At 45.1% G+C, this 144,179-nt stretch overlaps 1 protein-coding gene across 1 annotated transcript; it reads left to right on the top strand.

Moving 5' to 3' along the window:
* The first annotated feature begins 50,575 nt into the window (after positions 1-50,575).
* On the top strand, positions 50,576-127,971 carry LOC138286566 (3 beta-hydroxysteroid dehydrogenase type 7-like). Its single transcript, XM_069226958.1, has 7 exons — positions 50,576-50,678; positions 60,806-60,971; positions 64,211-64,366; positions 108,476-108,584; positions 115,164-115,263; positions 120,077-120,239; positions 125,862-127,971. Exons 2-7 carry the CDS (start codon positions 60,824-60,826, stop codon positions 126,266-126,268), a joined length of 1,083 nt encoding a protein of 360 aa, XP_069083059.1. The 5' UTR covers positions 50,576-50,678; positions 60,806-60,823; the 3' UTR covers positions 126,269-127,971.
* Positions 127,972-144,179: the final 16,208 nt, after the last annotated feature.

The following is a 144,179-nucleotide window of genomic DNA, read 5'->3' as shown; positions in this document are numbered from 1 at the left end:
TATTTCAGGTTTACTGCTGTGTACTCGGTGCTTTTAGTATTCTTATTTGGGTACTAAACTCCTTGCTCACTGCTGTACACTCAGCGCTTTTAGTATTCTTAGTTTGGGTAGTCTATTCCAGGCTTGCTGCTGTGTACTCAGTGGTTTTAGTATTCTTATTTGGGGTAGTATACTCCAGGCTCACTGCTGTGCACTCAGTGCTTTTAGTATTCTTATTCGGGCAGTATACTCCAGGCTTGGTGCTGTACACTCGGTGCTTTTAGTATTCTTAGCTGGGGTACTAAACTCCTGGCTCACTGTTGTACACTCAGCGCTTTTAGTATTCTTAGCTGGGGTACTATACTGCTGGCTCACTGCTGTGCACTCGGTGCTTTTAGTATTCTTAGCTTGGGTAGTCTATTCCAGGCTTGCTGCTGTGTACTCGGTGCTTTTAGTATTCTTAGCTTGAGTAGTCTATTCCAGGCTCGCTGCTGTGCACTCAGTGCTGTTTTTTTTTTTTGGGGGGTAGTATACTGCAGACTCAGTGCTGTACACTCAGCGCTTTTAGTATTCTTAGCTTGGGTAGTCTATTTCAGGTTTACTGCTGTGTACTCGGTGCTTTTAGTATTCTTATTTGGGGTACTAAACTCCTGGCTCACTGCTGTACACTCAGCGCTTTTAGTATTCTTAGTTTGGGTAGTCTATTCCAGGTTGCTGCTGTGTATTCGGTGCTTTTAGTATTCTTATTTGGGGTAGTATACTCCAGGCTCAGTGCTGTACACTCAGTGCTTTTAGTATTCCTAGCTTGGGTAATCTATTCCAGGCTTGCTGCTGTGTACTCAGTGCTGTTAGTATTCTTATCTGGGTAGAATACTCCAGGCTCACTGCTGTGCACTCAGTGCTTTTAGTATTCTTATTTGGGGTAGTATACACCAGGCTCACTGCTGTGCAGTCAGTGCTTTTAGTATTCTTATCTGAGGTAGTATACTCCAGGCTCACTGCTCTGCACTCAGTGCTTTTAGTATTCTTATTTAGGGTAGTATACTCCAGGCTTGGTGCTGTACACTCAGTGCTTTTAGTATTCTTAGCTGGGGTACTATACTCCTGGCTCCCTGCTGTACACTGAGTGCTTTTAGTATTCTTATTTGGGGTAATATACTCCAGTCTCAGTGCTGTACACTCAGTGCTTTTAGTATTCTTAGCTTGGATAGTCTATTCCAGGCTTGCTGCTGTGTACTCGGTGCTGTTAGTATTCTTATCTGGGGTAGTATACACCAGGCTCACTGCTGTGCACTCAGTGCTTTTAGTATTCTTAGCTTGGGTAGTCTATTCCAGGCTTGCTGCTGTGTACTCTGTGCTGTTAGTATTCTTATCTGGGGTAGCATACTCCAGGTTCACTGCTGTGCACTCAGTGCTTTTAGTATTCTTAGCTTGGGGTAGTCTATTCCAGGCTTGCTGCTGTGTACTCAGTGCTTTTAGTATTCTTATTTGGGGTAGTACACTCCAGGCTCAGTGCTGTACACTCAGCGCTTTTAGTATTCTTAGCTGGGGTATTATACTCCTGGCTCACTGCTGTGTACTCGGTGCTTTTAGTATTCCTAGCATGGGTAGAGGCTTCCTGCTGTGTGCTCGGTGCTTTCAGTGTTCTTAGCTGGGGTACTATACTACTGGCTCACTTCTGGGCACTCGGTGCTTTTAGTATTCTTAGCTGGGGTACTATACTCCTGGCTCCCTGCTGTACACTCTGTGCTTTTAGTATTCCTAGCTTGGGTAGAGGCTTACTACTGTGTACTCGGTGTTTTCAGTATTCTTAGCTGGGGTACTATACTCCTGGCTCATTGCTGTGCACTCGGTGCTCTCAGTATTCTTAGCTGGGGTACTATACCCCTGGCACCATGCTGTGCACTCAGTGCTTTCAGTATTCTTATCTGGGGTAGTATACTCCAGTCTCACTGCTGTGCACTCAGTGCTTTTAGTATTCTTATTTGGGGTAGTATACTCCAGGCTCAGTGCTGTACACTCAGCGCTTTTAGTATTCTTAGTTTGGATAGTCTATTCCAGGCTTGCTGCTGTGTACTCAGTGGTTTTAGTATTCTTATTTGGGGTAGTATACTCCAGGCTCACTGCTGTGCACTCAGTGCTTTTAGTATTCTTATTCATGACAGTATACTCCAGGCTTGGTACTGTACACTCAGTGCTTTAAGTATTCTTAGCTGGGGTACTATACTCCTGGCTCCCTGCTATGCACTCAGTGCTTTTAGTATTCTTATCTGGGGTAGTATACTCCAGGCTCACTGCTGTACACTCAGTGCTTTTAGTATTCTTATTTGGGGTAGGATACTCCAGGCTCAGTGCTGTACGCTCAGCGCTTTTAGTATTCTTAGCTTGGGTAGTCTATTCCAGGCTTGCTGCTGTGTACTCAGTGGTTTTAGCATTCTTATTTGGGGTAGTATACTCCAGGCTCACTGCTGTGCACTCAGTGCTTTTAGTATTCTTATTTGGGGGAGTATACTCCAGGCTCCCTGCTGTGCACTCAGTGCTTTTAGTATTCTTATCTGGGGTACTACACTCCAGGCTCACTGCTGCGCACTCAGTGCTTTTAGTATTCTTATTTGGGGTAGTATACTCCAGGCTCAGTGCTGTACACTCAGTGCTTTTAGTATTCTTAGCTTGGGTAGTCTATTCCAGGCTTGCTGCTGTGTACTCGGTGTTGACAGTATTCTTATTTGGGGTAGTATACTCCTGACTTCGTGCTGTACACTCAGTGCTTTCAGTATTCTTAGCTGGGGTACTATACCCCTGGCTCCCTGCTGTTCACTCAGTGCTTTTAGTATTCTTATCTGGGGTAGTATACTCCAGGCTCACTGCTGTGCACTCAGTGCTTTTAGTATTCTTATTTGGGGTAGTATACTCCAGGCTCAGTGCTGTACACTCAGTATTTTTAGTATTCCTAGCTTGGGTGGTCTATTTCAGGTTTACTGCTGTGTACTCGGTGCTTTTAGTATTCTTATTTGGGTACTAAACTCCTTGCTCACTGCTGTACACTCAGCGCTTTTAGTATTCTTAGTTTGGGTAGTCTATTCCAGGCTTGCTGCTGTGTACTCAGTGGTTTTAGTATTCTTATTTGGGGTAGTATACTCCAGGCTCACTGCTGTGCACTCAGTGCTTTTAGTATTCTTATTCGGGCAGTATACTCCAGGCTTGGTGCTGTACACTCGGTGCTTTTAGTATTCTTAGCTGGGGTACTAAACTCCTGGCTCACTGTTGTACACTCAGCGCTTTTAGTATTCTTAGCTGGGGTACTATACTGCTGGCTCACTGCTGTGCACTCGGTGCTTTTAGTATTCTTAGCTTGGGTAGTCTATTCCAGGCTTGCTGCTGTGTACTCGGTGCTTTTAGTATTCTTAGCTTGAGTAGTCTATTCCAGGCTCGCTGCTGTGCACTCAGTGCTGTTAGTATTTTTTTGGGGGGTAGTATACTGCAGACTCAGTGCTGTACACTCAGCGCTTTTAGTATTCTTAGCTTGGGTAGTCTATTTCAGGTTTACTGCTGTGTACTCGGTGCTTTTAGTATTCTTATTTGGGGTACTAAACTCCTGGCTCACTGCTGTACACTCAGCGCTTTTAGTATTCTTAGTTTGGGTAGTCTATTCCAGGCTTGCTGCTGTGTATTCGGTGCTTTTAGTATTCTTATTTGGGGTAGTATACTCCAGGCTCAGTGCTGTACACTCAGTGCTTTTAGTATTCCTAGCTTGGGTAATCTATTCCAGGCTTCCTGCTGTGTACTCAGTGCTGTTAGTATTCTTATCTGGGTAGAATACTCCAGGCTCACTGCTGTGCACTCAGTGCTTTTAGTATTCTTATTTGGGGTAGTATACACCAGGCTCACTGCTGTGCAGTCAGTGCTTTTAGTATTCTTATCTGAGGTAGTATACTCCAGGCTCACTGCTCTGCACTCAGTGCTTTTAGTATTCTTATTTAGGGTAGTATACTCCAGGCTTGGTGCTGTACACTCAGTGCTTTTAGTATTCTTAGCTGGGGTACTATACTCCTGGCTCCCTGCTGTACACTGAGTGCTTTTAGTATTCTTATTTGGGGTAATATACTCCAGTCTCAGTGCTGTACACTCAGTGCTTTTAGTATTCTTAGCTTGGATAGTCTATTCCAGGCTTGCTGCTGTGTACTCGCTGCTGTTAGTATTCTTATCTGGGGTAGTATACACCAGGCTCACTGCTGTGCACTCAGTGCTTTTAGTATTCTTAGCTTGGGTAGTCTATTCCAGGCTTGCTGCTGTGTACTCTGTGCTGTTAGTATTCTTATCTGGGGTAGCATACTCCAGGTTCACTGCTCTGCACTCAGTGCTTTTAGTATTCTTAGCTTGGGGTAGTCTATTCCAGGCTTGCTGCTGTGTACTCAGTGCTTTTAGTATTCTTATTTGGGGTAGTACACTCCAGGCTCAGTGCTGTACACTCAGCGCTTTTAGTATTCTTAGCTGGGGTATTATACTCCTGGCTCACTGCTGTGTACTCGGTGCTTTTAGTATTCCTAGCATGGGTAGAGGCTTCCTGCTGTGTGCTCGGTGCTTTCAGTGTTCTTAGCTGGGGTACTATACTCCTGGCTCACTTCTGTGCACTCAGTGCTTTTAGTATTCTTAGCTGGGGTACTATACTCCTGGCTCCCTGCTGTACACTCTGTGCTTTTAGTATTCCTAGCTTGGGTAGAGGCTTACTACTGTGTACTCGGTGCTTTCAGTATTCTTAGCTGGGGTACTATACTCCTGGCTCACTGCTGTGCACTCGGTGCTCTCAGTATTCTTAGCTGGGGTACTATACCCCTGGCACCATGCTGTGCACTCAGTGCTTTCAGTATTCTTATCTGGGGTAGTATACTCCAGGCTCACTGCTGTGCACTCAGTGCTTTTAGTATTCTTATTTGGGGTAGTATACTCCAGGCTCAGTGCTGTACACTCAGCGCTTTTAGTATTCTTAGTTTGGGTAGTCTATTCCAGGCTTGCTGCTGTGTACTCAGTGGTTTTAGTATTCTTATTTGGGGTAGTATACTCCAGGCTCACTGCTGTGCACTCAGTGCTTTTAGTATTCTTATTCATGACAGTATACTCCAGGCTTGGTGCTGTACACTCAGTGCTTTAAGTATTCTTAGCTGGGGTACTATACTCCTGGCTCCCTGCTATGCACTCAGTGCTTTTAGTATTCTTATCTGGGGTAGTATACTCCAGGCTCACTGCTGTACACTCAGTGCTTTTAGTATTCTTATTTGGGGTAGGATACTCCAGGCTCAGTGCTGTACACTCAGCGCTTTTAGTATTCTTAGCTTGGGTAGTCTATTCCAGGCTTGCTGCTGTGTACTCAGTGGTTTTAGTATTCTTATTTGGGGTAGTATACTCCAGGCTCACTGCTGTGCACTCAGTGCTTTTAGTATTCTTATTCATGACAGTATACTCCAGGCTTGGTGCTGTACACTCAGTGCTTTAAGTATTCTTAGCTGGGGTACTATACTCCTGGCTCCCTGCTATGCACTCAGTGCTTTTAGTATTCTTATCTGGGGTAGTATACTCCAGGCTCACTGCTGTACACTCAGTGCTTTTAGTATTCTTATTTGGGGTAGGATACTCCAGGCTCAGTGCTGTACGCTCAGCGCTTTTAGTATTCTTAGCTTGGGTAGTCTATTCCAGGCTTGCTGCTGTGTACTCAGTGGTTTTAGCATTCTTATTTGGGGTAGTATACTCCAGGCTCACTGCTGTGCACTCAGTGCTTTTAGTATTCTTATTTGGGGGAGTATACTCCAGGCTCCCTGCTGTGCACTCAGTGCTTTTATTATTCTTATCTGGGGTACTACACTCCAGGCTCACTGCTGCGCAATCAGTGCTTTTAGTATTCTTATTTGGGGTAGTATACTCCAGGCTCAGTGCTGTACACTCAGTGCTTTTAGTATTCTTAGCTTGGGTAGTCTATTCCAGGCTTGCTGCTGTGTACTCGGTGTTGACAGTATTCTTATTTGGGGTAGTATACTCCTGACTTCGTGCTGTACACTCAGTGCTTTCAGTATTCTTAGCTGGGGTACTATACCCCTGGCTCCCTGCTGTTCACTCAGTGCTTTTAGTATTCTTATCTGGGGTAGTATACTCCAGGCTCACTGCTGTGCACTCAGTGCTTTTAGTATTCTTATTTGGGGTAGTATACTCCAGGCTCAGTGCTGTACACTCAGTATTTTTAGTATTCCTAGCTTGGGTAGTCTATTTCAGGTTTACTGCTGTGTACTCAGTGCTTTTAGTATTCTTATTTGGGTACTAAACTCCTTGCTCACTGCTGTACACTCAGCGCTTTTAGTATTCTTAGTTTGGGTAGTCTATTCCAGGCTTGCTGCTGTGTACTCAGTGGTTTTAGTATTCTTATTCGGGCAGTATACTCCAGGCTTGGTGCTGTACACTCGGTGCTTTTAGTATTCTTAGCTGGGGTACTAAACTCCTGGCTCACTGTTGTACACTCAGCGCTTTTAGTATTCTTAGCTGGGGTACTATACTGCTGGCTCACTGCTGTGCACTCGGTGCTTTTAGTATTCTTAGCTTGGGTAGTCTATTCCAGGCTTGCTGCTGTGTACTCGGTGCTTTTAGTATTCTTAGCTTGAGTAGTCTATTCCAGGCTCGCTGCTGTGCACTCAGTGCTGTTTTTTTTTTTTGGGGGGTAGTATACTGCAGACTCAGTGCTGTACACTCAGCGCTTTTAGTATTCTTAGCTTGGGTAGTCTATTTCAGGTTTACTGCTGTGTACTCGGTGCTTTTAGTATTCTTATTTGGGTTACTAAACTCCTGGCTCACTGCTGTACACTCAGCGCTTTTAGTATTCTTAGTTTGGGTAGTCTATTCCAGGCTTGCTGCTGTGTATTCGGTGCTTTTAGTATTCTTATTTGGGGTAGTATACTCCAGGCTCAGTGCTGTACACTCAGTGCTTTTAGTATTCCTAGCTTGGGTAATCTATTCCAGGCTTGCTGCTGTGTACTCAGTGCTGTTAGTATTCTTATCTGGGTAGAATACTCCAGGCTCACTGCTGTGCACTCAGTGCTTTTAGTATTCTTATTTGGGGTAGTATACACCAGGCTCACTGCTGTGCAGTCAGTGCTTTTAGTATTCTTATCTGAGGTAGTATACTCCAGGCTCACTGCTCTGCACTCAGTGCTTTTAGTATTCTTATTTAGGGTAGTATACTCCAGGCTTGGTGCTGTACACTCAGTGCTTTTAGTATTCTTAGCTGGGGTACTATACTCCTGGCTCCCTGCTGTACACTGAGTGCTTTTAGTATTCTTATTTGGGGTAATATACTCCAGTCTCAGTGCTGTACACTCAGTGCTTTTAGTATTCTTAGCTTGGATAGTCTATTCCAGGCTTGCTGCTGTGTACTCGGTGCTGTTAGTATTCTTATCTGGGGTAGTATACACCAGGCTCACTGCTGTGCACTCAGTGCTTTTAGTATTCTTAGCTTGGGTAGTCTATTCCAGGCTTGCTGCTGTGTACTCTGTGCTGTTAGTATTCTTATCTGGGGTAGCATACTCCAGGTTCACTGCTCTGCACTCAGTGCTTTTAGTATTCTTAGCTTGGGGTAGTCTATTCCAGGCTTGCTGCTGTGTACTCAGTGCTTTTAGTATTCTTATTTGGGGTAGTACACTCCAGGCTCAGTGCTGTACACTCAGCGCTTTTAGTATTCTTAGCTGGGGTATTATACTCCTGGCTCACTGCTGTGTACTCGGTGCTTTTAGTATTCCTAGCATGGGTAGAGGCTTCCTGCTGTGTGCTCGGTGCTTTCAGTGTTCTTAGCTGGGGTACTATACTCCTGGCTCACTTCTGTGCACTCAGTGCTTTTAGTATTCTTAGCTGGGGTACTATACTCCTGGCTCCCTGCTGTACACTCTGTGCTTTTAGTATTCCTAGCTTGGGTAGAGGCTTACTACTGTGTACTCGGTGCTTTCAGTATTCTTAGCTGGGGTACTATACTCCTGGCTCACTGCTGTGCACTCGGTGCTCTCAGTATTCTTAGCTGGGGTACTATACCCCTGGCACCATGCTGTGCACTCAGTGCTTTCAGTATTCTTATCTGGGGTAGTATACTCCAGGCTCACTGCTGTGCACTCAGTGCTTTTAGTATTCTTATTTGGGGTAGTATACTCCAGGCTCAGTGCTGTACACTCAGCGCTTTTAGTATTCTTAGTTTGGGTAGTCTATTCCAGGCTTGCTGCTGTGTACTCAGTGGTTTTAGTATTCTTATTTGGGGTAGTATACTCCAGGCTCACTGCTGTGCACTCAGTGCTTTTAGTATTCTTATTCATGACAGTATACTCCAGGCTTGGTGCTGTACACTCAGTGCTTTAAGTATTCTTAGCTGGGGTACTATACTCCTGGCTCCCTGCTATGCACTCAGTGCTTTTAGTATTCTTATCTGGGGTAGTATACTCCAGGCTCACTGCTGTACACTCAGTGCTTTTAGTATTCTTATTTGGGGTAGGATACTCCAGGCTCAGTGCTGTACACTCAGCGCTTTTAGTATTCTTAGCTTGGGTAGTCTATTCCAGGCTTGCTGCTGTGTACTCAGTGGTTTTAGTATTCTTATTTGGGGTAGTATACTCCAGGCTCACTGCTGTGCACTCAGTGCTTTTAGTATTCTTATTCATGACAGTATACTCCAGGCTTGGTGCTGTACACTCAGTGCTTTAAGTATTCTTAGCTGGGGTACTATACTCCTGGCTCCCTGCTATGCACTCAGTGCTTTTAGTATTCTTATCTGGGGTAGTATACTCCAGGCTCACTGCTGTACACTCAGTGCTTTTAGTATTCTTATTTGGGGTAGGATACTCCAGGCTCAGTGCTGTACGCTCAGCGCTTTTAGTATTCTTAGCTTGGGTAGTCTATTCCAGGCTTGCTGCTGTGTACTCAGTGGTTTTAGCATTCTTATTTGGGGTAGTATACTCCAGGCTCACTGCTGTGCACTCAGTGCTTTTAGTATTCTTATTTGGGGGAGTATACTCCAGGCTCCCTGCTGTGCACTCAGTGCTTTTATTATTCTTATCTGGGGTACTACACTCCAGGCTCACTGCTGCGCAATCAGTGCTTTTAGTATTCTTATTTGGGGTAGTATACTCCAGGCTCAGTGCTGTACACTCAGTGCTTTTAGTATTCTTAGCTTGGGTAGTCTATTCCAGGCTTGCTGCTGTGTACTCGGTGTTGACAGTATTCTTATTTGGGGTAGTATACTCCTGACTTCGTGCTGTACACTCAGTGCTTTCAGTATTCTTAGCTGGGGTACTATACCCCTGGCTCCCTGCTGTTCACTCAGTGCTTTTAGTATTCTTATCTGGGGTAGTATACTCCAGGCTCACTGCTGTGCACTCAGTGCTTTTAGTATTCTTATTTGGGGTAGTATACTCCAGGCTCAGTGCTGTACACTCAGTATTTTTAGTATTCCTAGCTTGGGTAGTCTATTTCAGGTTTACTGCTGTGTACTCAGTGCTTTTAGTATTCTTATTTGGGTACTAAACTCCTTGCTCACTGCTGTACACTCAGCGCTTTTAGTATTCTTAGTTTGGGTAGTCTATTCCAGGCTTGCTGCTGTGTACTCAGTGGTTTTAGTATTCTTATTCGGGCAGTATACTCCAGGCTTGGTGCTGTACACTCGGTGCTTTTAGTATTCTTAGCTGGGGTACTAAACTCCTGGCTCACTGTTGTACACTCAGCGCTTTTAGTATTCTTAGCTGGGGTACTATACTGCTGGCTCACTGCTGTGCACTCGGTGCTTTTAGTATTCTTAGCTTGGGTAGTCTATTCCAGGCTTGCTGCTGTGTACTCGGTGCTTTTAGTATTCTTAGCTTGAGTAGTCTATTCCAGGCTCGCTGCTGTGCACTCAGTGCTGTTTTTTTTTTTTGGGGGGTAGTATACTGCAGACTCAGTGCTGTACACTCAGCGCTTTTAGTATTCTTAGCTTGGGTAGTCTATTTCAGGTTTACTGCTGTGTACTCGGTGCTTTTAGTATTCTTATTTGGGTTACTAAACTCCTGGCTCACTGCTGTACACTCAGCGCTTTTAGTATTCTTAGTTTGGGTAGTCTATTCCAGGCTTGCTGCTGTGTATTCGGTGCTTTTAGTATTCTTATTTGGGGTAGTATACTCCAGGCTCAGTGCTGTACACTCAGTGCTTTTAGTATTCCTAGCTTGGGTAATCTATTCCAGGCTTGCTGCTGTGTACTCAGTGCTGTTAGTATTCTTATCTGGGTAGAATACTCCAGGCTCACTGCTGTGCACTCAGTGCTTTTAGTATTCTTATTTGGGGTAGTATACACCAGGCTCACTGCTGTGCAGTCAGTGCTTTTAGTATTCTTATCTGAGGTAGTATACTCCAGGCTCACTGCTCTGCACTCAGTGCTTTTAGTATTCTTATTTAGGGTAGTATACTCCAGGCTTGGTGCTGTACACTCAGTGCTTTTAGTATTCTTAGCTGGGGTACTATACTCCTGGCTCCCTGCTGTACACTGAGTGCTTTTAGTATTCTTATTTGGGGTAATATACTCCAGTCTCAGTGCTGTACACTCAGTGCTTTTAGTATTCTTAGCTTGGATAGTCTATTCCAGGCTTGCTGCTGTGTACTCGGTGCTGTTAGTATTCTTATCTGGGGTAGTATACACCAGGCTCACTGCTGTGCACTCAGTGCTTTTAGTATTCTTAGCTTGGGTAGTCTATTCCAGGCTTGCTGCTGTGTACTCTGTGCTGTTAGTATTCTTATCTGGGGTAGCATACTCCAGGTTCACTGCTGTGCACTCAGTGCTTTTAGTATTCTTAGCTTGGGGTAGTCTATTCCAGGCTTGCTGCTGTGTACTCAGTGCTTTTAGTATTCTTATTTGGGGTAGTACACTCCAGGCTCAGTGCTGTACACTCAGCGCTTTTAGTATTCTTAGCTGGGGTATTATACTCCTGGCTCACTGCTGTGTACTCGGTGCTTTTAGTATTCCTAGCATGGGTAGAGGCTTCCTGCTGTGTGCTCGGTGCTTTCAGTGTTCTTAGCTGGGGTACTATACTCCTGGCTCACTTCTGGGCACTCGGTGCTTTTAGTATTCTTAGCTGGGGTACTATACTCCTGGCTCCCTGCTGTACACTCTGTGCTTTTAGTATTCCTAGCTTGGGTAGAGGCTTACTACTGTGTACTCGGTGTTTTCAGTATTCTTAGCTGGGGTACTATACTCCTGGCTCACTGCTGTGCACTCGGTGCTCTCAGTATTCTTAGCTGGGGTACTATACCCCTGGCACCATGCTGTGCACTCAGTGCTTTCAGTATTCTTATCTGGGGTAGTATACTCCAGGCTCACTGCTGTGCACTCAGTGCTTTTAGTATTCTTATTTGGGGTAGTATACTCCAGGCTCAGTGCTGTACACTCAGCGCTTTTAGTATTCTTAGTTTGGGTAGTCTATTCCAGGCTTGCTGCTGTGTACTCAGTGGTTTTAGTATTCTTATTTGGGGTAGTATACTCCAGGCTCACTGCTGTGCACTCAGTGCTTTTAGTATTCTTATTCATGACAGTATACTCCAGGCTTGGTGCTGTACACTCAGTGCTTTAAGTATTCTTAGCTGGGGTACTATACTCCTGGCTCCCTGCTATGCACTCAGTGCTTTTAGTATTCTTATCTGGGGTAGTATACTCCAGGCTCACTGCTGTACACTCAGTGCTTTTAGTATTCTTATTTGGGGTAGGATACTCCAGGCTCAGTGCTGTACGCTCAGCGCTTTTAGTATTCTTAGCTTGGGTAGTCTATTCCAGGCTTGCTGCTGTGTACTCAGTGGTTTTAGCATTCTTATTTGGGGTAGTATACTCCAGGCTCACTGCTGTGCACTCAGTGCTTTTAGTATTCTTATTTGGGGGAGTATACTCCAGGCTCCCTGCTGTGCACTCAGTGCTTTTAGTATTCTTATCTGGGGTACTACACTCCAGGCTCACTGCTGCGCACTCAGTGCTTTTAGTATTCTTATTTGGGGTAGTATACTCCAGGCTCAGTGCTGTACACTCAGTGCTTTTAGTATTCTTAGCTTGGGTAGTCTATTCCAGGCTTGCTGCTGTGTACTCGGTGTTGACAGTATTCTTATTTGGGGTAGTATACTCCTGACTTCGTGCTGTACACTCAGTGCTTTCAGTATTCTTAGCTGGGGTACTATACCCCTGGCTCCCTGCTGTTCACTCAGTGCTTTTAGTATTCTTATCTGGGGTAGTATACTCCAGGCTCACTGCTGTGCACTCAGTGCTTTTAGTATTCTTATTTGGGGTAGTATACTCCAGGCTCAGTGCTGTACACTCAGTATTTTTAGTATTCCTAGCTTGGGTAGTCTATTTCAGGTTTACTGCTGTGTACTCGGTGCTTTTAGTATTCTTATTTGGGTACTAAACTCCTTGCTCACTGCTGTACACTCAGCGCTTTTAGTATTCTTAGTTTGGGTAGTCTATTCCAGGCTTACTGCTGTGTACTCAGTGGTTTTAGTATTCTTATTTGGGGTAGTATACTCCAGGCTCACTGCTGTGCACTCAGTGCTTTTAGTATTCTTATTCGGGCAGTATACTCCAGGCTTGGTGCTGTACACTCGGTGCTTTTAGTATTCTTAGCTGGGGTACTAAACTCCTGGCTCACTGTTGTACACTCAGCGCTTTTAGTATTCTTAGCTGGGGTACTATACTGCTGGCTCACTGCTGTGCACTCGGTGCTTTTAGTATTCTTAGCTTGGGTAGTCTATTCCAGGCTTGCTGCTGTGTACTCGGTGCTTTTAGTATTCTTAGCTTGAGTAGTCTATTCCAGGCTCGCTGCTGTGCACTCAGTGCTGTTAGTATTTTTTTGGGGGGTAGTATACTGCAGACTCAGTGCTGTACACTCAGCGCTTTTAGTATTCTTAGCTTGGGTAGTCTATTTCAGGTTTACTGCTGTGTACTCGGTGCTTTTAGTATTCTTATTTGGGGTACTAAACTCCTGGCTCACTGCTGTACACTCAGCGCTTTTAGTATTCTTAGTTTGGGTAGTCTATTCCAGGCTTGCTGCTGTGTATTCGGTGCTTTTAGTATTCTTATTTGGGGTAGTATACTCCAGGCTCAGTGCTGTACACTCAGTGCTTTTAGTATTCCTAGCTTGGGTAATCTATTCCAGGCTTGCTGCTGTGTACTCAGTGCTGTTAGTATTCTTATCTGGGTAGAATACTCCAGGCTCACTGCTGTGCACTCAGTGCTTTTAGTGTTCTTATTTGGGGTAGTATACACCAGGCTCACTGCTGTGCAGTCAGTCCTTTTAGTATTCTTATCTGAGGTAGTATACTCCAGGCTCACTGCTCTGCACTCAGTGCTTTTAGTATTCTTATTTAGGGTAGTATACTCCAGGCTTGGTGCTGTACACTCAGTGCTTTTAGTATTCTTAGCTGGGGTACTATACTCCTGGCTCCCTGCTGTACACTGAGTGCTTTTAGTATTCTTATTTGGGGTAATATACTCCAGTCTCAGTGCTGTACACTCAGTGCTTTTAGTATTCTTAGCTTGGATAGTCTATTCCAGGCTTGCTGCTGTGTACTCGGTGCTGTTAGTATTCTTATCTGGGTTAGTATACACCAGGCTCACTGCTTTGCACTCAGTGCTTTTAGTATTCTTAGCTTGGGTAGTCTATTCCAGGCTTGCTGCTGTGTACTCTGTGCTGTTAGTATTCTTATCTGGGGTAGCATACTCCAGGTTCACTGCTCTGCACTCAGTGCTTTTAGTATTCTTAGCTTGGGGTAGTCTATTCCAGGCTTGCTGCTGTGTACTCAGTGCTTTTAGTATTCTTATTTGGGGTAGTACACTCCAGGCTCAGTGCTGTACACTCAGCGCTTTTAGTATTCTTAGCTGGGGTATTATACTCCTGGCTCACTGCTGTGTACTCGGTGCTTTTAGTATTCCTAGCATGGGTAGAGGCTTCCTGCTGTGTGCTCGGTGCTTTCAGTGTTCTTAGCTGGGGTACTATACTCCTGGCTCACTGCTGTGCACTCAGTGCTTTTAGTATTCTTAGCTGGGGTACTATACTCCTGGCTCCCTGCTGTACACTCTGTGCTTTTAGTATTCCTAGCTTGGGTAGAGGCTTACTACTGTGTACTCGGTGCTTTCAGTATTCTTAGCTGGGGTACTATACTCCTGGCTCACTGCTGTGCACTCGGTGCTCTCAGTATTCTTAGCTGGGGTACTATACCCCTGGCACCATGCTGTGCACTCAGTGCTTTCAGTATTCTTATCTGGGGTAGTATACTCCAGGCTCACTGCTGTGCACTCAGTGCTTTTAGTATTCTTATTTGGGGTAGTATACTCCAGGCTCAGTGCTGTACACTCAGCGCTTTTAGTATTCTTAGTTTGGGTAGTCTATTCCAGGCTTGCTGCTGTGTACTCAGTGGTTTTAGTATTCTTATTTGGGGTAGTATACTCCAGGCTCACTGCTGTGCACTCAGTGCTTTTAGTATTCTTATTCATGACAGTATACTCCAGGCTTGGTGCTGTACACTCAGTGCTTTAAGTATTCTTAGCTGGGGTACTATACTCCTGGCTCCCTGCTATGCACTCAGTGCTTTTAGTATTCTTATCTGGGGTAGTATACTCCAGGCTCACTGCTGTACACTCAGTGCTTTTAGTATTCTTATTTGGGGTAGGATACTCCAGGCTCAGTGCTGTACACTCAGCGCTTTTAGTATTCTTAGCTTGGGTAGTCTATTCCAGGCTTGCTGCTGTGTACTCAGTGGTTTTAGCATTCTTATTTGGGGTAGTATACTCCAGGCTCACTGCTGTGCACTCAGTGCTTTTAGTATTCTTATTTGGGGCAGTATACTCCAGGCTCCCTGCTGTGCACTCAGTGCTTTTAGTATTCTTATCTGGGGTACTACACTCCAGGCTCACTGCTGCGCACTCAGTGCTTTTAGTATTCTTATTTGGGGTAGTATACTCCAGGCTCAGTGCTGTACACTCAGTGCTTTTAGTATTCTTAGCTTGGGTAGTCTATTCCAGGCTTGCTGCTGTGTACTCGGTGTTGACAGTATTCTTATTTGGGGTAGTATACTCCTGACTTCGTGCTGTACACTCAGTGCTTTCAGTATTCTTAGCTGGGGTACTATACCCCTGGCTCCCTGCTGTTCACTCAGTGCTTTTAGTATTCTTATCTGGGGTAGTATACTCCAGGCTCACTGCTGTGCACTCAGTGCTTTTAGTATTCTTATTTGGGGTAGTATACTCCAGGCTCAGTGCTGTACACTCAGTGTTTTTAGTATTCCTAGCTTGGATAGTCTATTCCAGGCTTGCTGCTGTGTACTCGGTGCTGTTAGTATTCTTATCTGGGGTAATATACTCCAGGCTCACTGCTGTGCACTCAGTGCTTTTAGTAATCTTATTTGGGGTAGTATACTCCAGGCTTGGTGCTGTACACTCAGTGTTTTTAGTATTCTTAGCTGGGGTACTAAACTCCTGGCTCACTGTTGTACACTCAGTGCTTTTAGTATTCTTAGCTGGGGTACTATACTGCTGGCTCACTGCTGTGCACTCGGTGCTTTTAGTATTCTTAGCTTGGGTAGTCTATTCCAGGTTTGCTGCTGTGTACTCGGTGCTTTTAGTATTCTTAGCTTGGGTAGTCTATTCCAGGCTTGCTGCTGTGCACTCAGTGCTTTTAGTATTTTTAGCTTGGGTAGTCTATTCCAGGCTCGCTGCTGTGCACTCAGTGCTGTTAGTATTCTTATTTGGGGTAGTATACTCCAGGCTCAGTGCTGTACACTCAGCGCTTTTAGTATTCTTAGCTTGGGTAGTCTATTTCAGGTTTACTGCTGTGTACTCGGTGCTTTTAGTATTCTTATTTGGGGTACTAAACTCCTGGCTCACTGCTGTACACTCAGCGCTTTTAGTATTCTTAGTTTGGGTAGTCTATTTCAGGCTTGCTGCTGTGTATTCAGTGGTTTTAGTATTCCTTTTTGGGGTAGTATACTCCAGGTTCACTGCTGTGCACTCAGTGCTTTTAGTATTCTTATTCGGGCAGTATACTCCAGGGTTGGTGCTGTGCACTCAGTGCTTTTAGCATTCTTAGCTGGGGTACTAAACTCCTGGCTCACTGTTGTACACTCAGCGCTTTTAGTATTCTTAGCTGGGGTACTATACTGCTGGCTCACTGCTGTGCACTCGGTGCTTTTAGTATTCTTAGCTTGGGTAGTCTATTCCAGGCTTGCTGCTGTGTACTCAGTGCTTTTAGTATTTTTAGCTTGGGTAGTCTATTCCAGGCTCGCTGCTGTGCACTCAGTGCTGTTAGTATTCTTATTTGGGGTAGTATACTCCAGACTCAGTGCTGTACACTCAGCGCTTTTAGTATTCTTAGCTTGGGTAGTCTATTTGAGGTTTACTGCTGTGTACTCGGTGCTTTTAGTATTCTTATTTGGGGTACTAAACTCCTGGCTCACTGCCGTACACTCAGCGCTTTTAGTATTCTTAGCTTGGGTAGTCTATTTCAGGTTTAGTGCTGTGTACTCGGTGCTTTTAGTATTCTTATTTGGGGTCCTAAACTCCTTGCTCACTGCTGTACACTCAGCGCTTTTAGTATTCTTAGTTTGGGTAGTCTATTCCAGGCTTGCTGCTGTGTACTCAGTGGTTTTAGTATTCTTGGTTGGGGTACTATACTCCAGGCTCACTGTGTGCACTCAGTGCTTTTAGTATTCTTATTCATGGCAGTATACTCCAGGCTTGGTGCTGTACACTCAGTGCTTTCAGTATTCTTAGCTGGGGTACTATACTCCTGGCTCCCTGCTGTGCACTCAGTGCTTTTAGTATTCTTATCTGGGGTAGTATACTCCAGGCTCACTGCTGTACACTCAGTGCTTTTAGTATTCTTATTTGGGGTAGGATACTCCAGGCTCAGTGCTGTACACTCAGCGCTTTTAGTATTCTTAGCTTGGGTAGTCTATTTCAGGTTTACTGCTGTGTACTCGGTGCTTTTAGTATTCTTATTTGGGGTACTAAACTCCTGGCTCACTGCTGTACACTCTGCGCTTTTAGTATTCTTAGTTTGGGTAGTCTATTCCAGGCTTGCTGCTGTGTACTCAGTGGTTTTAGTATTCTTATTTGGGGTACTATACTCCAGGCTCACTGCTGTGCACTCTGCGCTTTTAGTATTCTTATTCATGGCAGTATACTCCAGGCTTGGTGCTGTACACTCAGTGCTTTTAGTATTCTTAGCTGGGGTACTATACTCCTGGCTCCCTGCTGTGCACTCTGTGCTTTTAGTATTCTTATTCATGGCAGTATACTCCAGGCTCACTGCTATACACTCAGTGCTTTTAGTATTCTTATTTGGGGTAGGATACTCCAGGCTCAGTGCTGTACACTCAGCGCTTTTAGTATTCTTAGCTTGGGTAGTCTATTCCAGGCTTGTTGCTGTGTACTTGGTGGTTTTAGCATTCTTATTTGGGGTAGTATACTCCAGGCTCACTGCTGTGCACTCAGTGCTTTTAGTATTCTTATTTGGGGCAGTATACTCCACGCTCCCTGCTGTGCACTCAGTGCTTTTAGTATTCTTATCTGGGGTACTATACTCCAGGCTCACTGCTGTGCACTCAGTGCTTTTAGTATTCTTATTTGGGGTAGTATACTCCAGGCTCAGTGCTGTACACTCAGTGCTTTTAGTATTCTTAGCTTGGGTAGTCTTTTCCAGACTTGCTGCTGTGTACTCGGTGTTGTTAGTATTCTTATTTGGGGTAGTATACTCCTGGCTTCGTGCAGTACACTCAGTGCTTTCAGTATTCTTAGCTGGGGTACTATACCCCTGGCTCCCTGCTGTGCACTCAGTGCTTTTAGTATTCTTATCTGGGGTAGTCTATTCCAGGCTTGCTGCTGTGTACTCAGTGCTTTTAGTATTCTTAGCTTGGGTAGTCTATTCCAGCTCGCTGCTGTGCACTCAGTGCTTTTAGTATTTTTAGCTTGGGTAGTCTATTCTAGGCTCGGTGCTGTGCACTCAGTGCTGTTAGTATTCTTATTTGGGGCAGTAAACTCCAGGCTCAGTGCTGTACACTCAGCGCTTTTAGTATTCTTAGCTTGGGTAGTCTATTTCAGGTTTACTGCTGTGTACTCAGTGCTTTTAGTATTCTTATTTGGGGTACTAAACTCCTGGCTCACTGCTGTACACTCAGCGCTTTTAGTATTCTTACTTTGGGTAGTCTATTCCACGCTTGTTGCTGTGTACTCAGTGGTTTTAGTATTCTTATTTGGGGTAGTATACTCCAGGCTCACTGCTGTGCACTCAGTGCTTTTAGTATTCTTATTCGGGCAGTATACTCCAGGGTTGGTGCTGTACACTCAGTGCTTTTAGTATTCTTAGCTGGGGTACTAAACTCCTGGCTCACTGTTGTACACTCAGCGCTTTTAGTATTCTTAGCTGGGATACTATACTGCTGGCTCACTGCTGTGCACTCGGTGCTTTTAGTATTCTTACCTTGGGTAGTCTATTCCAGGCTTGCTGCTGTGTACTCAGTGCTTTTAGTATTTTTAGCTTGGGAAGTCTATTCCAGGCTCGCTGCTGTGCACTCAGTGCTGTTAGTATTCTTATTTGGGGTAGTATACTCCAGACTCAGTGCTGTACACTCAGCGCTTTTATTATTCTTAGCTTGGGTAGTCTATTTCAGGTTTACTGCTGTGTACTCGGTGCTTTTAGTATTCTTATTTGGGGTACTACACTCCTGGCTCACTGCTGTACACTCAGTGCTTTTAGTATTCTTATCTGGGGTAGTATACTCCAGGCTCGCTACTGTGTACTCGGTGTTTTTAGTATTCTTATTCGGGGCAGTATACTCCAGGCTTGGTGCTGTACACTCAGTACTTTTAGTATTCTTAGCTGGGGTACTAAACTCCTGGCTTACTGCTGTACACTCAGCGCTTTTAGTATTCTTAGTATGGGTAGTCTATTCCAGGCTTGCTACTGTGTACTCGGTGTTTTTAGTATTCTTATTCGGGGCAGTATACTCCAGGCTTGGTGCTGTACACTCAGTACTTTTAGTATTCTTAGCTGGGGTACTATACTCCTGGCTCCCTGCTGTGCACTCAGTGCTTTTAGTATTCTTATCTGGGGTAGTATACTCCTGGCTCACTGCTGTGCACTCAGTGCTTTTAGTATTCTTATTTGGGGTAGGATACTCCAGGCTCAGTGCTGTACACTCAGCGCTTTTAGTATTCTTAGCTTGGGTAGTCTATTCCAGGCTTGCTGCTGTGTACTCAGTGGTTTTAGCATTCTTATTTGGGGTAGTATACTCCAGGCTCACTGCTGTGCACTCAGTGCTTTTAGTATTCTTATTTGGGGCAGTATACTCCAGGCTCCCTGCTGTGCACTCAGTGCTTTTAGTATTCTTATCTGAGGTACTATACTCCAGGCTCACTGCTGTGCACTCAGTGTTTTTAGTATTCTTATCTGGGGTACTATACTCCAGGCTCAGTGCTGTACACTCAGTGCTTTTAGTATTCTTAGCTTGGGTAGTCTGTTCCAGGCTTGCTGCTGTGTACTCGGTGTTGTTAGTATTCTTATTTGGGGTAGTATACTCCAGGCTTCGTGCTGTACACTCAGTGCTTTCAGTATTCTTTGCTGGGGTACTATACTCCTGGCACCCTGCTGTGCACTCAGTGCTTTTAGTATTCTTATCTGGGGTAGTATACTCCAGGCTCACTGCTGTGTACTCAGTGCTTTTAGTATTCTTATTTGGGGTAGTATACTCCAGGCTCAGTGCTGTACACTCAGTGCTTTTAGTATTCTTTTTTGGGGTAGTATACACCAGGCTCACTGCTGTGCAGTCAGTGCTTTTAGTATTCTTATTTGGGGTAGTATACTCCAGGCTTGGTGCTGTACACTCAGTGCTTTTAGTATTCTTAGCTGGGGTACTAAACTCCTGGCTCACTGTTGTACACTCAGCGCTTTTAGTATTCTTAGCTGGGGTACTAAACTCCTGGCTCACTGCTGTACACTCAGCGCTTTTAGTATTCTTAGTTTGGGTAGTCTATTCCAGGCTTCCTGCTGTGTATTCGGTGCTTTTAGTATTCTTATTTGGGGTAGTATACTCCAGGCTCAGTGCTGTACACTCAGTGCTTTTAGTATTCCTAGCTTGGTTAATCTTTTCCAGGCTTGCTGCTGTGTACTCAGTGCTGTTAGTATTCTTATCTGGGTAGACCAGGCTCACTGCTGTGCACTCAGTGCTTTTAGTATTCTTATTTGGGGTAGTATACACCAGGCTCACTGCTGTGCAGTCAGTGCTTTTAGTATTCTTATCTGAGGTAGTATACTCCTGGCTCACTACTGTGCACTCGGTGCTTTCAGTATTCTTAGCTGGGGTACTATACCCCTGGCTCCCTGCTGTGCACTCAGTGCTTTCAGTATTCTTATCTGGGGTAGTATACTCCTGGCTCACTGCTGTACACTCAGCGCTTTTAGTATTCTTAGTTTGGGTAGTCTATTCCAGGCTTGCTGCTGTGTATTCGGTGCTTTTAGTATTCTTATTTGGGGTAGTATACTCCAGGCTCAGTGCTGTACACTCAGTGCTTTTAGTATTCCTAGCTTGGTTAATCTATTCCAGGCTTGCTGCTGTGTACTCAGTGCTCTTAGTATTTTTATCTGGGTAGACAAGGCTCACTGCTGTGCACTTAGTGCTTTTAGTATTCTTATTTGGGGTAGTATACACCAGGCTCACTGCTGTGCAGTCAGTGCTTTTAGTATTCTTATCTGAGGTAGTATACTCCAGGCTCACTGCTGTGCACTCAGTGCTTTTAGTATTCTTATTTGGGGTAGTATACTCCAGGCTTGGTGCTGTACACTCAGTGCTTTTAGTATTCTTAGCTGGGGTACTAGACTCCTGCCTCCCTGCTGTGCACTCAGTGCTTTTAGTATTCTTATCTGGGGTAGTATACTCCAGGCTCACTGCTGTGCACTCAGTGCTTTTAGTATTCTTAGCTTGGGTAGTCTATTCCAGGCTTGCTGCTGTGTACTCGGTGCTGTTAGTATTCTTATCTGGGGTAGTATACTCCAGGGTCACTGCTGTGCACTCAGTGCTTTTAGTATTCTTAGCTTGGGTAGTCTATTCCAGGCTTGCTGCTGTGTACTCAGTGCTTTTACTATTCTTATTTGGGGTAGTGTACTCTAGGCTCAGTGCTGTACACTCAGCGCTTTTAGTATTCTTAGCTGGGGTATTATACTCCTGGCTCACTGCTGTGTACTCAGTGCTTTTAGTATTCCTAGCTTGGGTAGAGGCTTACTGCTGTGTGTGTACTCGGTGCTTTTGGTGTTCATAGCTGGGGTACTATACTCCTGGCTCACTGCTGTGCACTCGGTGCTTTTAGTATTCTTAGCTGGGGTACTATACACCTGGCTCCCTGCAGTACACTCTGTGCTTTTAGTATTCATAGCTTGGGTAGAGGCTTACTACTGTGTACTCGGTGCTTTCAGTATTCTTAGCTGGGGTACTATACTCTTGGCTCACTGCTGTGCACTCAGTGCTTTCAGTATTCTTAGCTGGGGTACTATACCCCTGGCTCCCTGCTGTGCACTCAGTGCTTTCAGTATTCTTATCTGGGGTAGTATACTCCAGGCTCACTGCTGTGCACTCAGTGCTTTTAGTATTCTTATTTGGGGTAGTATAATCCAAGCTCAGTGCTGTACACTCAGTGCTTTTAGTATTCCTAGCTTGGGTAGTCTATTCCAGGCTTGCTGCTGTGTTCTCAGTGCTGTTAGTATTCTTATCTGGGGTAGTATACTCCAGGCTCACTGCTGTGCACTCAGTGCTTTTAGTATTCTTATTTGGGGTAGTATACACCAGGCTTACTGCTGTGCAGTCAGTGCTTTTAGTATTCTTATCTGGGGTAGTATACTCCAGGCTCACTGCAGTGCACTCAGTGCTTTTAGTATTCTTATTTGGGGTAGTATACTCCAGGCTTGGTGCTGTACACTCAGTGCTTTTAGTATTCTTAGCTGCGGTACTAAACTCCTGGCTCACTGTTGTACACTCAGCGCTTTTAGTAATCTTAGCTGGGGTACTATACTGCTGGCTCACTGCTGTGCACTCAGTGCTTTGAGTATTCTTAGCTTGGGTAGTCTATTCCAGGCTGGCTGCTGTGTACTCGGTGCTTTTAGTATTCTTAGCTTGCGTAGTCTATTCCAGGCTCGCTGCTGTGCACTCAGTGCTGTTAGTATTCTTATTTGGGGTAGTATACTCCAGGCTCAGTGCTGTACACTCAGCGCTTTTAGTATTCTTAGCTTGGGTAGTCTATTTCAGGTTTACTGCTGTGTACTCTGTGCTTTTAGTATTCTTATTTGGGGTACTAAGCTCCTGGCTCACTGCTGTATACTCAGCGCTTTTAGTATTCTTAGTTTCGGTAGTCTATTCCAGGCTTGCTGCTGTGTATTCGGTGCTTTTAGTATTCTTATTTAGGTAGTATACTCCAGGCTCATTGCTGTACACTCAGTGCTTTTGTTATTCCTAGCTTGGGTAATCTATTCCAGGCTTGCTGCTGTGTACTCGGTGCTGTTAGTATTCATATCTGGGGTAGTATACTCCAGGCTCACTGCTGTGCACTCAGTGCTTTTAGTATTCCTATTTGGGGTAGTATACACCAGGCTCACTGCTGTGCAGTCAGTGTTTTTAGTATTCTTATCTGAGGTAGTATACTCCAGGCTCACTGTTGTGCTCTCAGTGCTTTTAGTATTCTTATTTGGGGTAGTATACTCCAGGCTTGGTTCTGTACACTCAGTGCTTTTAGTATTCTTAGCTTGGGTAGTCTATTCTAGGCTTGCTGCTGTGTACTCAGTGCTGTTAGTATTCTTATCTGGGGTAGTATACTCCAGGCTCACTGCTGTGCAATCAGTGTTTTTAGTATTCTTAGCTTGGGTAGTCTATTCCAGGCTTGCTGCTGTGTACTCGGTGCTGTTAGTATTCTTATCTGGGGTAGTATACTCCAGGCTCACTGCTGTGCACTCAGTGCTTTTAGTATTCTTATTTGGGGTAGTATACTCCAGGGATGGTGCTGTACACTCAGTGCTTTTAGTATTCTTAGCTGGAGTACTAAACTCCTGGCTCACTGTTGTACACTCAGCGCTTTTAGTATTCTTAGCTGGGGTACTATACTGCTGGCTCACTGCTATGCACTCGGTGCTTTTAGTATTCTTAGCTTGGGTAGTCTATTCCAGGCTTGCTGCTGTGTACTCGGTGCTTTTAGTATTCTTAGCTTGATTAGTCTATTCCAGGCTCGCTGCTGTGCACTCAGTGCTGTTAGTATTTTTTTGGGGGGTAGTATACTGCAGTCTCAGTGCTGTACACTCAGCGCTTTTAGTATTCTTAGCTTGGGTAGTCTATTTCAGGTTTACTGCTGTGTACTCGGTGCTTTTAGTATTCTTATTTGGGGTACTAAACTCCTGGCTCACTGCTGTACACTCAGCGCTTTTAGTATTCTTAGTTTGGGTAGTCTATTCCAGGCTTGCTGCTGTGTATTCGGTGCTTTTAGTATTCTTATTTGGGGTAGTATACTCCAGGCTCAGTGCTGTACACTCAGTGCTTTTAGTATTCCTAGCTTGGTTAATCTATTCCAGGCTTGCTGCTGTGTACTCAGTGCTGTTAGTATTCTTATCTGGGTAGACCAGGCTCACTGCTGTGCACTCAGTGCTTTTAGTATTCTTATTTGGGGTAGTATACAGCAGGCTCACTGCTGTGCAGTCAGTGCTTTTAGTATTCTTATTTGGGGTAGTATACTCCAGGCTTGGTGCTGGACACTCAGTGCTTTAAGTATTCTTAGCTGGGGTACTATACTCCTGGCTGCCTGCTGTACACTGAGTGCTTTTAGTATTCTTATTTGGGGTAGTATACTCCAGTCTCAGTGCTGTACACTCAGTGCTTTTAGTATTCTTAGCTTGGGTAGTCTATTCCAGTCTTGCTGCTGTGTACTCGGTGCTGTTAGTATTCTTATCTGGGGTAGTATACTCCAGGCTCACTGCTGTGCTCTCAATGCTTTTAGTATTCTTAGCTTGGGTAGTCTATTCCAGGCTTGCTGCTCTGTACTCGATGCTGTTAGTATTCTTATCTGGGGTAGTATACTCCAGGGTCACTGCTGTGCACTCAGTGCTTTTAGTATTCTTAGCTTGGGTAGTTTATTCCAGGCTTGCTGCTGTGTACTCAGTGCTTTTAGTATTCTTATTTGGGGTAGTGTACTCTAGGCTCAGTGCTGTACACTCAGCGCTTTTAGTATTCTTAGCTGGGGTATTATACTCCTGGCTCACTGCTGTGTACTCAGTGCTTTTAGTATTCCTAGCTTGGGTAGAGGCTTACTGCTGTTTACTCAGTGCTTTCAGTGTTCTTAGCTGGGGTACTATGCTCCTGGCTCACTGCTGTGCACTCGGTGCTTTTAGTATTCTTAGCTGGGGTACTATACTCCTGGCTCCCTGCTGTACAGTCTGTGCTTTTAGTATTCCTAGCTTGGGTAGTGGCTTACTACTGTGTACTCGGTGCTTTCAGTATTCTTAGCTGGGGTACTATACTCCTGGCTCACTACTGTGCACTCGGTGCTTTCAGTATTCTTAGCTGGGGTACTATACCCCTGGCTCCCTGCTGTGCACTCAGTGCTTTCAGTATTCTTATCTGGGGTAGTATACTCCTGGCTCACTGCTGTACACTCAGCGCTTTTAGTATTCTTAGTTTGGGTAGTCTATTCCAGGCTTGCTGCTGTGTATTCGGTGCTTTTAGTATTCTTATTTGGGGTAGTATACTCCAGGCTCAGTGCTGTACACTCAGTGCTTTTAGTATTCCTAGTTTGGTTAATCTATTCCAGGCTTGCTGCTGTGTATTCGGTGCTTTCAGTATTCTTATCTGGGGTAGTATACTCCTGGCTCACTGCTGTACACTCAGCGCTTTTAGTATTCTTATTTGGGGTAGTATACACCAGGCTCACTGCTGTGCAGTCAGTGCTTTTAGTATTCTTATCTGAGGTAGTATACTCCAGGCTCACTGCTGTGCACTCAGTGCTTTTAGTATTCTTATTTGGGGTAGTATACTCCAGGCTTGGTGCTGTACACTCAGTGCTTTTAGTATTCTTAGCTGGGGTACTATACTCATGGCTGCCTGCTGTACACTGAGTGCTTTTAGTATTCTTATTTGGGGTAGTATACTCCAGTCTCAGTGCTGTACACTCAGTGCTTTTAGTATTCTTAGCTTGGGTAGTCTATTCCATGCTTGCTGCTGTGTACTCGGTGCTGTTAGTATTCTTATCTGGGGTAGTATACTCCAGGCTCACTGCTGTGCACTCAGTCCTTTTAGTATTCTTAGCTTGGGTACTCTATTCCAGGCTTGCTGCTGTGTACTCGGTGCTGTTAGTATTCTTATCTGGGGTAGTATACTCCAGGGTCACTGCTGTGCACTCAGTGCTTTTAGTATTCTTAGCTTGGGTAGTCTATTCCAGGCTTGCTGCTGTGTACTCAGTGCTTTTAGTATTCTTATTTGTGGTAGTGTACTCTAGGCTCAGTGCTGTACACTCAGCGCTTTTAGTATTCTTAGCTGGGGTATTATACTCCTGGCTCACTGCTGTGTACTCAGTGCTTTTAGTATTCCTAGCATGGGTAGAGGCTTACTGCTGTGTGTGTACTCGGTGCTTTCGGTGTTCTTAGCTGGGGTACTATACTCCTGGCTCACTGCTGTGCACTCGGTGATTTTAGTATTCTTAGCTGGGGTACTATACTCCTGGCTCCCTGCTGTACACTCTGTGCTTTTAGTATTCCTAGCTTGGGTAGAGGCTTACTACTGTGTACTCGGTGCTTTCAGTATTCTTAGCTGGGGTACTATACTCCTGGCTCACTGCTGTGCACTCAGTGCTTTCAGTATTCTTAGCTGGGGTACTATACCCCTGGCTCCCTGCTGTGCACTCAGTGCTTTCAGTATTGTTATCTGGGGTAGTATACTCCAGGCTCACTGCTGTACACTCAGTGCTTTTAGTATTCTTATTTGGGGTAGTATAATCCAAGCTCAGTGCTGTACACTCAGTGCTTTTAGTATTCCTAGCTTGGGTAGTCTATTCCAGGCTTGCTGCTGTGTACTCGGTGCTGTTAGTATTCTTATCTGGGGTAGTATACTCCAGGCTCACTGATGTGCAGTCTGTGATTTTAGTATTCTTATCTGGGGTAGTATACTCCAGGCTCACTGCAGTGCACTCAGTGCTTTTAGTATTCTTATTTGGGGTAGTATACTCCAGGCTTGGTGCTGTACACTCAGTGCTTTTAATATTCTTAGCTGGGGTACTAAACTCCTGGCTCACTGTTGTACACTCAGCGCTTTTAGTATTCTTAGATGGGGTACTATACTGCTGGCTCACTGCTGTGCACTCAGTGCTTTTAGTATTCTTAGCTTGGGTAGTCTATTCCAGGCTGGCTGCTGTGTACTCGGTGCTTTTAGTATTCTGAGCTTGCGTAGCCTATTCCTGGCTCGCTGCTGTGCACTCAGTGCTGTTAGTATTCTTATTTGGGGTAGTATACTCCAGGCTCAGTGCTGTACACTCAGCGCTTTTAGTATTCTTAGCTTGGGTAGTCTATTCCAGGTTTACTGCTGTGTACTCTGTGCTTTTAGTATTCTTATTTGGGGTACTAAGCTCCTGGCTCACTGCTGTACACTCAGCGCTTTTAGTATTCTTAGTTTCGGTAGTCTATTCCAGGCTTGCTGCTGTGTATTCGGTGCTTTTAGTATTCTTATTTGGGGTAGTATACTCCAGGCTCATTGCTGTACACTCAGTGCTTTTGTTATTCCTAGCTTGGGTAATCTATTCCAGGCTTGCTGCTGTGTACTCGGTGCTGTTAGTATTCTTATCTGGGGTAGTATACTCCAGGCTCACTGCTGTGGACTCAGTGTTTTTAGTATTCTTAGCTTGGGTAGTCTATTCCAGGCTTGCTGCTGTGTACTCGGTGCTGTTAGTATTCCTATTTGGGGTAGTATACACCAGGCTCACTGCTGTGCAGTCAGTGTTTTTAGTATTCTTATCTGAGGTAGTATACTCCAGGCTCACTGTTGTGCTCTCAGTGCTTTTAGTATTCTTATTTGGGGTAGTATACTCCAGGCTTGGTTCTGTACACTCAGTGCTTTCAGTGTTCTTAGCTGGGGTACTGTACTCCTGGCTCCCTGCTGTGCACTCAGTGCTTTTAGTATTCTTATTTGGGGTAGTATACTCCAGTCTCAGTGCTGTACACTCAGTGCTTTTAGTATTCTTAGCTTGGGTAGTCTATTCCAGGCTTGCTGCTGTGTACTCGGTGCTGTTAGTATTCTTATCTGGGGTAGTATACTCCAGGCTCACTGCTGTGGACTCAGTGTTTTTAGTATTCTTAGCTTGGGTAGTCTATTCCAGGCTTGCTGCTGTGTACTCGGTGCTGTTAGTATTCTTATCTGGGGTAGTATACTCCAGGGTCACTGCTGTGGACTCAGTGCTTTTAGTATTCTTAGCTTGGGTAGTCTATTCCAGGCTTGCTGCTGTGTACTCAGTGCTTTTAGTATTCTTATTTGGGGTAGTGTACTCTAGGCTCAGTGCTGTACACTCAGCGCTTTTAGTATTCTTAGCTGGGGTATTATACTCCTGGCTCACTGCTGTGTACTCAGTGCTTTTAGTATTCCTAGATTGGGTAGAGGCTTACTGCTGTGTACTCGGTGCTTTCAGGGTTCTTAACTGGGGTACTATACTCCTGGCTCACTGCTGTGCACTCGGTGCTTTTAGTATTCTTAGCTGGGGTACTATACTCCTGGCTTCCTGCTGTACACTCTGTGCTTTTAGTATTCCTAGTTTGGGTAGAGGCTTACTACTGTGTACTCGGTGCTTTCAGTATTCTTAGCTGGGGTACTATACTCCTGGCTCACTGCTGTGCACTGGGTGCTTTCAGTATTCTTAGCTGGGGTACTATACCTCTGGCTCCCTGCTGTGCACTCAGTGCTTTCAGTATTCTTATCTGCGGTAGTATACTCCTGGCTCACTGCTGTACACTCAGCGCTTTTAGTATTCTTAGTTTGGGTAGTCTATTCCAGGCTTGCTGCTGTGTATTCGGTGCTTTTAGTATTCTTATTTGGGGTAGTATACTCCAGGCTCAGTGCTGTACACTCAGTGCTTTTAGTATTCCTAGCTTGGTTAATCTTTTCCAGGCTTGCTGCTGTGTACTCAGTGCTGTTAGTATTTTTATCTGAGTAGACCAGGCTCACTGCTGTGCACTCAGTGCTTTTAGTATTCTTATTTGGGGTAGCATACACCAGGCTCACTGCTGTGCAGTCAGTGCCTTTAGTATTCTTATCTGAGGTAGTATACTCCATGCTCACTGCTGTGCACTCAGTGCTTTTAGTATTCTTATTTGGGGTAGTATACTCCAGGCTTGGTGCTGTACACTCAGTGCTTTTAGTATTCTTAGCTGGGTACTATACTCCTGGCTGCCTGCTGTACACTGAGTGTTTTTAGTATTCTTATTTGGGGTAGTATACTCCAGTCTTAGTGCTGTACACTCAGTGCTTTTAGCATTCTTAGCTTGGGTAGTCTATTCCATGCTTGCTGCTGTGTACTCGGTGCTGTTAGTATTCTTATCTGGGGTCGTATACTCCAGGCTCACTGCTGTGCACTCAGTGCTTTTAGTATTCTTAGCTTGGGTAGTCTATTCCAGGCTTGCTGCTGTGTACTCGGTGCTGTTAGTATTCTTATCTGGGGTAGTATACTCCAGGGTCACTGCTGTGCACTCAGTGCTTTTAGTATTCTTAGCTTGGGTAGTCTATTCCAGGCTTGCTGCTGTGTACTCAGTGCTTTTAGTATTCTTATTTGGGGTAGTGTACTCTAGGCTCAGTGCTGTACACTCAGCGCTTTTAGTATTCTTAGCTGGGGTATTATACTCCTGGCTCACTGCTGTGTACTCGGTGCTTTTAGTATTCCTAGCTTGGGTAGAGGCTTACTGCTGTGTACTCAGTGCTTTCAGTGTTCTTAGCTGGGGTACTATACTCCTGGCTCACTGCTGTGCACTCAGTGCTTTTAGTATTCTTAGCTGGGGTACTATACTCCTGCTTCCCTGCTGTACACTCTGTGCTTTTAGTATTCCTAGCTTGGGTAGAGGCTTACTACTGTGTACTCGGTGCTTTCAGTATTCTTAGCTGGGGTACTATACTCCTGGCTCACTGCTGTGCACTCGGTGCTTTCAGTATTCTTAGCTGGGGTACTATACCCCTGGCTCCCTGCTGTGCACTCAGTGCTTTCAGTATTCTTATCTGGGGTAGTATACTCCAGGCTCACTGCTGTGCACTCAGTGCTTTTAGTATTCTTATTTGGGGTAGTGTAATCCAAGCTCAGTGCTGGACACTCAGTGATTTTAGTATTCCTAGCTTGGGTAGTCTATTCCAGGCTTGCTGCTGTGTACTCGGTGCTGTTAGTATTCTTATCTGGGGTAGTATAATCCAGGCTCACTGCTGTGCAGTCAGTGCTTTTAGTATTCCTATTTGGGGTAGTATACACCATGCTCACTGCTGTGCAGTCAGTGCTTAGTATTCTTATTTGGGGTACTAAGCTCCTGGCTCACTGCTGTACACTCAGCGCTTTTAGTATTCTTAGTTTCGGTAGTCTATTCCAGGCTTGCTGCCTTGTATTCGGTGCTTTTAGTGTTCTTATTTGGGGTAGTATACTCCAGGCTCATTGCTGTACACTCAGTGCTTTTGTTATTGCTAGCTTGGGTAATCTATTCCAGGCTTGCTGCTGTGTACTCAGTGCTGTTAGTATTTTTATCTGGGTAGACCAGGCTCACTGCTGTGCACTCAGTGCTTTTAGTATTCTTATTTGGGGTAGCATACACCAGGCTCACTGCTGTGCAGTCAGTGCTTTTAGTATTCTTATCTGAGGTAGTATACTCCAGGCTCACTGCTGTGCAGTCAGTGATTTTAGTATTCTTATTTGGGGTAGTATACTCCAGGCTTGGTGCTGTACACTCAGGGGGTCATTCTGACCTCGGCGGTAAAAGGCGCTTACTGCCGGTCAGAAGACCGCCATAACACCGCCGCGGCCGCGGAAAGCCGCCACGGTCATTCTGACCCACAACGGCCAAACCTCCAAAAATCCGACCTCCACTGCAGGCCGCCACATCAGCGGGCAGCGATAAACTGGAGATGACCAAACCTCCACCGTCACGCCAACAGAAAAACGCCCATGCCATTACAACCCACGAATCAACGCGGCGGGCTTTCCAACGCGGTATTCCATTGGCGGTACACACCGCAGCGGTCAAAATACACACACAGCACCAAAACACAGGCACATTGGACAATTACAAATACACACACCTGATACACATACACAACCCACTCCCACACAATCAATCAACTATAAAACACACCCCCACATCACCCACAAACCCCTACGACCACAATTACTGAGAGAAGGAGAGAGAGACACAGCAGACAATCCATAGCAATACACACTGAGGCACACTACACCATCACACACACCACATAGTAGCACAAAGCACCACACACCAACATACTCATCATCACATACACCACCCCACACCTCGCCCACACCACCCCATGGCACCCCAAAGGCACCCACGCTTTTCGGACCAAGAACTCCGGGTCATGGTGGAGGAAATCCTAAGAGTGGAACCCCAGCTCTTCGGCTCACAGGTGCAGCACACCAGAATAGCTAGGAAGGCGGAGCTATGGCAGCGGATCGTGGACAGGGTCAACGCGGTGGGACAGCATCCCAGGAATAGGGAGGACATCCGCAAACGATGGAACGACCTACGGGGGAAGGTCCGATCGATGGTCTCCAGGCACAACATCGCGGTCCAGAAGACTGGCGGCGGACCCCCACCCACCCCTCCCGAATTTATATCATGGGAGCAAGAGGTCTTCAACATCCTGCATCCTCAGGGCCTCGCAGGAGTAGCCGGAGGAATGGACTCTGGTAAGTCCAATCTCAACTACTAGATCCCCCCCACCCCACCAGCATGCCAACCCACACCCCCACCCTCACCCCCAACCCCCCAGCACACATCCTCCCTGACAATGTCTCACCAGCACAACCCACCCATCCCAACACCAACTCCTGCATGCCAACACAATCCATGGACACCCATCACCCAAGCATGACCACCGCACTTACCCCCCCCCCACTAACTACCCTCACAACACCTCCCTCAAGGGAATGCCTGCACTGGGGGACGAGGGCACCCATAACACGCACGCTATTGCACACACAGAAACAATAACCAAACTCTCTTACCCCATGCAGGACCCGAACGCCAAAACACCAGCCAGGAGGGTCCAGAAATGTCACGGTCCGAGGGCGACTGAGCAGGGAGTCCAGGCCAGGTCTGGCTCCCTTGACCTGCTGGATGAGCACCGCTGAACAGGGCCCGCCGTGGAGTAGAGCACCGCTGAACAGGGCCCGCGGTGCAGAAGAGCACCGCTGAACAGGGCCCCGCCGTGGAGAAGAGCACCGCTGAACAGGGCCCCGCCATCTCAAGCACCGCTCCGCTGGGCCCTTCCTCTCAAGCACCGCTCCGCTGGGCCCTTCCTCTCAAGCACCGCTCCGCTGGGCCCTTCCTCTCAAGCACCGCTACGCTGGGCCCTTCCTCTCAAGCACCGCTACGCTGGGCACCGCCGTCTCAAGCACCGCTACGCTGGGCACCGCCGTCTCAAGCACCGCTCCGCTGGGCCCTTCCTGTCAAGCACCGCTCCGCTGGGCCCTTCCTCTCAAGCACCGCTACGCTGGGCACCGCCGTCTCAAGCACCGCTCCGCTGGGCACCGCCGTCTCAAGCACCGCTCCGCTGGGACCTTCCTGTCAAGCACCGCTCCGCTGGGCCCTTCCTCTCAAGCACCGCTACGCTGGGCACCGCCGTCTCAAGCACCGCTACGCTGGGCACCGCCGTCTCAAGCACCGCTCCGCTGGGCCCTTCCTGTCAAGCACCGCTCCGCTGGGCCCTTCCTCTCAAGCACCGCTACGCTGGGCACCGCCGTCTCAAGCACCGCTCCGCTGGGCACCGCCGTCTCAAGCACCGCTCCGCTGGGACCTTCCTGTCAAGCACCGCTCCGCTGGGCCCTTCCTCTCAAGCACCGCTACGCTGGGCACCGCCGTCTCAAGCACCGCTACGCTGGGCACCGCCGTCTCAAGCACCGCTACGCTGGGCCCTTCCTGTCAAGCACCGCTCCGCTGGGCCCTTCCTCTCAAGCACCGCTACGCTGGGCACCGCCGTCTCCAGCACCGCTACGCTGGGCCCTTCCTGTCAAGCACCGCTCCGCTGGGCCCTTCCTCTCAAGCACCGCTACGCTGGGCACCGCCGTCTCAAGCACCGCTCCGCTGGGCACCGCCGTCTCAAGCACCGCTCCGCTGGGCCCTTCCTGTCAAGCACCGCTCCGCTGGGCCCTTCCTCTCAAGCACCGCTACGCTGGGCACCGCCGTCTCAAGCACCGCTACACTGGGCACCGCCGTCTCAAGCACCGCTCCGCTGGGCCCTTCCTGTCAAGCACCGCTCCGCTGGGCCCTTCCTCTCAAGCACCGCTACGCTGGGCACCGCCGTCTCAAGCACCGCTACGCTGGGCACCGCCGTCTCAAGCACCGCTCCGCTGGGCCCTTCCTCTCAAGCACCGCTACGCTGGGCACCGCCGTCTCAAGCACCGCTCCGCTGGGCACCGCCATCTCAGGCACCGCTCCGCTGGGCACCGCCGTCTCAAGCACCGTTTATGGTTCACTGTGCCCACCATGCCTCCTCCTTGACCAGTGGAGACTGTCATCCACCTGATGGACTGTGGCTTTGCACTCCCCAGGATGGTCCAGTGGGCAGCCCACCCACTGTAGAGACATTGAGAGACTGTGGCTTTGCACTCCCCAGGATGGTCCAGTGGGCAGCCCACCCACTGTAGAGACATTGAGAGACTGTGGCTTTGCACTCCCCAGGATGGTCCAGTGGGCATGGTGGCTCCTCGTGGATCTGGCGTCGTGGACTCATGTGGCTGTGGTGCCCCCCCCTTCCCTTCCCCCTGAGGTGCCTGTAGTTTTTACATCTGATGCCCCTTCAGTGTTCTCTCCAAAGGACTCAGGTCTCCTGTGTGGGCTTTGCCCTTATTTCTCAAGACTTTGGCCCACGGACATGCTGAATTCGTAGGATGTGCAGGACTTGGTACTTCAGTTATACACTGATGTGTATGTCATTAGTTTTGTTGTGAATATCTTTCATGGTTGTACGATAATTTTCTGGAGCTTTTTGGTACATAAATATTTATTCCAAATATGATTATGTCCTAGCATTTTTCAGGGGTGTTTGGGTGGTGTCACTGTGACTTGGTGCTCTGCATTGGTGAGTACATAGTTGGGGGGGGGGGTCGCATATGTGTGTGCCCGTAACCTTTCGTCCTCCCCCTCCCGTGTGTCGTAGGTGCAGTACTCACCGTTGTCGTCTGCGCCGGACTTCGTACTCGTGGTAGATGAGAAGGTAGACGAGAGCAGGTAGGATGTTTAATTCGGGTTCCATGCTGTCCTCCTTCCTCCTGGAGTGCGTAGTGGTGAGCGTTTTCCCGTCCGTAGTCTGTTTCCGCCGCGTTTTTATCGGCGGTGCTCCCGCCCCGGAAAAGGTGGCGTATTGGTGAGTTGGAATAGTGTGGGCGGTACATTGTCTGCCGCCTGTCTGTTGGCGGTGACCGCCGCGCTGTTTGTTTGTACCGCCGTGGCGGTCCGAGTGTTAAGGTGGCTGTCTGTGTTGGCGGTTCCCGCCAGGCTCAGAATCCCATTTTTTTTACCGCCAGCCTGTTGGCGGGTTGGCTGCCGCTTTAACACCGACCGCCAGGGTTAGAATCACCCCCTCAGTGCTTTTAGTATTCTTAGCTTAGGTACTATACTCCTGGCTGCCTGCTGTACACTGAGTGCATTTAGTATTCTTATTTGGGGTAGTATACTCCAGTCTTAGTGCTGTACACTCAGTGCTTGTAGTATTCTTAGCTTGGGTAGTCTATTCCATGCTTGCTGCTGTGTACTCGGTGCTGTTAGTATTCTTATCTGGGGTAGTATACTCCAGGCTCACTGCTGTGCACTCAGTGCTTTTAGTATTCTTAGCTTGGGTAGTCTATTCCAGGCTTGCTGCTGTGTACTCGGTGCTGTTAGTATTCTTATCTGGGGTAGTATACTCCAGGGTCACTGCTGTGCACTCAGTGCTTTTAGTATTCTTAGCTTGGGTAGTCTATTCCAGGCTTGCTGCTGTGTACTCAGTGCTTTTAGTATTCTTATTTGGGGTAGTGTACTCTAGGCTCAGTGCTGTACACTCAGCGCTTTTAGTATTCTTAGCTGGGGTATTATACTCCTGGCTCACTGCTGTGTACTCAGTGCTTTTAGTATTCCTAGCTTGGGTAGAGGCTTATTGCTGTGTACTCGGTGCTTTCAGTGTTCTTAGCTGGGGTACTATACTCCTGGCTCACTGCTGTGCACTCAGTGCTTTTAGTATTCTTAGGTGGGGTACTATACTCCTGGCTCCCTGCTGTACACTCTGTGCTTTTAGTATTCCTAGCTTGGGTAGAGGCTTACTACTGTGTACTCGGTGCTTTCAGTATTCTTAGCTGGGGTACTATACTCCTGGCTCACTGCTGTGCACTCGGTGCTTTCAGTATTCTTAGCTGGGGTACTATACCCCTGGCTCCCTGCTGTGCACTCAGTGCTTTCAGTATTCTTATCTGGGGTAGGATACTCCAGGCTCACTGCTGTGCACTCAGTGCTTTTAGTATTCTTATTTGGGGTAGTGTAATCAAAGCTCAGTGCTGTACACTCAGTGATTTTAGTATTCCTAGCTTGGGTAGTCTATTCCAGGCTTGCTGCTGTGCACTCGGTGCTGTTAGTATTCTTATCTGGGGTAGTATACTCCAGGCTCACTGCTGTGCACTCAGTGCTTTTAGTATTCTTATTTGGGGTAGTATACACCAGGCTCACTGCTGTGCAGTCAGTGCTTTTAGTATTCTTATCTGGGGTAGTATACTCCAGGCTCACTGCAGTGCACTCAGTGCTTTTAGTATTCTTATTTGGGGTAGTATACTCCAGGCTTGGTGCTGTACACTCAGTGCTTTTAGTATTCTTAGCTGGGGTACTAAACTCCTGGCTCACTGTTGTACACTCAGCGCTTTTAGTATTCTTAGCTGGGGTACTATACTGCTGGCTCACTGCTGTGCACTCAGTGCTTTTAGTATTCTTAGCTTGGGTAGTCTATTCCAGGCTGGCTGCTGTGTACTCGGTGCTTTTAGTATTCTTAGCTTGCGTAGTCTATTCCAGGCTCGCTGCTGTGCACTCAGTGCTGTTAGTATTCTTATTTGGGGTAGTATACTCCAGGCTCAGTGCTGTACACTCAGCGATTTTAGTATTCTTAGCTTGGGTAGTCTATTTCAGGTTTACTGCTGTGTACTCTGTGCTTTTAGTATTCTTATTTGGGGTACTAAGCTCCTGGCTCACTGCTGTACACTCAGCGCTTTTAGTATTCTTAGTTTCGGTAGTCTATTCCAGGCTTGCTGCTGTGTATTCAGTGCTTTTAGTATTCCTTTTTGGGGTAGTATACTCCAGGCTCATTGCTGTACACTCAGTGCTTTTGTTATTCCTAGCTTGGGTAATCTATTCCAGGCTTGCTGCTGTGTACTCGGTGCTGTTAGTATTCTTATCTGGGGTAGTATACTCCAGGCTCACTGCTGTGCACTCAGTGCTTTTAGTATTCTTATTTGGGGTAGTATACACCAGGCTCACTGCTGTGCAGTCAGTGTTTTTAGTATTCTTATCTGAGGTAGTATACTCCAGGCTCACTGTTGTGCTCTCAGTGCTTTTAGTATTCTTATTTTGGGTAGTATACTTCAGGCTCACTGCTGTACACTCGACGCTTTTAGTATTCTTAGCTGGGGTACTAGACTCCTGGCTCCCTGCTGTGCACTCAGTGCTTTTAGTATTCTTATTTGGGGTAGTATACTCCAGTCTCAGTGCTGTACACTCAATGCTTTTAGTATTCTTAGCTTGGGTAGTCTATTCCAGGCTTGCTGCTGTGCACTCGGTGCTGTTAGTATTCTTATCTGGGGTAGTATACTCCAGGCTCACTGCTGTGCACTCAGTGCGTTTAGTATTCTTAGCTTGGGTAGTCTATTCCAGGCTTGCTGCTGTGTACTCAGTGCTGTTAGTATTCTTATCTGGGGTAGCATACTCCAGGCTCACTGCTGTGCACTCAGTGCTTTTAGTATTCTTAGCTTGGGTAGTCTATTCCAGCCTTGCTGCTGTGTACTCAGTGCTTTTAGTATTCTTATTTGGGGTAATATACTCCAGGCTCAGTGCTGTACACTCAGCGCGTTTAGTATTCTTAGCTGGGGTACTATACTCCTGGCTCACTGCTGTGTACTCGGTGCTTTTAGTATTCCTAGCTTGGGTAGAGGCTTACTGCTGCGTACTCGGTGCTTTCAGTGTTCTTAGCTGGGGTACTATACTCCTGGCTCACTGTTGTGCACTCGGTGCTTTTAGTATTCTTAGCTGGGGTACTATACTCCTGGCTCCCTGCTGTACACTCAGTGCTTTTAGTATTCCTAGCTTGGGTAGAGGCTTACCACTGTGTACTCTGTGCTTTCAGTATTCTTAGCTGGGGTACTATACTCCTGGCTCACTGCTGTGTACTCGGTGCTTTTAGTATTCCTAGCTTGGGTAGAGGCTTACTGCTGCGTACTCGGTGCTTTCAGTGTTCTTAGCTGGGGTACTATACTCCTGGCTCACTGTTGTGCACTCGGTGCTTTTAGTATTCTTAGCTGGGGTACTATACTCCTGGCTCCCTGCTGTACACTCAGTGCTTTTAGTATTCCTAGCTTGGGTAGAGGCTTACCACTGTGTACTCTGTGCTTTCAGTATTCTTAGCTGGGGTACTATACTCCTGGCTCACTGCTGTGCACTCGGTGCTTTCAGTATTCTTAGCTGGGGTACTATACTCCTGGCTCGCTGCTGTGCACTCAGTGCTTTTAGTATTCTTAGCTTGGGTAGTATACTCCAGGCTCACTGCTGTACACTCAGCGCTTTTAGTATTCCTAGCTTGGGTAGTCTATTCCAGGCTCGCTGCTGTGCACTCAGTGCTGTTAGTATTCTTATTTGGGGTAGTATACTCCAGGGTCAGTGCTGTACACTCAGCACTTTTAATATTCTTAGCTGGGGTAGTATACACCAGGCTCACTGATGTGCAGTCAGTGCTTTTAGTATTCTTATCTGGGGTAGTATACTCCAGGCTCACTGCTGTACACTCAGTGCTTTTAGTATTCTTATCTGGGGTAGTATACTTCAGGCTCACTGCTGTACACTCAACGCTTTTAGTATTCTTAGCTGGGGTACTATACTCCTGGATCACTGCTGTGCACTCATTGCTTTTAGTATTCTTACATCAGTTAGTATACTCCTGGCTCTCTGCTGTGTACTCAGTGCTTTTAGTATTCTTATTTGGGGTAGTGTACTCTAGGCTCAGTGCTGTACACTCAGCGCTTTTAGTATTCTTAGCTGGGGTATTATACTCCTGGCTCACTGCTGTGTACTCAGTGCTTTTAGTATTCCTAGCTTGGGTAGAGGCTTATTGCTGTGTACTCGGTGCTTTCAGTGTTCTTAGCTGGGGTACTATACTCCTGGCTCACTGCTGTGCACTCAGTGCTTTTAGTATTCTTAGGTGGGGTACTATACTCCTGGCTCCCTGCTGTACACTCTGTGCTTTTAGTATTCCTAGCTTGGGTAGAGGCTTACTACTGTGTACTCGGTGCTTTCAGTATTCTTAGCTGGGGTACTATACTCCTGGCTCACTGCTGTGCACTCGGTGCTTTCAGTATTCTTAGCTGGGGTACTATACCCCTGGCTCCCTGCTGTGCACTCAGTGCTTTCAGTATTCTTATCTGGGGTAGGATACTCCAGGCTCACTGCTGTGCACTCAGTGCTTTTAGTATTCTTATTTGGGGTAGTGTAATCAAAGCTCAGTGCTGTACACTCAGTGATTTTAGTATTCCTAGCTTGGGTAGTCTATTCCAGGCTTGCTGCTGTGCACTCGGTGCTGTTAGTATTCTTATCTGGGGTAGTATACTCCAGGCTCACTGCTGTGCACTCAGTGCTTTTAGTATTCTTATTTGGGGTAGTATACACCAGGCTCACTGCTGTGCAGTCAGTGCTTTTAGTATTCTTATCTGGGGTAGTATACTCCAGGCTCACTGCAGTGCACTCAGTGCTTTTAGTATTCTTATTTGGGGTAGTATACTCCAGGCTTGGTGCTGTACACTCAGTGCTTTTAGTATTCTTAGCTGGGGTACTAAACTCCTGGCTCACTGTTGTACACTCAGCGCTTTTAGTATTCTTAGCTGGGGTACTATACTGCTGGCTCACTGCTGTGCACTCAGTGCTTTTAGTATTCTTAGCTTGGGTAGTCTATTCCAGGCTGGCTGCTGTGTACTCGGTGCTTTTAGTATTCTTAGCTTGCGTAGTCTATTCCAGGCTCGCTGCTGTGCACTCAGTGCTGTTAGTATTCTTATTTGGGGTAGTATACTCCAGGCTCAGTGCTGTACACTCAGCGATTTTAGTATTCTTAGCTTGGGTAGTCTATTTCAGGTTTACTGCTGTGTACTCTGTGCTTTTAGTATTCTTATTTGGGGTACTAAGCTCCTGGCTCACTGCTGTACACTCAGCGCTTTTAGTATTCTTAGTTTCGGTAGTCTATTCCAGGCTTGCTGCTGTGTATTCGGTGCTTTTAGTATTCCTTTTTGGGGTAGTATACTCCAGGCTCATTGCTGTACACTCAGTGCTTTTGTTATTCCTAGCTTGGGTAATCTATTCCAGGCTTGCTGCTGTGTACTCGGTGCTGTTAGTATTCTTATCTGGGGTAGTATACTCCAGGCTCACTGCTGTGCACTCAGTGCTTTTAGTATTCTTATTTGGGGTAGTATACACCAGGCTCACTGCTGTGCAGTCAGTGTTTTTAGTATTCTTATCTGAGGTAGTATACTCCAGGCTCACTGTTGTGCTCTCAGTGCTTTTAGTATTCTTATTTTGGGTAGTATACTTCAGGCTCACTGCTGTACACTCGACGCTTTTAGTATTCTTAGCTGGGGTACTAGACTCCTGGCTCCCTGCTGTGCACTCAGTGCTTTTAGTATTCTTATTTGGGGTAGTATACTCCAGTCTCAGTGCTGTACACTCAATGCTTTTAGTATTCTTAGCTTGGGTAGTCTATTCCAGGCTTGCTGCTGTGCACTCGGTGCTGTTAGTATTCTTATCTGGGGTAGTATACTCCAGGCTCACTGCTGTGCACTCAGTGCGTTTAGTATTCTTAGCTTGGGTAGTCTATTCCAGGCTTGCTGCTGTGTACTCAGTGCTGTTAGGCCCTCATTCTGACCTTGGCGGGCGGCGGAGGCCGCCCGCCAAAGTCCCGCCGTCAGGTTACCGTTCCGCGGTCGAAAGACCGCGGCGGTAATTCTGACTTTCCCGCTGGGCTGGCGGGCGGTCTCCTTCAGACCGCCAGCCAGCCCAGCGGGAAAGAGGCTTCCACGATGAAGCCGGCTCGGAATCGAGCCGGCGGAGTGGAAGCTGTGCGACGGGTGCAGTTGCACCCGTCGCGTATTTCACTGTCTGCGCAGCAGACAGTGAAATACATTTAGGGGCCCTCTTACGGGGGCCCCTGCAATGCCCATGCCAGTGGCATGGGCACTGCAGGGGCCCCCAGGGGCCCCGCGACCCCCCCTACCGCCATCCGGATCTCGGCGGTCCGACCGCCGGGATCTGGATGGCGGTAGGGGGGGTCAGAATCCCCGCGGCGGTGCAGCAAGCTGCGCCGCCGCGGAGGATTCAATGGGGCCGCGGTACACTGGCGGGACCCCGCCAGTGGTGCCGGTCCGACCGCGGCTTTACCGCCGCGGTCGGAATCCCCATTGAAGCACCGCCGGCTTGTCGGCGGTGCTCCCGCGGTCCTCCGCCCTGGCGGTCAAAGACCGCCAGGGTCAGAATGAGGGCCTTAGTATTCTTATCTGGGGTAGCATACTCCAGGCTCACTGCTGTGCACTCAGTGCTTTTAGTATTCTTAGCTTGGGTAGTCTATTCCAGCCTTGCTGCTGTGTACTCAGTGCTTTTAGTATTCTTATTTGGGGTAATATACTCCAGGCTCAGTGCTGTACACTCAGCGCGTTTAGTATTCTTAGCTGGGGTACTATACTCCTGGCTCACTGCTGTGTACTCGGTGCTTTTAGTATTCCTAGCTTGGGTAGAGGCTTACTGCTGCGTACTCGGTGCTTTCAGTGTTCTTAGCTGGGGTACTATACTCCTGGCTCACTGTTGTGCACTCGGTGCTTTTAGTATTCTTAGCTGGGGTACTATACTCCTGGCTCCCTGCTGTACACTCAGTGCTTTTAGTATTCCTAGCTTGGGTAGAGGCTTACCACTGTGTACTCTGTGCTTTCAGTATTCTTAGCTGGGGTACTATACTCCTGGCTCACTGCTGTGTACTCGGTGCTTTTAGTATTCCTAGCTTGGGTAGAGGCTTACTGCTGCGTACTCGGTGCTTTCAGTGTTCTTAGCTGGGGTACTATACTCCTGGCTCACTGTTGTGCACTCGGTGCTTTTAGTATTCTTAGCTGGGGTACTATACTCCTGGCTCCCTGCTGTACACTCAGTGCTTTTAGTATTCCTAGCTTGGGTAGAGGCTTACCACTGTGTACTCTGTGCTTTCAGTATTCTTAGCTGGGGTACTATACTCCTGGCTCACTGCTGTGCACTCGGTGCTTTCAGTATTCTTAGCTGGGGTACTATACTCCTGGCTCGCTGCTGTGCACTCAGTGCTTTTAGTATTCTTAGCTTGGGTAGTATACTCCAGGCTCACTGCTGTACACTCAGCGCTTTTAGTATTCCTAGCTTGGGTAGTCTATTCCAGGCTCGCTGCTGTGCACTCAGTGCTGTTAGTATTCTTATTTGGGGTAGTATACTCCAGGGTCAGTGCTGTACACTCAGCACTTTTAATATTCTTAGCTGGGGTAGTATACACCAGGCTCACTGATGTGCAGTCAGTGCTTTTAGTATTCTTATCTGGGGTAGTATACTCCAGGCTCACTGCTGTACACTCAGTGCTTTTAGTATTCTTATCTGGGGTAGTATACTTCAGGCTCACTGCTGTACACTCAACGCTTTTAGTATTCTTAGCTGGGGTACTATACTCCTGGATCACTGCTGTGCACTCATTGCTTTTAGTATTCTTACATCAGTTAGTATACTCCTGGCTCTCTGCTGTGCACTCATTGCTTTTAGTATTCTTACGTCAGTTAGTATACTCCTGGCTCACTGCTGTACACTCAGTGTTTTTAGTATTCTTATATGGTGTAGTAAACTTCTAACTCACTGCTGTGCACACAGTACTTTTAGTATTCATAGCTGGGGTAGTATACTCCTGGCGCACTGCTGTGCACTCAGTGCTTTTAGTATTCTTAGCTTGGGTAGTCTATTCCAGGCTTGCTGCTGTGCACTTAGTGCTTTTTGTATTCCTATCTGGGGTAGTATAGTTCAGGCTCACTGCTGTGCACTCAGTGCTTTCAGTATTCTTATTTGGGGTAGTATACTCCAGGCTTGGTGCTGTACACTCAGTGCTTTTAGTATTCTTAGCTTAGGTACTATACTCCTGGCTGCCTGCTGTACACTGAGTGCATTTAGTATTCTTATTTGGGGTAGTATACTCCAGTCTTAGTGCTGTACACTCAGTGCTTTTAGTATTCTTAGCTTGGGTAGTCTATTCCATGCTTGCTGCTGTGTACTCGGTGCTGTTAGTATTCTTATCTGGGGTAGTATACTCCAGGCTCACTGCTGTGCACTCAGTGCTTTTAGTATTCTTAGCTTGGGTAGTCTATTCCAGGCTTGCTGCTGTGTACTCGGTGCTGTTAGTATTCTTATCTGGGGTAGTATACTCCAGGGTCACTGCTGTGCACTCAGTGCTTTTAGTATTCTTAGCTTGGGTAGTCTATTCCAGGCTTGCTGCTGTGTACTCAGTGCTTTTAGTATTCTTATTTGGGGTAGTGTACTCTAGGCTCAGTGCTGTACACTCAGCGCTTTTAGTATTCTTAGCTGGGGTATTATACTCCTGGCTCACTGCTGTGTACTCAGTGCTTTTAGTATTCCTAGCTTGGGTAGAGGCTTATTGCTCTGTACTCTGTGCTTTCAGTGTTCTTAGCTGGGGTACTATACTCCTGGCTCACTGCTGTGCACTCAGTGCTTTTAGTATTCTTAGCTGGGGTACTATACTCCTGGCTCCCTGCTGTACACTCTGTGCTTTTAGTATTCCTAGCTTGGGTAGAGGCTTACTACTGTGTACTCGGTGCTTTCAGTATTCTTAGCTGGGGTACTATACTCCTGGCTCACTGCTGTGCACTCGGTGCTTTCAGTATTCTTAGCTGGGGTACTATACCCCTGGCTCCCTGCTGTGCACTCAGTGCTTTCAGTATTCTTATCTGGGGTAGTATACTCCAGGCTCACTGCTGTGCACTCAGTGCTTTTAGTATTCTTATTTGGGGTAGTGTAATCCAAGCTCAGTGCTGTACACTCAGTGATTTTAGTATTCCTAGCTTGGGTAGTCTATTCCAGGCTTGCTGCTGTGTACTCGGTGCTGTTAGTATTCTTATCTGGGGTAGTATACTCCAGGCTCACTGCTGTGCACTCAGTGCTTTTAGTATTCTTATTTGGGGTAGTATACACCAGGCTCACTGCTGTGCAGTCAGTGCTTTTAGTATTCTTATCTGGGGTAGTATACTCCAGGCTCACTGCAGTGCACTCAGTGCTTTTAGTATTCTTATTTGGGGTAGTATACTCCAGGCTTGGTGCTGTGCACTCAGTGCTGTTAGTATTCTTATTTGGGGTAGTATACTCCAGGCTCAGTGCTGTACACTCAGCGATTTTAGTATTCTTAGCTTGGGTAGTCTATTTCAGGTTTACTGCTGTGTACTCTGTGCTTTTAGTATTCTTATTTGGGGTACTAAGCTCCTGGCTCACTGCTGTACACTCAGCGCTTTTAGTATTCTTAGTTTCGGTAATCTATTCCAGGCTTGCTGCTGTGTATTCGGTGCTTTTAGTATTCTTATTTGGGGTAGTATACTCCAGGCTCATTGCTGTACACTCAGTGCTTTTGTTATTCCTAGCTTGGGTAATCTATTCCAGGCTTGCTGCTGTGTACTCGGTGCTGTTAGTATTCTTATCTGGGGTAGTATACTCCAGGCTCACTGCTGTGCACTCAGTGCTTTTAGTATTCTTATTTGGGGTAGTATACACCAGGCTCACTGCTGTGCAGTCAGTGTTTTTAGTATTCTTATCTGAGGTAGTATACTCCAGGCTCACTGTTGTGCTCTCAGTGCTTTTAGTATTCTTATTTGGGGTAGTATACTTCAGGCTCACTGCTGTACACTCGACGCTTTTAGTATTCTTAGCTGGGGTACTAGACTCCTGGCTCCCTGCTGTGCACTCAGTGCTTTTAGTATTCTTATTTGGGGTAGTATACTCCAGTCTCAGTGCTGTACACTCAGTGCTTTTAGTATTCTTAGCTTGGGTAGTCTATTCCAGGCTTGCTGCTGTGTACTCAGTGCTGTTAGTATTCTTATCTGGGGTAGTATACTCCAGGCTCACTGCTGTGCACTCAGTGCTTTTAGTATTCTTAGCTTGGGTAGTCTATTCCAGCCTTGCTGCTGTGTACTCAGTGCTTTTAGTATTCTTATTTGGGCTAATATACTCCAGGCTCAGTGCTGTACACTCAGCGCGTTTAGTATTCTTAGCTGGGGTACTATACTCCTGGCTCACTGCTGTGTACTCGGTGCTTTTAGTATTCCTAGCTTGGGTAGAGGCTTACTGCTGCGTACTCGGTGCTTTCAGTGTTCTTAGCTGGGGTACTATACTCCTGACTCACTGTTGTGCACTCGGTGCTTTTAGTATTCTTAGCTGGGGTACTATACTCCTGGCTCCCTCCTGTACACTCAGTGCTTTTAGTATTCCTAGCTTGGGTAGAGGCTTACTACTGTGTACTCTGTGCTTTCAGTATTCTTAGCTGGGGTACTATACTCCTGGCTCACTGCTGTGCACTCAGTGCTTTCAGTATTCTTAGCTGGGGTACTATACTCCTGGCTCGCTGCTGTGCACTCAGTGCTTTTAGTATTCTTATCTGGGGTAGTATACTCCAGGCTCACTGCTGTACACTCAGTGCTTTTAGTATTCTTATCTGGGGTAGTATACTTCAGGCTCACTGCTGTACACTCAATGCTTTCAGTATTCTTAGCTGGGGTACTATACTCCTGGCTCACTGCTGTGCACTCGGTGCTTTCAGTATTCTTAGCTGGGGTACTATACTCCTGGCTCGCTGCTGTGCACTCAGTGCTTTTAGTATTCTTAGCTTGGGTAGTATACTCCAGGCTCACTGCTGTACACTCAGCGCTTTTAGTATTCCTAGCTTGGGTAGTCTATTCCAGGCTCGCTGCTGTGCACTCAGTGCTGTTAGTATTCTTATTTGGGGTAGTATACTCCAGGGTCAGTGCTGTACACTCAGCACTTTTAATATTCTTAGCTGTGGTAGTATACACCAGGCTCACTGATGTGCAGTCAGTGCTTTTAGTATTCTTATCTGGGGTAGTATACTCCAGGCTCACTGCTGTACACTCAGTGCTTTTAGTATTCTTATCTGGGGTAGTATACTTCAGGCTCACTGCTGTACACTCAACGCTTTTAGTATTCTTAGCTGGGGTACTATACTCCTGGATCACTGCTGTGCACTCATTGCTTTTAGTATTCTTACATCAGTTAGTATACTCCTGGCTCTCTGCTGTGCACTCATTGCTTTTAGTATTCTTACGTCAGTTAGTATACTCCTGGCTCACTGCTGTACACTCAGTGTTTTTAGTATTCTTATATGGTGTAGTAAACTTCTAACTCACTGCTGTGCACACAGTACTTTTAGTATTCATAGCTGGGGTAGTATACTCCTGGCGCACTGCTGTGCACTCAGTGCTTTTAGTATTCTTAGCTTGGGTAGTCTATTCCAGGCTTGCTGCTGTGCACTTAGTGCTTTTTGTATTCTTATCTGGGGTAGTATAGTCCAGGCTCACTGCTGTGCACTCAGTGCTTTCAGTATTCTTATTTGGGGTAGTATACTCCAGGCTTGGTGCTGTACACTCAGTGCTTTTAGTATTCTTAGCTTAGGTACTATACTCCTGGCTGCCTGCTGTACACTGAGTGCATTTAGTATTCTTATTTGGGGTAGTATACTCCAGTCTTAGTGCTGTACACTCAGTGCTTTTAGTATTCTTAGCTTGGGTAGTCTATTCCATGCTTGCTGCTGTGTACTCGGTGCTGTTAGTATTCTTATCTGGGGTAGTATACTCCAGGCTCACTGCTGTGCACTCAGTGCTTTTAGTATTCTTAGCTTGGGTAGTCTATTCCAGGCTTGCTGCTGTGTACTCGGTGCTGTTAGTATTCTTATCTGGGGTAGTATACTCCAGGGTCACTGCTGTGCACTCAGTGCTTTTAGTATTCTTAGCTTGGGTAGTCTATTCCAGGCTTGCTGCTGTGTACTCAGTGCTTTTAGTATTCTTATTTGGGGTAGTGTACTCTAGGCTCAGTGCTGTACACTCAGCGCTTTTAGTATTCTTAGCTGGGGTATTATACTCCTGGCTCACTGCTGTGTACTCAGTGCTTTTAGTATTCCTAGCTTGGGTAGAGGCTTATTGCTCTGTACTCTGTGCTTTCAGTGTTCTTAGCTGGGGTACTATACTCCTGGCTCACTGCTGTGCACTCAGTGCTTTTAGTATTCTTAGCTGGGGTACTATACTCCTGGCTCCCTGCTGTACACTCTGTGCTTTTAGTATTCCTAGCTTGGGTAGAGGCTTACTACTGTGTACTCGGTGCTTTCAGTATTCTTAGCTGGGGTACTATACTCCTGGCTCACTGCTGTGCACTCGGTGCTTTCAGTATTCTTAGCTGGGGTACTATACCCCTGGCTCCCTGCTGTGCACTCAGTGCTTTCAGTATTCTTATCTGGGGTAGTATACTCCAGGCTCACTGCTGTGCACTCAGTGCTTTTAGTATTCTTATTTGGGGTAGTGTAATCCAAGCTCAGTGCTGTACACTCAGTGATTTTAGTATTCCTAGCTTGGGTAGTCTATTCCAGGCTTGCTGCTGTGTACTCGGTGCTGTTAGTATTCTTATCTGGGGTAGTATACTCCAGGCTCACTGCTGTGCACTCAGTGCTTTTAGTATTCTTATTTGGGGTAGTATACACCAGGCTCACTGCTGTGCAGTCAGTGCTTTTAGTATTCTTATCTGGGGTAGTATACTCCAGGCTCACTGCAGTGCACTCAGTGCTTTTAGTATTCTTATTTGGGGTAGTATACTCCAGGCTTGGTGCTGTGCACTCAGTGCTGTTAGTATTCTTATTTGGGGTAGTATACTCCAGGCTCAGTGCTGTACACTCAGCGATTTTAGTATTCTTAGCTTGGGTAGTCTATTTCAGGTTTACTGCTGTGTACTCTGTGCTTTTAGTATTCTTATTTGGGGTACTAAGCTCCTGGCTCACTGCTGTACACTCAGCGCTTTTAGTATTCTTAGTTTCGGTAATCTATTCCAGGCTTGCTGCTGTGTATTCGGTGCTTTTAGTATTCTTATTTGGGGTAGTATACTCCAGGCTCATTGCTGTACACTCAGTGCTTTTGTTATTCCTAGCTTGGGTAATCTATTCCAGGCTTGCTGCTGTGTACTCGGTGCTGTTAGTATTCTTATCTGGGGTAGTATACTCCAGGCTCACTGCTGTGCACTCAGTGCTTTTAGTATTCTTATTTGGGGTAGTATACACCAGGCTCACTGCTGTGCAGTCAGTGTTTTTAGTATTCTTATCTGAGGTAGTATACTCCAGGCTCACTGTTGTGCTCTCAGTGCTTTTAGTATTCTTATTTTGGGTAGTATACTTCAGGCTCACTGCTGTACACTCGACGCTTTTAGTATTCTTAGCTGGGGTACTAGACTCCTGGCTCCCTGCTGTGCACTCAGTGCTTTTAGTATTCTTATTTGGGGTAGTATACTCCAGTCTCAGTGCTGTACACTCAGTGCTTTTAGTATTCTTAGCTTGGGTAGTCTATTCCAGGCTTGCTGCTGTGTACTCAGTGCTGTTAGTATTCTTATCTGGGGTAGTATACTCCAGGCTCACTGCTGTGCACTCAGTGCTTTTAGTATTCTTAGCTTGGGTAGTCTATTCCAGCCTTGCTGCTGTGTACTCAGTGCTTTTAGTATTCTTATTTGGGCTAATATACTCCAGGCTCAGTGCTGTACACTCAGCGCGTTTAGTATTCTTAGCTGGGGTACTATACTCCTGGCTCACTGCTGTGTACTCGGTGCTTTTAGTATTCCTAGCTTGGGTAGAGGCTTACTGCTGCGTACTCGGTGCTTTCAGTGTTCTTAGCTGGGGTACTATACTCCTGACTCACTGTTGTGCACTCGGTGCTTTTAGTATTCTTAGCTGGGGTACTATACTCCTGGCTCCCTCCTGTACACTCAGTGCTTTTAGTATTCCTAGCTTGGGTAGAGGCTTACTACTGTGTACTCTGTGCTTTCAGTATTCTTAGCTGGGGTACTATACTCCTGGCTCACTGCTGTGCACTCGGTGCTTTCAGTATTCTTAGCTGGGGTACTATACTCCTGGCTCGCTGCTGTGCACTCAGTGCTTTTAGTATTCTTATCTGGGGTAGTATACTCCAGGCTCACTGCTGTACACTCAGTGCTTTTAGTATTCTTATCTGGGGTAGTATACTTCAGGCTCACTGCTGTACACTCAACGCTTTTAGTATTCTTAGCTGGGGTACTATACTCCTGGATCACTGCTGTGCACTCATTGCTTTTAGTATTCTTACATCAGTTAGTATACTCCTGGCTCTCTGCTGTGCACTCATTGCTTTTAGTATTCTTACGTCAGTTAGTATACTCCTGGCTCACTGCTGTACACTCAGGGGGTCATTCTGACCCCGGCGGTCTAAGACCGCCGGGGCCAGGGTCGGCGGGAGCACCGCCGACAGGCCGGCGGTGCCCCGCAGGGCATTCTGACCGCGGCGGTTCGGCCGAGGTCAGAAGAGGCAAACGGCGGTCTCCCGCCGGTCTACCGCTGCCCTTAGAATCCCCCAATGGCGGCGCAGCTTGCTGCGTTCCGCCATGGGTGATTCTGACACCCCCTACCGCCATCCTGTTCCTGGCGGTTCGCCCGCCAGGAACAGGATGGCGGTAGGGGGTGCCGCGGGGCCCCTGGGGGCCCCTGCCGTGCCCATGCCAATGGCATGGGCACGGCATGGGCCCCCGTAAGAGGGCCCCGAAAAGTATTTCAGTGTCTGCTAAGCAGACACTGAAATACGCGACGGGTGCAACTGCACCCGTCGCACCCCTGCAACTACGCCGGCTCAATTCTGAGCCGGCGTCCTCGTTGAAGGGGCATTTCCTCTGGGCCGGCGGGCGCTCTTTTGGAGAGAGCCCGCCAGCCCAGAGGAAATGTCTGCATGGCCGCCGCGGTCTTTTGACCGCGGTGCGGTCATTCAGCGGCGGTACCCTGGCGGACGGCCTCCGCCGTCCGCCAGAGTATTCTTACGTCAATTAGTATACTCCTGGCTCACTGCTGTACACTCAGTGTTTTTAGTATTCTTATCTGGTGTAGTAAACTCCTGACTCACTGCTGTGCACACAGTACTTTTAGTATTCTTAGCTGGGGTGCTATACTCCTGGCGCACTGCTGTGCACTCAGTGCTTTTAGTATTCCTAGCTAAGGTAGTCTTTTCTAGGCTTGCTGCTGTGTACTCGGTGCTTTTCGTATTGTTATTTGGGGTAGCATACTCCAGGCTCAGTGCTGTACACGCAGCGCTTTTAGTATTCTTATTTGGGGTAGTATACACCAGGCTCACTGCTGTGCAGTCAGTGCTTTTAGTATTCTTATCTGAGGTAGTATACTCCAGGCTCACTGCTGTACACTCAGTGCTTTTAGTATTCTTATCTGGGGTAGTATACTCCAGGCTCACTGCTGTACACTCAGCGCTTTTAGTATTCTTAGCTGAGGTACTATACTCCTGGCTCCCTGCTGTGCACTCGGTGCTTTTAGTATTCTTAGCTGGGGTACTATACTCCTGGCTCCCTGCTGTGCACTCATTGCTTTTAGTAGTCTTACGTCAGTTAGTACACTCCTGGCTCACTGCTGTACACTCAGTGTTTTTAGTATTCTTATCTGGTGTAGTAAACTCCTGACTCACTGATGTGCACACAGTACTTTTAGTATTCTTAGCTGGGGTACTATACTCCTGGCGCACTGCTGTGCACTCAGTGCTTTTAGTATTCTTAGCTTGGGTAGTCTATTCCAGGCTTGCTGCTGTGCACTTAGTGCTTTTAGTATTCTTATCTGGGGTAGTATAGTCCAGGCTCACTGCTGTGCAGTCAGCGCAAACGTTTTCTTACTGTGGTAGTATACTGGTACTATACTCCTGGCTCCCTGCTGTGCAGTCAGCGCTTTTAGTTTTCTTAGCTGTGGTATTATACTGGTACTATACTCCTGGCTCCCTGCTGTGCACTCAGTGCTTTTCGTATTCTTAGCTGGTTTACTATACTCCTGGCTCCCTGCTGTGCACTCAGTGATTTTAGTATTCTTAGCTTGGGTAGTCTATTCCAGGCTTGCTGCTGTGCACTTAGGGGGTCATTCTGACCCTGGCGGTCCATGACCGCCAGGGCGGAGGGCAGCGGAAGCACCGCCAATAGGCTGGCGGTGCTTCCTGGGCGATACCGCCGCGGTCAGAAAAGGGGAACCAGCGTTTTCCCGCTGGCCCAGGGAATCCGCCATGGCGGCGCTGCATCCAGCGCCGCCATGGGGATTCCGACCCCCTTCCCGCCATCCTGTTCCTGGCGGTTTTACCGCCAGGAACTGGATGGTGGGAAGAGGTGTCGTGGGGCCCCTGTGGGCCCCTGCACTGCCCATGCCACTGGCATGGGCAGTGCAGGGGCCCCCTAACAGGGCCCCATAAAGATTTTCAGTGTCTGCTTTGCAGACACTGAAAATCGCGACGGGTGCCACTGCACCCGTCGCACCCCTTCAACTCCGCCGGCTCCATTCGGAGCCGGCTTCATTGTTGAAGGGGCTTTCCCGCTGGGCCGGCCGGCGGTCTTCTGGCGGTCGCCCGCAGGCCCAGCGGGAAAGCCGGAATGGCCGCCGCGGTCTTTTGACCGCGGAGCGGTCTTTCGGCGGGAACCGCTTGGCGGGCGGCGACCGCCGACCGCCACGGTCAGAATGACCGCCTTAGTGCTTTTTGTATTCTTATCTGGGGTAGTATAGTCCAGGCTCACTGCTGGCAGTCAGCGCAATAGTTTTCTTAGCTGTGGTAGTATACTGGTACTATACTCCTGGCTCCCTGCTGTGCACTCAGTGCTTTTAGTATTCTTAGCTGGTTTACTATACTCCTGGCTCCCTGCTGTGCAAGAATTGTGCGTGATATTAACCCTGGGACTGAATTAGCCTGCCTCTGTTACTAGAGCGGCCCCTCCCAGGTGCTGCCCGGCTGATGGTGGAGGTTTCAAGGTCTCTCTTGCGAAGTAAACAGAAGGTTTATCCAGGAGAGCGCAGCCTGGGAGCAGCCAGAGTGCATCCGAAGAGGGACCCTGTTTACGGTACGTTATCCACGCGTTCATCTGTTAGCACCTGGCAGACCCGGGGGTTAAACAAGCCTTTTCTATGGTGTGGGACTTATTTTTAAATACAAAACTCAAACTTACATTTTGAATACATTTTTATTATTTTTGCTATTGTTTTTGCAGTTATCCCATTGTATTTAATTTTGTGTTCTTGAAAAAGGTCTTAGCTCCAAGACACAGTGCAAAATTGTTGGTGGTTTGTTTAGTTGTATCAGCCAGAACATCTGAAACATGAAATGGAACACACCAGGTCGGATTTCAGAAACCAGGATGTGGTGCGGGGCAGGTGTTTGGAGTATTACCAGACCGCGCACTGTACACTCGCTTTGCACATATTTATACTATATACATTTACAATGTCAGGCGCTCTCTGCGGTTCGTGTTAGAGAGGTGCTTTAATTTACAGTGGCTGACCCTGGTATTTATTCAGAGATCAGCTTTAATGTTAAAACCTGTGCTGTCACTCTGGGGCGAGCAGATGTACAGATGCTGAAAACTCTGGGGTTACAGTGAACAACAACTGATCACTGGTATTCGCCAGAAGGGGTTCATCCCTGTGATTTCATCAGTAGCCATCTCGCAGTCCAACTCAAACCAGTGTGGCCAGGTGGCTGTGTTTGTGCCACGCTGTATTTTCATGCATATGTGTGAATGTGTCTGCACTATCATGTGCCTGTGTAGGACTATCTGTGTGGATGTCTGTGGGTACTCTTCTGTTCCTCTGTATTACCCAAGTGTTGGTACATGTGTGTTGAGGTATGTGCCTGGGTGTATGTTTCTGTGTCGTGTGACTACATATCTGTGTTATTGCAACTCTCCGTGGAGATGTGTCAGTGTTTCCCAACGTATGTAAGTATGGGGATGAGTCAGTGGGGGGTGTCATCTCTACTGTGGTTATATGTCTGCATGTGGGAAGGTGCCAGTGTGTACCCACGCATCCGTGTGTGTGCGTTTGCCTTTTTCTGAGTACGACTGTGTGTCAGTGTGTCTACATCTGCTGTGTATGGATACGCAGCAGGGGAGGTACTTTATTCTGTCTGGGTACTTATCTCTGTGACTGGTGTGTGTCTGTGTGTTGACGTACCTGTGGGTAGCTAAAGATGTGTGCATGAGGCTAGATATTTTATTTTAAAAACAGCAAAATACTTCAAATGGCTCTTCTCAAACAAGTGCTCGACAAAGTTACACAAATGATAGATAAGGGCTACTCTCCATACTGGTAGATGCCATGAAGAAGTTGTGATGCGAAATGAAGCTTAATAGATTTGTGCAAGGATGCATGAGTTACAAGCCATATTTACTGGTATCTTTATACTTACACACTAGAGTAGGTTCAGTGGGATAGGGTATTTTACGTTCCAGAGGCAGGAGTTGTGATATAATTTCTTGTTCAAACTCAGAAAGGGAAAAGATAGATCTGAGCTGAAGTTGAAGGATATTCCTAAGAACGTGATCTAGAGGAAAAAATGACCCGGAAGTGGAGTTTGGCAGCACCTAAAGAGCATAACATGACCAGCTGTGAAAGGGAGAGTGTGGGGCTCTGTCATACATAGTCTGACCACAATGATGAGTAATTTGTACTGTGTCTTGTGTTTGGCAGACAACCGTCTCACTTAATGCTTGAGCGGTGACACAAGTGGGTGTCTTGGCAGGGTAAAATGTTTGTTTGGGGGCTAAAATTGATATTCTCATCACAATTAGAAGAAACCTATGAAAGGAATCCCGAACTAAGCTGATGCATCAGTTTAGAATAGAAGATACCAGTGTGTTCATCAGGGCATGACTGTGTGAAATAGGAATTACCAGATTTTATTGACACTGAACAGAGCTGTGGTAGAGATGGGAGTTACGAAGGATTGAAGTCCTAGGCTCAAGTTAAATTAAACCCGAGAGTTTCTTTTTATTCTTTAGATGTCAAACCCTATTTAGCAAACCCGATTAACAAATTCTTCCCACAAGGAACAGTTCCACACAGACCCCCTAAAAGTTGGTCATGTCTCACCATTACTAAAATACGTTAGACAGACCTCTTCCCCAACCCTGACTTAACCCTCCTAGCTAAGGCCCTAAAGAGATGCTTGGAGACTCAGCTCAATTGTTTCATTCTGAAAAAGAGCCTCCTCGACGAGCTCCAGTCAGGCTTCATGTCAGGATACAACGACCGTAACCCCAAAAATAGTTGGTGATGAATTGCACATTCTTGTCTAGGATGATTGATTCCTGCATGCGGTGTGGTACTAGAATATCATTGTCACAATATCGTCTGACATAAATATTGAGTCCTAAATGATGGCTACAACATTGTCCCTGCATTGGAGCTAATAAGAGAACATTTGCATCCAAAGGAACAGTATTTTTGTAAGCAAAATGTATAACACTGTTTTTGTCACAATATTTCTGTATACGATATAACCATTTGCCTGCCTCCTCATCCCCTGACCTTTAAGCACATTTTGACATAGTTGATCACTCCATTCTCAAAAGGATCGAGAAGGAGAGTATGGCACCAAATATCTCAATCGTCAAATAGTTCTTATAATGCTAGATGAACCGTGTCAGTACATGAAAATAAGGGCTTCTTCTCCGAGAAGCGGACCCTCAAGCTCGATTCTCCAGTCTATTCTTTTCAACCTTTGCATGGAACCTCTTTCTCGCAGGTTTTACCAATCTAACATATTGTACTTGTTTTATTTACATGGAAAATAAGTTATTTAAGAATGGTGAACGTATGGCGTTCATCCTGGAGAATAGTCAATATGGTTGGCACACTATAACTTCAAATTAAAGATACTTATGAAGGGGTTTCTTCTTCCCGCCACATCCCAAATGTGCTTTTTTGCTCAGATATTGTCCCAGTGTACTCTCTGTTCTGCACTGCAGATCCCCCGTTTTAGACTGCGCCAAACCCCTTGGTTTAATTCTAGAGGAAAACCTCAGCATGCAAGCTCACATAAAATCATTGGCTGAAGGAGCATAGTTTCAAATCAAATGTCTTGAAGGAATCAAACGTTTCATCACAGGCCTGGAATCCAAAAAGCAGTCCAAAGCCCTCATGCTCTTTACTTGGACTACAGTTAATTGATTCTCGTAGGAATTTCCAAAGTGCAGCTAAACCCTCTCAAAGCAGCACTGTCTGCAACTGCAAGTCGGCCCACAGACGCAATAAAGTTTCATCACATCTTGCCAGTCATTATTTTAATGAAGTGGCTTACCGTAGGGTCAGTAAGTTTCTTCAACACAGCATGCCACACTCACAAAGCATTGGGCTCTGAGACCTTGAACGTGGCTATCTCTTGCAGCCGGTGACCTCTCCGGAGATAGGAACACGTTAGCTTGAAACCCGAGTTAAAAAAAAAAAGTTCACTTACACAATGTTTCTCTGGAAGTGGTCCCAGTGTGTGTATAACTGCATTCCGCCAGCTGTCAGGGCCACCTCTTTCTAGAAATGTTTTCAAAATAGAGTTGAAGAGCCTGGTCAATGACACTTCTCTGCATGAATAATAGATGAATGATTCAAGTTCTAACTTAGTTTTCTCAAGTTCTCTCTCCACATGTGCATTTGTTCCTATCAGTTATCAAATTTATATACTGATTATATTGCATCTATGTTACTTACTCAAAGACTAGCCCAGAACTTCAGTTTTCCCCATTACTTTATGTTCATTGATGATATATTTGTTTTCTAGATGATGGTAATCCTTTGGAACCTTTGGTACTTTCTTGTCATTTGTTGGACTACACTCATGTAAAGTGTTCTGCAACCCTGGCCACTTTGCCCGTACAACATAAAACCACTTGTAAAGAAATTAGTAAACAAAAATAAATCTTACCAAGTAAGATTATCTACAGTCAGAGCAGAAGAATTCCAGTTGACAAAGTGATCAGCAGTGACTGAGAGTGGAGACCCAAGAAACTGTATGTGTGATTGAAGATGGGGAGAAACTGTCAAGAGCATTGGTTATGATCCAAGTGAGGCAAGGGTCATGAGCACAACAGAGCCATTGGAAGTCTCGGCAGCAGTGGCCGCATGGAATGCAAACAGAGGAGAGGTGATTTTAGTGGACAGAGGAAAGTACTGTAGATTTAAGGAAGGTACATTTGAGGGCCATTTAAGTGAAGCGGAATCCACAAACATCTAATTGCAAGGGATTAAGGGCCAGATGTAGGTAACAGTTTGCACGTCGCAAACAACGATTTTCGCTGTTTGCGACGTGCAAACTGCACTTTGCAATGCACAAAACCCCTTTTGCGATTCGGTAACCTGGTTACCGAATCGCAAAACGGGTTTGCGAGTCGCAATTAGGAACGGGAGTCCCCTTCCTAATTGCCAGTCGCAGTGCAATACCTGATTGCTTTGTGACCGCGAACACGGTCGCAAAGCAATCACAGTTTGCACCCATTTGAAATGGGTGGTAACCCATTCGCAAAAGGGAAGGGGTCCCCATGGGACCCTTTCCCCTTTGTGAATTGAACTGCAAATATTTTTTCAGAGTAGGCAGTGTTTCATTTTTTAGTTTTGGAATGCATCTCGTTATCCTCTAAGGAAAACGGGCTGCATTACAAAAAATACAAACTGCTTTATTTAAAAGCAGTCACAGACATGGTGGTCTGCTGTCTCCAGCAGGCCACCATCCCTGTGAGTGCCGCAAGTATCAAGGGGGTCGCAAATTTGCGACCCAGCTAATGAATATACATGAGGTGGGTCTTTGCGAGTCGCAGAGGGTGTCAGGAACACCATCCTACATTCCGATTTGCGACTTGCAAATTCCGAGTCGCTCTGGCTCTCAATTTGTAAGTTGCAAATCGGAACCGACCTACATCGGGCCCTAAGTAGCTACAAGGTTAACTGATAGAATGGGTTGGTTATATACAAACCATTCAAGAGCCTAGATGAAAAAAGAGCATATGGATGTTGTTGGAAATGGCCTCACTGCAGGGTCACCCCCAAACCTTTCTCCTTCTCTTTTTCTGACCTCATTTTTGCTGGCGTTAGGACTCTTCACACTTTACTACTGCTAACCAATGCTAGAGTGCATATCCTCTTTCCCTTAAAACATAGTAACATTGGCTCATACCCAATTGGCATATTTCATTTACTTGTAAGTCCCTAGTTAAGTGCTCTGCATGTGTCCAGGGCCTTTAGATTGAACGCTACTAGTGGGCCTGCAGCAGTGGTTGTGCCACCCACATAAGTAGCCCCTTAACAATGTCTCAGCCCAGCCATTGCAAGGCCTGTGTGTGCAGTTTCACTGCCACTTCGACTTGGCATTTAAAAGTACTTTCCAAACCTTAAACTCCCCCTTTTCTACATATAAGGCACACCTAAGGCATTCCCTAGGTGACCCATAGAGCAGGGTGCTGTGTATGTAAACGGCAGGACAAATACCTGTGTGTTTTATATGTCCTGGTAGGGGAAAACTCCTAAATTTGTTTTCCACTGCTGTGAGGCCTGCTCCTTTCATAGGCTAACATCAGGGCTACCCTCATACATTGTTTGAGTGGTAGATTCTGATCAGAAAGGGGTAAACATATTTAGTATGGCCAGGTTGAATTTTATATTACTATTTTAGAAATGCCACTTTTAGAAAGTGAGCATTTCTCTGCACTTAAAATCCCTCTGTGCCTTACAGACTGTCTCCAATCCACTCCCTTGTGCATTTCCCCGAGACAACCACAAACACAGGATGCTCAGTCACACTTGCACATATCTGTATACTGAATGGGTCTTCCTGGGCTGGAAGGGTGGAGGGGCTTGGCACTTACATTTCAAAGGCTAGTGGCCTGCCCTCACACAAAGGACTGCCACACCCCTACTGGGACCCTGACAGACAGACCTGTACTGAAAGGGGACCTCGTGCACTTCAAAACCACTCTTTGAAGTCTCCCCCACTTCAACGGCCCTTTTGGGTATATAAACTGGGTCCTTGACCCTACCAACTCAGACACTTCCTGGGACAGATACTCTGAACCAGACCCTGCAACCTGCCAATAGGAGCTGCCTGGCTGCCCAAAGGACTCACCTGGACTGCTTTGCTGTGAAGGACTGTTGCCTTGCTGTTGCCCTGCTGCCTTGCTGACCTTTAGCTCTGCTGAGAAGTGCTCTCCAATGGCTTGGATTGAGCTTGCCTCCTGCTTCCTGAAGTCTCAGGGCCAAAAAGACTTCTTCTACTCAAGGAACTCCTTGTGCGGTGAAAATCGACACACAGCCTGATGGAATCGACGCACAGCCAGCCTAGCGGTGAAAGAATCACTGCATCGCCACTCCAGAATGACACAGCCCGGCTCACCGAGTGGAAATCAATGCCAGCGGTGCGATCAGAATTTCGACGCACAGCCCACTCGATCGAAGCATTGCCGAGCCAGAACGACGCAGCCTGACTTCCTGCATGAGGAGTCGACTCAGCACCTGCAGTGCGACAGAAACTTCACTGCATCGCCCACCGGATCAACGCAGCACCTGTGACTTTGTCCAGCACGCCCAGGATTTCCATGCACGCATCGTTCCTGGGTGTCAAAGGACCCTGCATCGCAAAGAGGATTCAAGCCTGCGCGCCAGAATTCAACACAAAGTCCTTGCTGCATGGAAAATAATCAACACATCGTCTGTGTGCGCTCGGAAACCCAACGCACACCCTTTGTTTTCCTTGCATACCCTCCTCTGTGGTCTCCGTGCGTGTAATGTTGAAGCATACCAAGTACTTTGTTCGTAAAAGAGACACTTGTTGCTTTTTAAGGACTTAAGATTCTTCTTATCATTCCAAAAGTGATATTTGATCGCTTTGACCTTAATTATTCGATAAATATCTTAGATTTTTCTAAACCTGTGTAGTGTATTTTTGTGGTGTTTTCACTGTGTTATTGCATGATTTATTGCACAAATACTTTACACGTTGCCTTCTAAGTTAAGCCTGGCTGCTCAGTGCCAAGCTACCAGAGGGTGTGCACAGGATAATTTGGATTGTGTGTGACTTACCCTGACTAGGATTGTGGTCCCTACTTGTACAAAGGTGTATACCTCTGCCAACTAGAGACCCCATTTCTAACAGATGTTAATTGATAATTGACTGAATATGTAGTTCAATGTTTCAGCAGAGGAAGAATAATAGCATATTGTCAGAAAACACCAACCTTGTCCGCTGAATCCATCCGGAGTGATACACTCTTCCACCCCTCTCCGTATCAGCCACACACAATAGTAGAAAGGGGGAAAGGCTAATGTAGTAAGAGGGAAAGCAGAAACACTGGACATCATCACTGATTTGGCACGCTGCTGACCACTGACGTCTGCAGGTCAAAGTGGATATCTGAAGCCAAGATGAGCTATCTTAATATACTGGCTTTAAGGTTTTGCATCTAACACTAACAATGAAAAAGGATACAGCATAAAAGTATCTTAATTTTACAAAATTATGTCCTTCTGAGGATCGCAGGGTGTGGACTTTTGTTAGACCTGGCATCTTTTGCCATATTTCCCCTGTCTTTTTGCCTTCTGGCCTCCTGTTTTCATGGTATGCTGGGCTCTGTTTTTGCTGGTTTATTGTCTCTGTGCACTTTACCACTGCTGATTCGTGCTCAAGTGCAAGTGCTCCTTATGTAAATTGTATTGGTGATTGGTTTATCCACGATTGGCATATTTGATTTACTAATAAGTCCCTAATAAAGTGCACTATGGGTGCCCAGGGCCTGTAAATGAAATGCTACTAGTGGGCCTGCAGCACTGATTATGCCACCCACATGAGTAGCGCTGTAAACATATCTCAGACCTGCCACTGAAGTGTCTGTGCTTGCAGTGTGCCAATTCCACCTGGCAAGTGTATCCACTTGCCAGGTCCAAACCTTCCCTTTTACTACATGTAAGGCACCCCTAAGGTAGGTCCTAGGTAGCCCAATGGGCAGGGTGCAGTGTATGTTAAAGGTACAACATGTACTGATGTGTTTTACATGTCCAGACAGTGAAATACTGCCAAAATCCTTTTTCACTGTTGCAAGGCCTATCATAGGTTAACATGGTAACTGACTTTAAATATCTTTTAAGTGAAGTTTCCTATTGGGAGCAGATAGAGATGTGAAGTTTGGGGTCTCTGAACTCACAATTTAAAAATACACCTTTTGGTAAAGTTGGTTTTTAGATAGTAAGTTAGAAAATGCTTTTAGAAAGTGGGCATTTTCTTGCTTAAACCATTCTGTGCCTCTGCCTGCTTGTGTGTTCCACGTCTGGGTGAGAGTGACAGTTGGGCTGTTGTGTATTCCCTCTAGACAGTGACACAAAGGGAGCTGAGGTATAGGCTGCATATCCTGATGAGTCTCCTGGGCTAGAGAGGGGAGGGAGGAGCTGACACTTACACCTATCATATGAATATACCTTGTATTTCTTGTATTTCAAGTTGCACTTGAAAACTGGCAGCTGATTTTTTTTAATAAACAATCTTATTGAGTTTGAAACAGTGAATACTGGTACAGGTACATAGTTAAATGATCTTGTTGGACCAAGATGATACAACCCCAAATAGTATCTCAGTGATGCATCTCAAATTGTCCCACCCTACAGATCCAGACCCAAATAGTGCAGCCATTTACCTCAAATTCTAGCATGCTTGTTGGGACAACCCCTGGTGCAGTAGATCTGTTCTTCCTGCTGTGTGTACCAATCCATACCCTATAACCTTAACAAGGACAACCCAGTCCACCCACAGGATATGGATAAACAATCCATACCCTTGCGCCAAGTTGTTAGCAAGGGGGGTGTCAGTAGTTTTAATCCATGGATTATGTCTCTTTTGGCCACCATCGAGGCAATGCCCTCCAGATTGTGATCACTCTGTGTCCAAGATGGCCACTTTAGCCATCAGGTCGATATGGTATCCCAGTGCTCTGGTCATGTTCACCCAATCTGGCTCCAGTACTCGACAACAATGGGGCAGTCTCAAACTATGTGAAAGAAGTCCGCATTTGGACATGTGCATTGAAAACAAGCCAGGGCAGGATGTTTACCCTCATGCCATAAGCAGCAAGAGGAAAATTAGGTGACATGAAGATTGTTCAGTTGAATTAAGCGGAAGCAGGAGGATACAGCCAGTGCTTGGGGGCCATACAAGCCTCGCACCAATCAACATCATCAAGCGGGCCCACCCTTGTCTCCCATTTTTGTCAAAGGGCCACAAATCTGTCTGGGTCATTAGTGACCAGGGTTTGATAGATCTGAGAGATGACCCCTCTACCCATGGGCCCCATCAGTAGCCTGGCCTAGAGAGGGTTAAATTCAGCTAGGTCCAACATGTCCGTTTAGTGTCCGGAAAGGGCATGACTGAGGCAGCCATATAGATTTTCTCAATAGATTTATTACAATATGGAGGGTTAGTCAGTCACCATATTGTATGTGTGATAGACACAGCAGACAATTGAATCTATTTTCTGCTTGTTTGACAATACTAGTTATATCTTTGTCATGGTATACATCAAATTATTTAAAACAGTTCTGAAAGAATATGGTTATCACATCTTGTAAATATGACTTACTTTTTTGCCAAGATGTGAAATTTTAAAGGTCCTTCTATGTGTAAACAATATTTAAAAGGTTCATGGAAAAGAATAACTGTATGTATGCAAATTACATGTTAGCATCTGAGAAGGTTTTTTGTTGCTATCGACCTGCCATGATAATCTTTAGGCATTTTTTGTGACGAGTACCTAAAGGGAATTTGTTTGATGGAGAAATCTACACTTTCTATGTGAGGTTGGCAATTTCAGTGTGAAGATGTAAATTCCTTTTTTTTCTGTGCTAGGTTTATATGTATGTATGTTCAGAGCAATTCTGATTTGTAGAAGGGAAAGCCAATAAAATCTTTTATGACTGACTGACTGAGATATAGAAAGTTCCTTGTCTCTCGCACATCTTACATGTAATATATAGTAAAGTTTCAAAGCCAGCAGATTACTATGCGAGGATGGCTCTTTTCACAAAATAGCAAAATGTCAAGATCTTTTTAACATTAAGTTGTCAGTCGTTATATATTCGCTGTCACATTTCCATCCAGTTGTATCTTGTGTAAAGGCACAGATGTAGCTGCTCTGAGCTCAGTTTACCATGATCTGCCACATTACAGGCTCGTTTCATTCTGAAGATGGCAGCAGACTTGGTGTACCTGGTGACTGGAGGCTGCGGATTCTTGGGGGAGCAGATTGTGGAGCTGCTGACCAAAGAAGACCACATCAGTGAAGTCCGCATCTTTGACACCTTAGAGAGTGAGAGCGTGAAAGCTTTTGCCACAGGTATGATTTTTCTTTAACTAATTATACAGTCAATATATGCTATTTACAAAGCAGCAAATGCACTGCAGTCACTAAATATAACGCTCAAAGGCCCTTCTTCTGAGTATAGGTGGTGTTTATCACACATGATAGTTAACGATACCACTGGGTATGTTATTTATCGAATTCAATAAATACTGCCTATTATGAGTTGTTGGGGAATAACATGCGGATTTTGGTGCTTAATGCACCAAAATCTGCATGATACGGTAAATACTGTATGGTTTGTCCTCTGCTAAATTTCGGCAGGTTTAACTTCCCGAAATGTAATTATAGTTGCATTATTTAATGCATCCGATAATTATCAGATGGCCTAAATACCTAACAATTCCAACCTGTGCGTAACATTGGTTGAAATTAACCACCCAACTCGTGATCAGGGCCTAAATGTTTCAGTAGCACGGGTACAACATTATTTTATTTGTGACACACGCCGAAGAGATTGGGGTAGGGCTGGCACAGCTCACCTGAAGAGGTCATTTTACAGGGTGTATTCCTTTATGGCCAGGTGCGCTCTGAGGTTGCCCCGTAATTGGGTGCCCTTACTATCTGACATTCTCTTTTGCAAATGTAACTTATCACTCATTTCAGGGTATTCCTTTATGCAGGAGTCCCATCATTGACAACATTGAACCAATCCTAAAGTGCCACAAACTACCATGCCCCATGAAGTCGTCCACTTAGTGATGATTTCTTCTTGTTTCTTTCCACATATTGTATTGTAATAGTATTTATATAGTGCTTACTACCCCTGACGAGGCGTCAAAGCGCTTTTCTGTGAGTAGCACGCTACTCTGGAACCCAACAAGAATTAGTGATGGATTAGTATCGGGAAATAATGACTACAGTTTTAGTATTATTATGAGTTAATTTGAGCCGCGGATATGAGAGTTTGTAAGTTAGATTGACTGGAGTAATGGAGGGGTGGAGGAGGAAAGGAATCCAGAAGTGTTAATTGGGAGTATATCCTTCATTTACTCAACCCAAAGGCTTGGGATGAGTAAAGGGGGATGGAGGAGGGAAGAGTCTGTGGAAGGGTTAGGGATATGAAATACTGCACTCTGCCATCTATAGAGGGCCTGGGCATTGTGTGTGCACATTGTTGGTTGAGAGCCTGTAGGTTCATATCTATTCCTACATTCTCTTGGTCTGAGCCTTTTTATACAGGTTGCTACAATCGCAGGTTGCTACAATCAGCTAGATCAAGTGGGATGATTTTGTTCCTATGTCCAGTAGCTCAGTGGCGTCCTCTGCAGAAGAGAAATGTTGCAGTGAATTCCAAGCCACAGTAACTGTGAACTCTATGAATGGCCTCCTCTTGCTCAGTTACCGGCCCACTTTCTTTCCCATTTCAAGTGATCATTAATAAACATGCCTTACGTCACTCTCCCTGATTTTATCCTTACATTCCTGTAGATGAAAGACACTCCCTCCTTCTATATAATCCTTTATTTCACACAATGATCCAAGTTGTTTGGACTGAGAACCTTGAATCTCCCAAAATATTGAAGGGAAGAATTGGATTGTGGGGAATGGGAAGAGTGACCCCCCAATAGCTGCCCTCTCTTTCCTCACATCCAGCACTATTTCCCAATATTGGGGGGATTTCAGGCAAAGCGTAGTGCTCCATAGAGATACCCATGCTCCATGTGACCTAATAGGATTATATACTCTTGGCATTATGATCTTCTTCAAGGGGCCCAGTAGTTGTGGGACTTCCTCTAGTGAATTGAGAGATGTTGCATGGACTTTGAATGCATAGTACCTGGGACCTCTGCAGATTGCTGTCTCTTAAACTTTTCCTTGAATGGCTTCTGTGGCAGCTTTGGTTATCATGATTAGGCATGCTCCTTAGTGACAAACCCTGTGGCATATTTGCTTTAGGCATGCTTCTTAGTGACAAACCCTGTGGCATATTTGCTTAACTGTATGACTCGTACACCATTTGTGCGAAATTGCTTAGTTTTCTCTCATGAAATTTCAAGAATTTCCATGAACATTTTTTTAAATTAAACTTTTATAGTGAACTCTGGTTGGATGGTAGCTTGTGTCACTGTTTTTATCAAGCGCACATCTTGTGTGCAATAGTCCTGGAGGATACGAGCAAGAGAGTGGTTTGACCAGAAAATGGCACTCAGTGACTCAGAGAACCAATCTCCTGCGAGTATCTTGCAAGACTTTTTCATGCAAGTTGTACACTCAAGTAAAACAATGTGAAAACTCATAATGCGAAATTCCACGAATTTTCAGGTCATTTCAGGAAATTGTTGGTAGTTCGCCAGTGTAATTAACATTTCGCCTAGTCCTGTTTCGCATAGGGGCACCTCAATAGCAAACATTTTGCACTTGACAGCGTAGAGATTTTTGGGCAGGATATGCTGCTCCTTCGTAAGCGCGCAGACCGTTGTGCCTGGTTTCCAGATGGATTGACCGCATGTGTGAATATTATTGTGGTGGACCAGCCCAGTACGAGGGCTGTTAATTGTGGTTATCTCAGGGGTTTTAACATCCCCAGACCTCTCACTTAGAAATAGAAAGTACTCTTTATAAACAGGTTGTGGAGTTTTCTTAGGAGATGAATCCTTTCTTGATTCTCTCACAGGGCTGTGGCTCTCATCTTTTAATGAAGCGCATTTTTCGGATGAATACATGCAGCGCCAACTGGATCGAAACTACAAAGAGAGTATTATCATTTAAAATAGTGTATGGCTTGATTTCTGCAGGCAGGCTGTTAACACAGAGCCTCAGCCCCCTCATGGACAATAGTTCTCTATAGATGGGTTCGCACACGTAGCCCTCCCTCGAACCTTGTGTGTATAAAGTAAATACCTTGTCTGGGTGAGCGGAGAATGGTGAAAATGAAATGTTGTGTCATCTGTATTGAGACATTTGAATGATGTTCAACAAATGGAGTAAAAGTTACTATTTATTTCATGCACTGTGCATTTTAGTGTATCCTATTGCTGTCTTTCTGTAGCTCATGCCTATCTTTCGTTGAGGCCTCAAAGCGCTCTCCAAAGACATTCTGGCTTTGAGAACAGCCAGGACCTTATGGTCTCCTCAATGGTTGCTGATGGTCCTTGTCTTCTTTGAACTGAGAAGCTGCTACATCCTATGCTCTTTTGCAAAGGTGGGATTATTAGTAGAATGGCCATGTTTGTTTTTGGCTTACCGTTTCTCTGGTTGTTTATGTTTTGCAGCAGCTACTAAAGTGACAGTGATCAAAGGGGACATCACTGAGTACAGTCAGCTCTTGGAGGCCATGAAGGGGGTCCATGTGGTGGTCCACACAGCTGCTCTTCTAGACTACCTGGATCTGGAGCCCTTTTGGAAAATGAAGTCTGTCAATGTTGGTGGTAAGATAACATGAGCCCAAGATGAAAGAAATCTCTTTATTCTGTTGAACAGAGGAAAACGTGATGCAGAGGATAAATAATGCGAGAACCTTTCATGCGCACAGGTTGAAAGTCTTGAACAGCAAAGTCAATATTTTAGGTTCAGGAAGGTGCTTTGTAAGCCAGAATTGTATTGCAGCTTCATGCATTGTTGTGCAAAAGGACTGGTTTTTCGATGACGAAGCAAGGGCACCATGGGTCCTAATTTTTGAAAACATATTGTGTCCTCACCCCCCTTGGACCTGGTGCAACTGTACCTGCTGTGCTTTTGATAGCTCCAGCCCCACAACTGCAACCTGTCCTTTCTTGAGGCCTGGTCCATGCCTGGAGATTCATACACGACTTGAAGCTGCTGAGCCAGCTGCGTAAATACTGAAGTGTACTGCCAACAACTTTGCAAGTGGCAAGTGTGACACAAGTCAGTCCAGACCTTGCTTCTTGTATACAACCTCAGCCTCTAGCTGCATGCCAGCTGTGCTGCACCCCTTTATATATGGAAATGTCACTGTCTGCTTGGAGGCTGTTTTGCTCTCAGTGATGCTACCCACCCTCTACTTCGACCACAACCCAAGCTACCCACCCTCTTCTACATCCTGGAAGTGCAGGTTCTGGAAGAGTAAACAGAGGCAGGTCCCAGGCTGGCACCAATAAAACATTTTAATCTGGCTAAGTGGACCTGCAGGTCACATTAAGCCACTTCCACTTTTGGGCCCCGGTACCACTGTACTGGCTGCATCACTTCTAGCTAAGCCCTTGTTCAGATCTGTGAAATAATCCTTCTTTTTTAGGTTTAGCGTTAGCCAAGACCTTTTTATTTTTGTAAAATTATGGGGCAGATTTACAAGAAAGTGGTGCATCGTTCCTGATGCGCCAGTTTTCTTGCGCCCCCTTACTGCCACCTATCGACACCAAGGTTGCGCCGTATTTATAACATGGCGCACCATGGCGCTCGTTAGCACAATAGCGTCAAAGTTTTCGATGCTATTGTGGCGCTTTTCTGCACTAGCATCAAAAATGTTGACGCTAATGTAGCAAAGCACAGGGAGGTCCATAGGTTACTTTGTGTGCGTCATTTTAACACCTGCCTTGGGCAGGAAATAGAAATGACAGAAAAAATGGTGTAGTAAAATCAATTTCTCTGCCTCATTTTTTTGGGCCGTCCTGCATCGGAACGCCCCCCCTTGCATACATTATGCCTGACACAGGCATATTATGGAGCAAGGGGTCACAAAGTGGCACAGTACAATCCTTGCGCCACTTTGTAAATCTGGCACAGGGAAAAGGCCACCTTTGAGTTAAAGAAAATTATGCTCAGTGCAAGGTGGCGGAAGGGGCTTGTAAATATGCCCCGATTTGTCTAATACACTTATAAGGGTTCTCAGGCGGCACTCTTCACTCATTGGTATGTTGTTGATATTTTTTCAGCCCACCACTGCTTAGAGGCATGAGCCATTGGATCAGCCCACACCAGCCATAGAGAGCCACTGGCTGTGAGTGATGGCATTCTGCACTTTCATAAAGTACACATCTGCACACAGAGCAGTTGCCATAAACTACTGTGGCAATGTGTGCCTTTTGAGACCAATGAAATATTTGTGCATTTAACAATGTTTTTTTCCTATTGGTGAGGCTCAGGCAGATCTCCCAGCAATAAGGGTTAACAAAAAATCATTACAAAACAAACCACTGACAAAGCCAAAATGCTAGCAGGCAACACTAGACCTATTGGCTTAGTGCATGCTTGTGTAGGTTTGTCTTAGAGGCATCTTGTTCTGTCTCGCCAGCCTGATGGCTTCCAGGAAAATCAACATAAACATTTATAAATATGCAGAGGCGGTAGGTCAGCCAGCTTCATCCTTTGGTATGTTTAGTTGTCATTCACATTTTCTCCCACCCACCACAGCTTACAGCTTGGGGCAGTGTGCCAGCCCACTTCCTCCATTGGCTGTCTTGCAGTGAGGAGTCTCCTCTGATAAGAGGAGCACAGCCACCTGAGAAGTAATGCACCTTGGTGTGCATGAGCTGTATAGACACTCATGTTTATGTCCATTATGTTTTTGCAAATTTTTTCACATTGCATATGTTTACAAAAATAGATAAAGCAAAAAAACATTGCGCACTTGCCAGATCTATGGTCTTTGTCAATGCTTGTTTTAGCTGCCGGCGCATGAAAACACGGTTAGCAAGAGCTGGGGCTTTTCCCTGAGATACCAAAAATTACCCAACACTAAGGCGAGCTGCTGAAAGTCCCCTATGATATTTTGCCACGTTAAAAAGAGAGCCCATTGCACCTCGTGACACTGCAGCTCGCGTTGTTGAGCGCACGGCACAGGCCCTTAGAGGAGCTCACACTGCAGAATGTGTAGAGGGGGCCCTGCTTCACGGACCCACAGCAGGTCAGTAACAAACGCACAGCGTGAGAAGTGTAATTCTGTACGAGAGCCCCGCAGCATGGCACCCCCTCTGAATGGCTGTGTATGGCACTGTGCATCTCTGCTGACATCAGAAAGACAAGGGACCCCCTCTTCCATCGGGCATCACTCACAGTGATGGCGTAAGCCTAGAATCCATCTTCGAGGGAGCTGGTTTCAGTAAACAAACATTTGTAAAAGCAAGCACATATAATTGTAAAATATTGCTAACTCCGTTGTCATGTCTAATCTTGAAAAAGTGCGTGGGCTGGGTTGGAATGGCGAGTGAGGTATAAGAGAACGTGATAATGTTTAAAACACTCGGTGGGCTAGCTGGGTACCAGCTGGGCAGTTATTTAAAATCCTTAGAGGTTCCAGCCCTGACGAGATCTGATGTCCTCTCTTTGGACCTGACATCTAATATAGATGTTGCTTTATCTAAGAGTGTTTCATTGATTCTTGTGCTCATAACCTCTAACTCTCTCACTACACATTGCTTGTGCCATTGAATGACAATTACCAAAACAGTTTACATTTTGAAAATATGTTCAATTAAGTTACTGCTTGCTGTGTACTATCTTTTATAAATAACAGCAACAGGTACCGTTTAAGGGTGGCCATTACCTTTCATGACCTTGAAAAGGATCTTCATAGTAGTCCTTCTTTTCTTTCAGTGCTGTCCTAGGTCACACTGCATTGTTACTGGAAGTGCCAAGGAGTTCTCTGTTTCATAGGTCGAACGTCTTCCTTGGCTAGAGGACAAACCTAATGGCCGCCTTCGAGTGGGAATGTTCCTACTGTCAAAGGAATTTCACCAGTAATGAACATAAAAGGCAAAATATATTTTTCACAACAGTGGGGACTGGTAAATAGTCTCCCCCATAATAAATGATGGACAAATATATAATTTGCTACAGTTTTATGGGCAATTGATATCTGGCACAATAATGTGAACGTTTCATGTACTTTCTACCATGATAGCCTATATGTAAATCTTCTGTGCCGGAATGCATTATCTCAGTATGAAGGACAAACATTCTCTGGGACATCAACTCTGATGAGTTGATGTTTGCTAGGATGATAATTCTCGTGGGAACATTCTGCTACTGGCAAAGCAGGTGAGTGTGAGCAAAGGGCCTATGGTTTGGGAATGGAAGAGGTTGAGCTGGGGGAAGAGAGGTGGGCCTTGGGAGCAGAGCTTGGGATACCGCTGCTCCTGGTGCCTTGTTGTCTACACCAGTGGTTCCCAACCTGTGGTCCGGGGACCCCTGGGGGTCCGCAAAGCCTTCTCAGGGGGTCCGCAAGAGCATAGAAAATTAAAAAATATTAACAAATATTGACAAATTAGGTCCCCAGCTTCCAGTAACGACTCAGGCGGGGGTCCCCGAATTGTAATGATGATTCAGTGGGGGTCCCTGGGTTCCATTAATGTTAAAGTGGGGGTCCACAGAAATCAAAAGGTTGGGAACCACTGGTCTACACTCCAAGAGGAGGTTAGAGACCGTGGCTGCGGGGTTGCCATGGGCCAGAACTCATCCACTGACTCAGCTGTAGCCAGTAGCCAATGGCATTGCCGCTTACTGTTGTCAACCCTGGCAGGTTTTTAATACATCCAGTGTGGATGCGGGTAGGTCCAAAAAGCTAATTCCAACCACCTGCTAGCACACTGAGATCCACCTAGGACCCCAGAACCCTTACTGCTATTTTAGATACTTTCCCACTTGTTCTGATCAAAATGTGCTATCCATTCCCATTTCTACTCTTTCTGTAATAACCATGTTTCCCTTCTTCTTTCTATTTTTGTTAACCCCTTCTGTGCCCAGGACGTAATGGTTACGTCCTGAGGCACAGTGCTGCTGTGCCCAGGACGTAACCATTACGTCCTGTGCACAGAGCCCAGAGGGAGCGTTCTCGCTCCCTCTGTGGGGTTCCCCCCCACCCCCCCAAGTCAGGGATGGAAGGGGAAGCCCTTCCCCTCCCACCCCCGACCCCCCCAACCCCCCCTGTGACGTCAGCGCGCGAGCGCGCGCTGATTAGTCACAGGGTCTCCCCCATCGCGCTGGAAGCAGAGCTTCCAGCGCGATTGAAAAATAAATGCTTTTGCATTTCTTTTTCAATCCCATGGGGGAGGCCCCGAGAGGCTTCAAAGGGAAGGAAATGTATTTCCTTCCCTTTGAAGTCTCTCACAGGTTTCAAAAGCCGGATTGCTTGCAATCCGGCTTTTGAAACCCCACTAGACACCAGGGATTTTTTTTTTTTTCTTGAAATTGGCAAAAGGGAGCGACCCCTTGGGCACGGGTCGCTCCCAGGGGGGCATTTTTTTAGGAAGGCCTTTTCTGCCCCCCCTGGGGGCAGATTGGCCTATTATTAGGCCGATCTGCCCCCAGGGGGGGCAGAAACCTCTAGGCACCAGGGACCATTTTTTTTTTTTTTTTTTTTTTTGTGATGAATTCTTTTTTTTTAGGTGGGGAGCGATCCCTTAGGCAAGGGTCGCTCCCCTACGGGGCAATATATATTTAGGCCATTTCTGCGCCCCTTGGGGGCAGATTGGCCTATTTTGATAAGGCCAATCTGCCCCCAAGGGGGGCAGAAACCATTAGACACCAGGGAGTTTGTTTTTGCGCGCGAATGTCACGCAACAAAGCGACCCCTTTGGCAAGGGTCGCTCCCAGGGGGGGCAATTTTTTGGGAAGGTGATCGGCCTATTATTAGGCCGATCTGCCCCCAGGGGGGGAAGAAACCTCTAGGCGCCAGGGCAAATTTTTTTTTTGTGTTTTTTTTTTTTTGTTCTTTTTTTTTTTTTAGAGATGGGGAGCGACCCATCAGGCAAGGGTCGCTCCCCTGGGGGGCAAATTGTATTTAGACCATTTCTGCCCCCCTGGGGGCAGATTGGCCGATTTTAGGTCAATCTGCCCCCAAGGGGGCAGAAACCACTAGGCACCGGGGATTTGTTTTTTGGCGCCAATGTCACGCAGGGGGAGCGACCCCGTAGGCAAGGGTCGCTCCCGGGGGGGGGGGGGGTTGGGGGGGCAAATTTATTTTAGGCCATTTCTGCCCCCCCGGGGGACAGATCGGCCTATTATTAGGCCGAACTGCCCCCGGGGGGGGGGGGGGCAGAACACTCTAGGCGCCAGGGCAATTTTTTTTTTGTGTTTTTTTTTTTTGTTGTTTCTTTTTTTAGAGATGGGGAGCGACCCATCAGGCAAGGGTCGCTCCCCTGGGGGGTCAAATTGTATTTAGACCATTTCTGCCCCCCTGGGGGCAGATTGGCCAATTTTAGGTCAATCTGCCCCCAAGAGGGCAGAAACCACTAGGCACCGGGGATTTGTTTTTTGGCGCCAATGTCATGCAGGGGGAGCGACCCCGTAGGCAACGGTCGCTCCCGGGGGGGGGGGGTGGGGCTTGGGGGGGCAAATTTATTTTAGGCCATTTCTGCCCCCCCGGGGGACAGATCGGCCTATTATTAGGCTGAACTGCCCCCGGGGGGGGGAGGCAGAACACTCTAGGCGCCAGGGCAATTTTTTTTTTGTGTTTTTTTTTTTTTGTTGTTTCTTTTTTTAGAGATGGGGAGCGACCCATCAGGCAAGGGTCGCTCCCCTGGGGGGGGCAAATTGTATTTAGACCATTTCTGCCCCCCTTGGGGAAGATTGGCCAATTTTAGGTCAATCTGCCCCCAAGGGGGCAGAAACCACTAGGCACTGGGGATTTGTTTTTTGGCACCAATGTCACGCAGGGGGAGCGACCCCGTAGGCAAGGGTCGCTCCCGGGGGGGGGGTGGGGGTTGTGGGGGCACATTTATTTTAGGCCATTTCTGCCCCCCCGGGGGACAGATCGGCCTATTATTAGGCCGAACTGCCCCCGGGGGGGGCAGAACACTCTAGGCGCCAGGGCAATTTTTTTTTTGTGTTTTTTTTTTTTGTTGTTTCTTTTTTTAGAGATGGGGAGCGACCCATCAGGCAAGGGTCGCTCCCCTGGGGGGGCAAATTGTATTTAGACCATTTCTGCCCCCCTGGGGGCAGATTGGCCGATTTTAGGTCAATCTGCCCCCAAGGGGGCAGAAACCACTAGGCACCGGGGATTTGTTTTTTGGCGCCAATGTCACGCAGGGGGAGCGACCCCGTAGGCAAGGGTCGCTCCCGGGGGGGGGGGGGGGTTGGGGGGGCAAATTTATTTTAGGCCATTTCTGCCCCCCCGGGGGACAGATCGGCCTATTATTAGGCCGAACTGCCCCCGGGGGGGGGGGGCAGAACCCTCTAGGCGCCAGGGCAATTTTATTTTTGTGTTTTTTTTTTTTTGTTGTTTCTTTTTTTAGAGATGGGGAGCGACCCATCAGGCAAGGGTCGCTCCCCTGGGGGGGCAAATTGTATTTAGACCATTTCTGCCCCCCTGGGGGCAGATTGGCCAATTTTACGTCAATCTGCCCCCAAGGGGGCAGAATCCACTAGGCACCGGGGATTTGTTTTTTGGCGCCAATGTCACGCAGGGGCAGCGACCCCGTAGGCAAGGGTCGCTCCCGGGGGGGGGGGGTGGGGTTGGGGGGGCAAATTTATTTTAGGCCATTTCTGCCCCCCGGGGGACAGATTGGCCTATTATTAGGCCGAACTGCCCCCTGGGGGGGGCAGAACACTCTAGGCGCCAGGGCAATTTTTTTTTGTGTGTTTTTTTTTTGTTGTTTCTTTTTTTAGAGATGGGGAGCGACCCATCAGGCAAGGGTCGCTCCCCTGGGGGGGCAAATTGTATTTAGACCATTTCTGCCCCCCTGGGGGCAGATTGGCCAATTTTAGGTCAATCTGCCCCCAAGGGGGCAGAAACCACTAGGCACCGGGGATTTGTTTTTTGGCGCCAATGTCACGCAGGGGGAGCGACCCCGTAGGCAACGGTCGCTCCCGGGGGGGGGGGTGGGGCTTGGGGGGGCAAATTTATTTTAGGCCATTTCTGCCCCCCCGGGGGACAGATCGGCCTATTATTAGGCCGAACTGCCCCCGGGGGGGGCAGAACACTCTAGGCGCCAGGGCAATTTTTTTTTTGTGTTTTTTTTTTTTGTTGTTTCTTTTTTTAGAGATGGGGAGCGACCCATCAGGCAAGGGTCGCTCCCCTGGGGGGGCAAATTGTATTTAGACCATTTCTGCCCCCCTGGGGGCAGATTGGCCAATTTTAGGTCAATCTGCCCCCAAGGGGGCAGAAACCACTAGGCACCGGGGATTTGTTTTTTGGCACCAATGTCACGCAGGGGGAGCGACCCCGTAGGCAAGGGTCGCTCCCGGGGGGGGGGGGGGGGGGTTGGGGGGGCAAATTTATTTTAGGCCATTTCTGCCCCCCCGGGGGACAGATCGGCCTATTATTAGGCCGAACTGCCCCCGGGGGGGGGCAGAACACTCTAGGCGCCAGGGCAATTTTTTTTTTGTGTTTTTTTTTTTTGTTGTTTCTTTTTTTAGAGATGGGGAGCGACCCATCAGGCAAGGGTCGCTCCCCTGGGGGGGCAAATTATATTTAGACCATTTCTGCCCCCCTGGGGGCAGATTGGCCAATTTTAGGTCAATCTGCCCCCAAGGGGGCAGAAACCACTAGGCACCGGGGATTTGTTTTTTGGCGCCAATGTCACGCAGGGGGAGCGACCCCGTAGGCAAGGGTCTCTCCCGGGGGGGGGGGTGGGGGTTGGGGGGGCAAATTTATTTTAGGCCATTTCTGCACCCCGGGGGACAGATCGGCCTATTATTAGGCCGAACTGCCCCCGGGGGGGGGCAGAACACTCTAGGCGCCAGGGCAATTTTTTATTTGTGTTTTTTTTTGTTGTTGTTTCTTTTTTTAGAGATGGGGAGCGACCCATCAGGCAAGGGTCGCTCCCCTGGGGGGGCAAATTGTATTTAGACCATTTCTGCCCCCCTGGGGGCAGATTGGCCAATTTTAGGTCAATCTGCCCCCAAGGGGGCAGAAACCACTAGGCACCGGGGATTTGTTTTTTGGCGCCAATGTCACGCAGGGGGAGCGACCCCGTAGGCAAGGGTCGCTCCCGGGGGGGGGTGGGGGTTGGGGGGGCAAATTTATTTTAGGCCATTTCTGCACCCCGGGGGACAGATCGGCCTATTATTAGGCCGAACTGCCCCCGGGGGGGGGGCAGAACACTCTAGGCACCAGGGCAATTTTTTTTTTGTGTTTTTTTTTTTTTGTTGTTTCTTTTTTTAGAGATGGGGAGCGACCCATCAGGCAAGGGTCGCTCCCCTGGGGGGGCAAATTGTATTTAGACCATTTCTGCCCCCCTGGGGGCAGATTGGCCAATTTTAGGTCAATCTGCCCCCAAGGGGGCAGAAACCACTAGGCACCGGGGATTTGTTTTTTGGCGCCAATGTCACGCAGGGGGAGCGACCCCGTAGGCAAGGGTCGCTCCCGGGGGGGGGGGTGGGGGTTGGGGGGACAAATTTATTTTAGGCCATTTCTGCCCCCCCGGGAGACAGATCGGCCTATTATTAGGCCGAACTGCCCCCGGGGGGGGGGCAGAACACTCTAGGCACCAGGGCAAAGTTTTTTTTTGTTGTTTCTTTTTTTAGAGATGGGGAGCGACCCATCAGGCAAGGGTCGCTCCTCTGGGGGGGCAAATTGTATTTAGACCATTTCTGCCCCCCTGGGGGCAGATTGGCCAATTTTAGGTCTAGGCACCGGGGATTTGTTTTTTGGCGCCAATGTCACGCAGGGGGAGCGACCCCGTAGGCAAGGGTCGCTCCCGGGGGGGGGGGTGGGGGTTGGGGGGTCAAATTTATTTTAGGCCATTTCTGCCCCCCCGGGGGACAGATCGGCCTATTATTAGGCCGAACTGCCCCCGGGGGGGGGGGGGCAGAACACTCTAGGCGCCAGGGCAATTTTTTTTTTGTGTTTTTTTTTTTTGTTGTTTCTTTTTTTAGAGATGGGGAGCGACCCATCAGGCAAGGGTCGCTCCCGGGGGGGGGGTGGGTGTTGGGGGGGCAAATTTATTTTAGGCCATTTCTGCCCCCCCGGGGGGCAGATCGGCCTATTATTAGGCCGATCTGCCCCCGGGGGGGGGGGCAGAAACCTCTAGGCACCAGGGGAATTTTTCTTTTTTTTCTTTGTTTTTTTTTTTTAGAGATGGGGAGCGACCCATCAGGCAAAAGTCGCTCCCCTGGGGGACAAATTGTATTTGGCTGAGTTTAGGTCAACCTGCCCCCAAGGGGGCAGAAACCACTAGGCACCGGGGATTTGTTTTTTGGTGCCAATGTCACGCAGGGGGAGTGACCCCGTAGGCAAGGGTCGCTCCCGGCGGGGGAGGGTGGGGGTTGGGGGGGGCAAATTTATTTTAGGGCATTTCTGCCCCCCCCCCCCGGGGGGCCGGCTGAGCTACAGGCCAAACACCACAGGTAGGCACCTTGCAAAAAACACCTCTGTTTTCTGTGAAAAAATATGTTGTGTCCACGTTGTGTTTTGGGCCATTTCCTTTTGTGGGCGCTAGGCCTACCCACAGAAGTGATGTACCATTTTTATCGAGAGACTTAGGGGAACGCTGGGTGGAAGGAAATTTGTGGCTCCTCTCAGATTCCAGAACTTTCTGTCACCGAAATGAGAGGAAAAAGTGTTTTTTGGGCCAAATTTTGATGTTTGCAAAGGATTCTGGGTAACATAACCTGGTCAGAGCCCCGCAAGTCACCCCATCTTGGATTCCCCTGGGTTTCTAGTTTTCAAAAATGCACTGGTTTGCTAGGTTTCCTCAGTTGTCGGCTGAGCTACAGGCCAAAATCCACAGGTAGGCACTGCTTTTTATAAAAAAATGTGATGTGTCCACGTTGTGTTTTGGGCCCTTTCCTTTCATGGGCGCTAGTCCTACCCACACAAGTGAGGTATCATTTTTATCGGGAGACTTGGGGGAACGCTGGGTAGAAGGAAATTTGTGGCTCCTCTCAGATTCCAGAACTTTCTGCCACAGAAATGTGAGTAACATGTGTATTTTTAGCCAAATTTTGAGGTTTGCAAAGGATTCTGGGTAACAGAACCTGGTCCGAGCCCCGCAAGTCACCCCTCCTTGGATTCCCCTAGGTCTCTAGTTTTCAGAAATGCACAGGTTTGGTAGGTTTCCCTAGGTGCCGGCTGAGCTAGAGGCCAAAATCTACAGGTAGGCACTTCGCAAAAAACACCTCTGTTTTTCTCCAAAATTTAGGATGTGTCCACGTTGCGCTTTGGGGTGTTTCCTGTCGCCGGCGCTAGGCCTACCCACGCAAGTGAGGTATCATTTTTATCGGGAGACTTGGGGGAACGCTGGGTGGAAGGAAATTTGTAGCTCCTCTCAGATTCCAGAACTTTCTGCCACAGAAATGTGAGGGACATGTGTTTTTTAGCCAAATTTTGAGGTTTGCAAAGGATTCTGGGTAACAGAACCTGGTCCGAGCCACACAAGTCACCCCTCCTTGGATTCCCCTAGGTCTCTAGTTTTCAGAAATGTACAGGTTTGGTAGGTTTCCCTAGGTGGCGGCTGAGCTAGAGGCCAAAATCTCCAGGTAGTCACTTTGCTAAAAACAGCTCTGTTTTCTGTGATGTGTCCACGTTGTGTTTTGGGGCATATCCTGTCGCGGGCGCTAGGCCTACCCACACAAGTGAGGTATCATTTTTATCGGGAGACGTGGGGGAACGCTGGGTGGAAGGAAATTTGTGGCTCCTCTCAGATTCCAGAACTTTCTGCCACAGAAATGTGAGGAACATGTGTTTTTTTAGCCAAATTTTGAGGTTTGCAAAGGATTCTGGGTAACAGAACCTGGTCCGAGCCACACAAGTCACCCCTCCTTGGATTCCCCTAGGTCTCTAGTTTTCAGAAATGCACAGGTTTGGTAGGTTTCCCTAGGTGCCGGCTGAGCTAGAGGCCAAAATCTACAGGTAGTCACTTTGCTAAAAACAGCTCTGTTTTCTGTGATATGTCCACGTTGTGTTTTGGGGCATATCCTGTCGCGGGCGCTAGGCCTACCCACATAAGTGAGGTATCATTTTTATCGGGAGACGTGGGGGAACGCTGGGTGGAAGGAAATTTGTGGCTCCTCTCAGATTCCAGAACTTTCTGCCACAGAAATGTGAGGAACATGTGTTTTTTAGCCAAATTTTGAGGTTTGCAAAGGATTCTGGGTAACAGAACCTGGTCCGAGCCCCGCAAGTCACCCCTCCTTGGATTCCCCTAGGTCTCTAGTTTTCAGAAATGCACAGGTTTGGTAGGTTTCCCTAGGTGGCGGCTGAGCTAGAGGCCAAAATCTACAGGTAGTTACTTTGCTAAAAACAGCTCTGTTTTCTGTGATATGTCCACGTTGTGTTTTGGGGCATATCCTGTCGCGGGCGCTAGGCCTACCCACACAAGTGAGGTATCATTTTTATCGGGAGACGTGGGGGAACGCTGGGTGGAAGGAAATTTGTGGCTCCTCTCAGATTCCAGAACTTTCTGCCACAGAAATGTGAGGAACATGTGTTTTTTTAGCCAAATTTTGAGGTTTGCAAAGGATTCTGGGTAACAGAGCCTGGTCCGAGCCACACAAGTCACCCCTCCTTGGATTCCCCTAGGTCTCTAGTTTTCAGAAATGCACAGGTTTGGTAGGTTTCCCTAGGTGGCGGCTGAGCTAGAGGCCAAAATCTACAGGTAGTCACTTTGCTAAAAACAGCTCTGTTTTCTGTGATGTGTCCACGTTGTGTTTTGGGGCATATCCTGTCGCGGGTGCTAGGCCTACCCACACAAGTGAGGTATCATTTTTATCGGGAGACGTAGGGGAACGCTGGGTGGAAGGAAATTTGTGGCTCCTCTCAGATTCCAGAACTTTCTGCCACAGAAATGTGAGGAACATGTGTTTTTTTAGCCAAATTTTGAGGTTCGCAAAGGGTTCTGGGTAACAGAACCTTGTCCGAGCCACACAAGTCACCCCTCCTTGGATTCCCCTAGGTCTCTAGTTTTCAGAAATGCACAGGTTTGGTAGGTTTCCCTAGGTGGCGGCTGAGCTAGAGGCCAAAATCTACAGGTAGTCACTTTGCTAAAAACAGCTCTGTTTTCTGTGATGTGTCCACGTTGTGTTTTGGGGCATATCCTGTCGCGGGTGCTAGGCCTACCCACACAAGTGAGGTACCATTTTTATCGGGAGACTTGGGGGAACATAGATTAGCAAAACAAGAACTATTGCCCCTTGTCTTTCTCTACATTTTTTCCTTCCAAATATAGGAGTGTGTGTAAAAAAGACATCTATTTGAGAAATTCCCTGTAATTCACGTGCTACTATGGTCACCCCGGAATTCAGAGATGTGCAAATAACCACTGCTCCTCAACACCTTATCTTGTGCCCTTTTTGGAAATGCAAAGGTTTTCATGATAGCAATTTTTTACTCCTTATATTTCAGCAAATGAATTGCTGTATACCCGGTATAGAATGAAAACGCACTGCAGGGTGCAGCTCATTTATTGGCTCTGGGTTCCTCGGGTTCTTGATGAACCTACAAACCCTATATATCCCCGCAACCAGAGGGGTCCAGCAGACGTAACGGTATATTGCTTTCGATAATCTGACATTGCAGGGAAAAGTTACAGAGTAAAATGTAGAGAAAAATTGATGGTTTTTTCACCTCAATTTCAATAGTTTTCTTTTTCAGCTGTTATTTTCTGTAGGAAACCCTTGTAGGATCTACACAATTGACCCCTTGCTGAATTCAGAATTTTGTCTACTTTTCAGAAATGTTTAGGTTTCTGGGATCCAGCATTGGTTTCATGACCATTCCTGTCACTGACTGGAAGGAGGCTGAAAGCACAAAAAATTGCACAAATGGGGTATGCCCCAGTAAAATGCCAAAATTGTGTTGAAAAATTGGGTTTTCTGATTCAAGTCTGCCTGTTCCTGAAAGCTGGGAAGCTGCTGAGTTTAGCACCGCAAACCGTTTGTTGATGCCATTTTCAGGGGAAAAACCACAAGCCTTCTTCTGCAGCCACTTTTTCCAATTTTTTTGAAAAAAACGAAATTTTCACTGTATTTTGGCCAATTTCTTGGCCTCCTTCAAGGGAACCCACAAAGTCTGGGTACCTCTAGAATCCCTAGGATGTTGGAAAAAAAGGACGCAAATTTGGCTTGGTTAGCTTATGTGGACAAAAAGTTATGAGGGCCTAAGCGCGAACTGCCCCAAATAGGCAAAAAAAGGCCCGGCACAGGAGGGGGAAAAGGCCTGGCAGCGAAGGGGTTAAATAAGCAACCATTGGCAAAGCCAATAGAGGTGGCAAGTGTGACATGGCAAGCAGCAAAAGGTGAAAGGGGTGTGGGAGAAATTATAGTGAGTGTCACAGGGCAAGCATAAATGTTGGGGGGTGATGGGTGAAGGAACAAGAATGGTCTAAGCAACAGTGGGCAAGCAACAATGTGGATGGAGGGAGGAGGCATGGGGCAAGCAAAAACAATAGGCAGGCAACAACATGGAAGGGTGAGTGGGAAGCAACAATGACAGAGCAGGCAATGGCAGGGAAACAACAACGTGGGAGGGTTGCAAATAACAGGCAAGCAATGATGCAGGGGGGTAATGGTGGAACAAACAACAATGACGAAGATGGGGGGAAGAAGAAAAAAAAGTTCCTCAATGGCAGTGCAAGCAGTGGAATGACACTAATCAAAAGAAGCAATCAGTAATTGGTCCATGCTCCACGGAAAGGAGAAACAAACAAAGCAAAAGTGACAGTTGCAAGCGCTGACCAATCAGGAGCCAGCAAATAGGAGCGACAATGAAGCCAACAAATGGTAAGCAATGACCTGGCTCCAAGCTCCTTTTTATTTAACAGAATGCACATGCCCTGTCTCAGGCGAGAAGTAATAAAAATAAGTCACTGTGACACATCAGAGACCTCAAAGCAGAGGTATTTGTGGTCCCCTCATTATCAGCAGTGGCAGTAGAGGGTGTGCTACCGCCTTTCCATGCTCTTGTCTGTGTACCTGCATATTTCACATTATATATGCCGCTTTTATTGTAAGGCAGTGCCGTGATATGCCTGGCTCTGCCCCCTCCCAAGCCTTCACCAGCCCTCTGTGCTTTCCATGATGCCCTTTGCCTCCCTTGCCCAGTGTTCAGTTTTTATGCCCCTCTGTATTTCCCAGCCTGTGTTTTTCTGTGCCTCTCTGCCCACCATACCCCCCTACCTCCCTCTGCACTCTTGCACCTCCACCTCTCTGCCAGGTTTGCGTCTGCGTCTCCCTGATTTCTTATTGCCATGTGTTTCCGTGACCCCTCCACCACCACCACCGCCACCACCTCCAGCTCACTTTCGCCCTGATTTCTTATTACCAGGTGTTTCCGTGACCCCTCCACCACCACCACCACCTCCGGCTCACCTTTGCCCCGCCCGCTTGTCCATGTTGTACTGTATTGGATATGTGTGTATGAGGCAAATCTGCACTTTCTCTGCTCACAGAATCTGCACTAACTCAGTGAAGAAAGTCAATCGAATGGCATTGACGGTTCTTGTTTATAAACGTGTTGGGGTTTTATGGAAGGTATTTGTGCATCCAGGCCTTAGAACTAGTAACCCACCCGCTGTCAGTATGCACATTCCTGACGGTAGAGGGAAACGCCATACATTCCCCCCACCTTCCTTGCTTCAGAGACAGAATAGAGAGGCAGCCTTTCCAGACGTCTATAATTGTTGAGGTCATTTTGTGATGGAGAAGAAACTAATTCATAAACAGACACAGCACAGCCGCCATGAGCTTGGCCTAGATAGGCAAACTTATCACTCACATGTACCTGAATAGAGGTGGTGATTAAACGTGCCTATCCACGGGTAAGAGGCTCATAGCTCAGTGTCAATCCTTGTTGAAGCATCAAGGTTCTCTCCAAGCACTCTCCTTCATAACTCTCCACCTACTCACAGTAGATCCCAGCCAGTTTTAAATCCTATCCCGCCACCTACTCACAGTAGATCCCAGACAGTTATAAATCCTACCCCTCCACCTACTCACAGTAGATCCCAGCCAGTTTTAAATCCTAACTCTCCATCTACTCACAGTAGATCCCAGCCAGTTTTAAATCCGTAGATCTCAGCCAGTTTTAAATCCTTCCCCTCCACCTACTCACAGTAGATCCCAGCCAGTTTTAAATCCTAACTCTCCATCTACTCAAAGTAGATCCCAGCCAGTTTTAAATCCTAACTCTCCATCTACTCACAGTAGATCCCAGCCAGTTTTAAATAAGTTATTACAAGCGATGTCCAATGCCTCAGCGGCCGCAGCAGCCTTCGCTCTGCATGAAGGAAGTTGGTGCCGGGGAGCCCAAGCACTGTCTGTGTGCAGCAGCAGCAGTTTGTAAAATAAACTTTTTACTTTACAGAAACTGTACTTGGGACTCCGTTCCAACTTCCCTCTTCTCCGAACGGAGACTTTCTTAGGCAGCCCAGAGGAGGGAGATGCGCCTGTACTGCTAGGCAAGTAAAGTAATTTATTTCACTGCGAGGAACTGGTTTGTTTGTTCCTCTATCTTTTCCCCCCTAAAAAACACAGTTTTTTTCTTGATGGGCAAAAACTGCTGATTCCTGTAGGGTGGCTGAACATAGCTGTCAATATGCCCCAAATCCTGTGTGAAATCTACAGCAAGTCCTGTTTTTCAGGGCCAGCGCAAAGCGCTCCGTCCCTCTTCTAATCTCTCTTTAGGGGGATTTTAACCACGCCCATGTTACGTCCGTCACTTTCATTGGTTCGTGGGCTTGCCTTTAAAAATCTGCTTGTTTTCATTCGTGAAAGGCATGCATACGTCATGCCTCTTCCGGTGCTTAGCCCTCCCCGAGAGCACCAATAAACAACTGGAATGTTTGCCATATGGTTTCTGCACTACTTTTTCTCTTTATTTTGCAGTGCGATCGCACTTGTTTTTTTTTTTTTCATTTGAGGTGGCAAGAAAAGTCTGGTTAGGAGTTTACAACGCTAATAGCTCTAAGTCAACGTATTGCGAGACCCGTTGCATTGCAAATGCTTGTTTCTTTTAGCCTGAAGCAGTATCGATTGCATTCTGGGACATGTAGTTTTGATCTAAACATTGAAAATCCTAGGATCCAAAGTGCTCTTGGCTATAGAGGCAGGGCTGGTGCCACAAATGACATGACATGGTGCTACTTGTCAGGTTACAAAAGACCCGCATGTTATAGGGATTAAAAAAAACACCTTTACTTTATGTGATAAAGGAAATTGCAAGTCAACTCAGAGGTCTGTGACCAATAAAGGCATTCCCCTGGGGGCCTCGTTCCTCCGTATGGCCACATAATTCCTCTGTGAAATGGAGTATCCTTATATTATACACAAGGGGGCACTTTATTGAGATGTTGTAGTTTTCTAAATTACTATTCGTTTTTCTATCATTATTAGAACATTGGAGTGTTGAGAGCTCTATGGAAGACAAAGGGGTGGGTCAGGGCCAGTAAGGCTGCTGCAGAACTTGTGCTGCAACATTCCACTGCTTGTCTGACTGTTCATCCCTTTTTAATTTAGAAAAGTCTACCCTTAATGGTGGAAGATTCTAGTGGTGTAATAGTCCTTCTGCCTCTGGCAGTAATGGTTGCCAGAGGCTTTTACCCTTGTTAAATAAACCTTCTGTGCCTTGGGCCTATAACACAGGTTTACAGCCTTCAACATAAGGTTTAGCCCTTGACAGTGGCCTATAATGCTTCAGTATTATCATTACTATCATTGCTATTACTGCCATTACTGTTAATAGTAGCCCTTATAGGACATCTGCCTTTTATGCGTGGTCACTCCCAGAGTTCTCACCTTTTTCAGGACCCTATTTTTGGTGGCTTTAGAACTCTGTGCACTTTACCTCTGATTACCAGGATTAAATGTGCCTGTGCTGCCTTTTTAAACATGTTTATGTTGGGTTATTCCTGATTGACACATTTACCATGCCTCTAAGTCCCTATTATATGGTGGAGAAAATGCATGAACGGCCTGGTAGTGCCACATGTGGACTACAGCACCTTGTGTGGTTTCCACTACAGTGGCAGTGCAAACATGGCTAACTACCCACCCTGTGTAGCGTGTCTGGGCGTAAAACCTGTAGTGTGATAGGTCAAAATAACCCATTTTGACAGATAAAGATCTCACTTTTAAGTATAATCACCACTGTGTAGGCCTTGTAGCCCACCAGGCAGGGTGTATGGTAATTACAAATGTAACATGTAAATAATTACTATGTAAAAACATTATCCATTGCCCTAAAATAAGCCTGTCTGCACAATGCTGTAGTACTGGGGGGTTGAGCTCAAGTTAATTTAGTGACCCTGAGTTGTGAATATTCCTTGTGGTGGGCAGTCACCCACTGCGAATAACCCATTTTTTTACAGTGCTGCTCTTTTTGTATTGGTGTAATTAATAGCAGTATTTGTGTCAAAACATTTTCAAACGTGCAATTTTAGGTGACATAACAGTTGAATGATCTATGTTTCACTTTAAACAATTTTAATATACGAATTAGAAGATTATTATTGGATTAGGATTGTGCCACATTTCCATGCAAGATACCATTTTATTAAAATGACTACAGTTTCTGGTGTTCTGCTCAACCTCCTCACATTTTCGGCAGAGCACAGAGTGCTGATGTAGAAGATAACTGTCCTTAAAAAATACATTGTGAATGAAACTTTAGACAGTGTTCTCTCTGTATCATTTTGAAGGACTTCCACTGGAAGATCCGATGTAGACCTGTAGATGAACATTTTGAAAGAATATTTGTCTGAGAAATGCTTCATATCGAATTCTACATCTCTGGAGTGCAGTTGCTGAGGAGGAAACCAGAAAATTTCCCTTACCTTAAGTAATGGGTTAGTGCTAAGGGTTATTAGTTCTTACAAATGTGTCTCTGATTTGGCCAGTGTGAGCCAAACTTGATCATGTCATGCTGAACCTGCAATTTTGTCTAATTGTTTATGCCTAAAATACGTTATAAAATCCTCAGATTTTGAAGGTTTGGGGATGACTTTTTATTTTCCTCTAGAAACTCAGCCTCATTTACTTGAGATGTTTTTTCCTCCCTAAGGAAGTACCTTTTATGAGTTTGACTCTTAACCCCTTCCTGCTAGGTCTTTCCCCCTTGTGCTAAGCCTTTTTTTGGCTATTTGGTATAGTTTGCACTTAGGCCTTCTAAACTTTTTGTCTATATAAGGTATCCACGCCAAATTTGCGTCCTTTTTTCCAAAAACCCTAGGGATTCTAAAGGTACCCAGGGTTTGTGGATTCCCCTGGTGGGTACTGAAAAATTAGCCAAAATTCAGCTAAATGTTGTTTTTGGGGGGAAAATGGGACAAAAGTGCTGTAGAAGAAAGCATCTGTTTTTTCCCTGCAGATGGCATCAATGAAGGGTTTGCGGTTCTAAAATCACCATCTTCCCAGCTTTCAGGAACAGGCAGACTTGAGTCAGAAAACAAATTTGTCAACACAGTTTTGGCATTTTACTGGGGCATTGCCCATATTTCCTATTTTTATATGCTTATAACCTCCTTCCATTTAGTGGTAGAAATGGGTGTAAACCAATGGTGGATCCCAGAAAACTATTCATTTCTGAAAAGTCAACAAAAGTCTGAATTTAGCAAGGGGTCATTTGTGTAGATCCTTCAAGCCTTTCTTATAGAAAGTAACAGTTGAAATGACAAAATATTAAAACTGAGTTGAAAAAAACAGCCATTTTTCTCTACGTTTTCATCTGTAACTTCTTCTAACTATGGCAGATTTTCAAAAACAATATACCTTTACGTGTGTTGGTCCCTTCTGGTAATGCCTGCATGAAAGTATGATAAAATTAAGCCCTGGTGTATAAAGAGATTAGAGTTTCATAACTACTATGTAATCAAGAGTCTTGCACTCCGTACCTATAAAGGCCATGCAAAGGGAGTTTAGACATACTATTATCAATATTGTACAGATGGAACATTGTGCCTCTAATAGATATGAGTAATTATATTCCATGCTTAAAACTTTAAATGCAGGGCTAGAATCATTGTACTAAAAAAAATCACTTCTTCTATTTAATCTTTATGTACCACCAGGTAAGGGAAATTTCTTGCTGTTTGTCAGATAGTTAGATTTTAGTGAACGTACAACTGAATATGACTCCAGTTCTCAGTTTTTATTAGTGGGAGACTTTAATACAAAAAAATCTAATACTCTCCGGAGAACCTTTAGAAATAAAGGGATTCAGGATGCCTGGGAGTTCCCAGAATCATTATTCCCAAATAACTTCTCAGCTGAATAGTAGGGGTAGGCAATTGCTGGAATTCCTGAAAATAATAAGGGGGATAGAAATCAATATATATCTTTACTGAGCAGGACTGATCAAAACTATAGTGATCATACAATTTTGAAAGTTTCCATCAAGCTCCTATTCCAATGCAAATCGGATTGGTTGCAGGAATTCGGTAATGGCCAGGTTGATGTAGCTCCTAAGCAAGGACGTCTGTATTAGGACTCTAGAAATACACATTTGTTTAATGAAAGAAAATCAGGAGGTTTTGGGTTAGATTATGATAAGGAGTTTAATATATTTGCAGGGTTTGAGAAATTCATCGCTAGGGCCACAAAGGATATGCTGAGTCTAAAAAAAACACAAAAAAGAAAACTGTGGTAGTAAAGACGCCATAGATACAAAGCTTTCCAAAGAAATTAACAAATTAACAAGAAAAGAGTTTTTGTATCAAATTCGGACTTTAAGGAAAGTAAGGAAAATATATTGTCTCCATCATAAAGGGAAACTACATAATCAAAACTGGATTGACTTGCATGAAGATGCAACTAAGAGAAATCCTAGAAAATACTAGAGGCTAGTGGCCTTTAAATCCAGGTCTAAAAGGAATATTTTAGATACTTCTATTCCTCAAAAGACATGGTCTGAATACATTGTTGAATTATATGATGCAAATGGCCAAGTTCAGTTTCAATCTCCTGATCATTATCTAACACTAACACAGGGTTCTAAGGATGTTTCATCCCGACAGTCATCTAGATGGTTGAATATATGAAAAGTGCCTTGAAAGCTTATCCAGAATTGTGGGGAACAGTTTTAGCCCCATTTTATAATTACTGGTATAATACAGAATGCATTCCCAACTTATGAAAATAAAGTCATATGATTCCGCTGCTGAAAAAAGGAGACAAATTAAGTCCAAGCAATTACACGCAAATCACTCTTCTCTATTCAACTGGCAATATATTTGCAAAAAGTATCTTAGATCATTTGCAAGACTGGGCCTATGGAAATTGAATAATTCCTTTAGAACAATTGGATTTTAGAACTAAATGCACTGTACTTGCAACATTGCTGTTGTTCAAACATTAATATATAAATATGTATATTTAAAATCTCAGATACTTTATACTGCTCTATCGACATTCCTATGGCTTTTGACAGGGTTGACAGACCAATTTTAGGCAAAAATAATGCCACTCAGGTTTTTCGTCGAATCTTCTATAAGTCATAATTGCACCTCATACTTCTACATAGTGCAAAGGTTTGATGAGTGGGTATGAAGGGTTAGCCCATGAGATAAAAATAGGCTATGAATTGAAATAGGGATGTATATTGGCAAAACTCTTAATATCACTGTTTCTGCATGATTCCCCTTGCAATTTACACAGCTCAGAAACTTTCCTCCCAGATTGGGAACTAAGGGACATATTTATCATGCAGCTGTGTCTTCCTTGCACCATGCAATGGAGCTCCAGGGTGATGACACTACTAAGTAAGATTAACAAGCAAAGCAAGGTCACCTTGTATGGCCCTGAGTGGTTTGATAAATCTAGAGTAACGCAGTGCAGCGCTAATCGCTGCATTGCCTTACTCTGTCCCAGGACACCGTTCCATGTGTATAGTGTGAGTGTTCCAACACATCCACCTATGGATTTTGGCGCATTCCCAAATTTAACATTACTGGCAGACCTGGGAATGTATCAAAATGCTATGCCTCCCCAGATCAGGTGTAACAAGGAGAAATATTTTTATTTCTCCCTGTTTTTCCTCTTTCTATGTGTGTTGCGTTCTGCAGCATACAGAGAAAGAGGAAAATGCCTCAGAGGATTGTTTTTGTGTGTGTGTAGGAGGCTGGCCCTGTATGTAGTTTGCAAAGCTAGTTAGTCACTCTGTGCAGGGGGCATAAGCAACCACACGGTTTACAGAAGTAAAAACTGCACCACCTAATGCTCTAATTTTTATGGTAGCTTGGTTGAGCAGTTAGGCTAATCTTGGACAAGTGCAAAGCATTTGTTGTGCTCACAGTATCAATAAATCGAGGCACACACTCAAAGGAATAACTCAAGACCAATTAACAAAAATACTTCAGATTTTTTTTTAAATCATCAAAATTGGGTAAGTGCTTTTTAAGTTAGGAATTTTTAAAGTTTTAATAAAGTTAGCCTTTCTGTGCGTAATTAAACACCATAGGAATCAATCGAAGAATACTTTGAAAATTCCCAGTAAATCAGGCAATACTTTTACCAATGTCTCCTTTTGCAGGTAGGTCGAGGTATTCGTTGGGTACCTTACACCAGCTGGAGAAGTTCAGGTGACTACTGGCTCAGATGGGAGCAGCTGCAGAAAGTCAATGGAGCTGGTGAAAGGCCACTGTGGGGGACCACTTGGAAAAGCACTGCACAGGTGGACTTAAAGGTAAGTCCGGTGGGTCCCCTTGGAGTTTGCAAGGGGTGGGAGACCCTTAGGGCACAACTGGATCTTTGGGACAGGGCACAGGGTGGCCGGGTGCAGAGCGAATCGGTGAGCCAGTAGCTGTGGGCCAAGGAGCCCTTGGAAGCAGGAGGTAGGTTAATTTGAGGGTCGCTTGCAGGTCAGCAGGGGCACTGTGGTGGGAGGTCAAGGTGGTTCCTGAAGTCCCTCAATGGGGTTTTCCTCCTGGTTGTTTTCCAGTCCAGAATGGACTGTCCTTCTGGGTTTCCGGTGTGAGGTGACCAATACCTGGGGCTATTGTACCTTCTGGCCACTGGAGGTCGCAGTGCCACCAAACTTGGCACACTGGTAGGCTTTGTCCTCATGGTCTATTTGGTGAAGTTTGGTCTGGCTGCAGTGTCCGGTTCCTGGGTCAGCAGCTGGTCAGTGAAGTGGCTTTCATTGGATCTGTAGTTCCTTGGGGTTGCAGAGTGATGCCTTCACTCTGGAGGGAGATCTTTGGTGATTTTCAAAGAGGGGAGGTCCTCTGGGGATTTTCAGAGTCTGTCCAATATCCAAGCACCTCCTCAGTGGCAATTGTTGAGTCCTGGGTGAAGCAGGCAGAGTTTGGTGTCTTTTCTTTATGCAGCAGGACTTCAGTTCTCGAGCCTTGGGTCTTATTTGTTGTTGGTCTTCTTTTGTCCATGGAATCTTATTTCTTTGTCTGGGATGCCCACTAAATACTGTATTTAGTGGGCATTTTAGGGGGGGAACCTAGTAGTGACCAATGGGTCATCTACCTTAGGGTGGCTACACCCACTAAGTGATCACTTCCTGTGCGCAGAGGTCACTTCCTTACACCTGATTGGCTATTTTTCTTCCATGCAAGATGAAGGAAAATGAAATGGAGAAGTCACTTCTCATGCAACACCTTAGGGGTGGTGCAAGCCAGCACTTACCACTCCTCCTGTCCTTTGTCTAGTTTCCCATCTTTGCTCCCGCCAGAAGTGGGGGTTTGCAATGAGGATGGCCATCTACTGCTAGCAGCAGGCCTGGGGGTTGGGTTTCAAGGGCGGTAAGCCCTTTAAAGCTCGCTAGCAGATCAGTGCACATTCCTGAGGGAGGGGTGTTAGCACCTCCACCGAGGAAGGGCTTTGTTCTGAATCCCAGAAAGCAGAATTTCTCACCCCAAGGATTCAGACTCTTGTCTGGGGTGGCAGGCTGGTTGGGAATGGCCAGCAACCATGCCAGGGGGCACCTCTAAGGTGACCCCTGTGTACATTTTGCAATAAATCCAATGCTGGTACCAGCTGAATTTATCATTCTGAGTTGTTTGATACCAAACAACCCAGGGTTCAGAGTGGCCATCATGTAGCTGTGAAACTCAGATTGACCAGTGTCCAGTACATGCACTTAAAATGGCTGATATCTTCATTTACCATGTCCCAGGTTTGACAAGGACACAGTGGGGGCATATTGCCCATGCAGCTATGTCCTCACATACAGTGTAGTGCACCCTGCCTTAGGACTAGACGGCCTGCCAGAAGGGTGTCTTACCTCTATTGCATGCAGTTGGTAGTGGACAGGGCACACAGGCAGTGAGCCATGTCGAGTTTATCTTTTGGGGTTGCATTGGTGCACTCAGCCTGCAATATCAGTGCTGGGTGCATCTGAATACATGGCCTTAGGGGGTGGCACAATCAGTGCTGCTTCCCTTAGGGGCCTTACCCTTAGTACCTCAGGCCCTGGGTACCTACGTACCATTTACCAGGGACTTATAGTGGCAGCTAAAGGTGTTTCCTATTGTGCCAATGCATCACAACAGTTTTGGGGAAAGAGATCTGACCCAGGAAACCTTTTAGGCTACATCATTTACCAGGCACAAAGTGGGGGCTAAGCATGTGCAAAGAGGCCTTTTCTCACACAGCGCAGGTAAAAGACAGAAATGTGCTGTAAAATTTAAAATAAGGGGCAGTCCAGCCATTTCCCTATCATGCAGCGCAGCACAATAAAGTGACTTGCTGCATTGCGTGATTTTTTTATAGATGTGTTCTTAGGTCCCTCCACCATTTGATGCATGTTGATGGCATGGCTTTAGTTGATTTGACTCACGTAGGGCTGCATCTTAAAATCAATATCACCAAAACTAAGATATTAGCTTTTAAGGGAAGAAAACAATGTAAACCTTATTGTTGGGCTTCAGGTAGCGAAATATTGGAGGAAGTTAATTTTTACACCTTGGCAAACGTTTTTTTCTCACAACCTTGGCAGCAAGCAGCACATTATCCAGAATGGTAGTAATAAGCACATGCAGTCCTATTAAATATATTTTATAAATCTATGAGTAGAGGACTTTTTTTCCACCTATAACAAATCTATAAAGTAAAAATTCCAGCCACCTTAGGCTTTACCCTGAACACATACCTATACTACAATGGTCAACTCTTAACTTCTATGAGTAGTGTAAGGAAAATGTGTTCAGTTAGTACTGCAATTCCTATATGCTAAAAACCAGATCTTACCAGTACATTTGTTATGGCACTTGACAAATTAATAAGATGGACATATAGGTCCTCATTTCGACATCAGTGGTAAAAACCGCCTATTGCCGCGGCGACAGTTGCCAAAAGACCATCGCCGCGGCTACCAGCCGTCCGCCATATTATGACCACAGCCGGATTTCCACCCCAAGAAGGGCGGAAATCCAGCTGTGGCCATACTGGCGGATGGCGGTAAGTTGGCGCTGCTACCACCAGCAGCGCCACGCCAGTAGACCGCCGCCAGCCGTATTATGACAAATAATATGGCCTGGTGATGTTCTGCTGGCGGGCGCTACTGACGGTAGCTGCGCCCCGTCTCCTGCCGGAAGACCCCCTGGATCCAGGAAAGTTAGGTCTCTGACAGGGGAGGGGGGGTTGTTATGTGTGTGGTGGTGTGTGCATGTATGTGTGAGTGTGTGCGTGAATGCGGGTGTGTGTTTAGGGTTGACTGCATGCGTGACTGTATTGAAGTGTGAGTGCGTGACTGTAAGGAATTCGAAATGCGTGTCTGCGTGTATGTTTTGAAGTGTGTGCGGATGTGTGTGTGAATGGATGAATACATGCGTGTATGTATGTGTGAATGAGTGTGGGGTGCGTGTGTGAAGGCGGCATGGATGTCGGGGGTGGGAGGGTGTTTGGAGAGGTGGGGTGTTGGGGGACACCTATCAGTGACAGGGAAGGAGTTCCCTGTCACTGATAGGGCCTACCGTCATGGTTTTCGTGGCCTTACGAACGCCACAAAAACCATGGTGGTAGGCGGGGTCATAAACCTGCACACGGCACAATGGCGGCCGCCGGGCTGGAGATGGTTATCTCCAGCCCGGCGGCTGCTACCGCTATGGCGGTCGGAGGGGTAGATTGGCGGGTTGGCTCCAGCCAACCCGCCAATGTCATAATGTGGTGGTAAGTACTGCCAGCCTGTTGGCAGTACTACCGCCACATTAACGCCGACCACCGGAGTCATAATGACCCCCATAGTCTAATAAATGCGGATGAAGGATCACATAGAAAACTATTAAGACCTGAGGTTTCATTAGTTCCACATAAATATGACTCCTTTATATTAAATTTGCAATTTGCACTAAAAAACATAAGATTGCACCGTTTCTCATCTGGATTCATGGTCCCCTGGGCAGATGTGTCTATATCTAAAACAGGCTATCCCAAGACTAAGGGGCATATTTATTAAGAAATCATGCAGCGCAGCATAGAAAGTCACCTTTCTGCGCTGCACTGCATGATAGGGCAAGGGCAGCGCATTCCTGTATTTTCCCTGTGCTGGTGCACAATGTGCTGCCTAGTGCCAACTCAGGCACCCTTGCACCATGCTTACGTTGTAAGCAGGATTGTTTTTGTGCAGGAAGGTTCACCTTTCTGCACAAAAACAACCATGAGAGGCATTTTCGTCTTTCTATGTTTGCTGCAGACATTGAAAGAGAAAGTAACGAGGAGAAATAAAGATATTTCTCCTTGTTACAGCTCACCTGTGGAGGCGTGGGGTTTTGATGCATTCCCAGGTCTACCAGTAATGGTAAATCTGGGAATGCGCCATAATCCATGGATGGATGCTTGGAAACACCCACGCTCCACCCACACCCACGCTCCACCAATGGAATTCATGTGCAGAGTAACGCAATGCAGCAATTTGCGCTCTGTTGCGTTACTCTACATTTATCAAGCCAAGCAAAGCCACGCAAGGTGGTCTTGCATGACTTAATGCATCTAACTTGACAGCTGCGTCACTCTTGCGCACCGTGATGTGGCGAAAAAGTGATGCAACTCTTTGATACACTAGGCCCTAAGTTTTGCAGTAGATGTTCAACTCTGTAGATTTTTAAGTCAGGTCTCCAAAAAAATGGATGCCCATAGTAAGACGAATTTAAGCTAGGGTATGGTATGAGGCTGTGGCCTTTTAGTATGTTAACCGACTATGTCCAAATCACATGGCCTAAAGGCAATAAGATGGTTGCTGCTTAGTAGCTGCTCTTACAGTATCTGGTCTTAAATGAAAGTTATTGGTAAAGTGTATTTCTTACAAATCAATATTAGAGGTCAAGTTTTATGGGTATAGGCGAAGCCTGGGTAACTTGTATTTATATCTAGAAAGGATTTCACATTGCAAAAAGTTTATGTTTTTTTAGTGGATTTTATCTAGAATTAGGGCCCGTATTTATACTTTTTGACGCTAAACTGTGCTAACGCAGTTTAGCGTCAAAAACTTTTGCGCCGTCTAACGCCATTCTGAAGCGCCATGCGGACGCCGTATTTATGGAATGGCGTTAGACGGCGCAATCAGACCGGCGCTGCCTGGTGTGCGTGGAAAAAAAACACGTAGACCAGGCAGCGCCGGCGTTGGGAAAAAATGACGTTAGGGCGTCTTAAAATGGCGCAAGTCAGGTTGACGCTAAAAAATCGTCTTAACCCGAGTTGCGCCATTTTTCCGACGCCCAGACGCCATTTCATGACTCCTGTCTTAGTAAAGACAGGAGTCATGCCCCCTTGCCCAATGGCCATGCCCAGGGGACTTGTGTCCCCTGGGCATGGTCATTGGGCATAGTGGCATGTAGGGGGGCACAAATAAGGCCCCCCTATGCCACAAAAAAAATAAAAAAATAAAACAAAATTATACTTACCTGAACTTACCTGTACTTCACTGGGATGGGTCCCTCCATCCTTGGGTGTCCTCCTGGGGTGGGCAGGGGTGGCAGGGGGGGTCCCTGGGGGCAGGGGAGGGCACCTGTGGGCTCATTCTGAGCCCACAGGTCCCTTAACGCCTACCCTGACCCAGGCGTTAAATTCAGGCGCAAATGCGGGTTTTTTTTACCCGCCACCTCCCGGGCGTGATTTTTGCCCGGGAGTATAAATACGACGCATTTGCGTCGCCGTCATTTTTTTAGACGGGAACGCCTTCCTTGCATCTCATTAACGCAAGGAAGGCGTTCACGCAAAACAATGACGCTCTTTCTTCATACTTTGGCGCTAGACGCGTCTAACGCCAAAGTATAAATATGGCGTTAGTTTTGCGCCGAATTTGCGTCGAAAAAAACGATGCAAATTCGGCGCAAACGGAGTATAAATACGGGCCTAGGTATTACATTGTAAAAACATTTTTATGTGATTTAATGGCATCTTATGAAATTTGTACTGTGAATTTTATCTTATTATGAATGGTGTAAAGATTTCAATTAACATTATGCACTTTAATTAATAAAATAAAATCAGATCAAAACTCTGTAGTAGCCTGAAAATGTATATATCTTTTATTAACAAAGTAACCTGTGGTAAGATGGAGGATTATCTGCTCCTTATCGTAGTGTAAGAAGGACAATATTACTATTAAAGTTGGGTAATCATCTTCTTAGCTCTTCAACAGGTATATGGGTTGACCAGGGAAGTTACTCTTTTAAATATCAACAATGAAATAGTAGCAATTGTGATTTATTTTTTCTTCTTTTTACTTGCTGAACTTTTGAAGCAGTTTTTAACACTCTTGCTTTACAGATTTAATTGAATTAATATGGAAGAATTTCTGCACCTTATACGGTCTGTTCCTAAAGAAATTTGTGTGTTTTAATCTATTTACATTTTTAAAGAGTTTTTTAAGATATTTTAATACGAACATGGCTGACATTTGATTGTTTTATTCTGTATAATTTTATGTTTGCATAATTGATCTCTGATGAGGTCTAAATCAATCTTGAATAAATTTGAAACTGAGATTAGGTTTGATGGCTACATTGTCTTTGAATGAAAGCATAGCTCTCTACGTAAGGCTGACGGAAAGGCAGTCTCATTACGCTGATAAAAGCATTTAACGGATACACAGACTCAACCATGTCTTCACTGCCTACCAATTTTTTGATAGTGCTGCTGAACCTCCTTGAAATGATATTCTTTGAGTTAACGTTTACCCCAATTCTGCAACAGAAACTCATAACCACTAGGTTCAGAAAGCTGATTATTTATTTTTGTACTTCTCGCCTGATAAATATGTTCCCTTATTGTTCCTAAGGGTGACTCTAATTGTTTTTATTTGGCTATGAAGATATTGGCAACAATAACATAGGAGATATTCCCCTGAAGTAGATCTTGGTCCAGATTTACTAACATTTTCCTTTGCGGTTGTGGCATTTTTTTGGTGCTGCCACATCGCAACTCGGTATACTGAGTTACCTTGCGTAAGGAAGGCTTTACATGGGTGCAGCATGAGGGTTACTATGCACTCACCCATGTATTTTGACACAAAACCAGATTTACTAAGCTTAGTAAACCTGGCTTTGTGTCTAAATTGTGCTCCTAACCAAGGCTGACATAATGAGGAGGGATATCTTTAGTTCTCCTTGTTACTTCCTTTTTGCACGTGTGCTGTTTTGTGCAGGACACATGCAAAGGTGAATAATTCTCTATGGATTGTTTGTGTGCAGGAAGGGATACAACAATCCTGACCACAACACAGGCACCCTTGCACGATGGTGCACAGGTGACTACATTGGTGTTAGGCATCCGCAAGTGCTCCAGCGCAAGAAGAGAGCAGACGTGCATCATATATTCATAAATATGGCACATTTCTGCTCTACGCCTTTCATGTATGTAGCACAGCAATTTCCCCTGCTGTGCTGCGTTGCATGAAAGATTAGAAAACTGCACTCTAGTGCCTGGAGTTAGTGATTATGTATTAAACTCATGCAATTAAGATCATTGAATGCCATGTTTCCATTGGACCAACTTGCTCATATTACTCAGATCACTCCTGATGGATCTTGATTACAGCAACACAAAAGGATGATGGACGGAGTGCTGGAACTTTTCAAACACTAACCTCCAGTCACAGGTCTGGGGCAGATCTATCATTCTTTTGCTTACCACACCACCCCAGTTTGGACCCAGCCATGAGCAAATCAGTCTTGACCCGGCTCTCCATGCCGGGATGTCCAGCCCGAACCGCCAGGCCAGGTCCTCCCTGGACCAGAAACAAGCATCCTGAGACCGGTTTCGGGGTATCACCCCTCATCAGCCAGGCTAGCTTGAATCTGGTGGCATAGCAAGCAAAGGACCCACATCTGGACATAACCTCCTTACTTAGGGCAACTTTAGAAACACAAAAGGATGACTGGTGAAGTGCTGAAACCTTTCAAACAATCACCCCAGTCTAGGTTAAATTGGACTCAGCCATATGCAAATCAGTCTTGACCTTGCTCCCCGTGGGAACAGTCCAGCCTGAACTGAATCTTGATTACAACTGGTTGTCCAGTTGGTGTAGTTGGGGTAGTGAAGATTATGATTTGCTGTTGTACAGAATTTTGATAACAACCACTTTTCATAGAATATTTCTTTCTCCTTGACGAAAGAGCCTCCAGTAATGAGAAATGAGACTGGCTTGGTGACTGATACAGGCAATAATGGTGCTATAATTCTAAAGATTCTGTAATCTCTGTATATATGCCAGTCTCTCATTTCCTAATAATACATGGGATTCTTTAACACCTGTGTAAACACCAGGATTCTTTCTTTGTATTCAGAGACTTGTGACAGACCCAGTCGCCGATTATCATGAAAAAGATCAGAACTAGACTATTATAAGTTATTACAGTTGAGTTCTGACATCACAAGGTCTGCTGTCAGAGCAGTGGCAGAGATGAAAAGCAGGTGAGGTTACAGAGCAGAAGCTGTTAAAAGCAATGAAAAAGAAACATTGTGTTTCCTTTTTCTGGTCTGTTTTTAGCTTACAATTACAAACGGGGAGAACATTTTTATTTTTTGCACTCCTTAGATAATTAGAGATAAACTAGAATCTTTCTGCATGTTTCAACACATTCCGAGAAAGTGCAGCTTCTTTAAAAAAAATAAACTGACTTCTGTTGAACTGTTTCTGATATCTGTTTGCAACAGTGCTTAATTTGCGCTTGTTGTTTCCGGTGCTGAGCACCGGCACTTATTTCTGATGGCCGGCGCTTAGTTTTGTGTCTCAAGCATTTACTGTGAGCAAAAGACACGTGGGAAGCAGGAAGCTGCAAGAGTGAGCTGAAGGGGCGGAAAATAATGCAGTAACACTTATGTTTGTGTGATTTGCACACGGTTGTTCTACGTTTTTATGTCTGGAAGTTTTGTTTTAATTGTATACTATATAAAGCCCAAGACAGCCTGCCAAACACACATGTGCACTCCCCCTCCGTCCCACTAACGCCCCATGGCCCGCCCCTTTAACAATAAAACGCTAATAAACATAGTTTAATATTGTTTTATTGTTAGAGGTTTGCAGCTGTTCCTGCTGGTTGGAGGGCGACACTCCTCTGCCATAGCGGAGGAGCCGCACCTGTTCTGGGGCTGTGGTTTTCTGTGGCCTTTTCATGTTTTCGCTTGTTGCTATCTACCAACTCCATCCCGACCACATAGGCTGCAACATCCTTTGGTCCGACGCGTGAGGCTGCTCTGACTGCCATGTGACTGTCCCTAACTGAGCCCTGAGACTGTGGACCCTCTTCAGCATCAGCTGCTGGTCCAAGTTTCATTTACCGTCCAGGGGCACAGGCGATCACCGTAAAGAGAACAAGAGATTCTTCTTAACCATTTCTATAGTATTACATTTCAAGGTGAGTCATGCCACACTGGTAGACATTTTGTAACAACACCTCAACAGTGAGTAAAAAAGCCATTTATTCATCAGCAATCACAATTTCTAAAGTCAGTTACAATGAGTAAAAATAGTTTTAAACAATTAGTTGTTCTTAACATCTTATGCTCTCCCCAAAACACATCTCTTTCAAGTACCTCTCCACTTAGTACACAGAACTAGTTTCTATTAGCTAGGGTAGCACAGAGTGCACGTGAAGCATGTATACATTGGGGGCCTAGACACTCCCACCCAAAAGGCCCTATAGACAGCTTTAGCTGTAGTCTTATCACCGGAATTATTCTGGTTGATCTTTAATGTTTAGCTGTTCTCTGTAATGTATTTCTCCTTCACTTTTCCCTGACTGTAGCAGGCCAGGTATTGTTTATTTTCTTCGAAGGTACCTACAGCTTCCTTAGTCAGGTTTTTGTTTCTCAGTAATAAATGCATGTCTTCATCTATCATTTGCATGTATTGAATATCGTGCATCTGCGTTCTCTACAGTCGTCTAAGGGCACACCTTGTGCTTAACCCAGATGCCAGGAACGTGAGCTGCTGGTGACTGCCTGGTTACTGATTTCCAGAGAAGGTCAATGTGAGCTTTGAGGGTGTGTGACGTAAATGTGCTTGCTGAGTCAGCAGATTGAAAAAGAGAGTTAGGAAGAAGAGGGTAGGCAGTGTAACTCTTTCTTCCCTGCCCACTGATTGGTGGCTGGTAGCAGGAACAGGGATTCATGTTAAACTGCACAGGGGAAGGGACGCGGACAAATGGATATGTGCGGGGCTAGGGGGTCCCGCAGCTGGTCCCAGCTACAAGCAGGAATGGAATGCCTCTGCCTGAAGGAGCTGGTCCAGGAACCAACCTCAGGCCAAGTGAAGCCACACACCTAGGCAGTTAGTGCCTCAGGTCCCAGTGAGACAGAGGTGGAGTGCATGGATTCTCTTGCTGGCCACAGTAGAGCAATTGATCAGATTCAATGAGAGAAACCAGGGCACAACCACCCAGGTAGCCTGACAGCATAGACCTTCTGATGGGTGATTAGACCTGCCATAAGAATGATGCCTCGTGCTGCTGAAATAAACTAGTGTAATAAAAGTGTATTGTCAGTAATCCAAACCAGTTAAATGGCCCCACTAAGATTGTCATCCATTAATGCACTGATAGTTGCAATGTACAAAAGATTGCACAAAGGAATGTCAACTCTGTCAACCTTCCTAATGTGTTGTGTTGTCTATTGCATATACACAAATGAATGCTAGAAATTGGAAATGCTTTGGATAACTGCCTCATCCAGTGGTAAAAGCCATTAACCTTTGTATGCTACTTCATGGTAAGCTATTGTTCGAACCCCAAATAAGCACTGTCTAAAACTCTCCTTTGTACCACTTATGTATGGTTACGGGTGTCTTTCCACTCCTTCACCTCTCAGAAAATTATGTCTTCTCCATGTGGTAATATCCCACCTTGATTACAGCACCTGCCTCTGTACCGGACTCCCCAACACAACAATATCCAAACCAGTGCTTAATTTGTAAATAAAAATGTGCCAGTGCCCAAAGCTCTCCTTTGAGACACCCGGCTGCTTAATTTAAATGTGCGAGCACTGAATGCTGAGGCAGCATAATCCCAAAGCCATCTCAGGCTTCTTTAATCCATTTACAGCCACTCCCTGCCCCTTCAGCTCACTCTTGCAGCTTTCTGCTTTTTCCCTTAGTGGCGCTTTTTCATTTTTTCTCTTCCTCCGATTTTCCCAGAAGTGTGTTTTGCTCGCACTAAGGCATAATGAAGAAAACTAAGCAACATATATAAGAGCCCCTAGCGCCACCTTAACTCCACCAGAGTGTCATTTTTTCAACACTAAGACGGTGCTAAAGTGGCATTTTCCCTGTGTCATATTTACAAAGTGGCATAATGCATGCATTGAACCAGTTTTTAAACCCTTGTGCCACATTATGCCGGCACCAGGCATGATGTATGCAAGGGGGGTGTTCCCCTGTTAGGGGGGCCTAAACAATGGCACAAGGAAATCTAAGAGATCTGAGAGTAGTCGTTAAAACGGGGCATACCATTATCTATGGACCCCTATGTACTCTGCAGGAGTAGCACCAAACTTTTGGCACTACTCCTGCAGAGTACTTTAATAGCATAAAAAAGACCCTATTGCCCCCTACCCTGCGCCATGGTGTGCTGTATTTTAAATACGGCGCACACATGGTGGTGGTAGGGGGGTGGTATGGGGTGCAAGGAAAGTGGCACAGCACTGGGTGCGGTGCCACTTTTCTTAAATCTGCCCCTAAGTGCCGGTGCCCCACACCGGAAACCACCGGCTCACATTAAACACCGATCCAAACCCCTAAGCTTCTAGAATTATGCTGCTTGTCTCCTTCTTGGCCTTGAACAGCATGACCACATCGCAGATGTTATGAAGTCCATTCACTGGCTTTCAGTAAAGAGCAAACTTCTAACACATATGTCACCTCCATAAAGTCTTACATCTCCAATTGCTGAACTACGTGACTAAGTTATTCGTCCCCTATTTTCCTGTCACAAGCCTGAGGTCTGCCACTAGTAACCTATGTTATTTATGGCCAGTTTGCTACGGGAATTCGAAAAAAAGACCCTTCTATGTATAAGACTAATTTCTGTGGAAGTTGGTGCCACTGACTGTAAGTATGGAATTTGACCATCTTAAATTGTCAGTCCCTAAAACCCTATCTCATCAGGTGTCAAATGATAACCAGTCCCTTTGCTTGCCTCACATATCTTCAGCTCTCCCACTCAACGTCAGGCCAGTGCAGTATGCACCAAAAAAATGATTTCAAACCAATGGATTGGTTATGCTTTGTTGGCTCTCCACAAAGATAATATCTCCTTTTTATAAGCAAGCACGGTTTTTGGATTCCATTGCATGATAATACCTTTCCATCTGATCTCAGTTCTTAGCCACAATTTGATCCCTTCCAGCTTCCAAAGATCTCATTACTAGTGGCCCGGTAATTCACACAGGAATTATGGGCCAGATGTATCATGCTCCCAGTTTGCATTTCTTAAATAGCGAATTTTAAGAAATCGCTATTTAAGAAATGCTAAATTGCGAGTTGGTAATAGCGATCTCTTAAAATTCGCAAACGCAATTTGCACGTTGCAAATATCGAATCCCAAATAAAAAAGCGAATCGGTATTTGAAAATCGCAAATTGTGAAAACAGCAAACCGGAACAGACTGATGACAGCACAAGCAGGAAGTGCGTCAGCCCATGCTGTTTCCAGGAGCCACACCCACAGGAGCAGGCAGAGAGACACAGCCCAGCACCAGGGAGTCAGCCTTGTGAGCCAGCCAGGACCCAACAGCAACATGGCGACTGATGGGCATGTGAAGGAGAAAGGAGACAGGAAGCGCAAGCTCAAATTCAGTGAGCAGGAATTGGAGGTGCTCACTGGGAAGGTGGTCAGGAACCACGATGAACTCTTCGGGAAGAAATCACTCCAGGTACCTGAAAGTAAGAAGAGGAAACTGTGGTCAGACATCAAGATCAAAATATGGTCAGTGGGTGTTGCGCAACACTCTGTTGAGGAGATACGCAAGAGATGGCATTCCCGTGCCAAAGAGAGGGTAGCCAGCGGGCTAAAGGAGGCAAGGAGCACCGGAGGAGGACCACCCACCCAGCCACCATCCACACCAATGGAAGACATGGTGGAGTCCACACTGCTTCCTGAAGCTGTCAATGGTGTCACTGACATTGACACTTCAGGGACACCCACCACCAGCAAAGGGAAGGGCAGTAATGATGTGTATCCCCATATGTGCATGTACAAATGCCCCCTAGGAAATAGCTATTAGCTCGATGCAGTGTGATAAGTAGTCCATGCCACATCTCACATACAACGCAACAATGCCTTATGGGAGGGTTAGTCAACACCCCTGAAGTGCAAATACCACATAAATAGCAAGTTAGTGTTCTGCCACATAGAGAAACAACACAAACGACTCATAGTGATACGATGTTAGTGTACATTTATAACTATTATGCAACATTTTGTGAAATATTAAAAAATGACATGCTGCACATTGTCATTGTAGATGTACCGGGCTTTGCCGCAGCACAAGGTGGAAATGTGGGGGATAGCGAAACCCAGCCACAGTCCGACTCAAACACCAGTGAGTCCTTCATTATTGCACCAACTAGACGCAGGGCAAGAGTGTTACCTCTCCCAGAGTATTACCTGGGCTCAGATGAAATGCGGGATGAAGTACCCACACCACCCCCAGAGGCTAGATTCACAGTAAGACAGCAGTCCCTGCCCCAGTGTCAGTCTACTCCCCTCAGGAGGCGTGACGATGCAGGCAGAGAGTGCACTGATGAAGGCGAGGGCCCATCACTTTTTAGCGGCCTTGAAACTTCCATGCTGAAAGTGCAGCACCTGCAATGCAAACACCTGAGATCAATGCACAGGCAGTTGGTGTCTCACAATGACAATATGGGAGTACTGCACAAGCAGTTGGATGCACTCAATGAAAACATGTGATCAATGCACAAGCAGTTGGAGTCTCTGAGTGAAAACATGTGCAAGCTGCATGAGGGACAGCAAACAGCAGTAGAAAACACAAAGGAGATGACAAACGCCATTAGGGAACTCTGCACTGAGATTCAGCAGGAGCCTGTCAGCCACCGTAGGCGCCATCAACAATTTATGGGAAGGTTTGATGGCTTCTGCAGATCGGTCAATCGGCTCGCTAGCTCAACTGCCTTGATATCACGACATGCTGTGGGCATACAGGTGGAGATAGTACATTGCAGTCGGGACGTTGCACAGGGATTGGTGCAAATAACCAATGTTCTGGATGCAATGCAGACAGCACGAAGTGCTACAGTGAACTGGGTGGTGGGGATAGTGAGGAGCTCTCTAGCCTCAGCAGTCTCACAGCCCCTGTGATGGATCCTAGGCGTGGCAGTGCCAGACACAGTACTGTCTTTGAACCCGCTACAAGAGGTGCCAGCGAGGCCACTGAGCACTCAAGTGGAGTGTGTGGACATAGGAAGTAATGTTGAGGGGTACAGGGGACTAGCTTAACACGTAGCAATACAGTTATACTATGATGCTAATAGTGAGACAGTGTTACTCGCACCTGTTTGTGTATAGTGCATGGCTATGTCCTATTCACACATATGTTACTTGAAGACAAGGTAATAAAGATGCTACCTACAGCAATACATCAAATAGGCGTGGTATTGTCATTACTTACATCAGAAATGGTTGCGCGTGATGTCAGCACGTCTTTGTCTGCCTCTGCTACACTGCTCCTGTCTACTGGGTGAAGGGGTGGTATGGGATCACCATCCTCATCTGGCTCGGTGGGTTCCACAGTAATGCCCCTTGTTGTTGCAATGTTGTGCAACATAGCACATGTAGCCACGATTTTGCAGATTGTTTCAGGGCTGTATTGTAGTGCACCACCACTCTTGTAAATGCACCTGAAGCAGCTCTTCAGCAGTCTGAAGGTCCTCTCCACAACACTGCGGGTTGTCCTGTGAGCAGCATTGTACCTCCTCTCGGCTGGCGTTGCAGGACTCAGGTAGGGCATCGGTATAAAGGACTGCACTGCGTAGGCACTGTTTCCTGGCATTAAATGAGAGTAAAATTAGTACTTGTTATATCTTACGTCACATTTACATCATTGCAACATTGTCAACTATTACATTACCCAGTAGATATCCTTCGCCAAAGTCTCCAGCTAGTAGTTTTGTGAAAATTCCACTGTGGCGAAAGATGTAGGAGTCATGTATGCTCCCTGGGTATCTGGCCACGAGATCGGTTATGATGTTGGAGGCATTGCTAATTACTTGTATGTTCATTGAATGTGAATTTTTACGGTTCCGATAAACATACTCTGTGGCCGATGGTGGACAGATAGCTACATGTGTTCCATTGATGGCACCATTGACATGTAGGAATTGGGCAATCTGGTAGAAATCAATTTTTGTCTTTTGTAATTCCTGTGGGGTGTTGGGGAATCTTATGTGCTGTTCAATTTTGCTCAGCATGGTATTGAAAAATGCATTGAAAATTTGTGGGAGGACACTCTGTGAGACCCCTCCTGCTTCTGCCATAACCCCTTGATAGCTCCCTGAAGCTAATAGATGCAGGGAGCACATTACCTGCACATGGGTGGGGATACTATTGGTCCTGTGGGTGGTGCGCTGCAATATGGGTTGTAGATCAGCTGTCAGGTCAAGTATCATGGCTGAGCTTAACCTGTACTTCTCATATATCTCCTCCTCTGTCTGGTCAAAAAGGGTTATGCGCACTGTAAAAATGTGCTCCTGTCTCCTCCTCCCTCTCTTCAAACCGGCCAGGATCCTCATCCTCCTCGCAATCGAGTAGAGTGCAGCCATTGTGGAAAAGAGGCTGAGTCATTCTGGGCCTCTTTATATAGGTTGCACCTGGTTACCACCTGATTTGGTAAATTGCATGTGCAAAAGGCCATTCTGCAAATATTCGCCATTTGTGATTTTTTGATGCATAGCATTGCAAGACGGAATTGGCATGTCGCAATCTGCATATTGCAAATAGTGACATGAATTTGTGGATCGCTATCTGCGATTCGCAAATCCAGGTCGCAATTTACGTTACGCAGATAGCGATTCGCTAAATCATATAGCTATTTGCGATACACAGATTGTGACATGCAAGTTCATGCAGCAGTTGCAAGGAATCGCTATTTTAGCGATTCCTTATAGTTGCACTGCGAATGCCTTTCATACATTGTGAAAGGCATTTTTGCATTTGCAAACAGCCGAATTTAGCGATTCGCACCATTTGCGAATGCAAAAAAGTTTGATGCATCTGGCCCTAAAACTTTTACGGACCACTGCAGAGGTATGTGGTGTTTCATCAGAGATTTCACTTGCTGCAAGCAGGTGAAGCCTGTGGGTGAAATACTGGCGAAAAACATGATGAAATTTACATGATTAGGTCCGATTTCTGCATGTTATTTCCCACAAATTCATAATTTCTGTTATTTTCCCTATTTTCTCCATGCACACAGATGACAAAATAAGAAAAAACATTGCTCGGAATAAATCTGTATCTTGGGGCTGTGAGTGCAGTTGAGGTACTTTTGCCAAAAGGACCTTGGGGAAGGTGGTATCACATAAGGTGCTGGAATCAATGGAATATTTGCATATTGGAAGAACTTGGAAAACATTTTTATTCCATAATGAGGCAAGGAATTCTGTGAAACATGTGTTGGCTTAGAAAAGCGTAAACTAAATTAATTTGTAAACTGAATGAATTACTAATGAACTACAAAATACAAACTGAAAGTGATTGTTTATATACTCCCTAAGGTGCCTCAGAGGGTGTGAACTTGTTTTGCATAGGAGACATCCCTGATGGAAAGGAAGCACTATTTCCCTAAGCCACAGGTCCCTGTTTTTCCTACTTTCAAAGTGTACCTAGTGAATTTATATGTCGCTGTTAGATTCTGTCAGGCTTACTCACAGTTGAAAATCTCTGTTCATCCATCGGACCAAACACAGGGGGTGTTAGCTACAATGGTGACTTTCCAGGCTTGGTTATTTCTGCTCCTTTCAATCTCGTGAGTTCATCCTCAACTTCCAGACCTGCCAACCTCCCAACAAACTCACCCTGTGAGAGGAGGGAACCTGGAAGGAGGCGGGTCTTGAGCCTATTCCCTCCTTAGCCATGAAGGTGTTTCTGACGGGGGCTGTGGCCATTGAGCTAGAGGGAGGGGCTTTGAGCGGGTCACTGCCTGTGAGCCACTGTAAGCCTGTTAAAAACAAACTGAGGCTTCAAAGGCTGCCACTGACGTGCTGAGGAGGTTGTAAAACCTCAGTGAACATCAGCTCTGGTCAACCTTATGGACAATGCGCCAGATTTACAAGGCCCTAGAGCCACCTTGTGCCACTTTAGCGTCATTTTTTTTTTACACTAATGTGGCTGAAAGAGGCAAACATTTCTGTGCCACATTTACAAAGTGGCGCAATGCATACATTGCACCCCTTTGTGCCACATTATATCTGCTGTTAGGAAGCCCGCAAAAATGGCACAATTAAATCTACAAGATTTAATTGCACCATCTTTGTCGTCATTTTTAACACCTGCTGAAAGCTGGTGTTAAAATGGCGCACCCGTTGAAGTCAATGGGCCTCCTTGCACTTTGGTTCACTAGCGTAAAAATTTATGACGCTAGTGCAGCAAAGCGCCACAATAACTTCCCAAAATTTGACGCTATGGGCCTAACGTGTGCCATGTTTGCCGTATTGTAAATACGGCGCAATCATGGTGCCATTAGGTGGCGGTAGGGGGGCGCAAGAAATCTGGTGCCTCGGTACTGATGCACCAGATTCTTGTAAATCTGTGCCAATGTGATTTAGAAATGCTATCTGCAGATGGTTTCAACTCACTTTGTCTGCAACCTAGTGATATCCGTCTCTCACTCGGTGAACGTGTGAAAGGAGACAATAGCATGTGGTTGCACCTTGTGAGTGGCAGGTCTGAACTTCAGAAAGGAATGAACCACTAAACGATTGTTGGTCACTTTATGTATTGTTTATTTTGGCGTTCCTTCAGACAAATTCGGTGAAAAAATCTATAAGGCTTATCTATGACCTAGCCTTAAATCTATCCTTTTCACACTCTTGATAATATTTTGGAGAAACCTAAATGAGCCACAATCCTGATTTCACCCTCCCTGTTGTCACTGTAGTTGTCCAGAACACTACGGGCTAGATTTACAAGGCCCTAGCGCCACACTAGCGCACACACAGGACTACATGTCTGGTAATAATGGATTTGTGCTTTCAAGGCTGTATGGGGAAAGCAGCTGGATTAGCCAAAGCTGTGGGTAGCTGCCAGTGTAAGCTGCTTAGCTCTCAAGCTAAATGGGATAATTAAATGTTTAAAAACAACAGTGTAACTGTTGGCTTTTCACTGTGAGTGCCAACATGGATGTCAATTAGCTGCTGCTGTCCCCGACTTGCCCTCTGAAAGCTCTGGCGCTAGCCCTCCCCCCCCCGGTCTCAGACTATGAATGCAGAGGCAGACAGCACATAAAATACTAAGGGCCAGATTTACAAGGCCCTGGTGGCTCTAACGCCACACTGGCATCACTTTTTTTTTATGCTAGTCTAGCATTAAGGAGGCCATTTTCCTTCGCTATATTTACAAAGTGGCGCAACACTTGCATTGCGCCACTTTGTAACCCCTTGCGCCACATTATGCCTGCGCCAGGCATAATGTATGCAAGGGGGGGCGTTCTCACACAGGGAGGCCCTGGCCTGTAAAAAATGACGCAGTGAAATTTACATTTCACTGCACCATTTTTTGCGTCATTTTTAATGATGCGCCCATCATTTTCTATGGGCCTACCTTTACTTTGCAGGATTAGCGCCACAGTTTATGCCGTTAATCCTGCAAAGTATCACAATTGCGTCACAAATTGTGACACTATTGTCCTTATGTGCGCCATGGTGCACCATACATGATGTTGTTAGGGGAGTGCGGGGTGGGATAGGCGCAGAAAAAAGTGGCGCATCAAATGCTTAATTTCCCCTCCTGGGCCTTTCCATAGCCTCTCCACAGAAACTAAGAGGGGTTGTGTGTTGTTACTTCCACTATCCTTGTAACTATAATAAATCAACATCTGAGACAACTTTTTGGGGTCTGTCTAGTGAAAGCTTTAGCTTGTTGACACATCTAATGTAATCACAAAAATAATTCATAAAAAGCAATGTAGACGGATGAGCTTTGGCTCAGCCCAGTTGTGGATCTTCTTTACTTACATCTGAGTGGGCAGCAGTTGCCCAGTTTTCTATTGCTCATAACTGCTAAAGACACGGTTGACGCAGTCGTCGAGTAGTAAGGTGATCTGTGTGAGGGAAATCTGTGGCAGACGCAGTAGGAAGATGTTGAACCAGAATATTGAGTTTTTATTAACCTACAATGCAGAATATCAACAACCACTGTATTGTTACGCTAGGTATCGATAGGTAATTAGAGATTTAGGCCCATATTTATACTTTTTTAGCGCCACATTTGCGTCAATATTTGACGCAAAAGTGGCGCAAACTTACAAAATACAATTGTATTTTCTAAGTTTGCAACCCTTTTGCGTCAAAAAGCGGCAAAAATGCGGCGCTAAAAAAGTATAAATATGGGCCTTAATATCTATATAATAGATATGCATATGAGGAGTTAAGTATGTGAATCATCGAGGTATGTAGATGTGTAGTTGAGACTATTCAGTGGCGGCTGGTGACATTTGAAAGTGGTGGAGATGAGTGACTCGTGGTGAGTGAGTTTAGTAAGCCCCACTGCCATAAGGGATGTTCGGGGGAAAAAGAGTGGGCAAATGGTGCATTTTCAAGCAAAACTGAGAAAGCAAGAAGGTTCATAAAGCAATTCTGAAAGGATGATTAGGACCAATAAAGAGAGTTTATGTGATAATGACGTAGGTAGCTGCTTGTAACCTGACAACTTCACAGACTTTGAGATAACAATGCAGTGAGTGCCTCGCAGATTTGCAAGCGGCGACCCTGCAAGCATCTTTACAGTTTTATTGATCCACCTACAGAAGGGAGGGCCTGCAACCTCCCTGCAGTTGGTTAGGGGTAATTTATGACACTTGACATTGTAACTATCGGCGTTGCACTCTTTGTTGTGCAACATGCTAAATAAAACAAAAGCGTAAAACATGTCAGACCCTTTACACGCTTACACACTAAGACCCATATTTATACTTTCTTTGCGCCGCATTTGCATCATTCTTTGATGCAAGAGCGGCGCAAAATACAATTATATTTTGTAAGTTTGCACCGCTTTTACGTATTACGCAAATGCGGCGCAAAGAAAGTATAAATATGGGCCTGAGGCCCATATTTATACTTTTTTAGCGCCGCATTTGCGTAATTTTTTACGCAGAAGCGGGGCAATTGTACAGAATACTATTGTATTTTGTAAGTGTGCACTGCTTTTGCGTCAAAAAATAACGCAAGCGTGGCACTGAAATAGTATAAATATGGGCCTAAGTTCATTTCCTTCTTTGACCAGCGATCCTTGATGGAGCGAGGGCTGAAGACACAGTGTGGCGCACTTATAGCAGGCGCCTGAATGGGGACTTGGCCTGTCCTGCAACTCTAATTGTTTGATTAAACTCGTATTTCAACTACACGTGCATTAGCATGAACAATTGATAAGGAATTGACTGTACTGATTGGGCAACGCCACCGGTAGAGGGGTGAGCAATTAAGAGAGGCTGGAACCCCCCACAGAACTCCCCTTCTCACACACAGCAAAGGGGACCCCAGAGAGCAATGTCAGCTCTAATTGTCAAAATAAAGGAATATGCCTTTTTTGCTTTCCACAAGATCAATGCTGAACTCAACACCCAGTAACTGAAGTAAACACCCAGTGATTGAACTAATCACCCAGTGACTGAAGGAAACACCCAGTGACTGAAGTAAACACCTAGAGACTGCCAGTAAATGTTCCTGAGTAGAGGGAAGTGGGTCCGGAGTTGAAGAAACCATAGCCAAACGCCATAGGTTCTAAAAATAAATTTTAAAAAAACATGTGGGGGGCATTAAGAACCCAAAGAGAAGGAAAGCAAACTGTATGCCCCACTGCGTGCACAATAAATGATGTAGTTTGCAAATACCCTACTTGAAATGTACTTGATGCGCAAACTAGGTGAGTGCAAATTGGCGCCCGCATACTATGTGCCAATAATCAATAATCGATCAAAGCAGAACTTCTCATAAAGAGAGGTTCAAGGAACTGAATAGAGTCTCTAAGCAACGCCCTAACATGAGCATAAGAAGGAATGGCGCGGAGAGTAGTGGCCTACTCTAGGAACAAGAACTATTATAGACAAACAAAATCTATGTTTCAACTTCATGTTTCTTCTGTCTTCAGTTGACCAATCAGCTTTCAGTGTGCTCATGGGAATGCATTCACTAACCATCTTCTCAGAAGAACACAGTAGTCTTTAGACAGCAACGCCTAAGATCGCAACTATGTCTTATCAAGTAACTATTTCATCTAAGTTCTCATGATTCACACTCCCATTCAAGACTGCATCCCAGTGGGTAAACTTTTAAATAACAAGTCTATTCATTAGCTTACAGCGGTCTTTTTAGAAGTAGAAACATCTGTATAAACGAGAAGAAAACATTCTTGCACAATAAGTATTCTTTATGAAAAACACGTTTTTAATAAAAGGTCAGATCAAGTTTTATGTGGAATCTGCAGTTTCTTATCTAAGTTAACTATCACTTGGTAGTCTCTATATTTCAGTGTTTCAGTCCCAGCACATGTAAGTATGATTGCCTACTGCAACTTTGCATTTAAGACACATTTGAAGCATCATTGTTTTTGTACAGCTATTTCAGCACTATTTCTCGAGATTTTAAAAACGCTTCTTTAGGAGACAGCCCCCTTGTCATACAGAGAAGCTTGTTGAGACTGAATATTAACAGTGTACATAGGGACGGAATGTATACAGTGCATAGCAAGGGCTCCAAGGTCTCTAACAAAAGCAGGTAAACAATACTGCCCCCAGCGGCCACCTCCTAGCGGCGCTGTATGTGACCGCCATAATTCAGTCCTTAAACCCCTGAGTCCCGATGCCGAAGTCCTGATGCCTGAGACCTGATGCCACTGCACCCCCGGCACTGATGACAGATATGTCCTTGAATGTGTTGAGAGCTCCGAACTGCTTTTTCAACCTCCCTGGGCCAAGAAAAAACATTTAAAACAGCTGGCGTTCCTGTGGGCGAGAAGTTTCTATAATTGAAAGAAACAAGCTGTGTAACATAATACTTTTACAGTTGGTTCCTCACTGTGCTAATTTCTTTCACAGGGACTGAGAACGTGATCGAGGCGTGCTGCGCTCAGAGCGTTCCGTATCTGCTGTACACCAGCTCCATCTCCGCCTTGGGTCCCAATGCGCAGCTGGAGTCAATGCTCAGGTACTGCTGCTGCTACTGCTGCTAAGGATACTGTTACTGCTGTTACTACTACTGCTAATGATACTATTGCTACTGCTCCTACTAGTAGTACAACTGGTAGTACTATTATTACTGCTAGTGCTATTACTTCTCCTGCTACTGCTACTACTTCTGCTGCTATGAAATGCTACTTCTGCTGGTACTACTACTGCTAATGATACAATTACTGCTATTACTACTGCTCCTACTAGTAGTACAACTGGTAGTACTACTATTACTGCTAGTGCTATTGCTTCTCCTGCTACTGCTACTACTGCTACTATTTCTGCTGCTATGAAAAGCTACTACTGCTGGTACTACTACTGCTAATGCTGTTGATATTACTTCTAGTAGTACAACTGGTAGTACTACAATTACTGCTACTACCAATTCCATTTGGTACTAGGGTTACTATTACTACTACTACTACTGCTAAAGATGCTACTGCTGTTGCTACTACTAATAGTAATGCTACTATTAATGCTAATGCTATTACTACTCCTGCTATTATGACTACTACTAATATTAGTTAGGGGTGGACGTAACTCACATAATTCTGTGTAACGTAATCATTCTGAACTACCTAAATGTTCTGCAAGATTAAGTGGAAATATGCAAGAGTAATTCTGCATTTACTGCTATTTTCTTAGAGTACAAATGCCCCCTTAAATCCAAAATAGAAGCAACAATGCATTTTGCACTAAGAGATAGTGCTAAATGCAACCGAACATGAATAGCAGCACGAGCAGCCACTCACGTTTGCTAGATGTGCATTACAGTAGGATTTGTTCCCCTAAAATTACTCTTAATTACTCAAGCAGCCATAATTGCATTATTATTGATAATTCTGCTTCAAAGAGTAATGCGGAGTTACTAAAATTACTCTGATTACTCCTACATAATTGAAATTCCACCCAGACCCACTATTAATATTAATTTGGTTTTGTTTTACTTTCAAGAAGCATTTGGTTACTCAAGCAGTCTAAAAATGCAATGTAAACGTAACGCTCCCTAAGCTTATTTAAAGAAATAAAGATAATATTGAGCCAGGAATAAAGGCAGTTTGTACATATTTATGAATCCATGAAGATGTTTGGGAGTACTGTACCAACCATGACCCATCAGCTAATAAAAGGAATTGAACATTTGATCATACATTTATTTAGAAGAAGATATTCTTCTTCTGGGCAAAGGCAAGAATCTGCTCGCTTCACAGTTTTCCATTTCAGTCTTCCAGGTCAGGAATACCTTCCTTATTGGAAAATTGGAGGAAAAATTCCAGGAAAGACCTGGTGAATACACTGTCACCAAATGTCAGGCCACTTTGAATGATAATCAATGAGATCAATGAGCACCAATGCAAACCTTGTACCGGAAGGAAAGGTCTACAAAAAATGTAAATGTCAAAGGCAGATTTTTGCCAGGCAGCTTCTGATTGTTAAACTGGTGTCATGGGTACAGATGAAGAATTGGTATGTTTACTTTCTGAACAAATTTCATACATGCATACACATTTGTCTGCTTCCAACTCCATTCTGAGCCACCAAAAATGAGCCATCAACAAATGTTTTAATAATTACGTCTGCCTGTCCTTGGTGACTATTCTTGAGCAAGGACTTTCTAACCCCCTTCTCATGAAACACACATCATTTCTTCACTTACACAGATACATGATAACATGAAGGTAGGAGTTCTTGCAAACTTCTAGTGGAAACATTTCATATGCTCCATCTGTTGATTCACACATTTTGTACCACTCTTTTACTTTTATTGTAATCTATATGTGAAAAATAAATTTTGCCTTAGCATAACTGTAACTGTTACAGCCGTCTTTCTCCCCTTGTTAACCATGACTTCCAGTTGTGCCCATCTATAACAAGTAAAGTCTCTTTCCACTGTCTGGCATTGAGTCGTGAAAGTTCTGAGTAGCTGATTTGGAAGAAAGAGTTAATATTTCTGCAACTGTTTGAAAATCATCTGCATACTTTCTCATGACATCAGAATCCTACACCTGTGTAACTCCTTTGTTTCAGCCTCATCACATGATGATCAATGAATTCCTGTATATGAAAACCTACTCATTTATATCTTATCTCTATGTGTACATATGTAGCTCATTTGTGGTGCTGATAGATTCCCTTGTCTCCTGTTTCTGTGACTCAAAGATCAATGTTTCCTTTGTTCATACAAATTTTCATTCTTCTAATTGTGTGTGAGCATATTTTCATTAACATATGGTTTGATGAACAGAGGCAATTCCCACCACCTCAGAAGAAGTAGATAGTTCAAAGGACATGGGAGAATGCAAAAGACATCGGCTGTAATGTTGTTTTATCACAAAGCTATGTTCTTGTAATGTAGAGCTCAAACAAACAACAGTAGCAGTGAACTAAGAACATCATCTAGACAAAAGATGTTTATTAAAGTGTTGTTGTCCATTTTAAGTACAAGCCTGTTGGTTGCAATTGCTAATAGCCCTTTTCTCTCACAGCACATCTAGGTTCTTAGATATTGAGAGTTATATGAACAAATGCAAAGTTCCATTCGTGTTCACCCGTACATTGTGATAGACGATAAGCACTGCCATCAACTGTAATGATCCACATGGAACGGCACTTGAAGAGTTTCAAAGTTGAGACTCAAATTATAGGTTCTTTGACCATCTCAAAATCACTTCTTGCTGTTTGGGCCTCTTAAACTGTTGTACTTCCAATGGTAGTTCTGTACTGAAAACTGACTATAAGCATATTTGCACAATGTGGAAAAGACAACAGATCTGCTGTCAGATGGTGGCGATTTCTTCATAGCATGAATCATAACTTGTTTAGAAATAATCCCTTCATTTGATATAGTATGCCCTAGGTAGTCATCTTCCACTTTGAAGAGGTTGCATTTGTCATTGAGTATTAATCCATTTGTAGATAAGCAAGAACATATATCTTCAAGAATTTCAAAATGTGATTCATCATCTTTCTTGAAAACCCAGATACACTCCTAAAAAAACTTGATGTAAGAGTGCATGTCTTTGAAATATTTAACATGGCCCTTAGAATTCTGAAGAGGTCGATACCAAACCAAAAGGCATACTTTTTTACCAAAATGTTCCAAAAAGGGTAATTAATGTGGCCAGCTTCTTCGACTCTTGTTCTAAATCCATCTGGTAATATGATGTTTTTAAATCTGATGTAAAGAAAACCATAGCACATTCTAGCATTGCAATCTCTCATTCATATTTATTAATGGATGTTATCAATTCTAATGTTATTGTTCAAGGCTCTAGGAGTCAAACACAATCTAAGGCTGCCATTTTTTGTGTGAGGTCAGTGGGCGAAAACCAATCTACTTATTTAACTCCACCAATAATCCCTTGGTAAATCATATGTTCTAACATTGTTTGAAGATTGGTTTATACAATGAAAGGAACGCCTCTCAGTTTCTGTTCCATAGTAATCAAATTGTCACTAATAATGATCTTGTGCTACTGCAGCAATTTGCCTAATTTGTCATTTAATACTTCCAAAAACAAACCTATTGTGTTACAGTCAAGATTGAGTTAATCAACTACCATGACTTGCTCAAGGACACATGGATCTTTAACCTATGCTGACCCCTCTACTTGAGCAAATAGACACCTTTGTGTGCAATGTAAATGTTATGCCAGTTCTAAAAAACCCTATGAACGGTATATTATTTATTTCAAAAGATACTGCGGTCACAGCTGGTTCTTGGAAATCCACAACATTGTCACTGAGAACCTTGTGAAAGAACACTTTGGTTTAAATAATTTATGGAAAACCTCAGACAGCCATGACTGCTAAGTTGTGCCCTAAGACGTGAATGGTGCACAACAGAGTGGCTTTATTGTCCTAGTCTGACACACTATTGCCATCCTTAACCACTAAAATCAGATATTTAAATTTTGGAGCATTGTTCTTTATAATCATGTTATTAATTGAGTACCACTATGATGGTCTCTCTATAATCATTCAAATTAGGCAAAATGAGCCCTGCTTTCACAAGTTCTGCAAAGAGAATAACCAGTAAACGAGTCTATGTGGAAAGAGCTACCACCACTGAAGCATAACAGTTTACTATCTCTGGTCATCTTCCATCAAACAGTCATCACATGATTCATTGTTTTTTTTACTCTAGTATAGAAATAATTCCTTTCAGATGTAGTGGTTATATTAGATTAAAAGATTTCTTAAGACTAGTTCTGGCCTAGTCAGAATCTTTCAGCTCACTCTCTCGTGCCAACGGGATTACCTTGGAAAGCTTTCTAAATATTTCTTGTCAGTCTGACCCAAGGTAATTTCCTTTAGCAAAATGAATTTCATTATCTCTACTGGCATTTTATCAACCTCAGTGGCTGGTAGATATGCCAAAAAGTATTCAGTTCTTCTTTTCTATGGAAGGGAGGATCTCCTTTACATTGAAGAAATGTTTGTGGTCCGTCAAATTGCATTTTGATGATGGAAAATTGCGGTTAGTATAAATAAATTACAGCTTATGGCAATTAATAAATTAATGAACTTGGAAAAAGAATAAAAAAATATTGTCAAAGTAATGTCATATCCAAACGATGGAAAGAGTATAACTATTATGTTAATACTCAATATCAACTACATTAATATTACAAAAAGTTCCTTTTCAATTAATGTACCGGGATCGACATATAAAAACCAAAAAGGGGCTTACACAAGATGATTGCTTTAAAGATTTTGCTTGTTTGATGTAAATTCCCCTCTTGTGATGCAGCATTCCAAGTATGCATGACTCAAATGAAGATGGACTAGTGTTGCATTGCAGCTCTTCTGAAAAAACAAGAGCTTATTGTGGTTGTGTGTGTGTGTCTGTGTGTGTGCGCACGCTCATCGAAGTGAACACCTCCTTGTCAAGAAGATACCAGATGACAACCCCACAATATATGGAGCACAGTCAAGTTTGTAGATTACTTTCAAGATGGCTCCCCTCATTAAATTCCAAATGCTGATAGAAGATACCAGGCCTACTGCAGTTTTAAGTCATACACTTGTGTTCCATTTTTGTTAACTATCATCTGATATTAGGTGCCATACTAAGCTGTGAGTACTGAATGCAGCAGGGTAGTCATAAAATCACACGCAAGAATGACTGGTGGATGCCTGGGGAATGGCGTGATGTAGGAAAGAAAAGGGTACAGATCCCGTATAGTAAATATTTTACGTGAGAAACAGATTATTTATTTTATGCAGATTTATTGAAGACAAACAGGGCAGGCATCCCAGCTAATTCACATCCAGCTTCGACAGACTCTTAAACATGAAGGGCCATATTTAAAAAAAAATCACACAAGGCAACACAGCAAGACACCTTGCTGTGCTTCACTGCATGAAAGGGAGAGGACAGGAATGCTCCATATCTATCAAGATCTGGTGCAGTCCTGCTTTCTCTGTGTGCTGGCGTACTGAGTGCTGCCTACAGCCAATCCAGGCGCCCTTGCCCCAGGACACCTTCCTGCACAAAAGCAATCCTTCGTAACTTTTTCCTCTTTCTACGTGTGCTGCAGAATGCAGCACACAGAGAAAGAGATAAAAGAGTTAAAAACAAAGAAAAATAAAGATATTTCTCTTCTTTATGTCTCCCCTGGGAAGGCATAGCGTTTTGACACATTCCCAGGACTACATACTCATGGTTAATCTGGGAATGCGCCAAAATCCTTGGGTGGATGTGTGGGAACACTCACGCTGACCATTGGAACGCCTCCCTAGGGCAGAGTAACACAAGACAGTGACTTGTGCTGCATTGCGTTACACCAGATTTACCAAGCCACGCAGGGCCATGCAAGATGTGGCCATGTGTGGCTTCATAAGTCTCATTCTAGGTTTTGTGTGGCACAAGGGCCACACAAAACCTTTGATAAATCTGGTCAATGATTGGAGCAGGAGGATTCCACAAATAACAAAGGAGGGAAAAGGGAAAATTGACTAGGTGAACATAAATATAATATATAAGTACAGATATAACAACGTCTCACGCAGCATCCTGCCGGAATGTGTGGAGATCTACACACTGGGCAAGTGTATGGGAGAGGACTTCCTCTGAGAACCATCATACAAAGTATTCATACTGCATGGTCATCTTTCATTCAGCTCCCCTTGCAGCATCATGACAGGAGGAGCTATGTGAGTACTGTAAATATTAGATGTTGCTATTACCCAAATTAAAGTTACTCACTTAGTGAACCTTGGGAGGATTAAAGACTGAATTATTCTTGCCCGAATTAGAACTTGGGACATACATATTGTAAAAAAGCTATGAGTTAGAAAAAGAAGATGCGCTTCCCATAGAAACCATTTCTTAATGAATGAATTCCTTCAGTAAAAGAGCAAATTACTGGTATTGGGATGTCTATCCCTGGGAGCAGCCAATCATTGAATGAGTCTGCAGCATCTGCACTCCTTCTCATACTCCAGCATAACTTCTGATTTTCTAGCTTTTGTGGCAGAAGCATGCTTGACCTCTGAATCCTTTAACAGTGATTGCTAGGGATGGAACCTAACAAAACTTTTTTTCTATTAGAGGAACAGAGGACACCAAGTACAATGGTGAACCCGTGTTGCCGTATGGGAAAACCAAGGCTATGGCAGAGAAACTTGTCCTCAAAGCCAACGGAGAACAGGTATGTACAATAACTCTTGCTGAAGTTTATGAAGTTTAAGAAGGGCTCTTGCCATCTAAATGGGAAGAGACTGTAATCAGTTGTTCTGAACTGTTTATTTTACATCACAGCACCAACAGTAATCAGAATAAGTCACTTCATGTAGCCCTTTTGTGAACTTCAAAATCATTTCTGTGAAGACATTTTCTAAATTATTTTATCCAGTCATTTGTATTAATTTTCTAATTGCACATTCATTTCACTTCATTCTTATTATTGTATATTCTACTGCACGCTTATTTTCTATAGTATCATAAAAAGTGTCTTTAGCAAAGATCCCAACTGACAAGTGTTTCACTCCTTTGAGGTAATAACTCCTGGAAGTCCTTCATGACCTACGGTTTATTATTTTGTTTTGCCCAGTTCAATTAGATTATTTCATTTGTGCCATATACATTTATTTACATTTTGTGGTACCAAGAATCTTAGTTTTCATATTTTTGGATTATTTTCCTCTCTTACTTTATGGTAAGGTGGCATGCTCCATATATCACTATAAATATGTGTTCAGGACTTTATATTTTGGAAATAAAAACATTCACAGGCTAAACAATGACAAGTATGAAATGTACTTTATGTGCAAATAAAAGTTTTCCAGTTATAAATGGAGAAAGGAATGAAGTTTGAGCATTCACAGAAACAGTAAACATAACCAGAATGTCTTGAAGGGCAGGCCGCTTATAGCAAAGCTTTGCACTATAGGTTTATGAAACTCATGAATAGAAAAACCTGGTAGGAATATTGGTAGTGATGGCGTAGGGCACTCAGGCCAGCAACTTAGTTAAATAAACTGAACTTGTTTCAAGCCAAGAAACTAGCTTTTAAGAGGTTAGTTGGTAAGTTATATGCTTGAAAAAAAGACACAGACCTGAATTTAGCTGTGTGTGGAGTAAACTGGCTCACCAATAAATCCGGGATGTCTGCCCGGTAACTATTAAATAATGCAATATTTGCACACACTTCTATTTGGGAAAAATAGAACATGTCATTGCCAGTCAGTAAACTCTGAATTTCAAATAATTTACCAAGTGGGGATTATCAAAATAAATTGGGCATTTCACGTAGGTAGTTTACGCTTGTAAGTGTAAAGTTACTCAAAAGTGTACATACGTATTAAGCTACTATTGCTAAAACTTTGTGCCACGTGTGGTGCTGGACTTAATCCAGATGGAACTGGAGAGCATTTACCACTGTTTTGGGTCCTTTTTGCTGTAGTAACTTGAAAAGTGCAGTTGTCAATAGCAATGTACTTAGGGGCATATTTATGTAGCTTTCACGCAGCACAGCAAGCCACCGTGCTGCGCTGCGTTAAAGGGAAAGGCAGGAATGTGACGTATTTAACATAATATGACACTTTCCTGTTGTTTCCTTGCGTTGCCACCCTTTTTTCCTGCTTAGTGCTGCAGTGCAAGGGTGTCTGCATTGCAAACAAGATTGTTTTGTGCATGAAGGAACACCTTCCTGCCCAAAAATATTCCTCTGAGGATTTTTTCCTCTTTCTAATTGTGCATGTGCTGCAGAATGCAGCACACTTAGAAAGAGGAAACAACAAGGAGAAATAAATATATTTCTCATTGTTACGCCTCACCTAGGGAGGCGTACAATTTTGATGCATTCGCAGGTTTACAAGAACTTGTAAACCCCTTCCCAGAAAGGGAGTGGGGGGTTCACGAATCTTCCCTTAAAAAGAAAAAATAATGTTATAATCATTTTTTTTAAATGAAGGGTTTGGGCAGTTTCCTCCAAAATAAAATTAATTTTAACTATATATGTGTGCGTGTATGTCTACACACACACATATATATATTTATATATATATATATATATATACATATACATATATATATATATATATATATGTACAAAAAATAGGGGGTTCACTTACCTTATATGTACTTACCTTGCATTGTAAATGTTTGTGTGGTATTGGTATATATATATATGGTAAAAACATGCGTGGCAAAGGCATTGAGTGGTAAATGCATTGCACTGAAAAGGGAAGAGTATTCTTTTGGGTAGGGGTGTTATTTTTTGTTTGCTTAGAAGTTACTTTTTAGTAAAAGAGATCTGGTGCTCTGTACCCTGTTTTCAGTGTACTTCGGCATGACAAAGCATCATAGTAATATGTGTTCCCACTTATACAGGGGTGTGTGATTGTCTGTGTGTGTGTTTGTCTGCATGCGTGTGTGTGTGGTGGTGTGTATGTGTGTGTGTGCATGGGTGTGTTTGTATGTGTGTGTCTGCATGCGTGTGTCGGTGTGTGTGTGTGGTGTCTGCATGTGTGTGTGTATGTGAAATATGTTGGTGTATGTGTGTGCAGGCATATGTGTCTGCATGCGTGTCGGTGTGTGTGTGTGTGTGTGTATGTGTGGTGTCTGCATGTGTGTGGGTGTCTGTGTGTGTATGTGTCTGTGGGTGGAATATGTTGGGCACAAATGTTCCAGTGCAGACAGAGCTGAAGTCTGCTATGTCGCCATCACTGGAATGTTAAAAGTTGGTGCTGATTTGAAGGAGAATATTAGATGGAGTGGGGAGTTAGGAGCTGAAGAGAGAAGGGGTGGAAGCAGAAGCTGCAGCTATGATGCCAGACACCCCTAAGTATCCTTTGTAGCCCTTGGATAGCTCTTACTTTTTGAAATTGTTACCCGGGGCCTTTCTCTGGTTGCCGTGATAGATCCCCACATTTCTGGAGCCATAATCTGTGTTTCCGTGAGCCAAACTCCCTTCCACACTCTGCTGGTAGAGGATTGAAATGTGAAAGAACTAGTGCTCAGGTGAACCCAGATTTAAGAGGGCCTAGCACCTCCTTGCGCCACATCAGCGTCATTTGTTTGCCCAAAGACCCAAAATCACTGCACCAGATTTACAAAGTGGTTCATTGCACTCATTGCGCCACTTTGTAACCCCTTGCACCACAATATGCCTATGCCAGAAATTTTATGGGGCGAGGGGGGCAAAAAAATTAAATCTAAAAGATTTATTTGCGCCATTTTTTGCAGCATTTGTATAGCCTGCGCAGAGCAGGCGTTAAAAGGAGGCACACCATTATTTATAATAAGCCTCAAGGTGCTTTGCAGGATTAGCATCAACATTTTTTATGCTAATCCTGCAAAGCGCCAAACTAGTGTCCAAAATGTTGATGTAAGTTCCCTAACTACCCACATGTTGCGCCGTATCTTTATTACGGAGCACACATGGTGGCGTTGGGGGGGCTAAGGGGCACAAGAAAAGTGGCGCTGAATTGGATGCAACACCGCTTTTCTTAAATCTGCCCCAGAGTCTTTTCCCTATTTCCATGATAGCTCGAGAGGACTGTCAATTAGAGCTAAAAGAAAAGGATGAGTGAGGTGTCTGGAAGATGTTGTAGAAAAGTTATTAAAGTGTGCGGATCCTATTATAGAATGGAGGTAGGAGCGGTACTGAGCTTTCTGAAGGAAAGCTGTCCCCGAAAGGTAAAGGTAGTGCACTCATATTAATGTATTCACTACTTTCAGAATAGGAACATATGTAGCAAAATTGGAGTGAGTGAGTGGTTCACGCCTAGAATATGTGGCTTAAATAGCAGACGAGTAAAGGCACGCTTTGGGGACAGATTTATGAAAAGTGGGGCTGCACCTAATTCAGCACCACTTTTCTTGTGCCCCTTAGTGCCCCCACTAATGCCATGATGGTAGCGCCGTATTTAAAATACAGCGCACCGTGGCGACAGGGCGACTAGTGTCGTAATTTTTTATGCTAGTCTGGCGCTTTGCACGATTAGCGTAAAAATGTATGACGCTAATCCTGCAAAGCACCCAGAGTCCCATTGTATTCAACGGGAACCTCTGTATAACGCCTACACCTTCACAGGTATTACAAAATGCTAATTAAAAGATAGATTCCTTTGTGCCATTTTTACGGCCCCACCTAGCACTGGAACGCCCCCTTGCATACATTATGCCTGGGGCAGGCATAATGTGTCGCAAGGGGTTACAAAGTGGCATATGCCCCTAGGTTTTCAAGCACTTATGTGATAGGAGAGGATGTGGTGTTACAGGCAAAGCTCCACACTTTTGGAACTGAGGATTGCAAGTTCGAGTCCCAGCGTCAGCTCAACATCTTGTGATTCCAGGCGAATCACTTAATTTCCCTTTCGCGCTATATAAAACAAAAATAAAATATTTGTCACTGAAGCTGACTGGGTTATTTCTGTCGCTTATCAGTAGTGGTTTGAAAAAGAATCCTAAGGTTCAGGGTAAAGTTGTGCTAAAGCTAAGTAAAAGATGCAACTAGAGTTTTGTCCGGCAGTTTTCTGAACTTGTGTATATTTCAGTTGGTCATAAAACGTTACAATAAATAATAGAATAATGTCTATTCAGTGGGAGGCAGCCTCTGGAGTGGAAAGTGATTTACTTCTGAGCAGCAGTGCTCAGTGTTCATAAGGCACATTTCCATCTTGCTTAGTTAGCTAGCCAAAGAATGATCTAAAAAATAAGTTTGTGCGCTTTTTATAGTAAGGATGCAACCCCGACTGAAAACATTTTCATTGGTGCTCACTCCTTAATTGCCATTTACAATCTGTTCCTAAATTTCTCCCACGTTATTCTTGCCACTTACATGCACTTGCTGGGATGGGCCATTCGCTCAACACTTACTGATGTGGTGGTCCATATTCAATAGTTTGCTGTTGTGCAATGATTCTTTGCTGACTCTCTATCATTGCATTATGTATAATCTCTCTGTATGAATATAGTTTTCAAAATCCTGTGTTCACGTGTGTTTTGCTGTTTTTCAGCTGGCCAATGGCAATAAGCTTGTCACTTGTGTGATTCGTCCAAGTAACATTTATGGAGAGAAGCTGAAAGAGATCCAGAACACCTATGTGGCCACAAAAGCCAGGAAGGGCTGTCTGACCTCTCTTGAACCGGAAGGAGTTCAGAATAACTTCACATACGTAGGTACGTTGTAACGCTCTTTGAAGATTTAGCTCATTTAAAAAAGAGGGCAGTTTTCCCCTTTTCTATATTTCAGATGGTGATGCTTTCCACTGCACGTAAAAAGAAATCTAAGGCCCGAATTTAAGACAAGTGGCGCTGCATCTAATACAGCACCCCTCTCCTTGCTCCCCATAGTGCCCCCCTACCACCACCATGTGTGCGCCATATTTAATATACCGCGCACCATGGCACATGGTAGGGGCAACAGCTTCAAAGTTTTTGACGCTGTTGATGTTCTGTGCAGGATTAGTGCCTAATGGGTCCATATGTACTCCTGCAGAGTACACAGGGGCCCATTGAAAACAATGGCATGCCCCCTTTTAACATCTGCTCTGTGCAGGCATTAAAAATAGCAGCTAAAAATGGCGCAGTGGAATCTCTTACATTCCAATGCACCATTTTTGCGAGTCCCCTAACAGGGGCACGCCCCCCCTTGCATACATTATGCCTGGCACAGGCATAATGTGGTGCAAGGGGTTCCAAAGTGGCGCAATGCATGCTTTGCGCCACTTTCTAAATACGGTGCAGTGAATTTGGCCACGTTGGACCACATTAACGTCATAAAAAATGTGGTGCAAGGAGGCGCTAGGCCCTCTTGAATCTGGGCATAAGTGTATTAGTTCTTGGCACTGCTCAAACATAGACCATTGCTGTATCGAGAAGTAATATCCAATATAATCTTTGACATTTTTATTGGGTATGATCATTTATAGCATACAGAAATCTATTATGGACTGTTTAAGTAAGGACATCATTTTTGACGTGGTCCCCAACTTTTCCATGTCTGGTTTTGTTGACCTTGGGATTCTGTTTGTTACACCACTGCTAAACAGTGGTATGTAGTGTGTACTTTCTCCCTACAACATGTAATGTGCATTGCATTTACCTTACTGGCTTTTCTAACTAACCGAGTGTGGGAGTTCTGAAAAGAAGATGAGAATAGTGTGCGCAGTGTGTGTGTGAGAGTCAGTCCTTGGCTAGTGCATTGGATAAGACTGGGACCTCTCCACCAACTTCTCAGAACATTCCTGGGAAGGTAACACTTTCAAGAAAGAAGACTGTGCATGCCTTCTGGAAGAAGAGGGCTCACTGACTCACTGCTCATGTTGACAGCTGACACCCAAAGACTGGAGCTGCTGTTAAGTGTCAAACGGTTGTTTGCTTGCTCCAGGGAAACAAAAAGCAGAAGGACTCCTGAATCCAACAAGGCCCACCCGACCACTAGGGGCTGGACCCTGCAGGAGCCCCAGCTAAAGATAACCTAGAAGTCTGTCCTGAGGACTTCAGGATTTCTAACATGACCAGGAGGAACTTTCCCAACAGTTGAAGAAAAAAATTGTGAAAGTAATTTTATCCATGGGACCAGGTGCTAAGGCTTGCTGCGGGTGGGGCACACCCTCAATGGGAAAGAAAACCAGGTTCTTTCCACTCTGAGCTCTTTGCCATGCTGAAACTGGTTGAGTAAGACATTGTGGTAAAGGCTTCAGGCCTCGTGGAGCCATGACTTGTTACAGCTTCCAGCCTTGCCCCAGTGGTAGATTTTGAGAATAAAAAAAGTGACTTAGTCGGAAGGTCAAACCTCTCTTTCAGTACCACTACTTCTCGCTGTATCACTTCTCACTACCTTACTCACCTCTCTCTGTCTCTCTGCTTCTGTTTTTCTCATGTCACTCACTCTACCTCACTCTAGCGAGAGGCTCCTGCCCCTTCAGCTCACTCTTGCAGATTTCTGCTTTCTCCCTTTGTGACGTTTTTTCGATTTTCTCTTCCTCTGTCTTTCCCATATGTGACTTTTGCTCACAGTAAATGCTTGAGGCATAAAAAGTAAGTGACGGCTCTAAAAAAGTCACGGTGTCCCGCACCAGAAACCACCGGCTCAAATTAAGCACTGAGTTACCCATTTCTCCTTGACTCTTTGGATAGACATAAATGAGAAGTTAAGGCTTAGCTCAAAGATGGTACAGGGTTTAGTCCGGTAGAGTGCAACAGACTTATCCATATGCAATAATTGTGTTACTGTCCAGCTATAGTTATGAATATAAAACATCTTAATAATATCTCAGAATATATTTAATCATATTTATAATATGAAACAGGAACGAAGCGCAGGACCTTGATAAAACCACGATCTCTGGCTTTGCTGATAGACGTGCTGAAAGCAAAAACACAACACACTAGTTATGCAGTTAGTACAACATTGGAAAGGCTCAGCAATGATCACAAACATGTACTGATTGCAATGACTAACTCAACATGATCGTAATTCTGTAATATGGAGGACTGCAGTCCTCCCGCCAAAAACGAGATAATTTGTTACTGATTTGCAGACCTTTACTATTTATGATCCTAATGATCTGGTTCATTGTAAATATCCTCAAACAAATCAAAACACAATGGCAGTCTACAGTACAGCTTACCACCAGCCAGCAAAGTTTGTAGACAGTGTCTTGGAGTTCATGAAAGTAACATAGTGGCATATTTACAAGAAAGTGGAGCATCAGCATTGATTCGCCACTTTTCTTACGCCTCCCTGTTCCCTCTAATGGCACACAATACCACAATTGCGTCTACATTTTTGGAGCTATTGTGGCACTTTGCTGCACTAGCGGCAACATTTTTTATGCTAGTCCAGGAAAGCACAGGGAGGCCGATAGGAGATTAGGCCCATAGGAGATAGGAGAAATGACACCACGAATAGTGCAGAGAACTCTAGTAAATTTCACTGCGCCATTTTTTCGGGCCTTCTTGCGTCGGAACGCCCCCCTGCATTCATTATGCCTGCTGCAGGCATAATATGGCTCAAAGGTTAACAAAGTGGCACAATGCATGCACTGAGCCACTTTGTAAATATGGCTCAGAAAATCACCTCCTTAACATCACATATGCTTAAAAACCAATGACGCTAGTGTGACACATGGAGGCGCAATGGGCTTGTAAATCTGCCCTACTGTAGCTGGTGGGCTAAGCCTATTTTAGATGGCGTTGGTCTCTTAAAATTGACATTTACTGTTATCTGGAGACCCCGGACAATCCTGGTCAGCAGCTCTATGTTCAGAAGGGGCAAACCTCTATGATGTTGGTGGGAAGGCTGCAGTCTGTGCACATCTGGTGCAAGTATGGAGGCACAGAAAGAATCACACAGTGCAGCAGCGTGAAACAAGCACAAGCTAGTTTACAATCCAGCCAAATGCCAGACTTCTGCCCAGCCTGCATGTTCTACGAAGAAAGCAATAGTACATTGAAGGTGCTTCGTTGGATGGTGCTCACAGTCAGGTCACTGACACTTGCTTGAGTAGTTTCTTACATCAGCCTCCTCCGTCAACTGCTTCCAAGCACTGCGTAAACCTCTCTGGTCTTCTTGGGCATGGCAGGGCCTTTCTCTGCATACAGGGTCAGTAGAAGGGTAGGGCAACAGAGCTCAAATGGGGGCTTCTAGGTTGAACCTAGCATACCAAGAGGAAACAGCAAGCATCCTGCTCCAGTTTGTGAAAGCACCAACACCAGCATGATCAACTCAGGTCTGTGCTCAGAAAGGGGATCAGCAGGCTGGAGGAAAGCACCAGCTTATATTTCCAGATGCCCTCCAAGTGGCCTTGGAAGCCAAAAAAACAGGGAAGAAGAACGGGGGAGCTAGGGATGTCCGTGTCCTCAGGGGGCAGCATCCATCTTCCATCTTGCAATTGCCATTCTTACAAACAAGTAAATGTTCACAATTAGTTGAACTACTAGTGATTGCAAACTACCAAATGCTGCATTCATTGATTCCAGCTTTGATTTCAATACATATTGCAAAAATTATGCACATATTGTAATGTTTAGGGGCCCACTGAGGGGCCAGGCGCTGCTCAGCGTCAAAACAACAGAGACATGTTTGATGCCCAGGGCAGGCAGAGGGTTAGTGCTCACTAGACTAGTTGCTTCTGAAGGAAATAAAAGCTTCAACACTCTTGAATACTGTGCATAACTCAGTGAAAACAGTTATCCCAGGGTTAGGCTGCAGTGGCACCCTGCATCACTGGAGAAACAACCACTTGAATTGTACTCTATAATGACAATGCAGAACACAGAAACAACTGCTGCAGTATGCTGTTACTCAATTACTCAGATGAGACAACTTCTTCTGGTGGCAGCTGGGCGGCACACACTTGATTATCTCAAACAATCACAGGGGTCAATATCTTACTTCACTTGGACTAGGCATATAAATAATAGTATACACAAAGAAGACAACATCACTAGTTTGCATCTGGGCAACAAGATATCAGTGCCCAAATTATACAGTCCCTCCTACTCCCTCCTGCACAGTGATACTGTATTACTCAGGGAAACATCTACCACAGATCTCACCGTAAGATACACAATACTGTTGGGTAATAGTCGCTGAAGAGATGGAATAAATGAAACCGTAACTATGTGTTGCCCATCACCTTTGACCAAGGCATGTCACCCATACTCCAAACCTGCAGTAACCGTGAGGACATGCTAACATATGAACTATTCATTATACTGTAGTTAATTTCTTGGGTAACTGTGAAATACAGGACAATAACACCAGTCTCCAGTTTCCAAGGTCTGTAACTTTCCCTGTAGACAAGATCGCCCTAGCCTTGTGAAGTTTCGTGTGCAGATATCAGTTAAGTGATTGATCGTGTGTGTTCCGCTGTTAAATTACTGCTTGTCTCAGGATTTTAGGCCTGAGTCCCAAAATAAGGGTAAATTTGCATCCCCAGTTTTAGGTTTTCATATGGGTGTCAATTTACTAATTTTGGGAGTTCATAAAACAAAATCCCAAGCACTGCCTGGAAATCTGCAGCAAGTGGTGGTTTGCAAGTGTACTTGTGGGAAAATTGTGCGGATATGCAATTGCAACCACCTGGAAGTATTTCCACATGTGCAATTCTACCTAACGAACAATCCAGCATTGGCAAATGTCAAAATACTTGTGCAATGGCAGTCAAAATAAAATCTCCAATGAAATAGAAAAGCATCTTCTTCAGGGGCCTACCAATTTTAGGGTTGATTCTTTCTCCTTCAGACCTTGGAAACGTATTTGCTTCGGTTCTTGACAAGAAATATTTTCTGACTAACTCCAGGAAGGGCATGGGTGGGAAAAAAGTATGAGAATATCCACTAACCCTCGAGTTTGAGGCTGTTCCCAAACTTTCCAGTGAAGTAACTTCCTACCCCTTGAGTGGAACATACAAGCAATATTGCAACACTGAGAGGTGATATTGCTTGAATAAAAGGATTAACATGTGCAGGGTCACCCTTTATTAATAGCTTGACATTTGTGAGCATAAGGTGGACATGCACATACAAGTAGCTATGTGAATTGTGACCTTATGCTGTATACCAATACATGATTGATGTGGGAAACCAAAGGTAGGATCTACTCTACAAATTAAACCGCTAAATTATAATTTCCTTTCCAGTCATCATCATCGGGAGGGTTCCTTAATGGGGTGCATATTTGAGGAAAGAACATGTGATAATGTCCCTAAATCTATGTAGTTGTGTGCATAACCTGCCTGTCTTGGTACTCTTTCTCACAATCATATCCCACAAATTCTTCCTATGTTCCAGGAAACGTGGCATGGATGCATGTACTGGCTGCTAGACAGCTGCAGCTGAAGCCAGAAGTTCTGGGTGGGCAGTTGTACTATTCATACGATGACACCCCGGTGCGGCAGAGGTGCCTGCTGATGCGCAATCTCTTTTTGGAGGTGGACCCTACAGTCCGACTGGGCTCGTGCGTACCTTACTGGAAGATGTGCTTATTCATACATATTCATGGGCTAATCTCCTTCCTTGTGAAGCCTTTCCGGACCATAAAGCCAATCCTCACCAAACAATTGTTGAATGTCATTGTTACCTCCTTATCCTATGAAACAGACAAGGCCACCAGGCACTTTGAGTACAGTCCTCGCTACAGCTGGGAAGAGACTAAATCGAGGGTCAGTCAATGGTTGAAAAGTATCGAAGACAATTAGGGGACAGGCAAGACATTGTTATGCATCCTAACTAAAATTTTCGACAACAAGCCAGAAAATCAATCTAAGACTTTTTAGGCATTTAAAATTAGAGTCATCCCTCAGAAAGTGCTGTGTGTAGCAACTGTGACTGCTTGAAAACTTTGCTGATTAGGAAAGGGAAAATTTCAACCAGGCGTGGCTTGACAAATTACACGGCTGTAAAGAAGAGTGCCACGCAAAAAGACAAATGGTTAACGACAGGCAGGCTCCAAGCCCTTTACTGAACACAGCAGTGTCTCTGCCAGCGCATGCATTATCAGGCCTCACCCTAAAAAGGGTGGAATCCATAATTTCCAGTATTCTGCAAGCAGTACCAGATTTAATTGCATTTCATGCGCACTTTTCATACTGCTGGAATTCACCCCATCTGTCTGGATGACTACACACGTAGGAAGGCACGGTAAACTGCAGTCATTTGGATTGGTGCTTGGCCAATCAGAATCACATAAGCACACATATTAATTCCTGATTACCTGAGCACTTGAAAGTTATTCACTCATAGCATTCGAAGTACATCTTCTTTCTGTTATTCTGATTGGATCATCTGGCCAGATAGAATTGATTCCTCTGTTTTAGCTATACTGGTTGGCTGCTGATCAGCCTGTCAGAATGACTGTGCTTTCCCAGATTTTTGCCGACCCCTATGAAGTTTCGGGTGAAACTATAAATGCGTGACTATGCATTTTAGTGTGGTGATACGGACATCAGCACTAAAATGCGTTAGTTTAACCCCTGATGCGTTGCTCTTGACAGGGCTGCCGGTCCGAAAGGTGAAGTTCGACAATAGAACCAGAAATCTTGTTTGCAGTTATATACAATTTAGGAGAAGGCAGTCAGCCAAGGAGTCAATATCTGAAATACAACAGGGTGACGTCTCTATTCCTGGGCCTAAGGACCATGACTGTTGATGCTAAAATGTAGTTGTCAGCCAGTTGGGAAATGACGCATGAGTGAGCCAAGAGCTATCTCAATGTGGTATGTACTGTAGAAATAATCAATAAACTTACTTTAAATTAACTAACTTTATAGTCCATTGAAACATTTACGAGTGAGGCTTGTGGTAGTGCAAATTTGGTGAACTGAATCACCTCTGCACCAAACGTTTAAAAATAAATGAGACGCAAAGCGGTACATTTATTTGCCAGGATTAAACAGATTAGGCAATCGAGGGCACCTGGAATTTAAGGGTCTATTTCTTTTATCTACTGTCTCCCGCCTTTACATTTATGCACATATGTAAATTGCATGTTTACCTTCTGGGAACTCAACTAGTGCATTGCATCAGAAACCGATTGGAAGCTCTATATATCCTTGATGAATGATTGTACCAAAGTATTCTGTGTTGTTACAAAGAAAATAAATCATTCATTTGTACTGCAGACAGTATAGTTTCTAATTTTGCAATTTTGTTGTTTCAAGAATATTAATGACTACTGCACATAAAATAGATTTGAATACCTGATAGTAAGCCTGTATGTTATTGCTTTGAGGCACCCTAGTGTCAGAAACCAGGTTGGACAGCAATTCTCACGCCAGGTCCCCAGGCAGTGCAGGGTATTTTAGGAAACAGTCTATGTAGCCTTGCTTTTTTCAATATGAAAGCTTCTTAGCTGCAGGAGGAAGGTCATGCTAGAATCTTTATTTCTTCCTCCGCTAAGAAGTCTCCTCATTGCCAACACCATGGAAAACTGGCCGGATGCTCTGCCCACGGATTTACTGATACAGGAGGGACTAGTAACTCCAAAGAGACTGAGGCCCATATTTATACTAAAAGCGGCAAAAATGTGGCGCTAAAAAAGTATAAATATGGGGCTGAGTTACTAGCAATTTACGATTGGCACCCTGGGGAATTTGTAATTAAATATGTATTTCCCTGGTAATTCCTAATTTTCCCTCTGTTTTACTTGTTTGGAGCACCTGAAATCTCCAAAGAGAAAAACACCGCAGGGCATAATTATGAATCCCTTGCGCCACCACTGCGTCACTTTTTATGATGCAGCGGTGACGCAAACTTTGAGCTCATATCTATAAGGCGTGCAAAGCCACTTTGCGTGGCTTTGAATGGTCTCACAGGCATGGAGTAAGGCATAGCAGCGCAAATTGCTGTGTTGCCTTACTCTGCGCTAGGCAGACGTTCCATGTGTGTTGCAGTCGATGTTCCCTCGCAACACCCATGGATTTTGATGCATCCCCAGATTTACAAGAGTCTATAAACCTGAGTATGCACCAAAACCTTATGCCTTCCCAGGAAAGGTGCAACGAGGAGAAATATCTTTATTTCCCCTCATTTTTATCTCTTTCTACTCGTGTGCATTGTGCAGCACACAAAGAAAGAAGAAAAAGACTCCATTGATTGATTTTGTGCAGGAAGTGCCCCATGGTGCAAGGCTGGTTTTGTACTAGGCAGCCAAAACGGCTCCATCGCAGTGGGAAAGGACCGGAACGGGCTGTATTGCATAGATACAGTGCCTTCCTGCCCTTTCCCTCTGATGCACACCAGCCTAGCAAGGTGACTTGATTCGCTGCCCTGCTTCAAAAGCCCATAAATATGGGCCCAGGTCTGCAGAAAATCTATGGACCTTGTCATTCCAATGGGGCTGGTAACTGGTGTTACCATTGACAATAAGTAATTGCACACGTGTACAAATTACATTGAAACAGTACATCAGTCGCCAAATAATGATTCAAAAACAATATTGTATCCAAAATAATATCCTTTCTTGAGTTCAGAAACACAGTTTACTCCAAATTAAATTTAGCAGTCCAAAGATCCATAAGTGTATTCACATGAAAATAGAGTCCCAATTCAAACAATCTCTGATCCAAGAATTTCAAATCATTTCAAGTTCTACTTGGTAATCCGAACATATTCCCATATACAATATCCAAAAAAATTCCACTTGCTTGTCCGTCAACACGTGTTTCATCCGGGGAGTGCCCCTGGATTTCTTAAGGACCTCCTAAAACAATATTCCCATGAATAATATGTCAATATACAGTTTATTGATTACATTCCTAATTTCATTATTAGTGATATACATACATCTCTCGTTATTGGGTTCTACATCTTGTGCAGGTATCGTCCTGATGCATACTGGTTCATTGAAGAATCTGTGTATTTATGAAGCAGCCCATGCCTCAGAAACACATGGAATTTTGATATGTATCATTAGACAGGTGCCACCATCTCTTGAGTGTTCTTTAGACACAGTGTTGATTGTAGGATTCTCAAATCTTACACCAGCTCATGGAGATACCTGGGTGCGCTGTAGCTGAGTCCAGTGTAATCCAGAATATACTGTGAATCTGTAAATGTGGCCAAGAGAAATTACCAGTAGCAGAGATTAATTTAAGCATGTGGTTTAAAACCAGTTTCTTTGTCAATGGGGAGAAAGGTCTCAATCTTAATTTGAGATTGGGGGGTGATGGGGAGGGGGGTCTCCCACAACAACAAAATATAGAGCAGATAAGTTAAAAGGGTTTTGTGAGAAATCCTGACCTTAACCTTTGTAGCTTGCACATGCAGCAAGGCCTTCTCCAGAGAAACCTGCATGCAGTACATTGATTTGCACTGACCTAAAATTGTATTTATATAGTGTCTCACACCCCTGGCAAGTTACCAAAGAGCTTTGTGTAATTGGACATCATGTTACTTCTGGCATGTTGGCCCTAACTTGAAAACTCACTGGGATGATATTGGCTTTGATTCTCTGCCCCCATTAGGTAAAAAATGTCACTGCTTATCCTCCTTGCCCAGTGAGCTGGGGACCTGCAACACCAGTGCAACATTGCAGTTAATAAATAACTACTCTGAAAATCACAAACAAATTTAGTTATCAGTTACAGTTATGAATAAATAAAATACACTAAAATCAAAAAACTCCAAGCAAGACAAAGCAGTAAAATGTAGCTACTGGGCAGTCAATTGCCGGAAGCAAATCATTTTAGAATGCCCACATGTTCGCCTAGGATCATAATGCTGCTACCGTTTCCCATGACTGACATGAGGCAAAGGATCGCCCAGAATGACTTACTTTACAAATGGCAAAACTAGTCTTGGGTTGGGCTTAACTTTCTCTCTTCTAAATCCTACCAAAGCCATCCTCCCCTGGCCTTCTAGATCAAAGCAAAACAGATCCCTTCTTGGCATTGGCATAGATGTTTTCACTACCTTGAGAAAATGTCTCCTTCTAGTGTTTAAGATCATTGCCTTTCAAAGAAGGCAATTGTCAGTAACTTCCCTTGACATATATGGCTGTCAAATCAATAAGGCAGTGAGAGCCCGGAAGGTGTTTGACCAGAAAGAAATTTGATCAATGAATGTGGAGTACTTCTCCCAGGAGCAGAGTCAACATGAAAGAAACAAATTAACTGGCGAGCCAGGGAGGGGGCTCAGCTACAGGAATAGGATTAATGACACCAGGTCACACTGGTTTATTAAAGGACAAGAAATGATGGTCTCATAAAAAGTAATTTTTTTAAAATATAAAATAAAAATCCATGTTATCAGTTGATTTTTCTTCTCCTTAATCTGTTGTGTGCTGCAAGAATGATTTATATGCTTATCTTTTAAATTAAGGTAAGAAGAACTAGTTTTTTGAATCTGTGATAGCTTAGAGGCGTATGGGCTGGCCGCAGTGGTGCCGTAGCACCTACAATTTTAAACTGAGTACACAACTTGTATTGTAGATGTAAGCATTAACCAAATGGACCTAACATTTACAAGACACATTGTAATTTGCCTTGCATATTGTTGCTTTCCAATTGTGACTGGGTTCAACCTTGAATTTCAACATTCCAGCCTAGTCTGGATGTTGACACGGCCGTTTCACAGGCTGTCTCCCATGATGCACTCTAAATAGGAACTGCAAAAACTCTACTGCCATTTAACACTGGGAATTTGAATTTTGGGCCACTTGTGCTGTTTGTACAGGGATGTGATCTGTAACAGACAAGGTGTAGGAAAGTACCATCTTGCCTGGCATGTTACCCCCATTTTTCACTGTATATATGTTGTTTTAGTTGTATGTGTCACTGGGACCCTGCCAGCCAGGGCCCCAGTGCTCATAAGTGTGCCTGAAAGTGTTACCTGTGTTATGACTAACTGTCTCACTGAGGCTCTGCTATCCAGAACCTCAGTGGTTATGCTCTTTCATTTCTTTCCAAATTGTCACTAACAGGCTAGTGACCAATTTCACCAATTCACATTGGCATACTGGAACACCCTTATAATTCCCTAGTATATGGTACTGAGGTACCCAGGGTATTGGGGTTCCAGGAGATCCCTATGGGCTGCAGCATTTCTTTTGCCACCCATAGGGAGCTCTGACAAATACTACACAGGCCTGCCACTGCAGCCTGAGTTAAATAACGTCCACGTTATTTCACAGCCATTTACCACTGCACTTAAGTAACTTATAAGTCACCTATATGTCTAACCTTTACCTGGTAAAGGTTAGGTGCAAAGTTACTTAGTGTGAGGGCACCCTGGCACTAGCCAAGGTGCCCCCACATTGTTCAGGGCAAATTCCCCGGACTTTGTGAGTGCGGGGACACCATTACACGCGTGCACTACACATAGGTAGCTTCACAATGGTAATTCCGAATATGGCCATGTAACATGTCTATGATCATGGAATTGCCCCCTCTATGCCATCCTGGCATAGTTGGCACGATCCCATGATCCCAGTGGTCTGTAGCACAGACCCTGGTACTGCCAAACTGCCTTTTCAGGGGTTTCACTGCAGCTGCTGATGCTGCCAACCCCTCAGACAGGTTTCTGCCCTCCTGGGGTCCAGCCAGGCCTGGCCCAGGATGGCAGAACAAAGGACTTCCTCAGAGAGAGGGTGTTACACCCTCTCCCTTTGGAAAATGGTGCGAAGGCAGGGGAGGAGTAGCCTCCCCCAGCCTCTGGAAATGTTTTCATGGGCACAGATGGTGCCCATTTCTGCATAAGCCAGTCTACACCGGTTCAGGGACCCCTCAGCCCTGCTCTGGCGCGAAACTGGACAAAGGAAAGGGGAGTGACCACTCCCCTGACCTGCACCTCCCCTGGGAGGTGCCCAGAGCTCCTCCAGTGTGCTCCAGACCTCTGCCATCTTGGAAACAGAGGTGCTGCTGGCACACTGGACTGCTCTGAGTGGCCAGGGCCAGCAGGTGACGTCAGAGACTCCTTCTGATAGGCTCCTTCAGGTGTTGCTAGCCTATCCTCTCTCCTAAGTAGCCAAACCCTCTTTTCTGGCTATTTAGGGTCTCTGCTTTGGGGATTTCCTTAGATAACGAATGCAAGAGCTCATCAGAGTTCCTCTGCATCTCTCTCTTCACCTTCTGCCAAGGAATCGACTGCTGACCGCGCTGGAAGCCTGCAAAACTGCAACAAAGTAGCTAAGACGACTACTGCAACTCTGTAACGCTGATCCTGCCGCCTTCTCGACTGTTTTCCTGGTGGTGCATGCTGTGGGGGTAGTCTGCCTCCTCTCTGCACTAGAAGCTCCGAAGAAATCTCCCGTGGGTCGATGGAATCGTCCCCCTGCTACCGCAGGCACCAAAGAACTGCATCACCGGTCCCCTGGGTCTCCTCTCAGCACAACGAGCGAGGTCCCTTGAATCCAGCAAATCTGTCCAAGTGACTCCCACAGTCCAGTGACTCTTCAGTCCAAGTTTGGTGGAGGTAAGTCCTTGCCTCTCCACGCCAGACTGCATTGCTGGGAACTGCGACTTTTGCAGCTACTCCAGCATCTGTGCACTTCCGGCGGAAATCCTTTGTGCACAGCCAAGCCTGGGTCCATGGCACTCTAACCTGCATTGCACGACTTTCTAAGTTGGTCTCCGGCGACGTGGGACTCCTTTGTGCAACTTCGGGTGAGCACCGTTTCACTCTTCTTCGTAGTGCCTGTTCCGGCACTTCTACGGGTGCTGCCTGCTTCTGAGAGGGCTCCTTGTCTTGCTCGATGCCCCCTCTGTCTCCAGATGCAATTGGCGACATCCTGGTCCCTCCTGGCCCACAGCAGCATCCAAAAACAGTAACCGCACGATTTGCCGCTAGCAAGGCTTGTTGGTGGTCTTTCGGCGGGAAAATACTTCTGCATGACTCTCCACGGCGTGGGGGATCTATCCTCCAAAGGGGAAGTCTCTAGCCCTGGTCGTTCCTGCAGAATCCTCAGCTTCTACTGTCCAGTAGCAGCTTCTTTGCACCCACAGCTGGCATTTCCTGGGCATCTGCCCATCTCCGACTTGCTTGTGACTTTTGGACTTGGTCCCCTTGTTCCACAGGTACCCTCGACTGGAAATCCATTGTTGTTGCATTGCTGGTTTGTGTCTTTCCTGCAGAATTCCCCTATTACGACTTCTATGTCCTTTGGGGAACTTTAGTGCACTTTGCACTCACTTTTCAGGGTCTTGGGGTGGGCTATTTTTCTAACCCTCACTATTTTCTAATAGTCCCAGCGACCCTCTACAAGGTCACATAGGTTTGGGGTCCATTCGTGGTTCGCATTCCACTTTTGGAGTATATGGTTTGTGTTGCCCCTATCCCTATGTGTCCCCATTGCATCCTATTGTAACTATACATTGTTTGCACTGTTTTCTAAGAATATACTGCATATTTTTGGTATTGTGTACATATATCTTGTGTATATTTGCTATCCTCATACTGAGAGTACACTCTGAGATACTTTGGCATATTGTCATAAAAATAAAGTACCTTTATTTTTAGTATATCTGTGTATTGTGTTTTCTTATGATATTGTGCAAGTGACACCAGTGGTACTGTAGGAGCTTCACTCGTCTCCTAGTTCAGCCTAAGCTGCTCTGCTAAGCTACCATTATCAATCAGCCTAAGCTGCTAGACACCCTATACACTAATAAGGGATACCTGGGCCTGGTGCAAGGTGTAAGTACCCCTTGGTACTCACTACAAGCCAGTCCAGCCTCCTACACAAGGAGGTTTTGTTTTCCAGACGTCCCGCCATATTAGACCAGAAATAATCTGAAAACATGGCCTGGATCTTTTCTTTAGTGATACTTTTTCCATCTCTGTTATTTTATTTCTTTTCTGCAAAAAGCTGACATTGGCAGTGTTTAGAAATCCATTCTGACCACAAGCAGAACAGTGGGCAATACAGGGAGTGAAGGACCAGCGTTATTAGTGTGTTGGTGCATGTTAACAAGACATAGGCCTTTGCATTAATAGTGTTTTGGCACATGTTAACTGGCCTTGGGCCATTGCAAGTTGGTTAAAAATAAAAAGGCATATTTATAAGGAATTGGCACAGCAAGCCTTTCTGCTGCGCCCCTACGCTAAGTTAAAAGGGCAGAAATGCACTGTATCTGCAAAATACGGTGCATTTCTGTCTGTTCCCCCTGCAATGGTGAACAAATTGCTGCCTAGAGCCAACGTAGGCACTCTTGCACCATGTTGGAAGGGTGTCTGCTTTGTTGGCAGGATTGCTTTTGTGCAGGAAGGGGCACCTTCCTGCACAACAACAATCCAGGGAGGCATTTTCCTCTTTCTATGTGTGCTGCAGAACGCAACACACATAGAAAGGGGGAAAAACAAGGAGAAATAAAGATATTTCTCCTCGTTGTGCCTGCCTTGGGGAGGCGTACAGTTTTGATGCATTCCCAGGTTTACAGATTCTTGTAAATCTGGGAATGCGTCAAAACCCAAGGAAGCCGCTGGTGTGTAACAAAAAGTCATGCACCAGCGGCGCACAGGGATTGTACATATGCCCCAAAGTTTGGACAAGACCAGCATTAGAAGGTGGAGAACATTTGGAATCTTATTTTGGAAGTAAGACCTAACAAGCATTTGCAATGCAATAGGTCTCACATTTTCTTGAGTTAGAGCTATTGGCATTTTAAATTCTTAACTGGACTTTCCTTGCCACATAAATTGGTAAACCCTTCCTCATTATTTCGTCTTTTCCTGCCATAGCATTTAACTAAAGCACTTCCATTTACCTTTTGCCTCTATCTTAAAACATATACAATTATAATATAAACCTTTTTAACTAAAGCACTTCCATTTACCTTCTTCCTCTATCTTAAAACATATACAATTATAATATAAACCTTTTTAACTAAAGCACCTCCAGTGTTGTCTTACTCTATCTTAAAACATATACAATTATAATATAAACCTTTCTCCGAAATAAACTTGTGGCATTAGAGTGTAATGCTCAAAACACTAAAACAAAAAACTAATATGGGACGGATTGGAGGGTGAAAGGAAAGAGGGAGTCGGGAGTAAAGATGGAGAGGACAAGTGGTGAAGTAACGGTGTCATGGGCCCTGGAGTAAGAAAGGAAGATGGTTGACAGCAATTTCAGTAGGAAAATACAGCAGTAATTAGAGTTGAGTGAGGTCCATAGGTCTCTGGGCTCCAGTACCACTGCACCTGTTGCTCCATTGATAACTAGGCCTCAAGAGAGAAAGCGGATGGGGCAGAAAAAGGGAAGCGAAAGTAATACAACAGACAAAAGAAAGAAAGAGAAGGGGTCGCAAAGAAATAAAAGAAAGAAGGGAAAGAAATAACGGGAAATGAAACACAACTAAAAGAAGAAATAGAGCAAACATGTGAGACAAAAGAAAAAAGGGAAGGAAGCTAGCGAACAATAGATGAAGAGGAAAAAATAATGAAAGAAGTGTGGAAAGAAAGAGAAAAATTAACATTAGAGAAAAAAGATAGATGGTGAGAGAAAGAAGCAGCAAAAGAACCAGGGCATGTATGTACTGACACATTTCCCACAGAATGGGAAAGCCACTTTGACATTTCGGGTCCCGACAAGTAAGTTGTGGCTTCCACATACACATGAGAAAAAGAAGGATTTATAGTAAAATGTGAATTGACAGGTAAAGATAAGGAAAACACAGAAGAAAGAAAGGAAGAAAGATCTAAAAAAAAAAGTGTAAGGGCGCATACAGAGTCAAAGGAAAGAGCAAATAAAAAAAACTAAGAAAGGATGAAGGGAAGAGAAAAAATAGTGAAAGAATGAACACCTGATGAAGAAAAAAAGAGAAGAATGAAACAAGGAAAGAAATAACCTAGTTTTTGCGAGTTTAAAAGAGAAGGTAGCAAGAGGAAGAGGGAAATAAAAAAGGGAGATGAGTAGAAATAAACAGTTGAAAGAAAGAGTGAAACTGTTAATGTGTGGATTTTAAGAGCTGGAAAGAGAAAAGTGGGCGAGAAAGAAAACATGGAGAGTAAACAGAGTAACGGAAAGAACAGAGTGAGATAGGTGAAAAAGAACCTACCAAATAAAGATGGCAGCTAAGAATAGATTTAATTGGCTCCCCCTACTCAAACAGAAGTCAGACTGTGGAAATGCAGGGGGAACTGCAGAACAGCAGGAGGTGCATTAGCAGAGTTTTATGTGAACCCCAATACAAGCAATATTGGAGCACTTCAGATCAGAATTGGGCGATAGACAGCTGTGTTCCTGCCCATTGCTGGAATAACACAAAGGCAGCAGGTGAGGAACAAGAAACGGAGCGCTGTGTAATTCCTGGTATTGGAATAATGGGGCTGTTGTATGTGGGATGCAGTACTGGAATAGTAACGGGCACACAAGGTCAGAAGTGAGGTATGTTAATGGAGCTAGGTGTGGAACCTAGTATTGGCGTGCCAGTGTTGTCGAGTGTTAGCCTGGAGGTGCCCTGGTGAATCTCCAAGATGGGCCCAGTATGGGAGTGGCATTGCCTCTGAACCACAGAAGCGATAAGTCCTGAAGGCCATGTGTGTGAGCCTTAGTACTGAGGAGAAATGTGCACTAAATGTTAGAATTGATGGATTCTGGCAGAATCAACAGTGGCGCTGGATGTTAGACGTGAGGTGCACTGGCTGAGCCGTGTTTTGCTTTTTTGGGTCCAGTATTGGTTGGCAGTGGGACTGAATATTAGAAATGAGCTGCTGTAATGGAACTGTATGTGAGCGGGATCCAGTATAGGAAAGGAAGTGACCTCGCCGGGTTGAACTGAGGTGCATTGATAGTGCTGCTCCTGAGGTCCCAGTACTGGAACAGCAGAGTGTACTGACTGTAAGAACTGAGGTGCTCTGGCAGATGCCGTTTGTGGGGTTATGGCATGGGCACAGTGAGGGGCTTGGAGTGTGTGAACTGAGGTGCACTGATGCAGCTGCACTCAATGTCCCAGTTCTGGAACAGCAATGTGTGCTGACTGTAAGAACTGAGGTGCGCTGGAAGACAGCATTTGTGGGGTTCCAGGAACCGGCACGGCTGAGGGCCTGGAGTGTGTGAACTGAGGTGCACTGATGGAGTTGCACCTGAGGTCCCAGTAATGGAGCAGCAGAGTATGCTGATTGCAAGAACTGAGGTGCTCTAGCAGGCAGGGTGTGTGGGGTTCCTGGTACTGGCATGGCTAAGGGCTTTGAGTGTGTGCACTGAGAGAGCTGCTGGGGACATCCCAGTATGGAGCAAAAGTAAAAGGGTGCCTTGTCTCTAAGCAATTACAATCAATCCTCTGCCCTTTCTCTCAGCACACAAACAGGCACACTTGGAGGGTAAAAGCGAAGGCAGCTGAAAGAGCGTTCAGAGAGCCCACAAAGACCAAATGTGCCTGATTTAGATCCTTGTTTACAGCTATACTCAGAGGAAGAATGCTCTGCAAATGAAAAGAGAAGCTTCCCTGGACAGGAGCAGGAATCAGAGTAAAAAAAATGTCCCCCACAGACCAGATAAACAGGACAAACAGGACAAAGCATAATTATACAGTAGTTGGTCCCTGCTCCCACACAGAAGAAGGAGGGACAAAGAGGCATTACTGACCACTAACAAGCAAGGATTTTTAAATGACACTGAAACTAACAAATGAAATAGCTGGAAGCCTACAGAAGAAGTATACTTAAAAGCATACCAGAGGTTGTACACTTACGCTCGATCTAAAAAGGACAGCTAAGGAATATATTAACATAGAGTTGTGATTTTCTTCTTAGGGTCCTAACAAAATGGTAAGAAGGTACTGTGAAAAATAGGAACTCCTGAGACACCTCATCAGAGGGGATATTTATTGTCTCCTTGCCTTAATGTAAAGAAGGCCCCCGAAGCACCACGGACTTTAGACCACCCTCCTCCTTTACCCCTCCTTCAACCACCATGCCGGTTGAAATCCTCACTTTCGAGAAGATGGTACTCAAGGATGTGGACACCCTGAGCAAAGGACAAAACTACGTCAAATTTAACCTATCATATGAGGAAAGCATAGCCCTTCAAGACCTTAAACAACAACAAGATGTGGTAATTAAGGCAGCAGACAAAGGGGGAGGTATAGTACTGCAGGACATAGACAGTTACAAGCAAGAAATACTCAGACAACTTAGTGACCAAGATTGCTACAAAGAATGTACGATTGATCCCACTAAATAACTGAGCTTAGAAATATTAGAATTAACAACCAAAGGTTTGGATTTGGGCTTCAACACTAAGAAGGAATACCAATTCCTTAACAAGAGAGATTCACGTATTCCGGTGATTTATACCTTGCCCAAGATACACAAAGATTTGACGAATCCTCCTGGCAGACCGATTGTCTCCGGTTGCGGGTCCATTTTGGAACCCCTATGCAAATACTTAGATTATTTTATCAAACCATTTGTATCCCTCACGGAGGCATATACCAGAGACAGTATGCATGTTATCATGTTATACGAAGGTCTTAATTTCTCGACAGAAACAGAAATCCTTGTCACCATGGACATACAATCATTATACACTAATATCCCCCAGGGACAAGCACTCACTATTCTATCCAAAATACTTGATAACCGGGACCAACCGGCAAAAGTACCTACATGGTTTCTGGTGGCCATGTTAAAAATAGCCATGGGAAAAAACTATTTTATGTTTGAGAATAAATTCGATTTCCAGACCAAGGGGGTGGCTATGGGTGCCACTTTTGCACCAAATCTAGCTAATCTGTACATGGCCGAATATGAAACACAACACATTTTCAGCCAAGCTAACCCGTTTCTAGGCCATTTGAGAAAATGGTCTAGATACATCGATGATGTTCTTCTAATTTGGCAGGGCTCTGCGACTCAACTGAGAGATTTTCACGTATGATTAAACGGACAATCCAGAGACATCCAATTCACAATGGAATCCAGCAAAATAAGTATCCTGTTACTTGACTTAAAGTTGGGAGTGGAAAATGAAAAACTTTATGGGACTCTATACCGCAAACCTACTGACAGGAATACACTCTTGCACTACACAAGCCATCACCAGAGAGGCCTTAGAGATAATCTCCCCTTCGGACAGTTCCTCAGAATCCGGAGAAATTGCACAAATAAAATAGATTTCTTCAGAGAATCTGACTTTCTAATCAACAGATTGATAGACAGGGGTTACCCCAAGAGATTGGTAAAAAGGGCTAGGAAGCGCGCTTGGTTCAACCATAGGGAGACCCTTCTGGAACCCAAGCAGGCTAGAGTAGAGAACAATAGACTTGCCTATGTCACTACATTTAACCCTGCCAGCAATAACATACGAAAGATAATCCTACAATACTGGCCACTAATTAAGGACCACTTACACACACAAGAGGCGCCCTTGTTTTCACTCAAGAAAGGCAGAAATTTTAAAGATAGCCTTACGAGCGCACTCCTGCCCCAGGCACCCAAGAAAAATGCAAACACACTATGGGGGCTACCGGCAGTGGTTGGTCATTACAAATGCAGTAACTGTGCAGCCTGTAAAACAACCTTTAATACCACTGACTTCAGTCACAAGAATTATACACTCACACTGCCCAAGTTTACCAATTGCAACATGCAGGACGTTACTTATGCTATCTGGTGTCCCTGTGGTCTACTCTATATAGGTCAAACTACGCAAAAAGTCAAGTGCAGGATTCTCCAGCATAAAAGCAGAATTAAATGCAAAAAAAACTGGCGCTCCACTGGTAGAACATTATGATACAGCATGACACACATGTGAAGAGATGGAATGGCAAGTGGTTGAGCAAATCTCCTTGGGACCAAGGGGTGGAGACAAGGAACACATCCTATCCGAACGGGAACTGTTTTGGATCGAAAAATGTGACACCATCAGAAAGGGACTGAACTCTACCGAGGATTGGCGACACTCTGCTCTGTAAGTTTCTTGTAGATAGCAGACCCATGAGACTGACACTATATTAATAGATGACACCCCTACCCAGATATCTGGATTGGCTCATGTATAAATGTGTACCCCTCTGGGGATACATAGATACATAGATTTAATTTTGGTGATTTAGGTTCAGTGAGGCAACACCACACCTCTCACTGATATGGCAAGGCTTTTTATTATATAACCTACTCCATTGGCCAATAACACAGTTTGTGTGCATGCATATTGATAACTTCGTGAAAGCTCATTCTCCCCCACCTCCCTCATGTTTGAGGGAGGGCCCACTTATTGTTCACACCATGCCACGCTTTGTAGGACACCCTCGTCCCCTAACAGCACTTAGATTATCAGTTAACACACTACAGGAGAAGCGCTCACGTTCACACGGGTTTTGCTTCTATCAGTTTACACGCAACAGGAGAAGCGCTTGCGTCTACACGTGTTTTGCCGTTACGGCATAGAACGGCCTCATTACACTGCACCACGGCCGTGCGGACCAGAAGGGGAACACCTCCTACGTGGTACGACGGCCGCATCGCCAACACCGGGCGATGGGGCCCTCTGATTGGTTAGGCCCTCCACCAATCATGGCCTGTGTTGCTCGCTCCAAAATGGATGCTGAGCTTTTTTAACACGGAACGTCCGCGATACGTGCGGCGTTCCTGACCATTTTTCGCAGACCTCACCCAGGGGTTTTGGAAACCCGGGCATTGACCGATTAATAAGGCCGGTTGACCGCTGTGGGAGTGACCTTTATACCAAGTAAGTGGTTACATAACTCCAAGCAAATACATTTGTTTCCTCCTACTGGAGGGGCACAACGCTCACATTTATTTCTTTAATTTTAGATCATTGGAGCCTCATACAAGTGGCACTCCCTGGCTGGTCTTAGCCCCCGGTATGCTCAATACATTGTGAGTTCTTAATCAATATAATCACTACCTTTCCTTACTAGTATGAGCACTTCTTGGTATATTGACCCATGCACATCTTTCCAGGAGCCTCCGAACACTGGAGTTCAGTGATCTTTGACTCTCCCATCACCACAAGTCGACAGACTGATACAGATACCCAGACTCCGGGACTACCTTTCCTGTAAGTCCCTTCCTATCCTTGTTTTGATTCATACACCGACCGATGCTCATGCCCCTCAGTCCATTAAAATATGTACTTAATTATTTCCTAATAGGGAGATCACAGCCGTTACCTGATTTAATCCCCCACTGGAATTTAGGTGAGTTATGCACCTGGATCTCCTTTCTTGTTGGGTATTGATTCACCAGACCCTCACTAACTCAGTGATTTATGCCATTTGTAGGTGCTTCCAATGCAATTTTCCCTGTCCTGATGATGACCCCATGCTGACTTACCCAAATACGGGGTCGACACGTCGACACATTTCCAAAGAGTGGATGAGACAAATAGAAATTTTGTGACACTCCAGGGCCTCCTGGATTCGAGGAGCCACTGGAAGTCGATAATTTGCATACCACCACACTCTGCACTACTTGTATATATCACCATCACTCACTTGCACCTCAGCACTTTCACTGTTTTTTTAGGAGCACCTACCCAAACAAATGTAAATTACATGTCATGACAGGATTTATACTGTTAATCGTCTGAATCAACATGATATAAAATATATGTGGATAATAAATCTTGCTTGTTTTACTTTTATAGTACATAGAGATTGTTTCAAATTCTTTTTACGTTGATTACATGCCGTGAAAGTCTAGGTTACTTTCCGCTTGCACTGACCTTAAAGACTATTACATTAATGTAAAGAAGAGCATTTCCTAAAGCAGGGTCTTCAACCAATGTTCGAGCCAAGTTTGACCAAGAAACTGTGGGCAAGATTTACAGGGCTCTAGCACCACCGCAGCGTCATTTTTTGCGAATCTCCGGTGGTGCTAACTACTTCTCCATATTTACAAGGAGGTGTAATGCCACTTTTTGTGGCTTTATGCCATGTTGTAAATATGGGCCCGATGCAGTTTTCTGCATCAGAGGGGCGTGCAATGGGTGTTGCAGTGGGCGTTCCACCGCAAACACCCACTGCTTTTGATGCTGCCCCAGATTTACAAGAAGGCGTAAATCTGTGGCAGCACCAAAACCTAACACCACTCTGGGGTGGCGTTAGTGTGGCACAACAAGGAAGGATACTTTTATTCCTCCTTGTTTTACCTTTTTCCATGTGTGCTGCATTCTGCAACACACATAGAAAGAGCAAAAGGCCCTGAATGATTGTTTATGTGCAGGAAGATGTCCTGTCCTGTACCTAAAAAATCATTCACAAATTACGATTTAGTACTTCTATGTGTGCTACAGCACACAAGGAAGTGCCAAATCGCCATAGTAGATTGTTTATGTGTCTCTCCCTGCACATAAACATTCACATCCCTCAATGCAGACACCCTTGCACTATGGTGCAAGGATGCCTGCGTCGGCGCAGGCTACTTAATTTAGTGCTGGTGCAGGGGGAAACGCAGGGGTACGGTGTATTCTTGTAAATATGGTGCATCCCTAAGTTTTAAAACTAGCTCAGCACGGTGCTGTTATTTTTGACTCAGCACCGCACTGCACCAGTTCCTTGTAAATCTGGCCCTAAGTAATCTTGATTATGTGTCTGTCCTGGCGTGCCAGCATGCAGATGGCAATAAACCAGGAACTACATTGGCATGGTTACTGCGCTCAGAAATTCCTAGGACAATCATTGGAGGTATCCACGACTCTACGGGACAGATGGTCACTCCGCAGGTGGGCATTAATGAGCTGTTTGTGTGATATTATGAAGATCTGTAATCTCCCCTGCCTACACCTTTCCGCTAGCTATTGGGAGTTCCACATTAAGATTGCTCTCCCCCACTTATCCCCTCGGTGTCAGAATAAGAACACCGCTTACAACTGGAGGAACTTCGGTTGGCTATACACCAGATGACACGGGCAAGACCCCTGGCACAGATGGCTTCCCAATGGAGTTTTACGTGGTGTACTGGGCCACCCAGGCTCCTAGACTGCTTGCAGTCTACCATGAAGCCCATCAGCAAGGCGTTCTCCCTGCTTCCCTCCACGAAGCTCTTTAAGTAGTAATGCCTAAACAGGTCAAGGGTTGCTGATGAGTTCCTACAGCCCACTCTCCATGTTCAACATAGATTACAGGATTCAAAGCAAGGTCCTGGCCAACAGACTGCTGCCAGTGGTTGACTTCTTTCATCCCTCCTGACCAATGCGGGTTTATCCCCCACCATGCCACCTCCTATAATATACGGCATCTATGACATATCCAGAGAGCCATGGCCGATCTCCCAGTAGCATTCTCCCTAGATTTTGAAAAAGCCTTTGACACACTGGATTGGACTTTTTTTGACCCACATGTTGGAGGCCATGGGGATGGGCCCAGAGTTTATTAAATGGATCAAATTATTATACACTGAACCATGAGCTAGGGTACGCACGGGAGGCCACATATCATGCTCCTTCACTGTAGGCAAGGCAACCTGTCAGGGCTGTTCACTCTCACATATAATCTTTGCACTAGCCCTGGAACCACTGGCTGGTGCTCTGTGGCTTAGTGGTCCCTTCTGGGTCATAAGGGTTGGTAGGGACTAGCAAGTTGTCTCTCTTTATGATGATGACGTGATGATTTATCTGCAGGACCATGCCTACTCTCTACATGGCCTATATGACCTCTTGGACCACTTTGGGGGTTTGACGGATCTTAGGTTGAACTGGGGCAAATG

This window comes from Pleurodeles waltl, chromosome 3_2 (assembly GCF_031143425.1).
Source record: "Pleurodeles waltl isolate 20211129_DDA chromosome 3_2, aPleWal1.hap1.20221129, whole genome shotgun sequence".
NCBI classification, from domain to species: Eukaryota; Metazoa; Chordata; class Amphibia; order Caudata; family Salamandridae; genus Pleurodeles; species Pleurodeles waltl.
The sequence above is the reverse complement of the archived record's forward strand: the minus strand, read 5'-3'. Positions and strand labels throughout refer to the sequence as shown.

Bases quoted from the DNA above. Each gene is read 5' to 3' on its own strand.
- LOC138286566 (XM_069226958.1), top strand. From the start codon at position 60,824: ATGGCAGCAGACTTGGTGTACCTGGTGACTGGAGGCTGCGGATTCTTG. The intron at 60,972-64,210 runs GTATGATTTTTC...TATGTTTTGCAG, and splicing joins CGTGAAAGCTTTTGCCACAG to CAGCTACTAAAGTGACAGTG. The intron at 120,240-125,861 runs GTACGTTGTAAC...CCTATGTTCCAG, and splicing joins GAATAACTTCACATACGTAG to GAAACGTGGCATGGATGCAT.